Source organism: Passer montanus, unplaced genomic scaffold, assembly GCF_014805655.1.
Source record: "Passer montanus isolate IOZ18808 unplaced genomic scaffold, ASM1480565v1 scaffold5, whole genome shotgun sequence".
Lineage (NCBI taxonomy): Eukaryota > Metazoa > Chordata > Aves > Passeriformes > Passeridae > Passer > Passer montanus.
In genome coordinates, this window is record NW_024369929.1 from 12,664,377 (window position 1) to 12,808,555 (window position 144,179).

The following is a 144,179-nucleotide window of genomic DNA, read 5'->3' on the forward strand; positions in this document are numbered from 1 at the left end:
GCTCCAAGGGGATGCTCCAGAAAGATGCTCCAGCTGGGTGCCCCAGGGGGATGCCCAATGAGGATGCTCCAGGAGGATGCTCCAGGGGGATGCCCAATGAGGATACTCCAGGAGGATGCCCCAGGGGGATGCCCCGGGAAGATGCTCCAGGGGATGCCGGGGAAGCGGCGCGCAGCGGCAGCCGCGGAGGCTCGGGGGCGGGCGGGCAGCGGAGCGCGCAGGGAGGCGCCGGCGGCGGCACCGCCCCGGCAGGCGGGAGGGGACGGGCCGGGGCCGCACGGGGCTGCGGTGACAGCGGCGACAGGCACACGTGCCCGGCCGGGAGCGGCGGCGGAGCGAGTGCCATGGGCGGCTGCGGGCGCGGCCGGCAGGTAAAGGAGGGGAGCGCGCCGGGACCGGGCAGCCCGGCGGGTTCGGCGAGCGTGGTTCTGTAGTTCGGGTTTGTTTTTTTTTTTTTCTTGTTTGTTTGCTTTTTGAGGTCTGGCGGGTTTCGCCCGTTTTCTGGCAGCTCGGTCGCTGTTCCGCTGCTGGTGCTTCCCCGGGCGCCCCGCAGGACGAACTTGGCCGTGGCACGCTCGGGGTTGCTTCGCTTTTTTTGCCGTGTGGCGCTTTAGTGATGCTGCTGCTGGGACTCGCACCTTGTGTGAATAATGCTTTTTGTCGCCGTTGATGTGAGAAAATGATGCTGGGGAAATTCTCTGCTTCCTCAGGCAGCTCTCACTGAACCGACGCATCCCCATGTGCACTTGCTGGCTGAAATGGACTTGGTTGGCTGTTGACTTTGACTAAATAAATAAGCCATTTAACAGTAATAATAAAAACAATCCCTAAACTAAAAACAAACAACAAAGTGGAACATTCACACAAGTGCATTGACATAGCGGAGTTGTTTTAAGGGTAACTTTGAGGGAGATGTAGCATGTAAGACATAGTTTATTTGGGGTTTTTTGTGTGCTTGTTTTTTTTTATTTTGGTTTTTTTTTGTTTGTTTGTTTGGGTTTTTTTTTTAAGAGTTGTTCATACCGTTGTAATGAGAAGTAGTGTGAATTTTCATTGATTTTCGCCTAGCACAACTATGGGAACTGGCAGGGATCCAGTTGGTGCCCTTAGTTTTATGACAGTCGGTTGCTCAAAGCACACTGAAAGCTGAATTGCTGCTACGTGGCATTAAGAAAATACAAGTTCTCACCTGGATATCTTACTATTAGGTTGCTGTGATTAAAGTGTAGAATTTGTCATGTATTTTGCAGTAATTCTCTGAAATGATACTGCTGAGTGAGTCGATTTAGCTGTCAAGATGAATGAGTGTATTTGAGTAATAATCTTACTTGTTTGATTTCTTGCTGCTGTTCAATGCCATCATAAAATAGCTTATCATAAAACAAATAAACTTGCATGTGCTGTAGCCTGAAGATGGATTCAGTATGTGTAGTTTCACTTTGCCTGTGGAAAGAAAAAACCAAAAATAGTGCGGAGAGGAAATTTTCATTTTATTTCTTAACCATTTTGCGCTTTAAAAAAATAAGAATGGTAAATTTTGTGCAGTTTAGACAAGTTTAACTTTGATTATATTAAAGGAGCTCTGGGATAGTTTGTAGATGTGTGGGTTTAAGGTGTCTATTAAAACCAGGGTATGAGGACAGGCACCACTGTCATTGACAGGAAGGTGGGTGTCTAAACAGCCCAGGGATTCCTGTAATTATCTCCTCCTGGGACAGTGCATGGGGCTGTACCAGTGCTGGAAGTGTTGCTTATCATGTCATTCAAGGTAATTAGAACCGTAACTGCCTCAATTTCACTAATTTCACTGCAGTTTTTTTTTTTTTTCCCCCCAGTGTCTTTTGCATTTGGTAATGTAAGCCGCTGCTTTTGGACTAACTGCACCTCTTACTTGAACAGATGATTGTTAAAAAAAATCTACCTGCTCGGGCAAGGAACAGTCCTGAGGAGAACAGTGGTTGCACCTTGGATGTTGAAGTTCAGTGGGATTTGGTGGAGCTGGAGTCAGGATGTGTGTGTGGCTGGAGTGGGCTTGGGACAGGGGATAAACCTCACCCCAGAAGTTTCTTGGTTGGTCCCACTGACATTTCCAGGCAATACTGAGTGTCTGCTTCTCCTTCTTTAGTCTGCACTGTGCAGATTTGCCCATCTTATCTTTAATTTCTCATAGACAGCAGAAGGTTGGCATGAGGCCCCCACCAGTGGCTGTCAATTTCAGGCAGGATGTGTGTAACAACTTGTGCTGTCACTTCATTGTGAGAATTTTGGGTTTTAACTGTTTTGTTCACCCATCACCTGGGTGAACTAATTCTAGTATGGGGTTTTGAATTCCAGTCTCCCAGAGTGCAGAGAGTTGGGGGTCTCATCACCTGGGGTCCCTCTGCCTGGGCACGGGCGAGAGGGAAGCTTTACCTCAGCAGAGGAGAGCAAAGCATGCCAAGTATGCTCTGCATTTCCTCTGTGTTGTTTCCACCCTTGAGTGGACAATTGCTCCTGATTTCCTCAGAATTGGAGGATTTACATTGGCACTCTTCCCACATTCCCAATTTACTTCCAGTTGTACTTATTAGATAACACGCTTGCATAGGAGCTTGTTTATGAGAAAAAGAACATTTCTTTTTTATCTATTCCTATTTAACATAAGCAGTTAAATGTTCCCTGGGTTCAAGGGGGCTGTTTCTTAAGGCTTAATTAGTCTTTCAGGATTGTGAGGATGGCACTTGTTGGAACCACAAGTGCCTGGAACTCTGATTTTATATCCCGTATCAGCATAACAGCTGATCCTGAGTGCACCTCTGTTTCCTGAGATGTTGATTCTGTAAAATCAGATCATAGAACCAGATGGAATAGTCATATTTGGACAACTTATGTGTCTTAATATCAAGGCTTTGTGTATCCCACTGTAATCCACATAAGATTTTCTGTGATCCACAAAAGAATTAAATCCCCATTATCTTCTGTGTGAGGGTTCTAATGAAGACCCAGAGAAACTGGGCCAAGTCTCCCATGTAAGATCAAATGATTGATACCTGGCAATTTCTGCCTTGGAGGAATTAGCTTGGGTGTAACTACAGGTTCACCAGCATAGCCACGTTGTGGGTTGATTGCTGCGTGGGCAGATGGTTTTGGTCCTATTTAGGGATCAGTAGTAAGCTTTGTTGATGGAGACTTTTTTTCTGTTAGATGTTCTCTATCTTCCCTGGATATTGGGTATCTTGTGAGCTGCAAGGCACTGTGGATGTGCAATCTGTCTGTCCTGCCCTGAGGATGTCACCTCCTAAGGCACATTTGACTTTTGGCAGCCCTGTGGCCTCATGCCTCACTGTGCCAGGGTAAACACTTGCAGGAATATAACTATTTACAGTAACTCATCAAAAACCTACTCTGGAGTGGTATAAAGGAGGATCTTGCTCTATTTTTTTTAAAATATTAAGGGATTACTAATTTTTCTTAATCAAAAACTTCAGTCCTTTAAAAAGCCACACAGCCAGAGGTAATTTTCAAACCCTTTAAACTATTCTTTCAACTTAGAAATTACTTGGTAAAATATTTGTAAAGACTGTAGAAAATTAGATGTTAATTACCTTTTCTTGAAACATTCCTAGATGGTTTTGAACTTAGGTTGTTTTGCACTACATTATATATTCAGGCAAATCAATTATCTTGGGGGGAGGAAAAAAAGCCTGTGGTGTGTGCCAGGTCAGATGTGTGGATGGTGTAACAGTAACAAGGTTCCTTGAATGAACCTCTCTTTCAATTAAGAGAGTTCATTAGAGAGGAGATGCAGAAGTGGGAACAATCTGAGTGATGTGGAATAAACAGAGAACAATTATTTATAATTTCACATAACTCAAGATGTAAAGAGGTAAGAATAAATGAGCAGGATTCAAAGATATTTTTTTTCCTAAGATCCTCTTCAATTAAAAAAAAAATCTTCCATAGCTAAATTATGCGTCTGCTTCACACAAGCATAATTTATCTGCGGAGTTCATTACTCCAATATCTTCCTGTTAAAGATACAAATGAATTTTAAAAGTTGTTTGGCAAATTAAGAGAGAAAATGCCAGGGGCTGTTAATCACAAAGATGCAGGTACAATTTCTAGCTGAAGCGGCTCCTAAATCACAGATTCCTGGAAACAAGGAGATTATTTTGCAGGCAGAATCCCAGTATGATTTTGTGACCTTATAGTCTTTCCCTGAGCATCTGTTTTTGGTCAGAGTTAGAGGCAGCTTATTGGGCTATGTGGATATTTGGAGTGATGTGGTCCCCTTGTGTCCTGTGCGTGATGGAAATTTGGATGGGTTTTCCTGGGATCACTGCTGTTTTGCCTGGAATTGTTTCAAACAGGTGAACATTAGATGCAACTTCAATTTGGGGAAAAAACCTCAAGTAAATAGTATGCTGTGTTTCCTTAAGTTTTGATTTACTGCCTATTCATAATCGTAATTGGTAAAGCACATGGAGTTGACCTTTTGCAAGGCTACAGTGCTGCTGCAAATCTCCATTGTGAAGTAATTGGATTATTGTGGGAAAATCTGGAACATGTAATAGTTTTAGTTTTAATTTCTATTTTTTTACATGCACACTGCTTTTCTAAGAAGACTTTTTTTGTTATTTCCTTCACATGAGCAGCCTGCTGACCTTTAGGCATTTTTTTAACCCTTGCTTTGGTTCTTTCATTGCCTCTTGTCAAACCCTAGGTGGGGACTGATGGGGACAAATTGTGTCTGTGTTTCCTATTGACTTCTGAGGAAAACAGACCCCAGAGCTCAGTCTTCTAGTCAGCCTGTGGAATTGAAGCTGGATCTTCCAGTCTGATCATGTAGGTGTCCAACCCCTCCTACCAGCACAGAGGACCCTCGTGTTGGGTAGGTTGGATGTACTCTGTGACCACCTTTGGCCTTAAAGGAGAGCCTCTTGGTAACAATTTCTGCTGGTCATTAGTTCAAACTAATTAATTAGTTTGCTGCTCCTGGTGTTTTGGTCCGTGGTGGCGAGAGCTGGAGCGCAGTGACGCAGGGGGTGACTTTTCCTCCTGCTGTGGTGGGTGCCTGGTTCCTGTGTATTTACACAGATGCTCCTTCACTGCCTTGTTTTCACTTTCCCACAAAATCAACTTGCTAAAATGCAAGCTTAATACTAACGTAGCTTTTGAGGTCTTTGTTTGGTTTTGTTGGCCTTTTGGGATGGGGAGAAATAAAAGGAGATCTTATTCATATCCTTCCTTTCTGGGAAGCACTTGTACCCTTGACAATTCTTTCTGTTGCCCACTCCTAGAACTATAGATGTAGTTTGTGGAGTAAATTTTGCTTTACTGGAAACTTTAGGTTTGGGAGAATTTCACTGTTCTGGGGATTCTTGGAATTATGTACCTTTACTGCCTTGAGATCAGAGCCAATTTAGAAATAAAACAGTTCTGCTTCTGAGTAACACCATAAATTAAGACACGGAAGCAGCTCTGTCCTTTTAGGATTTATGAGTGTGCACTTTTATTCTCTCCTCCCAAATAGATAAGCCCTGCTCTAGAAGTTAAGTTTCTAACCAGGGCAGGGTGTATAATCCATATTGTTTGATAATCTCTTAATGGGGGTGAATGGAAGTGAGGGGGCCATGCTAATTTATTTGAGCAGGCATTTGTCTGTGTTGCCATTGATGTGGAGGTGGTGATGATCAGGAGCTGTCAGCAAGGATGGGGCAGTCTCTCTCTCAGCTCACTTTATCACGGTTATGAAAGTTCTTTTTTTTTTAAAGTCTGACTCATTTAGGTTTAAGTGAGGAGAGATTAAGAGCTCAGTGCTTTGAAATTTTATTGGATGCAGGTTCCCCTTGAAGTAAAATCTTATTGAACCTAATGGTTTTGACAATTTCAAATAAAAATATCCAAATGAATGAACATAACTCATCCCCTTGTCGCGGCTTCCCTGGGTTTGAAGAGGAATGTTTTCTGCTGTCTTCCCTCATGGGAAACATCTGCGGATCCAAATGGCAGATCATTAATGCTCATTCAATAGCAGGCTTTGTTCCCAGTTTCTTCAACTTGGAAACAATTAACTGGAGAGTTTTATTTTGTCTTGTTTTCCTTTTTGAATGCAAACATCTAATTCCAGTTATATATTCTAGTGGATTTTGTAGAAGTCCTGCTATTTGGGATTTCTTGTAATTATTTTAGAATAAATGATCCCTTCTCAAATTCAAACAGTGGGAATGATGCCTTTGTGGTTGTGGTGCAGTTTTAATTTATTTTATTGTATAAGTGGCTGAATTTTCTTCAATTCTGTAAGATACAAATCTCACTACAAGGATTTGTGTTCAGTTCAGCAAGGCCTCTTGTTCCTCCCATTCACCAAATGTTTCATAGTAGCATTTAACAAATAATCTGTCTGGTCTTTGATAGTAAGCAAATGAAAGCTGATCAAACATTCACCTACTTGGGTGCAAAAGTTGTTTGACCAGAAAACCTGCAGATCTGTTCAGCTGGCTGTGAGCAGTTTGTATTTCAGGACACTTGCCAGATTGGTGACTCCTGTCCATATCTGCTAGACAGAGGAACTGAAATGTGAATAGCTCTTAAATCCATTAAAACAACACTACTACATCTTTAAAGGGTTTATTGACACCTGGTGAAAAGTTCTGGATTTGAGCTTTATGTGATTTTAACCCACGAGCCAAACCAGGAAACTGTATAAATTATGACAGCTGAATTAAAATACCTTTTAGTCAGTATTCACCAGAACTAAACATCCATGATTATAAACTCATGTTTTATTGGTTAATTAGAGGCTAAGTAGTCATAATTTGTGCACTTAACATTTACTTGGAGAATATGTGAATGGGACAAGTGGTCAGCTTGATCTGTTCTAAACTATCCTGCCTGGAGCTATGTGTGCATGAAGGAGGATTAAAAACATACAAAAAACCCCACGGTGGTAGCAGTGTACAAAGGAGAAGCCAGTGTGGTTGGGCAGCAAGAGCTGTAAATATGTTTAAGGGATGGTATTTAAAGTTTAGCAATCTACCCCACCCTGCCTATGGCAAATATGCCACAGATTAATCAGGCCCAGATCGTTTTTCAAGGACTGCAGAATGTGTCTGCAGGTTTTCACAGAGCAGGTTTATCATATTGAATCATAGAAAAACTGAAAGTGAATTTTTTAATTGCTTCATCAGGTGTCATCCCGGCTCAGCAATGACAATATTCCTGTTTCGTGGAGCTTTTCTGATTGGATCACTTCCAGGAACCAGAATTAAAAAAAAACAGGCTTTGCTATAGTTGAGGTTCTCTGAACTTCTGCAAGTAAAATCCTGAACAGGTCACTTATTCACCCCAGCAGAGTATTCCTATGATTTAATTTTTGTCCCTTTTTTCAAGCTTAAAAGAGTTACTGGAATCACAGTTTGTGGTTTTCTTGTGATGCTGCTGCTGCCTGTATGTAGGGACTTCATCCTTAGCAAACCAAAACCCTAGTGTTAAGACTTTGGAAGTGCCAAAGTATAATTGCTAAATGGACTTGCGTAAAATTTGCAAACTTTACCTGATCTCCTCAGTGAGGAAAGTAATGCTGTAACAGAAACTGGAGACGAGGTGTAGGTTTGGAGTGCCCAGAGGCTGAAAACTCAGATGGTGGATGGAAAGAGAGACTTCAGTACTGGCTCTTTCCTGTGAAAAATGACTGGCATTTAGAGATGTGCGCTGGCATATGTTCAGTCCTTACAGTTGGGAAAAAAAGGAAGTTTAAAGGAGTCTTTGGGTTTGTGCTGCCGTTTGTGTGCCAAACACTTTGCTGTCATGACATCAGGGGTGCAGCGTGACTGGTTTTAGTGGTATGCATTGGCCTCTTCATATTTAAAGTACTAAATTTTTGTCCAGGGTGAGACTCTCAAACACTTGACTTCACCAAGAGATTCTTAAGGGCTTTCTCTGTTTGTGTCCCTTCCCTTACAGCCTTCTCAGTGTGATGCCCAACTCCAGATATTTAAGTGCTGTTTTTTTTCTGTAGGAAGACCTGTGGCTCTTGCAGAAAATTAGGGCTACCACTGGTGCAATTCCCTCATTCAGCGCTGTGCTGCAACACGCCAAACTCTCTTTTCTTTAGGGTTCTTCAGCTTCCTGCCTTTGGGAATTAAAAGACTGCAAAAACACTTGATTCACTTCACCTGTAGATACACTGAGGATCTGTGCCTGACTTGTGCCATGTTACTGTGGGAAAGAGGAACATGCTGTAGTAAGGAAAAAAAAAAGGCAAACCTGTAGGTTTTTGTCCTGCTCAAGTTGTTATCAGGGCATTTTTATGAATCAAAAGTGTTCTGGTTGAGTTATTTTGGTAAATTGTTAAATAAAGAATCACACAGAGCTTTTAATAGACCTCTCCTCTATAGTCACTGAAATTTGATAAGAAGTGTGACAGTAATAGTAGTTATTTAGGGAGAAATGCTGGCACATGGACGAGTAATTTGCGTATAGTCACAAGCTGCTTTTATTGAAATATATGATTTAAGTGCTAGTAAAAGGCATGAGCTGATTTGGCCTCCAGTGGAAGTGAGTCTCTGATTTCCTTCCTAGGTTTGTTTTCCCTGAGAGTTATGGAAAGGGAGGATCTATTTCTGTGCACCTCTTGTTATAAAAATAAACCTTTTGTTATGAGGGAGGTGAGCAGGGGCTGGAAGGAGAGAGTGAGGAGGAAGGAGGCTGCAGGGCTGGATTCCCAGCAGAGTTCCTCCAGCAGGGACCAGTTCCCTCAGCATGTCTGTACCTGCCTCTATCCTGGTTTTGTGTTGTCCCTCATGTAAGCCCAGTTACTTTAGAGCTCTTTTTATCTCATACTCTGCTTGTACCTACACCTCTCCTTACCCTGGCTGCTCACCAGCTTTTCCTCTCCCCCTGCTCCTCCAGGTGCCAGCATTCCCAGGGATCTTCTGATGGGATTGGGGACAATGAGACAAATGATAAACCAGATTCAGTCAGTGGGGAAGAAGTGTTCCAGTTGCTGGTGTGATCTCAGCAGATGGCACAGTGCCTTCCAGAAGGATCTGCCCCTGCAGGATCTTCCTTGGAGTCTGTTTGAGGTGCACATCATCCCTGCAGGAAGCAGATCTTTGTGCACAGGTGTCCCTGGAGAGCTCTGCTGCCCAGCAGGTGTTGTTTGCACTGTAAATATCATATCTGATTGCCCCGTTCTGGTACAATCCCACAAATTCGACTGGAAAGGTTGAAAGGGCCTTTTTGCACAGGTACAATTTCAAGCCACAATATTTTGAAGAAAGCTCAAAGAGTGGAAGGAACTTGTGAAATATGTTTGTAAAAATACACCCAAACACTTCCTCCTTCATTTCCTCTCTACATACTCATCATTTTTCTTCTGTTTTAGAAAAGACAGAAGCAAAATGAAAGCAATACTTTCATAAGCTGGAGGCAGGTGCACGGTATTTTCTCAGTAACTTTCACTATCAGATGCTATTTTAAGATGCTTGTAGCAGCTGGTCGTTCTCATATTTCTCCTAGTTACTGTCTGCTCATAAATGTTGAGAAAAAAGCCCTCCAGATTATGCGAAAGAGCCTCTAAGGAGTTAAAGTGGCCCTGTTCCTCTCTTGCTGTTAAGTGGAGGAGGATGTGTGCTTGTTTCATGTGTTTGTGAAAGATGAAACTCATCACATTTCAGCCAATTAAAAATCAAAAAGCCAAGCATGGGATCTAAAAGCCCAGAGCCGAAAACCCCATGAATATGTGAAAAAACCCCAAACCCAACTGAAAACAACAAACTCCAAACCTAAAATAGAAAATATTACTCTAGATGCCTTTATTATCTGCATGTAATAAAGCCCAGATCCTAAAACCCCATGAATCTGTGAAAAAAAACCCCAAACCAAACTGAAAACAACAATCCCCGAACCTAAAATAGAAAATATTACTCTAGATGCCTTTATTATCTGCATGTAACAACCAGGATTTTCTTTAAGCTTTGTATTTACCCTGGATGTTACTTGTGATCTTCTGCAGAGTCTGTCGATTTCTTTCATCCCACATCAAGAAAATAAAGCTGGTTTGTTTTGGTTTTCTTGTTTCCATTGAAGCGTGTGAAATTGTTTCTTATGAAGCACTTGTTCTAGTTTGGCTGACAGCAACAGGTCAAGTCTCTATTTTATTTTATATATTTGAGTTTAGCATCCCTCTACGCTCTGCAAATGAATCTGTTACAGCAGAGCAACAGAAGAGCAGGATCTGTATCCACAGACTGGCATCATTTGAAGCCCCACAGGGAAGCTTAAGCTCAGTGGGAAGATTTGGGAGCTGCCCAAGCCATGACCCTGCTTTAGCAGCAAATCACCTGTGCAGTGAAGATTTTACCTGCACTGCATCAGTGCACTCTCTGTGATGCTTGTTAGTGCTAAAAATAATTCTAACACTGATTTCCCCTGGGTAATTACCCTGTGCAGACTCAGATTGAGATTAGATTCTTTTTTCTGGTGCCTTATCAAATTTAAGTCCAGGTATTTGCCATATGCTGCAGGGAGAAAAGGCTGTCTCAGCTTGTCCGTATTGTGCTGTAGGGAATTCAGTGTCCCTTGCTGCCTTCTGGGATCACACCCAGCTCAGCCTTCCACTTGGGACTTTTCTTTTAATTTTTTTTTTGGTTTTTTTTTTTGTTTTTTTTGCAAAGGAGGCACAGTGCTTGCTTGAAGGGGTTGGTGATCCAAGGAACATCCTGCCCTTGGTAAAATATTCCCTTTTAATAACTGGTACTGGGTTTGGAATGCTCCAGGGCAAACTGGTAATGCTGAACATAGGTTTACTTTATTTGGATGATATTTTCTTATCTCTGTGGCTGTTGGTGCTTAGCATAAAGCATTGCCAGATAAGGGACTGAAAGAAGCCATTGCAGGGAAGGAAGTGTTGGTTTCTTTAGAAAAACTAATTCCATTCCTAGTAATGGTTTGTCTTTGGCTGTGTTTGAGCTACAATGATGTTAAAAACCTGGGGTACTTGGTGTGTTCTGTTATAGAAATAACCACCTACCACATGCAGTGGTTGTTCAGCCAGCAGAGAGCTATTTCCCTGATATTTTCCTTTCTCTCCCAGGGAAGAATCGTTTCATTTATGGCTCCTAGAGCCAGAAGACTCAATTTATAGCAAAAAGATAAAAGAAAAATATGAAAAAAAGTCCTCAGTCCCTTTCCCCCTGCTCCCTTTATCACCTTCTTGTCAGCCTTGTTTCTCAGTGCACTGAATTGAGACATTATAAACCTAATGAAGGTTATAAACTCATATTAGAACTTTCCATGGCCAAATATTATGTTGCATAAGAGAAATGTAATTATCTTTTCTTGTAATTTGTGCAATGTCTCATGCGTTTGGTTTTAAGTCAGTGAATGTGCCAGACAGGCAGAGATTGGGGTTACTATCCTATTGCAGAGCAGCCAGAATCAATAGAGGTTTTACACTGAGTTCCATTAGTTCCTTCCAATTTGAATCTATGCTAATATGCATGCAAGTGAGGAGCACCTTCCTAGCAGCTTCTGATGCATGTGTTGGTAATTTCAGCTGCCATGGACTTAAGTGTTTATTAGCATTTAGTTGTAGGTGAAAACACACTGATTGAATTTGAACTTAGAGGTGGCTGGCATGCACACTGACCCAAAGTTTTCACCTTCATTGGATAAGCAAATGAGTACAAGGATTAATAGATTTAATTAATCTAGAGCTGTAATAGTGCTGGCATGGTGCTCAGGTGTGTTTTTGTCATCTTGGCTGACTTTGAAGATGGTATTTAAATATATTAACCAGGAGCATCTTCAGTGGACACGGTGCACTTCTGCGTGTGCAGGGAATGGTTCCATAGTGAAGAAAGACAGTTTCTTCTATAATTTCCAGTGTGTAAATCAGTTTGGGTTTGTTCAGTTTATTTGCTTGGTTATATTGGGCGCTTTTATAATATTTTCAGAGTGTCTTGCAGTATTTCTCACTTGTGGCTTTGCTGGCTTCCTGTCAAGTCAGTAAGTGAAGTAGAATTGCAGGATGATTTCTCTAAGCTTTCAGTGGCATTTGAAATATCTCTTCTAGCCACCTGGTAGAACATCTAAAAAATCATTTAGCTCTAAATATTATATGAATTTAAGGGAGTGCATATGGAGTGTTTTACTGAAAGAAACCATAGCACATAATTTTTTTTTTGAAATCTCAAGGACCATTAGAAGATACTTAAGGGAGGATAAAATGCTAGAAATATTTGTTCTGTCACAGTGAGCTGTGACCAACTTTTTTGTCAGTAATCCTTTCTCTCTTGTCCCTATTGCCCCCAAAAGAGGAAGAGATGGCAAAATAAAAGGATATAATAAAAATGACAGGTGCAATCAAAAGCAGTCTCTCTGAAGGAAGAGATTAAAGTATATGGATTCTTCCGAGCATTTGAGATTTGGCAGCATATTAAAGAGAAAGCTGAAGGAGATAGACTAAAAACATGATCTTTTTCTTGATACCTAAGAAAAAGGAGCCATTCAATTAAATCAAAAACAACAGAGTTAAATTGATAACAGGAAGTGTGTCTCTTTGAATGTTTTCTGTTTGCAGATTTTTGCTACGATGTGCCATTGAAAGGGGAAGAATAAAGAGGCCAATCTTAGACCAAGAATTTGCCAAAATATGTTTTTTCCCTGTGGTTGCTTAGTGAATCTTTGGCAATAAAGTTGGCCATGAACTTCTGAGGCTGAGGAAGGAAGAGAGAAAACTTCTGGCCTGTGGAGGATAAGGACTACATGAACAACATGTTGGTACCAAGGGCCCACTTTCTACATGCATTGGAGAATTTCTCTCTCTTCAAAATAAAGTATTTCTATTGATGCTGTTCTGTATGGAAGAGAAAAGCAGAGGAAATTGATGTGGGAAGAAAGAAGAGTTGTATGTGTGAGTATGGGCTGGCCCCAGCAATTTTGGCTCCAGCACCACTGGGGAGAAGGGTGATCCCCATTCCCAATCTTCCAGTGATCTCCCTAGGGAACATTTCTTGTCATGGTGCTGATCTGTGTGTCTTCTGCTTGAGGTGAGGAAGTGAAAAAGCAGATGGCTGATGTCAGAGTGCATTTGCCCTTCAGACTGTATTTACCCTTTTCTCAGATGAGAGCACTTTGTGCATTTATTGTTAATTGTGTATCATAGCCATCATTTGGGTTGATTTATTTGTAAATACAATACTTCTATGAGAGAAGTTGTAGCTGCAGCAGGAATGTGTGTGCAGAGGTTCAGGGGCAGAGTACAGTTAAAGTTCCAGGCAATCCAGTGACCAGGGATGGGCTTCTTTCTTCTGTGGCCTCAGTCAGACAAGGTGCTGCTTCCTGTGCAGCAAATATCACTGATGTGTTGCTCCAGTGTGGCAGCTGTGAGGTGGCAGCTCAGTGGAGCCATCCCTGCTTTCTTAACTAAACCACTTTTACAATTTTTTTTAACATTTTGGTTCCACTGTGTTGTTGCTGGGCTTGAAAAGGACTCTGCCCGCTGTGGGTTAAATGCAGGTAGATATCAGAGACACAGTGTGGTCCCTGTTAGAATGGGCATTTCTAATCAGCAACTGAGGCAATCCAGCTGGGAAAAAGAACATTTGCCTTGGGGAAAGCAACTGGAAAAACCTACAGGAATAGGTCTGTTCCTTGGTAACAAAATCTCAAGGCAAACAAAATAAAAACAACGGCAGTGGGTCCTCAAAGCGAGAGGGGTGGAGAATAACAGGAAGGGAATGGGAAGCACTAAGTGCCTTGGGAAGTGGATGTTGAGCTGGGCTCTGCCTTTATTTGCAGCATCTTGGCTCCAGCAGGTTTCAGTACAAGTAGGCGAGCCATGCAGAGAGCAGTAGCAGAAGATGAGTTGTTTAAATGACTCCCAGCAGTGTGTTTCATAATGTTTTGTGCAAACGTGTTTAGCCCAATAACTTCTGTTGCTGGCACGTGAACACTGCCAGGGAGGCTGTGGCTGCCTTGTCAAGATTTTATGGAGACGGGGAAGGGCCTCAGTGAAAGCTCTCAGCTGGTGTGGGCAAATCCAGCCATGTCTCGTGGGGTTGTGCAGGGCATCCAGCACAGGCATCCCTCCCTCCATCCCCAGTCAAGTTGGGCTGGCATTTATGTCTTTTCTCCTCCCTCTGTAAATCTGTTGTGCTTCATCCTGAGTTCAGTGAGAAATACAAAGGGAAAAACCCAATTTCAGTTTGTCCATGTGCGCTTCGATATTGTGGCTATGTTAAGCTGATGCATCTATACTAACACACTTGCCTGTTTGGGCAAAACCTGTTATTGACTTGTGAATGCATGCAATGCCATTGAGCTTATTCATTTATTGTGTTGAAGATAATAATGCTGATATTCTTTATTTGCCAGTATAAATAGGGGAGGGGAGGATTGTGCAGCTTTGGTTAGACAGCAATGCAGTTAGAGAATTTTTTGTAGATTCCTGAACACTCTGCAAGTGTGGTGAGGTTAGTCATAAAGTTATTTAAATAAGTTATTAAGTAACTGGTTATACAGCCTCATTCAAATTAATGAATGCAAGAGTAGATTTCTTTGAAAGCAAGCAGTAATTTCTCTGCGTGCATTAATCTAACAATTATGTTTCTGTTGCCTGTCCTGGTGTTTTTCCTCATAATCAGGAAAACAGTGGGAAGCAATTTTTTTGTTGATTATGCAATAGTTAGAAGGTAAACATGCAGTGAGTTTAGGAACAGCCCTCATGTAGTTAATGGGTGTATATTACCGAGGACGTGGGTATGTACTGTAACCTCTGTGTGTGTGACTGTAAAGGAGTAAATCTGCAGGTTTCACCAGCTTTTTCCTTACTGGGTTTTGATGATGATTTGACCACCTCTTTTCACAGAGTAAGGATGATTGCTCAGCTGTTAACCACGGAAGAGTCTGTCTGTGAGGATATTCCTGTGCACAGAGGTGTCCCTGCTCCCTTACGATGCACATACAGTAAGTGATTTTATTTTAGCTCTTTTATTCCTGACCCTCTCAGCTGTGTAAGTGCTCATTATGAATCAACTCAAAGATGAGTCCACTAGCAGGTTTTCAAAAGTGATCCATCCATCCATTTTTCTATTATTTTTCTCTCAGTTGCCTGCTTTACAAGGAAAACTAATTCTGCAGATTTCACTGACAGTGGGTTAATGTAAGGGAGTGTTTTGGGGTCCCAGTTGGGATTCCTCAAGTTCCAAGTCCTCTCTTCTGCCTCAGCTACTTACTTTGTGGAGCTGTTTTACATGTCTGTAAACAACACATCCTGTAAGAATCCGTGTAGCCTTGGAAATAGCCAACAAAGCCCTACATGGCCTGGGAAAGTGGCAGCAGAAATGTCAGTGCCAGCTTTGCCAGGAAGTTTTGTGTGCTTGCATTATCACGATTTAACTCCCGTCAGTAAGCTTTGTACAGAAACTGTTTCAAATTGGATAAATATCAAGTTTTCACAAATCAGGGCTTGACAGAAGAAGAAATATAATGTCCCCTCTTGGAAATAATGAAGTAGTGGGCAGACATTGCATTTTTGTGTAGGAATAAATACTTGCTCTGGCTGTTTTCCTCCTAAATAATCAAACCTACCCACCAGATTGTATTTGGAAGCACTTACTAATGTGACATGCTCCGTTTTAACTGTTCAGAGAAATGACTGAAAGTTTTAAGATGAGACAACATGAATCATAGTCTTGAGCGGCTGTTCACTTTTGTGATTGACTTGCCTCCTTCCTACATTCCTTTTAGTCACCCTGGGGATCGCTGAAGCTGTTCTGTGCAGGCGGCATTGCTGAGATTCCCCCTGCAGCCATGGACTTGGACAAGCAATCCGTGTGGGGATCCCTGAAACAGAAGACCCGGCCGTTCCTGCGGAACCTGAGCGTGAGGAAGACGAAGAAGAGGTCTGGCAAGATGCTGGAGAGGAAGGGCCACTCCTTGGACCGCTGTCTCAGCGTGTCAGTGCCTGACATGCTGGAGGTGGAGACTCTCATGGAAGAAGAAGAAGAAGAAGAAACGACTTACTCAAGTGCTCAGGTGTTGTCGAGCTGCTCCCCCAAGAGCTTTTCCAGGTCTGTGGTGTCCCTGAAGAGCAGAAACACTTCAGTGAAGGCAGTGGGAGAGGACTGGCTGTGGGCGTCGCAGCAGAGGACGCGGACGGAGGTGACAGTCACCCCCCCAGACACTCAAGCTGTGGGCATTCACCTGCTGTCCTCACGAGGAGCTGAGGCTGGGGGCAGCCCCGTGTCTGAGGGGAAGAAGAGGAGATCCAGCGAGGACCTCTTTGACCTGCTGCAGAGCTCCCGGCTGAGCGCCGCGCTGAGCGAGGAGGGGACAGAGGTGGGTGCTGGAGCAGCAGTGGGGCTCAGTCACCACCTCCTGTGGGCTCCTTGTGCTGCTCCTTATTTTCTGGCTTATAAAGGGATGGAGGATCCAACCAAGGCCAGGCTGGACCGGGCTCTGAGCAGCCTGGTGTAATAGGAGGTGTCCCTGCCCATGGCAGGGGCTGGAATGAGGTGAAATTTAAGATCCTTTCCCATCTGAACCATTCTGTGAGGAGGGGGCTCTGTTCAAGGGATGAATGAGCAATGCAAATAAGCCTAAACTTTATACTCATTATTCAAGACTAATTCAGCTATCCTTCCTGTCAGTCTGGGGCTGCAAATAACACTGCTCCAATTTTTTAGTTCTTTTATAATTCTTCCATTATTTGTAATGACAGTTCAGATTTTTCAGACCTGTTGGAATTGCTTGCTCAAAGCAAAAAGTTGTTGCAGTTCTCTGAGCTCTGAATTGAGGTGCTGATACATTTGCTTTCTAGTTAATATAGTTACCAAGATTTCTGTGTAGCACAATCAATTTGCCATCCTCCCACTCGAGACCGATAAAGGCAATAGGTGAAAGATGGCTGTGAGCTCTGCCTGTTCCTGGAATTAACCAAAACAAGCACATGATGGGGAACAGAACATGTAGCTTCATTCTCAAGACTGTTTTTTGATTTTTGTAGTGATGACTGAAGGAGGTGAAAAACTAAAATGTTTTCTCTGCACTGTCTTGTTCCCCTTTTCTTCCCCCTGCTCTGTGGCCAGTATTTGTGCCTGGACATAGTGTCCCAGGAGGATCAGAGACCAAGACTGTCATGAAATTAATTCCTGCCTGGCCTGAGCAAATTGGGAATCCTGAGGAGCTCTATGATAGCTTCATCATATCGACAGCAGGTGAAGATTGTGGCTGCAGGAAACACTTCAGGCAAAATTTGTTTTAGTTAGATTTTGTGGAAGTATGTCTACTCCTGTTGAGTCCTCTCTGGGAAGGTTTCTGAGGCCTTTTTCTCATTACCTGATTGTTGCAGTTGTGGGAGCTGCCTCTGTAGTCATCCAAGATGCCAAAATGGGACCTGGGCGTTTTTTATTCCAAGTCTTCCCTTGGGAATAGGGATTTCACAGGTTAATTGGTTTTTAACTGCACCTTCAAAAGGATGATTAGCACTGATGTGGGGAAAGTGATCCTTTCTGATATAAACTGCTTGTTTTGCATCTCAGAGGCCTGTGTATTCCTACCAAATAGGTGTTGGCTCCCAGTCTGTTGTGATGCAAAGTGTCAGACTGGTGGTTACTGACCATCACTTGCAGCGTAGGGTTGCTAAATTGTTCACAAATTGGTTTCATCTTGCTGGAGTGTTCTTTATTTTGAGTGCTACTTAAGAAAAGCGACTGAAATAGTGTAGTGCTTTGTTTCTCTGCTCAAAACGTTACTCAGAAGTTGTTGCACATCACTCGGTATATGGTAAATATGTGGCCTCTCATTATTTTGGAAGTTTTTCCAGGTTGTTTTAATGATAGCAGCAGCTTTTTCCTGCTGTTGTATGCCAGAAACCCTAATCTAAAATCTACCTCAGCGCAACGAAGTTAATACTAAGTCCTGCTTTGATTTTGGGCAAACTGAGTGTTCTAGGAGAATGAAGTACCTGTATAGTGATGAAATAGCTTAACCTCAAGTCAAGTTTCATCCAGATGCACAGTCTGAGTCTGGCTTATTTCCTGCAGCACTTACATCTTTACCTAAATGTGTATTTCTGTATTTGCTGGTGTGTGTAAATCATTTGGTATTTACTTGTATGGCAGATCATCTCTCTATGTGAATATGCTCCCTTACTGTAACCAGCCTCCAGTGCAACTTATATTTTTCCTTGAGAATAAAAGGAGAGAGTGAAGCAAAAGAAAGTAGAAATGAATAAGGAGTATTGAGCAAATTTAATTATATTGAATCCGGTGAAAAACAAATTAAATATTGGAAGGTGTCCATGGCAGGGAGGGTGGAACTAAATGATGTGTAAGGTCCATTGCAGCCCAAGTCTCAGTATTCTATGATTCTATGACAACTTCAATATTCAGCTTTGCATGTACTTAATTGAACAGTAACCGGATTTGTGCTGTGTGCCTCGGATGGGAATAGTTTGTTACAGAGGACTTTGGTCCCTGAGTGCTGGGTGGGGTTGCTCTGAGGAGCACAAGAGTTCCCATTGTTCTCGTGTGAGCATCACTCCCTGCCCAGGGAGGTAAATCAGAAGGAAGGCAGATCCCTGGAACAAAACAAACTACAAAAAGCAGAAATGTAGGTTGAGCTTCTTTCCCCCCTGAATTGCTTGTCACATGCCACCTACGCATTTCCTGGTTGTCTTTGGCCACCTGATACTGTGAGATCCTCACGGGTGAGATCAGCATGTGCTTGTGGTTTTGTCACTTGTCTGAACTCCCCTGCAGAGCTGGGGGTGCTCAGCACAGCCCGTCCTCACCAAGGCTCTGCCCACAGGTACCATTTTTCCATTTGTCGAGAGGTTTGCTCTCTGTTCCCCATTGCTGAAGAAGCAGCATGTTGAATCCCTGCGTGATTGAGGTTGTAAAAGGTTCCTGTAATGCCATTTTTTTTTGCCATTGGGTTTTGTCCATGGCCACGTGTCATCGCTGAAGTGCTCTGATATTTCTTTATCTCCTTGCCAATACTTTGCAATGAGTCACTGGCCCAAAGCCTCGTCCTGTTGCAGATGCACTCAGTGGTTTTGTATTTTGAATAATTCTGCAGAAATCAGGGGAGGCAGAGGTGGGAACACTTGTCAAGAAGAACTTTCAGTTTATGTACATTCATGCATCTACTCTTGCTTGATTTATTTTCATGCAAATATATTTAGGGCTGTGACCCCCTTGGGTGTGGCCACTTTTATTTAAAGTTGAGAAGTCACTGTAGTTCGATAAAATCAAGGTTTCAGGACCATGTTTTCACCAAGACTTTTATCTATATTCAGTGATCTCACTGCAGTTAGCTACCTAGAATAACAGTCATTTATATAATGTGAAGCTGAAATTAAAAAAAAACAAACAACTTTTTCTGTTTAAAATTATAATTGTTCAGTATCTGTGGATGTAATGCAAGTAAACAAAAAACAGAATAAAGACAAAATCATAATTTTGAGGGTAATTCTTTTTTTATAAATGATGTCAAGCTAGCCAAGACAGCACTTTAAAAATTACTATAATTTCAATACAGTTCTTTGATCCCATGTTAGTGCTATGTAAAACAAGCTGTAAAGAGAGACCATTACCAGTGCCAATGATGGTGCCTGAAGGAGATTCCTGTGAAGCCAGAGACTCCAAGAAACACTAAGTTTAATGCACATGAGTGAGATTTTATGCATACTAGTCAGAAAATTCAAAGTTAGGGTTCCCCTAGCAGCTGTAACTCTGCTCGGTTGTGTGAGAAAATTCTTCTGCAGCTCTTTATGATGATAATTTTTCCACTTTTAATGTGTTTTTGCAAGGTGGCCAAGTTATGATTGCTGTGGGAACCATAAAGTTAGATTTTGTCTGTCATGCAAGGGAAATCTTACTTGCAATGCTGGATTACTGTACTTCCTGATATGTAATATATGTATCTGCGGGAAGAGGAGGAAAAGAATTGCACAAAGGGTATTTATGTTTATTTCAGCATGTCAATACAGCTAAGATTTATGTACTTTGGTGCAGGAGCAGGTTGCCTTTTAAATGTTTCTGTAGTGCTGCACACAATGCTGCTCTCATTGGAGAGGTTTGGATGTTCCCACACGTTCACATGAGGATCGAATTCCACCTTGTGTGCATTTCTGCAGACCCAGATTGCCCTTAGCATAAATCTTTGTGCTCGAATGGGCTGCGGTTGCCCTGCATCAGACCAGAGGAGTTTCCCAGGCATGTTGGTCCTCTTCAGCTGAGATGATGGTCATGGGCTCTTGGAGCAGCCAGAGGAGCATCAGAGGTGTCCTGGCTGATGAATCACTTCACACAGACTCCATGCTGGGCCACTGTACCCTCAAGGTTTTGGATGAGTCAGTATTTAGGAATAAATGTTTGACTTCCTCTCCTAAAAAGTCCTTTGGATCTTCCAGTTATTGCAGCAAGTTGGGGGAAGTACATGTTTGTTGTATTTTTATTTTCTCTGGTGGGTTTAACCCACCAGGCAGCTAAATATCACACAGTTTCTCTCTTATTCTTTGCTCAGTGGGAACCATCATATGCAGGAGAGAATTGAGGGTAAAATGTAAAATTTGTGGGTTGAGATAAAGACAGGAAAGGACAGAAAAGGAAGAAGTAATTACTTTAAGAATATTTTATGCATTATAATATAAAGGTGGTATAACACAAAAGTCTAAAAATTATATTAATTGTATATTTTATATACTATTTAAAATTAATTAATATTTTTATAGAAATGATACAACAGTTAAAATATTCAAAACAAATGAGCACAGTGCAATTGTTTATCACCTGCTGACTGATATCCAGCCAGCTCCTCAGCAGAGGGACAGTACTTGTCCAGCAACAACTAAAATCATCAGTGTGTTATCAACATTCTTCTCAGCCTAAATCCAAAACAGAACACTGTACCAACTACTACAAGGAAAATTAACTCATCCAAAGCAAGGACACCTCTCCCCTTGACAATTTCTGTTTAACTTTCCCCCTGAGCAATTTTTTTAAAAACTCAAACCAAACAAAAACAACCTCACACAAACAACAACAAAAAAAAAAACCCCTCAAACACCAAACCAAGTTAAAAACTATTTAAAAATCTTTAAGTGGAACTTGCTTTTTGGGTGGTGAAGGAGAAGTTGTGGTAAAGTGAGAGCAGATGAGCAATTTTTTTTTTGAACTCAAACCAAACAAAAACAACTTCACACAAACAACAAAAAAAACCCTCAAACACCAAACCAAGTTAAAAAACTATTTAAAAACCTTTAAGTGGAACTTGCTTTTTGGGTGGTGAAGGAGAAGTTGTGGTAAAGTGAGAGCAGCCGTCTGCCAGACACAACAACCTTCAGACATCAGGAGAGCTTTGTGATAAGAACCTTCAGCACCCAGTGCTGGGGAGGAGAAGAAGAAGAAATTTATTCCTACCTGGAAGCGGGCTCTTATTTTTCCTGGATTAAACTCAAGAGACTAAGAGCAGTTACCATAAAACAGGAAAAAGAAATATATATTTAAATTATCTGTAAGCATAAGTAAGAGCATTTCATTTCTTACATGTATGTATGAGTAATTTCTTGACTGATGCTAAGAGCATTTTCTTTCCTCTATTATTGTCTAATTCATTGTATCATTTGTTTTATAGTACCCATGTGGAGAAATGGATTTTGACTCTTCCCTATCATCTCAAAACTTTGATGACCAAATGGTAAGTCCTGTCATTTTGAAGCTTGATCAGAAACACAATTTATTTTAGATTTAGCTTCTTTGCTTCTTACAAATTCAAAAACTCATCAGGTGAAGAACCCATCCAAGAGATTGGCCCAGTGTGTTAGTTTTTTTTTTGAGGCGGGTGTTTCAGTTTGTGGGGGATTTGTTTATTTAGTGATGGGTTTGTGTTTTTGTTGTTTAGGTTTTTGGTAGTTCAAAGTGGTTGCTAATTTTGAATAGACCCAAACGTTCTGGATTTTTTGAAGTACTCTATAATATCTACATTGTACTGGTAACTGATGAGAGCAGCAGCATGAATATTCAAATGACAGTGTAGGAACAAACTGGATTAAAGTAAATACATGAAATAACACAGCTGTAAGGTTTGGCAGATAGCAAAATCAGTTTTAGGGCAGTGTGAAGAGGCCCTGGCAGTTCTGACATGTTATTCTCATGTGAAATGTGTTTGCTTTGTGGATGAACTTCTCTGCCTTTGCCCTCTGATAACCTCTCAAGTGCTGTCCAGAGCTGTTTTCACCAAGTGTATCAGCTGGAGGATGATGCTGAGCTGTGTAACCTTGTGACAGCACCTCCCTTGAGCAAAAATCCTCTTGAGTTTGCTTCTGCTAAAGCTCACAGCCAGCACTGCCTGCCACTGGCCTTCTCTCTTCTGGAGCTGCACAAAGAAGTGCTGTGCTCTCCTCTCAGCAGCTGTGTGAAATGTTTTCTTCCTCCTGAGGTTATCAGGTAGTTACAAAGGACTTGATGATGTTTAGAGGTCCCTTGCAACTTGAGAGATGCTATGAATGGTCAAGAAATAGCTCAGAAAAAAATGAGCTGATAGGATTTGGAAAACCTGTGCAGGCATTTATGATTGTTATATCACCACTCATTTTCAGGTGCTTTGTTGAACATGCTTGATGCTGATACTTAGCCACTTGCCTAGTGAAGTAAAGCCTGGGAAAGAAATATTTTTTTCTTTTCCCTTTTTTTTTTCTTTTTTTTTTCCTTTCTGTCAAGGATTGCCCTAAGGAAAGAGCAGAACTTTGCAGCGGCACTGGGAGCACACCTGCCTCATTTATGATCTGCTTCAAGAGGTGTGTGACTGATTCCTTTGTTCTCCCTAGGCTCTGGAGGAAGCAAACGACTGCCTGAGTGAGCTGCCCAGCCCCTTTGCCTACCTGCTGACCATCCACCTGAAGGAAGGCAGGAACCTGGTTATCAGGGATCGCTGTGGTGAGCCCCACCTTCCCTCTGGCTTCCTGCAGAATTCACACACTTTATCACTTTGTTCACTCCTTTATAACTGATCTCAGTTTGGCAGCAAGCTGGCTGCTTATCTGCAGTGCAGCAAGTCATGGGCTTGTGTCTCTCCTGCAGGTCAGAGCACTCAGAGGTTGGGTTTATCCACCCTGGTTACACAGGGGAGGGAGCTGCCCTCTGCCTGTGCACCTGCAAAGCTCCTTCTTGGCTGCCCTTAGCACCTGTACCCATTCAGGAACTGCAAGGAATTCTATTTGAATTTAACCTCCAATTATTCTCTGGAGGTTTTTTTTTAAATGATGGAGCTGCTTTTAGGACTACTTTTGGGGTTATCTGTAAAAGATGTTGATAAAAGGGGAAACCACAGGGGCAGGGCTGTAAGCCAACAATCCTGTCTAACCTGGCATGTGACTGAGCAATGACAATCCTAAAAACCCAAAACCCCACCCTCAAATGACATATCAAATAAATTGTAAAATATTTTGGGAATTCCTGGAAAAAATATGTGAAAATGCCTTCCCTTAACCTGGCTTTTATTCAGGATGTTGAAAGAGGGAGTAGAAATGCTTATGAGCAGCCAGTCACTTGCTGTGGAGGGAAGACCTGTCCTGCCAGAGGCTCTGTGCAGCCTGTAGCACCCTGAGGCAGCAACTGTGTCAGGACCTTCAGTCTGAACCTGTAAAGAGAGCTCTTCCATATGTCTAGGCTTGATTTCATTTTTTTTTTCCTGCATGTGGAAACAGTTCTGGTAGTTTTGTCTTGAAAAATGTCTGAGCAGCTTCTTTTGAGATGAGGCCATGGGGTTTATTCATTTGGTTTTCAACAAAATCATCTTGCAGAGCCTAAAGGCCTGTGAGGGTTTGCACCTGGAAGGACCTGTCTGATTTCACATGAGGTGCTCGCTGGGATTTCTGTTGCCTGGTATCTCAGTTAACTTTTTCCATGCTGTTTTTTCATGGCTTCACAAAACAGTAAGTTTTGGATGAGTGTATGCTTGTTTTTCCTACCAGTTTTTGGAAGGAATGAACCAGTACCTAGATTAAGATCTTTAGTGGTTATACAAAAGCCTGTATTTCCTAACAGTGTAACAGTTGATCAGATTTTACTAGCAGGCTGCACAAGCCAGGACACATCCAACTTTTCCTAGGAAAAAGATACTAGAAATGAGCAACTCCAGCAAAGTAGTATTTCTGGAGAAGACAGAGCATACTTTGCTCTAGGCTGTGTTTTGTTGTGTAAGAAAGCAAATGCTTGTCTTAGTGAAGCATTGGACAGCACAGGGAAACAACATAAGGGGGGGAAAAAAATCCCTTTGGATGAGTCTCTGTTGCTTTGTGGTAAATGACCTCTCATTTAGTAAACTGAGTATGTGAGGGGATGCTTCCTTCAGTAAAACTGCTGCTTTTTATTGCACAGGCAGCAGGAGGGGAGAAAACAGTGCCTTAATGATTATTCATCAGTCACCGCCATGCAGTGGTGGCTCCTTAAAAAAATAAAAAGCCCACAGTGGATGCCCATCATTACAGGGCTCTGCTGTCACTCAGGTTATGTGACATCCTTGTGTGATGCTGGGGCTTGACCTACAGCCACTGGGCTTTCTCCACGTGCCTTTGAATGCGGGATGTTGTCAGCTCTGCTCATCTCTTCAGTGTGAGAAAGCCCCAGAGATATCTTGTGGGCTGGGAGTGTCTGGCTTCCCTCCTCTCCCCCCACCCTGGTGCTGGTTAGAGCTGCTGTGCTGGGGTGTATCAGTGTGCTCTGAATAATTTGAATTAAGCAAAATATTCACACAGACTGAGTGGAGATTTTATGCCCCAGCATCTTTAGCCTAAATAAGGTTTAACATAAGTCTTGTAATTTTCCTAAATTTTAATTTTCATTTATTATGCAATCAGCGATTTATCTGGAAAAAAAAATCTCAAAGCAGTTATCTAACCCATCAGTTTACACTTTTTGAAGGAGTTTCTTTATCTACATAAAGAAAATGGTATTTAAGTATGGTGTCCTGCCTTCTTCTCATGTTTGCATTTTCCTCCTAAATTTTGTTTTACAACAGTTTAAGTAGCTCACGCTTAGGGGCTGCAGTGTGGGTGGGTGATGCCCTCTCCTGGCAGCTGAGTAAAGTCTCTTGTGCTCATGTTCAGTCTGTTTCTGCCTCTGTTTTGTCCCAGTGTAAGAAGTATTTATCTGTGTGTACATGTAAAAATAAATCTAAGCTGTGTGACCGAGAGAAATTTATGACATTGGAAAGAGCTATTGCTAAAAACCATCCTGGCATTACTCATCAAAATCACAGGTTTCTCCCTGAATTTATTAATTGTATGCTTAAGTTATTAATTAGGGAATAATTATGCTTGGCCAAGTAAAGGTGAGCAGGAGTTCCATTTAGAACTGCAGACTTCACTTTTTTCCAACTTTCCCAGTATTTTTTTCTGACTCTTTGCCTCACTATGTACTGCTGTTTCCAGGATATGTTCCCTTTGGTGTGATATAAATTCCTCCTTCACTTTACCAGATTTTTATTACATTTTTTTTCCTCTTCATAATATTAATCCTGTTAACATCTGCTCTCTCCAATTTTTTCCTTCACTTTTTACTTCTTGCATTGCTTTTTATCTGTCTCTTGTGTCTCTCTTGTGACTTTCTGCAGCTCCTCTCCTTGTACTGCTCTCTTTAGAGAGGCTGCATCAGCCCAGGACACTGGTTCAGAGATGCATGTGCTTCCTCTAAATTGCACAACAATGCAGAAAAGAAAAATAAATCAAAGTTACAGTGTTTTCTTCTCCTCTTTTATCTATTTTTTTGAAGAGTAAGTGAAAGAAAAAGCCTCTGTACAGCAACACCCAACATATGTGCCCCAGCCAAGGAATCCAAGTGCTGCTGGAGAAGGATCTTAGTTCTGGTGGAAAGTAGAGAAGCTCCAAAAACTCTTTTTTGGGTCAAAATCAGTGTCCTGTCTAGGGATGCAGGAGAAGAGAGGTGTTACCTGTTGGTCATCAGCTTGCTTGGAGTCTGATTTACTTGCTTACAGTCTCACCCAGTCACACAGCAGAAACTGCCTAAGCAGATGGTAAATTTGGCATGTTACCTGTGTGCACCTTTGGGGCCAAAGTTAGGCAGTGCATGGGTCTTACATTTATACTTCTTGTAGGGGATGAGCCAGACATTGAAGATTATGTATGTGTGTACATACACAGCACCAGAAGTTTGATTTTATTAAATGTATTTTTTATGGTATTATTGTTACTAGATGTGTTTCAGGGATGACAAGGAGTTTGCATCTGTGTAGTTCTAATGCTGCAGGTAGTAAGAAAGCAGAAATGTATTTTTAAATTAATATCTGTGGAGCAGCTTGGCAGAACAGAGAGATGATTATTCTGTACCTCATTCGGCATTAAAAAAAATCACTGGTGCTCTGAGTTTTGGCATCTTGTGGCACCATTTGTGATTTTAGGGCCTTGTTGACCCTTGTTTTGTGAAGTCCAACTTTATGCTTTGAGCTGGGAGAGGCTGGAGCCCATTTTCACCTGCTGGTTCATCTTCACAGGGCAGGGTTGTGGTTGTTTGGGTCAACCTGAAGAAATCTCCAAGGTCCCGCTCCCCTTTGGCACTGGGATGCTCTGGCTGTGCATGTTGCTCCTGGTTGAGTCATGCTGCCAGAACAGTGAACAAAGTGATGCCACAGCTGTAGGGAAGGGCTGCCTTCCTTCCGGTGGCAAACCCAGCTCTGCTGCTGTAAGAATAATCAGAAACTGGGCTTTGCGTGCCTGTGAGGGTGAGAAGCCCCTCCCATTTCCAAATCCTGTGCTTTTAAACTTAATTTTTCATCTGTTAAACAGTGTAGTTACAAGAAACACAGTTCTCTGATGTGGCTGTGGTTGGAGTCTTTTTTCTTTTTCTTTCCCTTTTAACCACACGTTCCAGCCTGAACTTTGTGTTTATTCTTTTCTACCTGGTTTTGTGTTTCATTGATCTTTTTACGGGACCTTTGTGCCCCATCTCTGTTTCTTCCTTTCAGGTTTCATTTGTTTCCTGTTGCTGCGCTTTGGTTTTTCTCTCCTTCCTTTCCTCTCATGATGGAGGCAGTGTGAAGGGAGCAAGGGGAGAAGATGCAACTTCTCCACGGGTGCATCCTGCTTTCCTTGTCCTCAGCACATCATCCTCTGCTCTCACATCTCACAGCCCCCACTGCCACAGGGCCCTGGGGGGCTTCCTGTGACCTGTGCCACAGATCAGCCTCCCAAGGACAAAATAAAAGGAAAGAAACTTGTGGAATAACATACACTTTTTTACTTCCAGCAGCAGTGAACCTGCAGGAACCCACACTCATAGCTCTGGGCTGTCCAGGAGTTAGACCTTGGTGATCCCAGTGGGTTTTGCCAGCTCAGGGTGTTTTATCATTCTGTGATTCACTGCCTGGGTCTGTGCTGATACCAGAGTGCCAGAGGAAGGGATGTGTGTGAGCTCTGCTGGGTATTTGTCAGCTTAGAGCAAGTAATTGTTTGGAAAGCAAATGCTCACAGCAATTAGGCTGAATTGCTCTCTGTAAACACGCTGATTAATTTAGACTTTCTCTGTTTTCAGGGTATCTGCAATTAGATCATTAGGCCTTCAGATTTATTAATTATTGCCATGTATTAGGCAACTTCTCACACTTCTTTTTGAAAGGCGTAATCATGGCTAATTTACAAATGCTGAGAGTTTGGATGGTGCTGAGCACTCATTTGGATGTTTTCTTTGGATGTTTTTTGGATATTTGGATGGGGCTTTTTTGGATGTGAACAAGGGCTTGTGCTGAGAGTGTCTGTCTGTGCCAAGCCCAGTTTCTGAAAGTGCAAAGTGTGTGCCTGAAACTTTGCCTTTGGGCACAGTGATACCTGTGAGCATCCTGCTTGCACTGGTGTGGGAAAGGAATGTACTGAGATAGGAACCTCAGAAAAAACAGGAGAAGTTCAAACAAAAGAAATTTATATGTCTGGAGGAGTTCAAACAAAAGCAATTTCTATGTCTTCTCATTCTTTTAATGTTAAATTAGGAAATATTGAAATTACAGGATAGGAAGAGAATATGTGGGTCCAGAGATCACCCTGAGACTCTTCTTGTGTCAGAATTGTAGTTTAAAAAAAGATTCCTTAAACTGTTCTAGCTCCATCAGTTGTCAGAGCTGAGTCTTGGGGGGCACCTGCCTGCATTAGCAGCTCACACTGCATCTTTCTGGGACCATGTAAGAAGATTTTATTTGGGTGAAGACTCAGAATACAAGAAACAATGCTGAGCTGGGGTTGTTCAGCATGCAGAAGAGAAAGCTCCAGGGAGACCTTGGAGCCTCTGCCAGTGCCTAAAGCAGTGTTCAGTTGAACTAATTCTTACCAAAGACAATTCTGTGCTTTATGTCACATGTCCCTAATGTCACACAGCATTTTGATAGGTTTTCTCAGTTCCTTTACCTTTTCTTCTTTGGTGTTTCTGAAGTGTCTTGACTAGAAAGTGCTATATCTGCATCTTTCATTCTGTTAAGTTCAGGCATTTTTCAGCTTCACCCACCCTCCTTCACCTTCCCTTAAACTGTTTGCACACTTTCTTCACACTTCTCTGGTCTTTTCAGTTTATTGGATTTTTTGTGGTGGTTTTTCTTTTTCAGGTTTGTGTGTATTTTTCTTTTTCTGGTTGGTTTTATTTTCCCTTGGAACCTATTTGGACTGCTTGTTTCCAAGCAATGTTTAATTTCCATCTGGCTATGTAAAACTAGCTGGGGACAAAACTTTCCAAAATCACCTGAATTTCCTGCCAGCAGAATACTTTTTTTTTCTGATTTCCCCTTTAAGCCTTGATCTCGGCTGTTTCGCTGCAAGGATGTAGTGGTTTTCCACTTAAAATGAAAAATGTGTGTTCTATTTTAGAATGTCTTTTACTCCTTGTCGTAAATAACTCCAGTAATTCTATTTCTAGGAAGATTTTCAGATATTTATTCTTTACATGCCTATAAAATAAATCCTTAATTTCCTTCTTCAGATTAAAATTTAGTTTTTTAACCAAAACTTAAGATGGTCTAGGCTATATTTCACACTGCTCTTTGATTTTTTCAAGATTTTAAGGCAATTTGGTGGTCATTTTTATTTATTTATTTATGGAACGAGACTTGTTTCATATGCTACATTTCCAGTAAGTTTGCTCCCATAAAACAGTGTGTGGCTTGAAATTAAATTGAGTCTTCTGGGTTTGTTGGGTTATTTTTTCCCTCGTTCTGAAGCAGTGGATGTGATCCACCTCTCGGTAGCTGCTAGAGGGCAGCAGTATCCATTTAAAAACACCTTTAACAGTTTAGTTTCTTGGGCTACTAAACCTTTCTCTGCTGCTCTGTCCCAACAACTTTTTGCTCACTGAAAATTTCTCAGGTTTTAGGTGATGTCTGGTCTGCCTGCACTCATTGCTTTTTAGTGTTAGTGGAAGAAAATATAAATGAAATTGGTATTGTGCAAAGGAATTCCAGGGAGTATCACTGTCAAGATGAATGTTCTTTCTCTCATGGGGGAAGAGGCCTAGTTGATGGAATATTTTGGGTTTTTTTAAGAGATCAACCTTCCTTTTTACTCTTATTTGGTTTGCTTTAGGCTGAGATGTAGATTATCTTGGGTTTTTATATATATTTTGTCCATATATTTTATTGTGTGAGAACTTGCTTGTTGCACTGCACAATATACAAATTAACCTCAGAGCACCTTGCTTTTCCCATCAGAGAGATATTTTTTGGGGGCAAAATCAATAATCTGTTCCCCTGTTGATACTGCTACAGCTGATATCAGTGAGACCTAGCTTTCAGAAGAGCCTGCATGCATGTACTTAAAAGTTGTTGATTCAGTTGCCTTCACCAGGAAATGGATGCTGAAAAGCTTTTTTTTTTTTTTTTTTAATTGGTCTGGCTATTTCAGAAAATTATCCATTTCTGTCACAGTTAAAAGAAGATTATAAACAAAAACCTCTTTTTTTAGACTGGTTCATCTCTAACATCACCAGGCTCTTTTCAAAAAAAGTTATGTTTTTCTGCCTAGATTGTAGATTGTCTCTTATAAATAGCTTTTAATAGACCCAGACGTCTTTCTGAGCTTGGATCCAGAAGGCTTCAAGCCCTGAATTCAAATGCAGTCAGTAATTTGCAGTCTGTGCTGTTCATCCCATCAGGAGAGGCTTGCCCACCTGGCTTATTTCTCATTCCCTGTCAACTATTTTGGTCACCTGGATGCAATCTGGGGTGTCTTAAAGGAAACCAGAACCAGACACAGTGAGCAGAGATCTGTGTTGGCATCTTGGGACCGACCTGGGGCAGGCTGTGAGGGCCGTGCCGCCTACGTCCATCCTGACATTTCTCCATCAGCTTCACCCCAGCGACCACCACCAACCCCCAGGTACTCTGTGTGCCCCCACCCAGGTGACAATTCAGCTGCTGGGTGGCATGGAGCTGCCATCCTGCCATTTGTAGGATGCAGCAGCCATGCTCTTGTGTTGCTTAGGACCGACCTGTGGCAGGCCATGAGGGCCATGCTGCCACGTCCATCCCTGCTGACATTTCTCCATCAGCTTCACCCTGGTGACCACCACCACCTCCCAGGTGCTCTGTGTCCCCCACCCAGTTGACAATCCAGCTACTGGGTGGCATGGAGCTGCCAACCCATCGTTTCTAGGATGTGGCATCCGTGCTCTGGTGCCGCTTGGGACCGACCTGAGGCAGGCCTTGAGGGCCGTGCTGCTACATCCATGCTGACATTTCTCCACCAGCCACCCAGCTTCACCCCAGTGACCGCCACCACCTCCCAGGTGCTCTGTGTCCCCCACCCAGGTGACAATCCAGCTGCTGGTGGCTGTTTGTAGGACGTGGCAGCCGTGCCACCCCATCCCTCGCCCGCCTAGTTGAGATGTCACCCCCGTGACAGCCCGACAGGCGAGCGCTGCAGGACCCCCCGCCCCGCCACAATTATTTTCCCTCACAATTAACACCGGTGCTAACTTGACACCTTTCCCTTGTTTGGCTTTTGTAAGCCGCCATCCCCCTCTCTCTCGCCGTTAATTCGCCGCATTAATATTTTCCGCGGCGCGGGTGCCGCCGCTCACCCGTGAAGCCGCTGGAACATTATGGAGCTGTCAAGATAGCGAGGGATTACCCAGGCTGCCTTGCTGGAGTAAGTGACACCACTGAGGCCCCGCTTTGAGATGTTTATTTTGAGAGTAAGCTGACAAGCATGAAGGCCTGATCCCAGAGTGGCAGTCTTATTTAATTAAAGGCCTCTTTTTATTATAGCTTCCCCCCCCATTTCACTTTTTTTTTTAAATTTACAATATATATTTTTATGTAAACAAAATATATTTTCCTTTTACATATGTTCATGTTATATATATTTCTTTTATATATATATATTCTTTTAAAATATATTACTTTTGTATGCATATGTTTCTATATATAAATACATGTAAATATAAAGGAAGAATTATTAAAAATAAATACACGAGAATGATCGCTAAAGCCTGGCTCGCATGAGCAATGCTGGGCAGCCCTTCCCTCTCCCCCACCTTTTATTTTCCTTTACTGTATAACAACCTGGAAAGCTTTTCAGTGCAATAATGCAATTGGGAGGCTTACTTAGCTATAGTCTTCTTGCTTCCCATCCTCAGAGAAAGGCCTTGGAGTTTTCTGCTTGTTGGTATTGAACTTGCTGGCTGTTTGCTTTTATTCTGTGTCTCCTATTTTTCTCTCTCTCTTTTCAGGTTTTGTCCTTTTTCATGGGTTTTCTGTGCCAAAAGCAGATGAGTTATGGCCATAAACCACCTGCCTCCATCGTCTCTTCGTGCTTTCATTTCATCACTTGCTTTCCTTGTCTTGGCCAGTTGCTATTTCATGCGCAGAATAGGTTGTGGACATTATTATTATTCTTACTTTTAATTATGCAGCTTTGTCCAGCTTACCCTGTGAATAAAAGTCAGAGGATTTTTTGCCTTTTTTGGTCTTTTTAAACCTTTTTGAAGTGACACCAAAGAACTCAGTGCTGTTATTTTTTAATTCTTCACCTTCTGAGGACTGCTGCCCCCCCACACTGTGGGGCTGTGATCTGTCTGTGTGTTCCCACTCCTGGACATTGTGCTGGTTTTAAGCTGGATGCTTTGTATAAGAGTATAATCATAGTTCTGAGAAATTTTTAGGGAAAGGTCTAGTCCTAACCCACTGGGAACAATGAAAAGCTGCCCTCTGACTTTCCTGGCTTTCGATCAGGCCCTTATTATTAGTCTCTCTTAGAGGAGAAGAAAAAGAAAATTCTATTTAAGAAGTCTGCAGCTTTTTTTTTTTAACCAAAAAAAGTGATTTTTTTTTTCAACAATTATTATTCAGAAAAAAGATCAACTGCAGACAGTATTTGAAAGCCAACTGATATTTTCCTTCTGAGAGTGAAACACACTTTATGCACAGAATGGACCAGGTTCTACAACTCTTCCCTTTTGAAATTAAAGCAGAATAAAAACATTCTATAATTCTTAGAAATATGTTTGTCTCCCAGGAGCACAGTTCTTTACAGTGCTGCGTAATTCCAAATAGATGCTTACACATGATTGTTTTTTCTTGAGTTTAAGTCTGTCTTCACATAACGCTAATGAGAGCTTTGGATGTTTAAATATGGATTTTTCACATCCTCACAGGTGCACCAAATCATTGGCAAGACTGGGTATTGCTCTTAGGCTGGGTTATCCTGGACTGCCGTGTATTTGTCGGGCCAGTGGGAACCGGGGAGGACAGGTTCAGATTATTTCTGACTCTGAAGTCTGCTGTAGAAATTGTTTTTTTCCTCCAGCAGCCCTCACTGCAGGCTGGGGCCAGCCAGGACCACCACCTTAGCTGTTACCCTTCTAGTGAAATTGAACTGTTAGGAGGGAAGTTTAATTCCAACTATCACATACAATGCGAAAAATACTGCATATGACAAGTGAATGGCACCTAGGCTCAGTTAATTGTAGATGGTGCTACATCTCAGTTTGATTTTTCTCCTTTATTTTCAGCCTGTGAAGATTTTTTTTTTTTTTGCAAAACCTGTATAAATAACTAAATCAACCATCCTCTACTTAAATCCTCCCTGTGCTTTGTTCCCCCTCTTACCTGGTGTCCTGCACGGTGGTTGGTGTTAGTGCAGATGCCACCAATTTAATAACAATAATAAAAAGTTGATTCCCTCTTCTGTTTTCCTTTGACAGATGCAAGTGTTTCTATTGCTGCCGAGTGGCACGAGCCTCACGCTCTGTCCATGGACATCTGCTCCATAAAAACAGGGGACATTATTGCTGTGGCAAATTGTGCCACTTGGATTGAAAAACGTGATACCTGGACAGTGCTTGTTTTTACAGAGTCTGTTCTCTGTGTGTTTTTATCCTGAGCTGATGAATAACATTGCTGTTTTTTCACTGAAACCTCAAATTGGGTTTTAAGTAAATTGGCAAAGTGACACCAGTGATGAAATCCTGACGGGTATTTTAGCTATTGTTACTGGTTTCCTTGGAGCTCCTATCCCAGTTACGATGCTTTGGAGTTTGGGTCCTTTGAATATATTCCTAGTCACAGGATCGCATTTTCTCTCTTCCACTGTGTCATTTGTTGGCCTGTAGATAGTGCTTCAATGCTGCTTCTGTTTGCTCTTTTACCAAATTAAAATTTTAACAGAGTTGTTAAACAACAATTAATGTTCTTAAGAATAAAACAGCAGAGAACAAGCAAACAATGAAGATTTTTTTGTTGCCTGCTTTCGGGCAACTTTCTGGTTCTGTCTGTAGATTTCCTGTATGAATGAGCAGTTTTTATATAGGTAATTAAGTATATACACGTATCTGTAATTACAATGAACTGTTCTTAATTATTTTATGAAAATATAGCTTAAGGTTGTGGAGTTGCATATAGTGCTGATTCTAATCTATTTTTTAATTAATTATCACAGGTACAAGTGACCCGTATGTGAAGTTTAAACTGAATGGCAAAACTCTTTACAAAAGTAAGGTAGTGTACAAGAACCTCAACCCAGTTTGGGATGAAACTGTTGTGCTGCCCATACAGACCCTCGATCAAAACCTCTGGATCAAGGTAAGTTTCGGTCTCAGATTTTTGAAAGACTGCCCAATATTTTTTTAAGCAATTATTTTCAACTTTAGAAACATATTGATTTTTATTCACTGTAGCAGTATGGCATAAAACACAATCCGGTTTAAGAGTTTCAGCAATTTCAAATTAAAATGCACATATGTCTTTCCCAGATTTTACTTGCATGTTTTGCTTTCCGTCTGCAAAAGCCCAAGTTTGAAATAAAACTCCTTGACTGGATCTGTTTAAAGCCGTGGAGCTGAATTCTGCTCTCTCTCTCCCTCTCTCCCCCCGTGCTTGTGCAAACTCAGGGAAACCAAGGGCATTTTCAGAAGCACGTTTTAGAAGTGCAATTTGGCTGGGCTGCACAGAATTATTACCTGGGATGCAGCCGTGACAAGTAGCAAAGCCTTTTCTGGTTATGAGTAACGTTACAGTTACCAGAACCACAAGCTACCAGTTGTGAGCACTAATTGCTAAAACATCTGTAAGCACAAGTACCTGATTTTTGTGCAGCGTTTCATTATGCTGTCGTGTGGAGTATAAAGAAGCAGGCACAATCCATAGCAGCACACATGTCTCTGTTTACATAATATTAAGAAGATACTTTCAAAATGCTGGTTAAATATTTAGCTAAAAATACAAATTAAAGCAGGGAGATGGAAAGTGATCCCTGAATTATATCTAAGCTTTGATCTTTCAAATACAAAATTGAACTGAAAGGGCTTAAAATATCTGTTCTTTCATCGCATGGGATAAAACTGGCTTATGATTTGAAAATTGGAAATATTTGTCTTATTTTGCCACCAGGTGTACGATCGTGATTTAACCTCTTCAGACTTCATGGGTTCGGCATCTGTGGCGCTCACTGAACTTGAACTCAATAGGTAACAGTTCATTTAATTAAAGTTATTAATGCAGCCTAGTTGAGAAACAGAGGGAAGTGGTGAAATGCTTTTTTTCTGGCTTGGAATTTTTCAATTCGTGAAAACTTATTTTTGATAGAAGAGTGGGGTTTTCAAGAGAAATAATTTGAGATAAATCTTCTGCACATGTTTTTATCCAGCTTTATGCACTGGATGCAAATTCAGGCAGGACAGAGCCCAGTTCAGGGACTAAGAATTTCTGTGTGCAGCATTGCCTGGGGAGAGCCATCCCAGGACAATTTGTGGAGGTGGAAGAAGGAAGAGGGGGAGAAGGTTTGGGACCCCACGGGGTGCCTTTCTCTGGGGCTGAGGAGGTTTTGCCCGGCTGCCAGCTCCCCTTTTCCAGCCTCCTCCTCATCCATCCCTGCCTGCAGCAGCTGCATCTGGCCCTGATTTAGTGCTGAGGCAAGCCCTGTGCCTTTTGTCTGCTGCTGCTGCTTGGGATCAGTGTGGAGCTGGAAGCCAGGAATTCAAGTTTTAGTTGTTTCTTTTATACTCCCTTGCTGCGTGATGACTTTTTTTGGGGGGGGAAAATGAGTTCTCCCTGTGCGGGGGGTGTTGTAGCTCCCATGGCTGTTGTATCTGGATTTCTAGAAATGTTAATTTGTCCATGAGATAGTGCCACCAGGTAAATACCAGCATTCCTGTTTTCAGCAAGGGATTAAAAGCAGACAGAATAAATATCTCTGGAGTCAAATGCAAACCATTAATATTAGAAGATTCACTTGGATGAGTTTCCTTGTCACTCTTCTTTTCTGTGTAGTGGAGGTAATAGTAACTTAATTCAGTGTGTACCTGCTTATGGAGAGTTATGAGTAGTGAGTAGTGCTATAGAAGCACTGAACTGCATTATTAAAAGGGGGGTGTATTTTGTCAGAACCAAGAAAGAACTCTCCAGATTTCCCATTTTAACATTTAAACTCAATATTGGGAATTTCAGACAAGAAGCTGAAATTTGCACAGCTCAGCCTGACCTTTAATAATCAACTCGAGTTAACAGGAGTCAATAAATGCACAACTTCTTTGTTTTTCTTGTTGCCTTGTAGAACTACTGAACAGGTTTTAAAACTGGAAGATCCCAACAGTTTAGAAGATGACATGGGAGTGATTGTATTAAACTTGAGTCTAGCAGTCAAGCAAGGAGACTTCAAGAGAAATGTAAGTGGCTTAGGAAATCAAATTTATAGCTGGAATTTGTAGGGGGTAGAAAAGAAGAGCTGGCATAATCTGATTTACTGGGAAATGCCACCTTTATTTTCGTCCTCTGAGACTCAATATTGAAATCGAGATAGAGCATAACTTTAAAAAAAAACAAACCTTGTATTTAGCTGGGTTAAAGTTGTGTAGACATTTGTAGCTGGATGCTTCTGTCTTGTCACTGTGGTGTACACTGTGTCAGTGCTCTGGGTATGTGTCCAGCACTGCAGTGGGCAGGTTGAAGAAAAGTTGTAGTTCCTTTTTTTTTTTTTTTTAAGCAACAATTAAAAACTTCTCCATCTGAAATCTAAAAACTGAGCATGAATTTTAAGACTTAAACTGCCCCAATTGTGTGGAAGAGCACCAGGCTGGGAGGAGGTGGCTGCTTGTAAAACCCTGATCTTCCCACTGACAGTTAATTGAACTTGGCTTCTGGTGCAGAAATGTGGTGATTAGTGATGTTAGAAATGCAGAGAAGCTGGGCAGAGACTGGAAAACCATAACTGAAGCTGATAGTTTTTTTTTAATTTCAGGTCCCACATGTGACTTTTTTGCTTCTATTTTTAAAGTTTTCTCCTGGTGCTTTATACAGTGTGTACAGCACACAAATATTGGTGAACTAATCCTGCTCCTGGCCAGCAAGGCGTGGACAATACCCAAGATCAGGCAGTCTTAAAAAACAGACCTAGTTTTAAATGCGTGTAATACACATTAAGAGAAAATATTTCTACAAGTTTTCTGCAAAGTCGAGTATGAAACTTGCTGTTTACAGCACTTTAGTGAATTATAGGTATGGAATTCCAGCCTGAATGGGATTATTTATAGAAACATAAATGGTTCAAGGGGCTGGAAAGCAAAATGAGAAGAAGCTAATATGGAATATCTGCTGTTCATTATTTATTTTTCACATAGATGCCTTTTTGAGAATTGTAAAGCCTTAATTAATAATGAGGTAATGATAGAGTTAATTTTACTTCACTGTGTAATTATTTGAAAGCTTAATGACAATATTTTAAATAATGGTGTATTTGTATATGTCTATAATATGAGATGGGTTTTATTTGGAATGTGAACTCCCCTCTAACTTGTACAATCAGTATTGTTGGCATGTGTTACTGAATTGCAGGAAGGTATGAAGCAAAAATGTAAAGTTACTTTAGCAAAAAAGTCAGTTTAGTCAGATGAACCTCAGGAATTCTATGACTTTTTATTACGGCCTGGGCTAAAGTGGACCTAGCCAGTGAAACAAAGCTTATTGGTTTAAGTAGCAGCTTTTGGTACTCTTGGGTGCTTAGTTAACATTCAGAATGTAGATGATAGAAGAACTGGTGCACACTGTAATTTTTTTTAAGAGACAATGTTTTAAGCCCTCATATTTCAAATGCAGATTGCTCAGCCATTTCCAAAGGAGTCAGAACAGTGAAATAGCTCTGTCCACATTAGCACTTAACAGCAAGATGATTTTTTTCCCCCTTTTTAAATTAGCTTACTGTAGAACCAGATGGCACCAAAAGTATAAGCCATGTTTCTTACTAATGGCTCTGGGTCCCTCCACTTTTTATTCTCAATTACTTTTTTTTTTATTGTCTCTTTTTTTGGTGCAATGCAGGTATTTTGAGTTTGTTGATTGTTATGTTCCATGAAGCAGGGAAGGTAGATGGAGATGTAGTTGTAGATTCAGGCCTCTATTTTGTAATAGGCTTTTGTAAATCATTTGACAAGCTTTTGTTTGAATTATTTTACTAACTGCTTTCCCCATTTTATTCCTTACCTGTTTTCTTTTCCTGGATTTTCTTTGGTACAATAATGGGAACTCATGAACAGAGATGGTCAAGTCGAAAGAAAAGAACTTCATCCAAGGTAATACTTTTTTTTTTTTTAAAAGAAAATTAAGGTCCCCTCCCAAAATCTGTGCCCTCCTCTGAAGCAGTCTAAACAAAGGAAAACTCAGAAGTGTAGAGGCAACCTGTCACAGTGTGATGACTGTGGTAACCTTTGCTTTTTTGATTTTTCTATTCATTGTGACGGGAAATTGCTGTTGTTTTTTAATTGTAGATGCCATGGTAGGGTCTAGTGGCAAGTGAATATAAGACCCCATTCACAAAGAGCTGTAGAAAGAGAGAAAAACTTTCTGTCCAAAAGAAAGGGGTGTAAATTTTACCAAAATGAGAGGAGCTGTGGAGGATTTGAGTTGTTTCAGAACACCTGGACGGTGGTTGGTGCAGGAGTTGAACGAGGCTCTCCTGGATCCCCGTCTGTCTTTGGGGCTGCCTCTCACCATGGGTGGAATTTTGTGAGGCAGTATTTCTTCTAGTTACCCCTGTGGGTTTTGAAATTCCTTTTGTTCTTGGGATGGAGACTGAGCAGGGAGTTTTCATTACCTCCATTGTAACAGGATTTCCAAGATTTGTGTGTTGCCACATGTCCGTGTAACTCGCTTCCCTTGGTCTCCTGTAGGATCCCTGCAGGCTTCCATTACTTTTATATTCCTGTATCATTTTTGCATTAGATTTTAACTTGTTCAGGAAACAGACTGTGGCTTTTTATGTGTTCTGTAAAGCTTTAATTTGCTATTGAGTAAATAACAATGATACAGACACTGCAAGCCCCAATACCCAGCTTGAGAGCTGTACAGTCTCAGTCTCTCTGAAAAGCAGAATTTGGCTCTTAAGATGAGTGTGTTCTCATGATATTTTCCCTCTGTAACTATCGGTTTGTGCCTAAATAAATTGAATCATTAACCTCCTCTTGTTTTATTCATTACAACTGTGGTGTGCTGTGTAGAGGAGCCAACCATCTCAGGTACTGTGCCAGCAAGAATGTTTTGTCAATAGAAGAAGTGCAAAGTACAGCCTTTGGAGCCCTGATTGCAGGGATATTGCAATGCTTGGAGCAGAGAGCTGCCAGGAATGCCTGAATGCCACATGATAGATAGTGATGGAATAACTGAAGAGCTTATCACTTCAGTTTTTAACTAAAACTCTGGAAATTACTGTGCTCTGGCTCGGTCAGCATTGCTTGCTCCCCAATTTTCTCCCACAGCTGTCTCTGGATGATGGTTGGCTTTGAGACCTGGGAAAGGGAGTTGGGTTTTTAAACTCAGGTTCTTTTTCTGCAGAACAGCCAAAATTCTGGTTTGGTTGCTGTTACTGGAAGTTTTGGGGTGGTTGTTTTTCCATTTGTTTAGGTTTTTTTGGTTTGGTTTTTCTTTTTGCTTTTATGCAATATCTCATTGCATTTTATATACTTTTTTACATACATGTTTTTGGACCTTTGGCTGTCAGCCTTTCAGCTCTCAAGGCTCTGTCTTGTGCCTTACCACCTTTCAAAATAAAATTAAGAGATGCTGAAGCGTGGTGCTGATTTAGGAGACATGAAAGTATTGTTTAAAAGGAAAAAATCTTCAACCCTGTGCTCTGTTCTGTTCCAGTCACTAGAGGGTAGGAGAGCTTCAGCTCTTCCTAGGGAAGACACAGTTCATGCTCCAGTGTGATCTCTAAAGAAAACCTCTGTGACCATCCAAAGGCAGTAAAAAATATTTCCCAGCATGCGCTGGAAAAAATCTGACAAAGCAGTATTTCCTGGTTTATTGATTCTGCTACTGCACTAAAACACTAGTACTGTACATCAATAACCATCTTTAGTTAGGAAACTCTGCTCTGTGGAAGCAGTACTAGCAGTTTGTGGCAGAACATAAAGGCTGGGAAGAAAAATTGTGTGCATGGGGAATATAGGTGTCTAGGGAAGGCACAAGAGGTTATGGAAGAATAGCCAGAGAGTATGATGGGGTAGAAAACAATGTTGCTGGACGAGATAAAGATACAGGAATAAGGAGTGCAGGGGAAATGGAGAGAGCTCTGTAATGGGTACACAGGCTTGTCTGTTTTTTGGCTCCTGAGCTGACTCTGGTTGGGTGTTGCAGGAGGAAAACACAGTATACTTTCCATTTGAGCAACATCTAAATTTTCTCTCTCCAGGTTTAGGCAAATAAAAGTTTTCTATTTGAAATAGTTTTCCTGGGTTTTTTTTTTTAATGTGCTGAACTGCAGCTGACCCCTATTGTAATATTTAGCTTTTCCTCTTCTATAAATACAGGGAAAATGACTTATTTTAAGGATGGACAAAATGAATATAACTTTCACAGCTGTTTTTTTAATCTGTATTGCCTACATGAAAGAAATCTGATTATCCTCTAATTTGACCATTTTGTGTTGTCTTAATGCAGATTTGGCACATCAGTGTCCTAAATGAGTCTTTTCACATTAATCACAGGATTCTTGCTGACTTCCCAAATTTACCCCAAATGTTGATGGCATTGATACCTGTTGCAGCTCCATGTCAGACTGGCAGCAGGGCTCATGTGGGCTGTTGTGGATACTGTGCTCTCTTCATGTGTGTTCTCTGAGCTCCCTTGCTTTTTGGAGAAAGAGCTGCATTTTCAGACAGCAGCAAAAACAGTGTCAGCACAAGATCTCCAGTCCAGCTCCAGTAGCCTCATGGTTATTTCAGGGAGTATGTAGGAAGGATTCCAGCAACTCAGTATGGTCTTCTAAATCATTTTGGAGCAAGAGCTGTTGAACTGCATGATTTAGGTGTCTCTTGATTATTACACAGTATATATTTTTCACTGCTGCTGGAAGGGAATTATTGCATATTTGGGCAGATTCCCCAGACATGGGCAGCACATTCAGATCCCTCATTTTTCATGGGAGCTGAGAACAGCATTGTCCTCCGTGGGAGCTGTTTTCAAGAGCATGGCTTTCTTCTTTTCCTCGTGGAGGGTGGCATTGCAAAGGGAAGAGGATGCTGTTAGGCAGCATTAATAAATTGACTCATATCTGTGTATTGACATGCTTTCCCCTCTGTTCTGCTTTCCTTTCTGGGGCACAGAGGGAGTTGGTAGCTCTCTGCTGCAGCCCAGCATGCTGATGCTCAGTACCCTTGTTTGTCCCGGGTGGCTTGAGTCTCACCGTGAGTGCCCTGCACGCTCTTTCCAGCATTTGTACAGCTGAATAACCTTTAAGTGTTGAACATCCAGGAGGCAGATAAGCAGGTCTGCTTGGGGTGGGTTGACCTGCAGCAGTTCAGTCCTGAAACAAAAGCGACGGAATTGCCACCTTGATAGCTTAAGCTGATTGAATAAATTGGCTGAAAGGCTGACCGGACCCAAGGGCTCCTCAAGCATCTCATCGCAGGGGAAAATCCCTCACTCTCTTATTTTTTTTTTCTGTTCCTGTGTGGGCTGTTAGGTTTCATTTTTGTCTGCCTCATTGTGTTTGGCTCTCTCCCCCAATCCCCTGTGGGCAGCGCGGAGCGCGGGGACTTGCTCGCCACAGGGTCACACGTCGTGGTGCCAATCTCGTGTTGGTTCACTTGCCTTTCCCACTGCCCTCTCCTCTTTCCCAGGGGGAAACTGCCTCTGCAGAAATGGTTTCCCTGCCTAATGAGGAGAGGTCCGAAGAGTCCTCCTATTTGTGTGTTGTTGTTTTCTCAAATGGCAAATTACGTGGCCCAGTTTTGACGTTGACCTCTTCACAGGGATTGCAGCAGGCTTTCTGTTGTCCTGTCTCATCCTTTTAAATGAAAGATGGGAGAGATGGGCTCACTTCACACTTGGCCACCTCGCCGTGTCATTTAAATGTACAATTTTTCTGCATCTCTTTATTGCTTCAAAAACAAGTTTGAACTTGGGGCATGTATGTGTGTGTCAGGAAAAGAGACAGATTTGAAAGCAGCCCTGATGCACCAGAGGGGATTTGCTGGGTGCCTATAGAGGGAGATTATGGACAAATGGAGTTATCAGGGAGACTGGAGCTCCTAAAGGATTTTGTGAAGCTGGGTCAATGAGCTGGTTCTTTCCCCTCCAAAGCTCTGTCATTCTTGTTCAGCTCCTGTATTTGGCTCTGTGAAGGCCGAATATAGCCCACCTGCTCATTCTTCTTTTTTAAACCAGAACCAGAAAGTAATAAAAAATTGAAAGTTGATGTGAGAAACTTTTATATTCATTTTGAAACCAGGAACAAGATTTTGAGAGTGGTGATGTGAACACTGATTTTTAATTTTTCTGTTCAGAGCTATGGGATGCTTTTTGGGCAAATTTTTCTCCCTCTCTAAGCAGCTGGGAGAAGAACCATGTTCTGATCCTTTTGTGGCAGGATCCTGCTCTATGACCAGACCATACTTTTGCTTCAGAGATTACTCTTTATCTATCTGATGAGTTACAGTCTTAAAATCCACAGTGGACATGGGTTTTAAAACTTAAAAATCATGTAGTTCATTCTAAGGAATAAGGATCTCTGGATATTTTAGTGCTTATTGTCTGTTTTTTGTTGCTTTTTTTTTTTTTTTTCCCTGTCTGGCTTGTTTGAGGGATGTCTTTAGTTCCAGTTTGTATCTATTTTACAGCAGTGAGCTGCTCATAAAGGCAACCTTTATGGTGTTACTGCTTGTATGCACACAGAGCCCAGCCAAAATCAGAGCTCTAGGATGTCTAGAGATAACCCTCAAATTTTGGTCTCAAGGCTCCTTGATTTCAGAAACGATGAGGGGAAGGAATAAGCAAGTTTGTCCAATGCCTTGTGCTTGGGACACGTGCCAGCTTCCATCAAAAATCATGTGTTTCTTAATTTCCAGGCACCTTTACTTGGGTCTGGGATGTAGCCAGAGTGTAAGCAGGGAGCTTACAGGAAAATATAGCAGGAGAGGCCTGAAGGACCTGGCATCCAGTGTGGAAGCCCAGCTGGAAAGGGCTCAGGTTCAGCAGGGGAGGAGTTGTAGTACCCAGGTCTGGAGGCATCAGTAGCCTGGGAGGTAACAGCAAAAGGAAGAGCTGAATAGATAAAACACTTCATAATTGTCACTGATTAAGCAGTTGTGTCCTCATTTCCTGGCCAGTTTGGACCAGGGCTTTGGCTTTTCTGGTCTCATTGTGAAGGCAGGTTAAGAGGCTGGCTGGAGGCAAGGAAGAGTGTTTGGGGTGTTTTTTTCAGTCGTTGTTTTGCCCGAGTAACTTTGTTGGACTAAAAGCTGTGCTCCTCTGTGCTCTGCTCTGCAATAGTTTTGCCAACTCAGAGGGAGGCTGTGAAGTTGAATCAATTAGCTCTGTGTAAATCAGTTTGAAATGAGTAGGTGTGGGGTATCAGAGAGGAGGTAAGTCTAAAATAAATAAGGCAATATCATTTTCTTGTCACCTGGGAGGCATTTTCCATAGTGCAGACTTCCCTAGGCAGCACTAAAGTTGACTCATTGAAGGCGTGGGTCTGTGGGTCTACCACACATCTGATTTTCCCCAGACGTGCTTCCTTCCAGAAACTGTGAGTGGAATCTGAGACACTGCCTGTTTCACTGGGGTTTCCATCAGGGTGGTCAGAGGAACAGCCTGCCAAATACCTGGGGAGGCTGGAGAGGTGGCCACAGAGCAAGCACAGAGGGGCTCTTTGGTGCTACGAGGCACAGGAAACGTGCCAGACCTGCTGAGCAGACTCTGTGAGGGCGACCTGGGCATGTCCAGGAAATCCAGAGCATTCCTCATATGCTGTGTCTTGCAGGGGTGTAAGACAAGCAGCCTCCCCATGCTCAGTTTGGAGAGAGCCCTGTGCCAGTGGCAGGGCTGGACTGGGGGAGCTGGGAAGCTGTGGAGCCTGTGTGGAGCTGCTGCAGGTCAGCACCATGCCCTGAACCAGTTGTAAACATCTTGGCTCCACTCTGCAGTGGGATGCTCTCAAGTGATGCTGGATCTCATGCAGGTCCTGTTAGCTGGAGACCAGCACACCCCTGTTCTGAGAGGAGCACAGAGAAGGGGGTGCACCAGGCTCTCTGCTTGGGGCCACCTGTTTTGGGAGGTCAAGGTTGGTGCATTGCAATGTGTTCCAGTAATCCTGAGTGCAGGTGCTGATTTTTCCAGGGGCTGTGTGGGATCCAGGCTGGTTTGGGTACCTCCCAACAGTCCTTTGAACTGTCAAGTCAGCAGCTACAAGGGTGGGGTTATGTGTGCTGTAGAGCTGAGGTAGGAAGGTCCCCAACGCTGAGTGACTCCCTGAAATACTGGCCTGGATGAAAAAAAGAAAAGAATCCAAGTTTGATTTGAAAACTGAGTGATAACAACTGTCTTTTGTGTTCAGCCTGGAAGCTTTGAAGAGAGCTGGATGCTTTGTTTTTAAAAGAAATTGTAACGTGGATAATAAACTTCATCTGTTTTTTATTTTTTACTTTTTTTCTTAACTAACATCAAATACCTCTTCCTCCTCCAAGGAAGGAGCAGGAGGGGGAGGGAAAATCCTTGCTCCTAAAGCAGCGAGTACATCACATCAAACATGACTATGTTAAATACTAAAATGTTCAAAGTACAAGCGAGATAGATAAAGGCTTTGATGGGAAGTGGATATTTCCCAGGGACATTACAAGCAATAATCCAGATGTTATGGTGTAATGCAATGAGTGTCCATGGATAGATGGGGAGCTCAAGCCAAGCAGCGCCTGCTGTAGGCCTTAGCCCTCCACTCCCATGCTGTTACGCCATATGGAAGCAATCTCCAGGCCCCCTTAATAGCCAGCTTTGGATTCCATTTTCACAGGGCTCATAGAGCTAAGTGGAGCTGTTTTATGGACAAGTTAGATAGAAGCCTTTCCAAGATAAACATCCAATTCGAAATTAGGACATACCAAGCTGCAAAATTATTTTAGGGCATATTTCATGGAAGCACTGCCATTTTTCTAAGGCGATTGCCAGACTGTAGAATGCCCTTTGATCCCTTGTGGACATTACTCCCTTTTTTATAAAAAGGATTTTGAAATAGTTGCAGTGTTTAGGGAGGAGTATATCTGCTGGGACTTTGAAGTATGTCCATGGGAACAGTCATGCTTTAGCTTTTTGGCCCAAAAGACGAACTTTAAAAAAAAAAAAAAAAAGAGAGAGAAAAGAAATTATTGCAGCTGGATTTATGAATCAAAATCTCGTTTTCTTTTTAAAGGTAGGAATTTATACTCATTGCGCCAGGACAGCCAAACGGGGTGTTTAAATAAAAGTATATTAATATGCTTCTGGGATTCAGAATTCGGTATTTTAACCAGTAAAAAGCAAGTAAAAAATTTGTGAGTTCACCACCTATGATTTAAGAATTTTGTTGCTGGGTAATTGATCCATAAAAAGTAATCTTCAGACATCAGGTGCTTTTGCAATCGTTTTATTTAGCAACAACATTTCTTACTTGCTTTTAAAGCTAACACGTCCTGTTTTAAAGTGACTTGTGAAATCTTCTCCTCCGTCTTGCTCCCACCTGTACATGACATGATTGAAGCTCCAAAGTGTGGCGAGTTAAAAGTTGCTTCAGGAGAATAAAATATGGCAGGATTTTTACTGCGGGAAGAAGAGTATAGCCTTGAGTTTTAATGTTTCCAGCTCACTCCCCCCAAATAAAGGCCTATTTAATCATCCTCTGTCCAATAAAATATTGCCAGTTAGCAAACTGTTAGCGCAGCCGTGCTGCACAAGATGAAGCTGCGAAGGTAACAAATGTGGCTACCAGGTAACCATAACTCCAGATAAAGAGCCTGGTGGTGTCAGTGTTTTTTCAGCAGGCATCAGTATTTTTGATTCGTGGGCTCAGTTTCTGGAAGCAGGAACAGCAAAGTTAGCAAAGAGCTAAGGCGGGCGGCTGAGTGATGGAGGAGGTGGAAGATGCTGCTCAGCCTTTCACCTGGCTGTGGGCTTTATGATCCTGGGCTGCCTCCCCAGAAAGGACAGACCTGCATTTTATGGACGTAGCTGGAGGGGTTTTAAGAGTTTTCTTTAGTTTCTCCCCTGTTCCGTTCCCATGGCTCTCCCGTGCCTTTCCATGAGCCTAGCTGCTCTCAGTGCTCAAGGTCTGCTCTCACCAGAGCTCAGCCAGTGGAGCTGAAGATGACTTCTCTGGTGGTTTAAGCAAACCCTGCTGATTTTGCTGTGACATTGAGCACCATCCTTTCATAGGGACCGTAGGACAGTTGGGCAGAAAATCCATAGCATCCTACTGCCTTCCATTGCCTGCTTACCCTTAGGGAAGCATGGTGTCTCTCTCACTCCTGGTGTGCTTTCATAGCTCAGTTAACGTGAGCATGAAAATGTGTTTGGGTGTTGAAACATTCCATGCTGTGCCTTGCTTTTCAGTCGAGTTTCACACGGAACCTGCGGCTCTCGGAGTCCCTGCGCAAGAACCAGCTGTGGAACGGGCTGGTCACCATCACCCTCCTGGAGGGCAAGAACATGCCCAGAGGGGGCTTGGCAGAGATTTTTATTCTCCTCAAACTGGGGGATCAAAGATACAAGAGCAAGGTAAGTATTAAGGATTTCCTTAAGTTGTCTGAAGTCAATAAGGGGCTTGGTGTTTCTTTTACTCATGTTGCTACCTCAGACGGAACTATTCTTGATACTCTTTTTGATAAGTGAGTTCAAAATCAGGAGACCAGACCAGAAGCATTAACATTTTGCTCAGTTTTGATGCCAGTAGAGAAAGAGCAAGTTAGGGATATTGTGTATCAGTGTTTTGTGCATTTAACATATTTATCATGTTGATGGATGTTTGACATTAATATGAAATGAAATAAAGCTATACATGCATCACACATGTGTTTTGTTCTCTGCCAATACAGAAGTTGGGCTTTCAGTGCTGAAAAGTAGACCTAAAATGGTTTCCAGTGCAGGGGAATTATTATTCTTTTAAAGTACTTTTCTTGAAAAATACGTTACATATTGCAGAACTTGCCTCCCAAACAGATAAAATGTTCCATGGTTTTGATATTAATTTTTATTCTTCTAGGCTGTGTTTATCTGCATACAGTTTAGTTATATAAGAGTCTAAGAAATGAATGAGTTCCCAAAGATACACATTTCATCTGGAAAATCTAATAAGAAGAAAGGCTATAATTAAAATAATACTCTTTTGAGAGAGAGCAAGAGCTCTGCATGTCATGAACTGGAAGTGCAGAGGAGGAGAAAACAAACCTCCTCCTGTACAAAATGTACAGAGCAAGTTCACAGAACATAACATTTGGATGTAGGCGCATCTGAAACCTGCACTCTGTCCCTCACATCAGACCTCAAACCAAGGTCATGATATGTTTTCTATTTAGAAAAGTAGTTTTGAAAAATAACAAATGGTTTAGTTACTTTAGACTAAATAGATGTTATTCCTGTTACAATCCCTTTTTATGTGTCTCTTTAATGGTCCATAGATGTGTTGTGAATCTGCAAGGCTGAGCTGTTTGCTTAACACAGAAGGGTGAAAAAAATACTGCTTTGGGTTCCTTAATTCATTCAAATTTGTTTCCAGGTGATTGTCCTCAAAAGGGTTATTCCTGATTTCTTCCAGTGTGTGATGGTGAATGATGACCATGGAGCTGGTGGGGTCTATCTTGTATTTCAGAATTTTTCCAGCCATTCATTCAGATAACAACTGTGTATTTATTGTTATTGAGAGGGAGGAAAGAATATTTAGGAAGATGAGACTGTATGTGATGGGCTGGGAGCTTTGGTTGGAATGGCATTAGTACTTGATGCTCTAACATCCAGCCTTGTTCTGTAGAATTTATTTCTTTTTTCTTCTTTTTGATTTACTGTGAAAATAAGTACTGTTTAAGAAAAGTAAATATTATAACTGCATGTTTTCTAGACACTGTGTAAGAGTGCAAATCCTCAGTGGAGGGAACAGTTTGATTTTCACTACTTCTCTGACAGGAAGGATATGTTGGACATTGAGGTGTGGAGAAAGGATAACAAAAAGCATGAGGAGCTTTTGGGAACGTAAGTTGGGTTTGAGTTAGATTTTATTTTTTGGGGGGGAGGGAGAATGGGGTAAGTACAAAAAATAAAGTTATTTTGATTATTTTTTAAAACTAATCAATTTGTTTTCATGACCAACAGCATAATGTATTTTTCTGTCCTTATGCCAGTCATTTCTAGGTTATGTTTACATTATGTGTATTAAAACTTATTAGTGGGTAATCAACTAGCTAAAATCTGAATGCAGAGACACCCAAGCTGTCTCTAAAACCCGAAATACTGTGGGAGCTCAGCGGCATCAAGAGGCAGGATTTTTCTGTATTTTTGTGATGATACTGCTCCACATCTTTATATGCTCTGCTGGTGCCAGCCCAGGGATTTTGTGCTCCTTTTGAGGGCTGTGTCCCTTTTTTTCTGTTTGCACTTTGATGTGTTCTTCTAAGATTCATTAATTCCACTTCCTCTGAATTTGTACAGTGTTGTTTTCTTAGTAGTACCTCTCCCTTGCTTTGGCTTTCAGCATTGTCCTGCGGACCCATCTGCCCAAATAACATCTGTGCTGTTGGGGACCTGCAGCAGCACCAAGAACGATTCACTCCACTGGACACCCTCTTTGGTCTGTCCATGCTCATCTGCTGACAGGATCACTGCCACAACTCTCATTTTCCTGAGGGTGGGGACCCTGCCTGCAGTTGTTTGCTGCTCTCACCTGGCCAGGGTTTCACAATGTGCTGACTAAATAACAGTAACTCATAAGAACATTCTCTTTAGGCATTCAAATAGTTTGAGACTATTCACTGAGAAGAACAATGCCCTTTGGCTCTGCAAATGTTTGTGGTTTTGCAGAGCAGGAAATTCTTTCTGGCTGAGTGCTGTTGCTCATCACATGGAGAAGTGGCTGAAGATGAATCTGTTCCTTCCATTCTCACAGTTACTTCCATTACTTCTGATACTCTGTTTAGAGTTAAGAAATAAAGCAGTGTTTCAGCTTGCCTCAGGTCAGTCTCTGATCCTGGAGCAATTCTTCCTGAGGTTTTTCCCCTTTATTTTAATTTTTCCCTAGGCTTCCCCTGCCTTTTTTCCTACTGGTTTCTGGCAGGTGGTGTTTAGTGTGGCAAAAATGATCAGTGAAGTGCTTATTCTATTCAGCACTGGTGAGGTCTGTGTGGTAGATTTATCTTAAAGAAAAGGTAAATCCCTGCAAGTGTTCAAGGCCGGGTTGGATGGGAGCCTGTGCAGCCTGGTAGAGTGGAAGGTGTCCCTGCCCAGGGAGGGGGGGTTGGAACAAGATGATCTTTAAGATCCCTTCCAACCCAAACAATTCCCTGATTCCATGTTTAAATTTATTTTTGATGTCTACGTGGAGAAAAAAATTTTTGCTTTTGTTCTCTTAAGCACAGCAAATTGGCTGTAGCATCAAAACAGGAAAAACTATATTAGTTTTTGAAGAGCAGTTGCAAGAATAGGTAAACACCAAGTGCATAATAACAAGTATTGTTTTTCGAGTGTAGAAACTTTTTGACACCCTATAAATAATATTTTATGAAGGGTTCAAATGCAGTCTAATCTGGAGAAGGATTCTATTGGAAAAACAGCATTATGAGGTGCCATGTTTATTGTCTCCATGATTTCCAAGTTGAGTTTTGAGATTTCTGGATTTCACAACATCATTGTAAGAAATATTCTTTAGTAAAATGTTTGTGGGTTATATTCGGTCATTACACACAGCAGTGCAGCCAACTGCCCTCAAATAATTTGCATGGCTTTAAGGAAAAAGCAAAATTTTCTGGATCTGGCTTAATAATTTTGTGGTCAATTTATGAATAGAATTAGAATTCATTATGGTCCCTTCCAGCCTGCTCAACCTCCAGCTGCGTTGATTAAACCTTTAAATATATGCATGTTCTTAATATTTCAATGAAGTTGGAGGTGCTCACAGTGGAGTCGAATCTGGTAAACTTTTGTGGCACAAAGACTCCTGTTAATTCCTTTAGACCCAGAATTTCAGATAGTATGGATGCCTTAAGACTCTGGAATATGGTTCTTCTCCCAGGCATAATTTGTTTTCAGGGTAAAATATGGTTCTTGAAATAGGACCTGAAGTGTCTGTGGAGAGCATGGAACGTGTAGAATAAGGAATGCCCTGGACCTCTGGTGCTGAGCACAAACACCTGGGGTGTTTGTCTGCTTCTGAATTAGTGAGGAAACATTTCATGTCACCCTTCTATCACAAAACAAACCCTCACTGTCAGTGCACATCACAAGCTAAATTATTACATTCAGCCTACCTGCAGTCTCCTCAGAGTTTCAGCTGGGTCCAATTTCTCTTCCTCACTTAAAAATCCCACAGCCCTGAGTGGTTCAGCTGCAGGCTCTGACACTGAGGGCTGGCTGCATTGTGGTGCTGGCTGAAATAATCCCTCTATTTAGTCTGCACAGGACTGTTAGTAACGTTTATTGAGTGCTTTTTGTGTCCTCTGGGAGAAGAGGCACGCTATAAACAGGAGAGGATGTTAATGTATATGAATAAACAAAGGTGTTAACGTGTGCAGAATTTGTCCAGGCAGAGTTAAATTGTTTATGCCAGGTTGTTAGAGAGTGTTTCTGTGTTAGGGGATATGTTCTGGAAAAAGAGATGCTGCAGAATGTTGAAGGTGTTTGCCTTCACATATTTACCTCAAGAAGGAGATTTTTCAAAAATGGTGAAACTTAAGACTATGAGCTCTGAGACTGGAGTGCATCCAATATCTTTATGATGAATGCCTCCAGGAAACTGTCTTTGCAATAAGAAGCAACCCATGTTTTAAAGGCTGTGCTGTTGGGATGGAGCAGTAAAATCCCCATTATGGCTGCAACCAAAACCTTCACTTAAATCTCACCAGGCCATAGGATGAATCAGAAAAAACAAAATTTGTCCATTGAAAAGGTCATAATAAGACTTTATTAATTGTTTCCCTGACACCTCTAGCATATGAAATTTCAAGTATTAATCATAGATACATCTTTCTGTACTCTCTGATGATTCTGATGTCTTTTGTGAAGGGCTTTCAAGGAGTCTGCAGGGGGTAAAGTGGCACTGTTGTATACAGATTTTTCTGTATGTATTTATACATATTTAAAGATTCCTGTTATAATTTGGTTAACTGTGATTGGGAAAATAAAATACAACTCCATGTCTAGTAAGAAGCTAACCTCAGCACCTTTTAGTGAAATTTTAACATGTGATTCTCTGATAAACAAACATTTTCATCCCAAATTTGTGTATACTGTTCTCAAGTACAATTTCTCTGCAAAATTAGTAAAAAATAGGGGAAAAGGAAGCTGCAGGCGAGGGCTTTAAATCAGAAGAACAGTCTTAAATCAAAACTAAAGCTGTACAATACTAGAGGCTAATATAGAGGTGTAGACCTTAATACTGATCAGGAGGAGGAAGGTAAGCATTTAATTAATTGTGGTTAAAAGAAAGGAAAGTGAAATTATACAGTTGTGTGCACAATGCATTCTTAACTTACAGAACTGCAGCCCCTATAGATTGTGCATGTAGCTACTTGTGTGAAAGATTATGTCTGAATTTAATATATAACATAGCAAAAGATGACAACAAGCAGTGCTGTTCTGTTCTAAGACAGGATTACTGTTGAGAATTTAACTCAGGAGATCATTTGTATCACCTAAAATACAAATGATCTGAGAATTTTGCCCTTTGCATTCAGAGCAGGCAACTTTTAAACAAAAGTGGATTACCTCCATTTGTTTGATTCTGTGCCCATCACAAGTCTCTTACCACTTTCCTGTGAAATAATTATGTGTAGTAAGATCTTGCAGATAGAAGGCTGAGAAACAAGGAAAGGAAATGTTTCTGTTTCAAGAGAATGAGGGAAGTAGTTTGGAAATCATTAGACTCGTTTTAATAGTGTAGAAGTGTTAGTGTGGAAATTGCTGAATTTATATAGTAAATTGAATGTCTAATTGTTTTACCAAGCTGCATTCTCTGCAGTCTGATTGTATAACCTAAATGAAACAGAGTGTCTTTTTTTTTGTTTTTTCTTAAGTCTTTTGCCAGTGCAAATGTGGATTTTCTTTTCTCACAAGGTTTTTTTTTCTCACAAGAAAATATAGGCATACCTTGAGTGAACACAGATGTTTTAAGGAAAGTTAGTTTGCACAGAAATCAGACATGATTTGAGGAAGAAATATTTACACTCCACCTCCTGCTGTTTCCCCTCCACATGTGCATCCCTCTGACCTCCACACCCTTGTACTCCATCTTTTCTTTAACCTTATGCAAATTAAATTCTTTTAAGAAGAGAAGCAATTCCAGCTTGCCAAAACAAGATAGAATTATATTTAACTTTGCCTTTGACATCTGGTGGAGTTCGAGGTTAGGTGGGAGATGCACTGTTGTCCGAACAAGTTGTGTTTTCTGTCTTAGTCCATGGAAAGTTTTAAACATAAAAACAAGTTTTAATCATAAAAATCAACTGCAGCTTTTCCCAGTTGTGGACTGTGTTGAGTGGGTGGTGTATGAAATGCTGATGTGGGAGACATGGCCTCTGTTGCCAGCTGAACCACAGAGCAGCTGGGTGACCTTGAGATTTCCCCTCTCCTTCCTTTAGTTTCTGCATCAAGAAAAAAACCCAAACTAAACTCCAAGATAAGGATACGTCCCCCCTTTTGTGCTGATACCCAAAGTATCACTGGAATTGCTGCAGCCTGAGACACAGTGGTGTTAATGCAGCCAAGGTGATGTTGACCTCCAGTGTGGAAGTGATAAGGGCTTTTTCTCAGAAAGAAATAAGGTCTTTTTCTCTCTTTGTTGTTGTTTTGTTTTCCTTCCTGCTGTAACTTTTCCTGTCATATTTTTCTGAAGAGTCTAGGTGTAGCAATGAGCTTTAAATGCAACCTCTCACACTTGGAAATAGTGTTGAGAGGCAGCCTACGTGCTGAGCCGTCTTGGTACTCTGCCTGGTTTATTTTCCTTCTCTTTCAAAGCACTTGAAAGCAGTTAATAAGAGTAAACTTGAAACCTGTTGTACCTCCAGAGCAGTGGAGAGAAAAGAGCACACTTAAGGCAAAGTCATTCCCATTGATTGTGGTCAGAGGAAGCTTAAGGAGTTGTGTTTTAATACACAGAGCTACTGGACAGCTTAGAAACTCATCAGAGCAGTGGCTTTTACTTCATAACATGGTTTCTTGGGTTCTCAGGCTGAAATGTTTTGAGATTTTTTTCTCTTTTTTTTCACCCCCTTTAGCATTCACAGAAAATAGGCTGTTAAGAAGCGGAAAGCATGCAATTTATAGCAGATGGGCATAAACTGCTCCAGCTCTACTACTGGAATGGGATCAATCAGGAACACTACATGCACCATTTACCCAGAAGAAACACACCTGGGGGAACCCTGTGGAATTTTAGCCTATTAAGACAACACCTTAACAAGTTTAGTTTAAATAAAAACTTGTCGGCAGGCATTAAGTGAAGCAAAACCCCTTGCTCTACATCAGCCACTGCCCTTCCCTTTGAGGAATGTTCCTACTCTTGCAGCGTGGCAGCAAACCTTCTCCTTCCTTTTTTCAAAACATTTTTTTGTTTGTTTCATTTTTGTTTGTTTTGTTTTTTACCCGTTTTCCATCTGTAACTTTTGCTCAGCCTGTTCTTACGAGCCAAGCCCCACAGAGGTTCAAGAAAGTTCCACCCCATTTACTGGACTTCTAAATAGAAGGCATTTAGCTGAGCCAAGTGATTAGACTTTTTGTTGCATTTAACCACTCCCTTTGTGTCTAACTGGCTGCCTGGTGATCTCTCTGCTTTAGACCATGCTCATATTTTATTGTTGTCTCTTTATGAATGTTTCTCTTCCATCCTCTTTATTTTTATTTTTGGAGGAAGCATCAGGTTAATGATACATATTACACGCAAGGAGTGGGTGGGGGACTTTTAAGACAATCCTTCCCTTTGGGAAATATAACAGTACACTGAAAATGTAGCTCTAGTAAAGCTTGTAAAAGAGATTGGGGCATACAGTATAATGTAGCATAAAATCGAGTATGTGACTTTAAAGAAACTAATCTATTTTAGGCTAATGTTTTAAATTTTGCATTTGCCCCTTTCCTTTTCCCCCAGGTGAAATTGAATTGTGTTTCAAATCCATCACAAAACACTGGGGGATTTTAGAGGGGAAGTGAGGCAGGCCAGAGTTAAGTTTTCCACCTGTACTTGAAGCCCAAACCTTTTACTTCCCCTTACCAGTAGACAGACCAGAAAGCAAAATCTGACAGTAAATGCAATAGAATCTGCCTAATTAGTTTCCTGTGCTTGATTTTGGGATGTTTTTATTTTTTGCACTGAAGAAGCAGAAAGTTTTGGTGCCTGCTTGCTGCTAAAATCAATATATTGTTCCTTTATTAATTTTTTTACCACCTCTTTTTCCTTATTAATCCTTGGCAATGTCGTTCCAGGTGCCACGTTGACATTACTGCCCTGCCAACAAAGCAGACCAACTGCTTGGAGCTGCCTCTGGAGAAACACCCAGGGTCCCTGCTGATGCTGATTGCTGTTGCCCCATGTACAGGAGTGTCTATCTCTGATCTGTGTGTCTGTCCTTTGGGAGACCCCAATGAACGGCAGCAGATTTCTCGGCGTTATGTGAGTTTGTCTTTTCTTTTTTTTTTTAAATTTTTTTTTCTTTTGAAATAGTCAACATTTCAGGAAAAAAAAAATTCTCCAGTCATAATGCTATGTCCCCTACCAAAGTAAACTATTAAGTGGACTAGTTGCATGTTGAATGACAAGGAGATTGGCAGGGCAGATAGACCTCAGCAATTTGGCTGTTTGTATTTGTTGAGTTTTAAACTAATGCTGTTCTTTGCAAACTTGAATTGTGTTAGGAGATTATCATGGGGAATGAGACACTGAATATCATGAGGAGATAATAATATACTTAACTTTATTCCCTCCTTTGGGAAGGTTATTTTCTGGTCTTTAAATGTTGGGAGATAAAACTTTGTGATGGCTTCCACATCCTCAAAAGCTGGTCAGGATGGAATAAGTGTATTTCAATTTGTGCCTGGGGAGGTTTAGATAGGATATTAGGGAACATTTCTTCACAAAAGGGCTTTCAGCACTGGAACAGGCTGCCCAGACAAGTGGTTGAGTCATCAGTGCTGGAGGTATTTAAAAGATGGGTAGATGTAGCTTTTAGGTACATGGTTTAGTGCTGGACATGGAAGTGCAGGGTTATTTGCTGAACCTGATGATATTAGAGGTTGCTTCCAACCTAACTGATTCTGTGATAAGTTATTTAGTGGTCCATAGTCTCTGTTTCTTACTGAATTACAAGCAAAATATATCTTTATGCTTTCTCCTTGCAGTGTATAAAGAATTCCTTTCGGGACATGAAGGACATTGGCTTCTTACAGGTCAAAGTTTTAAAGGCAGTGGACCTGATGGCAGCAGATTTTTCAGGTATTTTATTTCTGTTTTGCAATATATGATGCTGTAACATATTGCTTTGCAAGGATCAGTTGATCAAGGAAATGATCCCATCATCTCTCCAGTGCTGAAACCTGCCTCAGGAAACTGAGATACCAAATGGCTTTGACTGCCAGAAGTATCTGGGAAGGTCCAGTAGATGGAGATCTTAATTTCCCATTAGACCTGAGCAATCTGACAGATAACTTTACAACAGCACATCATGCTAAGTGTTTTTGCCATCAGGAATATGTAAAGTAAGAGTTGATACACAGCGATGGTGCTTGCAGAGCACCTGCAAAGCAGAGCCTCTCCATCTTCTGTCAGGTGTCTTGTGAGCTGGGAGCAAGACTGAAAGATGTTGGGGTGTCTGATGTGGTGCTGGGTGTGTGGGTTTGGGTGGTGCTGCAGGCTGTCACCTGAAAGAGAAAACTTGTCACTAACGGGGCTGCGAGTGCAATGGCTTTTTCTTAGAGCTTATTTGAGGCTTCACTTTGGGGTGACCTTTTTGGTGCTCTTACTCCATGAAAAGTATGGATTTTCCACTGAGCTGTTCCTCAGGTTGTGCTCGATCCTGACAGCAGTGGACACTAACACCTTTTAAAACCACAACTTTATATTGTACCTCTGGGGAAAGTCTAGGAGGTTGATATTTCTCTGTAGCGACTGCCTGGATATTATTATTTTTATTATCATCTTCTCCAGGATTCTGGAGACCTTTTAATTCCCCTCTCTATCTCACAGCAGCTCATAATTCACAGGCATAGCATTGTGTGTTGTGTATTTGCTGACACAGTCATTTTTTAAAGATAACTTGTTGATAAAGGCAGGAAAGATGGTAGAGGGAAAACATTTTTGCTCCATTCCCTTGTTTTTGTAAAGGCATTGTTACATAAGAGAATGCTGCTCCTAAAAAAGGAGCAAAGGAGAAAGCCCACGACTAATCATGGTATTGTGTTAGGGCTATATTCAATTCACTAACCGTGATTTGGAAAAAAATGTTTACTGCAGAGAGTAATACTTTAAGGAACTGAAGAACTTAATTTTAAAAAAAGAAAAAAAAAAAAACCAGCAAAAAAACAAACCAAAACCTGTCAATAACGAAAGGTAACTCATAAAGAAATCCATATCTAAACTGACATAATATATAGGTCCATATGGAATTGGGAGTGTAACTGCACCTTGCTGACTAATTTAATTTGGTAAGTGTAGCACAGCAGAGCAGCCCCAGCTTTGCCATGTGCCAAAAGTTACATCTAGAAATATGTGGAGTTTTAATATAGACAGGATTTGTGGAAAAAGCTGAGCCCAGAAGGTTATTTACCCTCTGGAAAACTTTGCTGATGCTGAAGCAGTTGCATCAGTGATGGATTTGGCCCCCTCTCCCTCAGTACTCAAACAGGAGCATGTGGGTGGATAATGAACATTGGAAGAGACACGCAGGTTCTTGATTCTGATATTCAAAGACTTTTCATAGAGTATGTGATACACATTCCTTGTGCATAGCACAGAATGAAATTCTGCTTAAGTAAAAGGTTACTCAGTCTGTCATTATATTCAAAATAACCCAGGCTTTGAGCCTGATTCATGAAGCAAATGACAAATTGTTTTTCAATGGCAGTGCTGAAAATATCCTAGTATTATGCTGTAATAGACCCACCAAATTGCAAAAGGATGCAGCCATTTTAGGTAAAAATAGCATAATTTCTGATCATGAAATGAGAGACATAAAGATTAATTATCTGTTCTGAGCCATTCATAAATGATTAGTGCAGCAATTATGGGCCTCCATAATAGAGCCCTCCTAGAGCAGTGCCATATTTCCTGCATTGCCAAGGAGACTGCTCAGATTTATTGTTATTGATAAAAGTAAATTCTAAGTCCCTGCTAAAAATCTAATAAAGGGAAAATCACAGAGGGAATCAGAGGTACAAAGATTTCCAAGGGTTAATAGAGGAGCAGTGTGAGCAGGTAGTGTCCCCTCCCTGTCCCTTCCCATAGCAGCCATGAGTCTTAAATACCCCAAGTCCCACAGCCTGGTGGGTATGATGGGTGTAATGCCACCTTATACCTTATTCCCACAGTAAAGATTGGATTTTGGTGTGATTGGGATCTCTGTATGTTGCCATCATAGATTTTAATTGCAAGTTTTTATTCTGCTGTAATAATAGTGATCAGAAAACACACACTATCTGCTTTGGTTTCGAACAGTGTTCTGAAAATCCATATTTTACTCTTGGACATAAATTTTTGGGCTGATTTCCAGACAGCTGTATCATATATGTAGAAGCTCTTCACCCACAGCTAGCCCAGTTTGAACCTTCCATACTTTTATATTCCTAGATAATAGTTCTGTTGATGTGGAAATGACTTTTTCTGCTTTGTTGGATGTTTTCTGTGTACGCATGAGAGTTCTTCTCAAACACTGCATTTGCTCACTGACCAAAAAATAGCATTCAGAATACCAAATTATACAGTGGGATTGTTTTTGGCATATACCAGTTTGCATTTCAAGCAGTTTCTCTGAAAAGCTACATGCATTTTCCACACTTATCAGGGAATGGGCATGTAAGCTGAAAAGGAGAAGACAAATAGATTCCAGTAATACACATGGTCTTTAAACTTTACCAATATTGACTAGTTAATACCCACTGTTTACATACTGAAAAGATTCCTGTTTAGTTTATAAATTTCTGAGAGTTAGACCTTTAGAAGCTCTGCATTAATAATACAGAAAATAAAGATTAAGAAAAGGATAGCTTTTGCTTAAATAGCTTGTTTGTCTGATATCTAAATCCCTGCATTGCTGACATATTTAGTTGCCTACATAGAAGTTAGGCTGGAGTGTCTGTGGCTGAGTTGTACATGAGCATTGGAGATGAGATTAAATCAGATACTGAGCCAGACATGCTGGTAAGGGGCCACTCTGCTCACAAAAGAAACTGCTGACTTGCAATGAGTTGGTAAAACTACAAATTCATTTAATGTGAGTGATCAAAAAATACATTAGCAAACATGTGTTCACCTAATAGATTCCATGTTGACATCCTTCTTTAGAGAGGAGGAGTTTTTCTGCCTTTTTTTTTTGTTTTGTTTTGTTGTGGGGGGTTTACTCTGTTTGCTGTAAGTACAATACTTGGATCATGCATGGATTCTCCAGTTGATGTTGGGTTTTGTTTAAACTGTGGCACAGTGTAGAGCCTTCATAGCTTCAAGGACTTGCTCACATGGAACTAATTGAAGAAATACTTCTGATTTCAGTCAGTGTTGTGCTTCTTTTCTCATGATGTGGATACTTAATCCTGTAATCAACTGAAGAAGACCACAGGCTCTAAGCAGAGGATAAAACAGGGAGTGTAACTGCAGCCCTGCTCCTTCCCTGGCTCAGAGCAATGGTGCTGCTTTCCTAAGGGCAGCTGAGTCATTTTCACCATGAACAGATTTTTCTTGCTCTAAGGACTGAGGGATGATTCACTGAAAGTCTCAGATTTCAGGTATTCAGCCCCTGAGTGAGCTGTAAGGTAAGTGTTGGAGTTTCCAGAACTGGGAATGATCAGAGATTCTGGGTTTTTTATTTTTTTTTTTTTTTTTGCAAGTTATTCCAACAGAATGGGACTCTTCACAGTTGCTTTAATTTATCAAATTCTATTAAACCAATCATTTCCTCAGCCTTACTGCAAAGAAGGAGTCTGCATACTAAATACCATAACTGGTCCACTTAATTTTTATTTCCTTTCCCTAGGCAAAAGTGATCCTTTCTGTGTCTTGGAGCTGGGAAACGACATGCTTCAAACACACACCGTTTACAAGAACCTCAACCCAGAGTGGAACAAGGTTTTCACATTGTAAGTGGATTGCTTTAGAAACCATGCAGCAACTCCACTTAGCAGCTTAACTAGGAAAGCTATTGACTTTGGGAAAATGCAAAGGTCAAGTTTAAGATATGTCATTTTTTTCATAGTCAGAGAGGATGTTGGAGAAATCTCAAATATAACTTAATTAAAGCCTTTTGCCTTTTACTAGTTCTTGCATGGAGTTTATTAATAGAAGTCATTAAAAGAAAAATTACTGTGATATTTATAGGAAGAATCATGACTAGACATAATGGAGTCATAGTTTGATCCAAGAGATAATGTAACAGAAAGTTGAGACCAGATACTCACGCCTACATTTTCCATAACTTGAAATAAAATATATTTCACTGAAGCTTGGTGGAATCCTTGTTTAGTTTGGAATAAGCAGAGAATTAGAGCTCATGTTGGTGTTGGTCTATCTTCTGAATTCAAACTAGTCAAATGCTCCAAATTAGATGCTTAAATTTTTATGGAAATCATGGTATTCTTTTATTTGTCACTTTATTAATAATAAAAGTAATAATTTTGGTATTGCTTTTAGGCAGCCCAATTTTTTAATCTTGCTTTATGCTGACAATGATTTTTGTGAATAAGTGAGTGAGATAAATGTCTCCCAAGACCGCAGCAGTCTGTGCAAAGGCTGGCAGTGAAGCTTTTTTGACATTTGCATCTGTCCACTGGAAGAACAGTTTGAAAATGATGAACTTGCTAAAGCAACATTCATAAATACTAGGCTGGATGAGAACACAAGAAAAACTATCTGATTTCTTTAATAGAAATACTTTGCTGTATTTCTGTTTAATTCAGGGATGCAGCTGAATACTTGTCTCTTGGAGTCCTTTCTCATACTTTGTTCTCAAGAAGCTTCCACTCATCACTGTTTTTTCTGAGACTGTGCCAGCAGATGAGTCTTGTCGGATGTTCAGCCAGCAAAATAAATCCAATAACAATCCAAATTTATTTTATTTAAAAAGAAAGTTTGTGTCTGTACTTCCTGTGGGTCTCAGAAATGTCAGCTATGGACTTTCTCTAACTTTCTTACTAATGTTGCCTGGCTGATCCAAACACCAAATCTGCAGAGCCAGTCAGGCACTCACCTCTCTCCTTAGATTTTTGTCCATTAAAAAAGAAATTAATTAAACCCCTTAAAAGCTATTGATGATTTAGATTTGTTTTGGAGCAGTGTGGGTTGTTTTGGGTGGATGAGTCCATTTTAGCTGGATCTTTCAGTACTACTACAAAGCTGTCCCCATTATATCCAGGTTTTCTGCAACACACTTTCCTGTGTGTGTCACTGTGCAGTTTTAATGCAATGAAACTTGGGTTTGAATTCAGCCCTTGACATCTCCCAGTTGCCAGACATCTCTGTTGGAGAGCTGAGTTTTACATTGATAGCAACACCAATACAAAAAATACCAAAAAGTCACTGTCTGGACCTAGTCATGCAACTGAAACATGAGGGAAAAGCTTGGGGAATGCCCATCACTTGATTCATTTTGGGGAGGAATTTAATTAAATGCTAGTTATATACCCCAAGGTAATACAAACTTAATTAGTACAACACTAGTCTCAGATCTTTGTGGAGGAGGCTGTGTGCATGTGTATTGAATATTACTTTTTATGTGTCTGCACTTTTTTGTTCCAGCCCTATTAAAGATATTCACGATGTTCTGGAAGTGACAGTGTTTGATGAAGATGGAGACAAACCCCCTGATTTCCTTGGAAAAGTTGCCATCCCTTTGCTGTCTGTAAGTTACCTTTACCACATGTATTATGGTTGCCTTTTTCCCCCCTTAGCACAAAACAGCACAGATTTAAACAGGTTTTGTGATCTATACCTGCCTTAGGTGGCAGTGTTTATAGTTCTCCTTAGTGTAACAAGCATTGTCCACCCATCTTAGTACAAATTTGGTTGATTGGAAAGCAAACTGCAGAAATGTCTGTACTTCATCAGTGCCACGTAGGTCTGAGAACATAATTGAGTTGTTCTGTGTGTTTCCACATCATCTTCTGAAGGTAACATTTTAAGCATGTCCTTGTTCTGTCTTGCTTCTTTTTACTCCAAGAAAGTAATTGCACATCACAGTCGGATTGAGTAGAGATAGCTGTTGTTACTGGCACAGCTGAATGAAATTACCTAAAAGGGGTGTTTTCCACTCCATAGTGCTTTTAAAGACTGGTGGCTTTTGTTCTGTAAACAAATACGTGAGGAGGGAGCGCTACCATGGGAGTGTAAAATCAAAACTGGAAACAAAGCGAGCTCAGGGGAAAGTGGTTGCTCTGGAGATTAAGGAGAGTTGAAGCTTTTTCAGAAACAGCCAAAAAAAGGCCAAGCTAAAGAGAGTGGAACATGAAAGGATCATTAAAAGACTTTAATAGAGGAATGGGGAAAAGCAGCTTTGTGTTTGGTAAGACAGATTTAATTTTGAAACAAGACTGGTAGTATTAGTGAGCAAACTAGATCAAGAGGACGTAAACAGCTCCATGTGTATGTGCAGTGTCACAGAAGGTTCTGGTAGTTTTTACAGTAACGTGTAGGAAGAACTTTCTAGGCTGTGACTTATTAAATCAATTAGTAGATGAGGCTTGAAACATCATGGGACTCTTGTGTCATATTAGCCAAGTTGTGTAAACACGTTTAGCTGTAAGCATGGGGTTTGCTGTGAATTGGGAGGCAGTGATGCTCTGCAGGAGTTCCCTGTGCCGAGGGGATGCTGTGACAGATATTTGTGCAGTGGAGCCCTGTGCAGGAGTGTGAGGTGATGATTTGTTGTACAAACATGCTGGTGTGATTCTCTGGGTTGTTCTGTGCAGGAGTTGGACTCCAGGATCCTTGTGGGTCCGTCTCAAGTCAGGGTATTCTATGGTGGCATTTATGCTTTCCATATATAACCACAGCAGCACAGGCTGTGGTGAGATGCTTTTGGTAATGCTCGGTGTGATGCTGTGGGTAATAGCACTCTCAAATAGGCAGATGGTGGATCCTGATTGAAACTGCACAGTACAAAATTGCAGTCTTGTTTTGAAACATCCCTGTGAAAGCAGATTCACCTCTGCAGAAAGGCTGGCACACATCTTCCAGGGTTGAGGCAAGAGTTTATCTTTGAGTTTTAGAGGTTGGCTGCTGCAGGAAAGGCAGTGATGGGTTTGTGGGGTTCTGTCCCAGCAGAGACTGGAGAAGTGGGAGAGAGAAAGCAAAGATCCCATCTTATCAAGGCAGGCCATATAAGCCTCGCAGCATCAGCACAGTTTAGGTAAGAGACTAGTCAAGATCAGAGAGGGGGGACTGAAACATTTGCTATTTCCAAGTAAATAATGAACTGCCCAGAAGACTCTTGAACTGACTTAGAGGATATGATCCCAAACTAAAGAATGCTTTACAGTAGTAGGAAAATAGGTGCTCAAGTGCTCCAGTTTTGTTGTGATTTTGTCTAAATAGGTGTATTTCTTGTATCTGTGAATTAAAACCAGTGTGGCTTCTGAATCTTTTCACAGAAGTGTATATGCTTTCATCCACCCTGTTCAGTTCACACTGGGGTCTGAAACAGGAGAACCCCAGCAATCTGGGGATATGAAGGATATGAGGATCTGAAGGATCTGAGGAGTAAACACTGAGCTCTCAGTAGCCCACGCTGTTGTGAGCTTTACAGTGATACTACGTGATCTTTTTGGGGGGGATATTTTAGATTGTTCATCCATTTTTGTAGCTTGAGTTGTCAATATCTTCTATTTTAGAATAATAGTAGAGTCAGTTGGGCATGAAGGATTATTTGATGTTTACAGGGAGGAAAAAACCTCTTAACATCTTTTATTCCATTTTTGATCACTTTGTTAATTTCTCCCCGAGTCCTCGTATCTCTGATGTTACTGGAAGAGAGTGGCTGGAGCAGCTGCTCTCCTGCAGACCCAGTGCTTGCCAAATGGCCTGCATGATCGGCAGCAGGCTGTGTGGGCTCACAGTGAGAAGATGTTAGATTTGGATTTTCTGTTGATTTTATAGGCATTTGTCAAGTATCCCTTAGGAAGCATGTAACAAGGCAGAGGAGGGGAGTGCATGTGTGTGGTAATGTCCAAACTATTCAGTGTAGGTTTTTCTGTGTCCAAGGTTTGGGACAAAAAAAATAAAATAAAAATTGTTTATGCTTTCCCTTGCCAACTGATCTTCTTCCTTCCCATCCAAACTTCTCTGCCTCCTATTTCAGTCAAATCTAGTGTAAATATACTCATCTCTGCTTCTGATTAAAACCATTTTGCACCTATTAACTTGGTCTGCTCAGACAGAAAACTGTAATTTTCTAAGCTCTTTTTCTTCAAATAGGAATTTCAATGTATGTTGTCATTTTGACTGTAACTTTGAATGTATCCTTTGAACCATTTAGATAAATATACTAAGAAAGAACAAAAGTTAAAGACTCAAGGAAGCCTCACAACCATATAGATTTAATTTCTGTATGTAATCAGGCCTGATATTTGCCTGGCATTGAATTGTATTTGAAAATAGATGTGCTTTTGCCATTCTTTTTTCCTGTTAAAAATGCACAAGTTTGACTTGTGAGCTGTCAGCACGTGAAGTAAGTTTACTTCAGGAATTGTTCATGGATGACTAGATCCTTTTCTTAATGAAAAATTGCCTTGAGTAAAGTATGTGTTGGAGGGATATGAAATGTTTAATTAATATGACACCGAATTTTGGGTTAAATATGTTCAGTAGTCCCACACTGGCATTTTGCAAACATGACTACACCCTCATCATCACATTAACACAGGAATAACCTTACAGCACAAAAATTCAGGGATGGTGAAATTATGTATTCTTTCTGTTCATCCTTGACTGTGATCTAGGGTTATTACAGGCACCAAATAAGAAAAATAAAAAGCTGGGCAGCATGAGAAGAGTTTTAAGATGCCGAATGATGAATAAAGCTGCAAACTTCACCTTCTGGTAGAGGTGATAAAGCAGAATTGGATAAATGCACATTTTGTGAGCAATAAACTTAATTTGGAGACAAAGGGAGAGAAGTTTGTAGTTTAGCTTTAACTTTTCCATGTTGATCAACCTGTTGTACTTTTTTTCTCATTTTCTTTTTATCAAATTAGTCCTCTAAAGCAAGTGTGAGACCTCATCTTAAGCACTGCTCTGGTCAGCCACATTCACAATTTACACTAGGAAGGAAATAGCTCAGTGCTACCATGGCATCCAGCAAAATAGATCCTTCTCTTGCCAGAGGTGACCCATAGAGCATGGCCTGGCCAAGCCTTGGGCTGGGAGGGAGATTTTGGGGTGTGGGGAGTGAAAGGGAAGCCCATGAGCATTGAGCAGACCAAGCTTTTGTGCCAGAACCTGGAGAAGAACCTGGGCAACGGAGAAGTAGGGCAAAAACTTTATTACCTCAAGAAAGAAGTTTGATAGGTTTTAGAAGTTTTGTAGGTTCTGGGGGACTTGAACTAATTATCAAAGAAGTCCTTTCTGTCTCTGTGTTCCTTTGTGTCCTAGATCTTAGTAAAGGCACCCGTGTGTCTTTGTGAGGGTCTGTCTTTTTTCTTCTGCTTCAAGAGACTCCTATCTCCTAGAAGGCTGCAAGTTATTAGAGACGTGGGAGCATGTAGTGTGCTTCAATGAATTTGAAAGCAGAGTATATCAAATATCCTCATGTAGAAAGGCCTTTGAGTGAGAAGTTGTAGCGCAGAATGGAATGTTTTTTATCTGCTGGATTATCAGGTCAGAGTAGTCCTGAGCTGCACCCTTTTTTACCAGCCAACAGGAAGAGGTCTATGAAATATTCTCAAGTGCCAGGCAAGGTCAGTAGCCAACGATACACTGAAAACAAGGAGTGTGCCTTTGGCAAGCTTGATTGTCTAAAGGATGGCCTGGATTCAGAGAGCAGACACCTGATGGTTGCACTTACTTAGCACTTGACCATAAGTGCACAGTCCTTTCCAGGAGAAAGTTTCAGAGTTTGAGAAAAGTGAAATTGCAGTGTTTATGCAATGGAGGCAGCTGTGAAGTGTGCTGTCTGTTCTGACTTTTATCCTGATCATGAACCAGGATTTTTGGAATGGGGAAAATCCCCCACCTCTCTTCCAGGGAAAACAATGTCTTGTTGCTGACATTAGATTCTCTCCCAGCTACTTGCTGCTCACTGAAAAAGTACCAACAGGGATGTTGTCTCAAGTATCACCTAGGATCCTTGTGCTCCCAGGGTTTTCAGCTCCTCCTCAGGCTGGCTCGAAGCCCTCCTATGAAAGCCCTGCCTGCTTTCTTTCAGTCCATCAGCTCCATATCTCTTTGGTCTTTGGATAGCAGTCCTCTGCCAAAAACCCAAATCTCCATTCCTCTTCGGATCCCACAGAAGGTTACTCAAAGTGAAGTGTTTGGGGTAAGGAGTTTTGGGGTGAAGGAACAAACATTTTGTACAAAATTGGTTTGGTGCACATGGCAAGACTGGGGAGGAACAAAACCCTCTCTATTCACGTGCAGGTGAATCAAATATGTGGCTTGCTTTCATCTTTTCCTGGGGAAATACATCCTTTGATAAGGGGAGGTGTGTGTCTATTACAAGACAGCTTTATGTTATGCAGGGCAAATGGGATGACATTGTGCATCAGCAATGAGCTCAAGCAGGAATATCAGAGGTCCCAAATGCTGTAGATGAATTACCCTTGGAGAGTAGCCATTACCCTCTCCACACGTCACAGGTGTTGATGTACAGAGGTTTAACCCAGCGTTCTTCTGTCAGGTCATCAATATATGACATTGAATCTGCATCAAAGCTGGATACAGAGTGAAGTTTTCTTAAAATCAATGTAAAAAAAAAAGCCTCTAAACCATATTTCTTTAAGACAAGAGCAATGAAAAAACACGCTTTGCTGCGTAAGGGTCCTGTCTTCTCCGTGTTTTGTGTCATATCAATCTTGGCTTTTGCTATTTCATTAAAATTCCCAAGCGGTCAGAAGGTTGTTGCTTAATAGATTTAGCATTGGCTGGCTACATCAATACTGTGTTTAGTCACATTTGTTTTACTGGGGACATCTGTGCGAAGAGTTTAGCAAATATATTCATTCATTTGAGAGGAACCTGGTGCACTTTGGACCTTGACTGGATGGTGGTCTCATGTACCTCAACATTTCCTTCAGTTAGAGGCAACTTCAGGGAGTGTTTTGCCTCAAGTGCCTCTGTAGGTTGAAATATTTATTGCAAAAAAGGATTTCAGCTTTTCTTCCAACTGATAGTTTCCTTTTTGTGGCCCTGTGTGGAGAAGGAATGTGATATAGAATATACAGGTCTTTCTGTGAAAATCTGGCTGTGGTTTTGTCCTTCTCTGTTGATTCAGAAGAGGGAAGTGCCCCAAATATCAGAAATTCCCATGGAATGAAAATCCAGACTGTTTCTGATGGTGACCTTGCAAAATACAGCATGTGGGTGTGGTAGGCACTGCTGTTCTGGTGTTAATCCCAGGGTTATGGGCAGTCCTGCTTGGTGCTTGAGCCCCAATAAGCTATTAAGAAGCTTTCAGAGAATGCAGGCATTCGTATTCAGTGAGGATATAAAGCATCATCAATAAAGGAATAATATTATGTTTCTTTTAAGGTGCTTACCTGCAGATATTTTCACATTTAATTTAAATATTCCTTTCCCTTCCTTTTCCCATAAGTAGATGTTAAGCTGTTTTAGACACAGTTATCAGAACTACTCATTGAGACAAATCCATGTGACATCATCAGGTTTGTAGCAAAAGGTGTCTGGGTGACAGAAGAAACCTGATCTTTCTGGCATTGTGGTCCATCCCATGACTCCAGCTCTGCCTGCTCTTCTCCACAGCTGGAGAGAGCATTTCAGCAGTCTTTGGGGACAGCAGAGACTGGGGGAAAGTACCCAGAGAGCAGAAAGAAATAGATGCAAAATGAAATTTTTGTAACTGTCTGTCTCTCAAGTTGGGGGAGAAGCTGAATAGAATCTGAGCTCTGCCCCAAGAACAGGATGCAATGAAAATTAGGAGTATTTAAGGCTCTTTTGCATGTTTTTTTGTGGGCACAGTTGGGACATGCCACCAGTGTGATCTCCATGCAGTCGTGGGTCTTAGAATTACCCTGTACCTTTTGTTGAACCATGCTGCCCCAGTGCAGTGCCAAAACTGCAAGGGAGTCTTTTGTTTGGCTTATTTTTCAGGTGTTTTTTCCTTTTTATCCAAATGAAAATGCAGTGGAGACAGGCCATTTCATAGCCTGCCATTCTCTTGTGCTTTTTTCCCTCTAAAGAAAGTCTGAAGCTAAAATATCTGTATGAATGTTTAGTCCTAAGTTGCGTTCTACTTGCACATATTTTTTTCAGACAGTTTGAACACTTAGAATGAAACATGCCAAATAAATCTGATTCTAAAACTTTATTTGCACTGCATTATTTTCTGCCCTGTTCAACTTAAGAATAGCAGCAACAATAACAATGACACCATTCAAGAAGTTTCCCAAGCAACACCTATTTACAAATAGAGAGGTGGAAATTACTTGTTGCTGATTTAAAACTTACTGTTTGAAAACACCTGCAGACACACCCAAAATGTTTGATTCAGCTCCAGCTCTTAAAATGAAGAGTCTTTTCCCCAAAACATTTTTTTGAGGACAGAACACCACAGTATCAGGCTCGAGTAGTCAGAAACATTTTCTTTTCCTTTTTCTATCAATTTAGCTCTATGTCACATTTCTTATCCTTGTGGGTTGTGCTCTTGAAAGATGTAAAAAGAAATATATCCCAAAGAATATAAAGAGGCTTTCCCACTATCTGTTGCTTCTGGTGTAACTGGCTGAAATGTGATGAGAAATATATGTACCTGAAATACAAGGAAATTCAGCTCCACAATGAATAACCATGGGGAATCCAGAATTAGGATATTGTGATATATACTGGACATCTGCATTTCTGCAGACACACTGGGAATAAAGTACATTCTGTCCTTTCACAGCAGAACCCATGAATCAAAGCTCAGGCTAAACCTGTTGCTGCTTGCACTACGGACCTCAGACCAAATCCTTCTGTCTCAGTATTCCTGCCATCAGTAAAACCATTTATCCTTTAATTTGTAAAATTTAACAAAACCACTATTTTCCAAACAAAATTTTATTTTCATTCAGTAAATTCAATTTTTTTGGCCTTTATTTTTTGAAGGAGGGAAAAGCAAACTGGTGAGAGAGCAGAAACCTTTATAATGGGTTGACAATGCTACATGTGGCAGTTGGCCCAAGGACCTTCTGATGCCAGTCCATTTGGCCCTAGAAAAGGGTTTAATCACTTTGGCAGCTCTTCTGCTTTGAGGCTGCAGGACTGCAAAATTTTTTTTTTTACCTGCCCCTTTTCTGCAGCATCCTTTGCTGCCAGCTCCAGCACTGTGTGTGCTCTCTTGTGGTGAAAGCAGAGGTGCCTTGTGATCAGTTTAGTGTTATTGCTTTTACTTATTAGTATTAAATGAATTCCACACCGGTCTCTGTAACTGTAGAGCTTTGGGTGAGAAAATAGCAAATAGCTGGAATTCCTGGCTCTACTCCACTAAGGATGCAAAGTTGGTCCTTGTCAGATCCCTCTTCCCTTTCAACCCTTAGGCAGAAATCCCATCTACCATTTGACAAGCTGTTTTGGTATAGAAAGGGTGGAGCAGCATTGGGAAAGAAAGTGACCTTTCCCTTGTCTTGTGAAATCACTTCGTTCCTATTACACCTTTTTTTTTTTTTCCTTACTCATTTCTACCATGGTTTATATGAGTGCCTCTTCTAAATGCCAGAGCAGCAATAGCCATTTTAAATATGGTTGCAATTTCATGCCCCCAAATTTCCTCTGTTATGTTTAATCTTTGATCATTACAGTCCCTCAATATAGCTTTTTGGTAAGCTGCAGTTTTTTATGTTACTGCTGTTTAGAATTAACTGGTCTGCTTCCTAAAAAGCCAAATGTTTAATCAATACATATCCCACTGTGTGTAATAAATACATTTCTGCCATCATTTTTGAGAGAGAATGCTTTTGCTTTGAGCCAAATAGTTTACAAAATGGCAAGGAAAGTATTTTGTTTTTGGGTTGGTTGTTTTTTTTTTTAATAGATGCTTAATGAGATAGGGCCAACGCGTTGATCAGAGCAGAGAAGTGGTATTGAAATTCAGGGGTGAGGTGGGGGGAGAAGTCTTTTACATGAATTAGTTAATTTTGAACATTTGTTACATTAGCATTCGCTCCACTTCAGCTGATGAATTTCTTTGGATTGCATTTGTTTGCTGGGTGATAATTTGATAACGTTGCAATAAACTAAGCATTAAGAAGTGGTTTCGTGTACTGGAGTGTGCAATAGGTAGGTAAAGTTGTTGTTTGTGGCTCTTTTCCTAAACTTTGGAAGAAAAATCCCATTTTAAACTTGTAATAACAGAGGCTGATTACTTCCCATCAACTCACTGGCTTCCAGGGCAGAATTTTCAGATTGGTTATTACGTGCAATGCTCTACTATAAAGTACAAGGTCTGAAAATTAAAGTTGGACCATAAGAGATTTAATCTGCAATTTTATAGGTCTCTAATCCAACAGTTGTTTTGTATTTCAGGATCTGAGTATATTATCAGGGTTTGAGAGAAGTTTTTATTTTATATTCTTTTGTGCTTGAGTTATAATTATTTATTTATTTGTTTCTAGTGTCTTTAAATTATATTGAGGGTTACAGCCAGGAAAATATTGATGCTTTTTCTCCCCACCCCAAACTATAGATTAGAAATGGTAAACAAAGCTGTTACACGCTGAAGAATAAAGACTTGGAACGTGCTTCAAAAGGAGTAATTTACTTGGAGCTGGATGTCCTATTTAATCCTGTAAGTCAAAGTATTTTCTTTTTGCTTATCACTGGTGTAAGAAAAGTGCAGATCTGCAAGGACGAGGGTGGGGGTGATGCTTTTAAAACCAGGAGCCAAGCCAGAAAAGTCCTGACCCCATTGCATCTGGTGGTGGAGGGATGTTTGGTGCTGTGAGTGAAGAAGATTTGGGCTATCCCTGTGGCCCCTCCGGGTGGATGGGACAGAGAAGGGGCATTTCTGGAGGGACAAATAACCACAAGCACCTTAGGAAGGAGGTGCTGATTGCTGCAGCCAGGGCTTCTATTGCAACAGCCAAAAAAGGGCTTCAGGTTCATTTTATTATACATTACTTTTAATACCTAGTTCTCCCCTAAAAAGCTGACCCAGGATGTTCTCTTCCCAGGGTGTTGACAGAAAAATTAATGAGGCATGGACACAGTGCTTAGTTTTTAGGTGGCTGAGTCAGTCTCAATCCTTTCTGCCCTCCAGTCTTTTTCTGAGTTTAACTCCTATTTATTAAGGGCATCGTGGGCTGTGCCACAGCTCTGCTCCTGCTCAAGTGAGTCCAGCCTTGCCCAATTTAACTTGTCTGCATTTTCCTTAGCATGGAATCATGGAATGGTTTGGTTTCCAAGGGATCCTAAAGCCCATCCCATTCAACCTGCCCTGCAATGGGCAGGGGCACCTTTCCCTACATCAGGTTGGTCTGAATCCTGCCCACCTGAATGTTTCCAGGGATGAGGCATCCACCATTTCTGGCCAACCTATGTCAGTGCCTCACCATCCTCACTGTAGCAAAAATGTATTAAAAGCAACTCCTATGTCACACAAAGTCTGGAAGGATTGAGAGATGCTGAAATTCCTGATCTTCCCGAACAGCACTGGTGCTATGAAAATGAAACAACTCCTTTAAAATGACATGGTCTTATTTTTATTAATTTTTTCTTTCTAGATAAAAGCAAGTATTAGAACATTCAAGCCCCGAGAAAAGCGCTTTACTGAGGAGAACCGCAAATTCTCTAAAAAGGTGAAAATTGGGTCTGGGCTAAGCTTTTGCATCTGTTTCGGAAAGATTTGAATTGCTGTAGCACAGTTGCAAGAACAAAACCTATTTATGCATAAAATGCTGAACACATGTAAATTCAATGTATTTCTGTATATATTAAAAGGTTTGTTTGTGTTAACATGAAATTGCTTTCTGATCTGGCTTGCATCAGTAGTTCTGCTTTGTGCTTCAGAGTAGGGAAAATGATAGCTGTGGATTTTGCACACTTCGCAGCACTTAAAGCTCAGTGAGAGCCTTATTCCATTCTTTGTGAAGAAAGGCTAAATTCCTTATGTAAAAAGTCCACAGGATTTATGAACAATGGCCATTATTCTTTTTAAAATCAAGAGGCCTTATAATAAGTCTAAAAATCCCTATTTACTTCTATGGATTAGTCCACAACATGTAGAATAGAGGAGCAGACTACATTCTCTCTGTCCCTTTCCCTGAGACATTGATGTATTTTAAGAATTGAATGACGATAAAGGTAGGTTTGTATAACTGTTTTATTTAGTTTTGGCATCAGTTTGTGCCTTTTTTTTTTTTTTTGTAAGAGATGAGGAAAATCTGGAAGGTTTGGGTGTAATCAGAAAGCAGACAGGAGCTGGCAAATGTGTCTGAAATAGAGGCTTTATTTGTAATATGTGCCCTGGCATGCGTTTGTAGCCTAAATTATCCCTTTTTCTGAAGCAATAGTAGAATATTAGTGTGTTTGATTAAACTCCTCTTCTCCTTCTCTCCTCCCACTCAATATTTATCAGATCTTATCAAGAAATGTTGATCGCGTGAAAAAAATCACCATGGCAATATGGAATACAATACAATTCCTTTGGAGCTGCTTTCTCTGGGAGTCCACGGTGAAGAGCCTGATAGCATTTGTGGTGAGTGGATTTCTTCTTTTATTGCATGGGGCTGAGTGATGTAGGATCTGGAGTGTTCCTGTGCCTTCCTCCCCATCAGTGTTCCCGTGCCTTCCTCCCCACCAGCGCGAAGCCCTTTTTCGTTGGCTGTTGTTGCTGTTTTGTGGCTGCAGGGCAGCTTGGGCCACGCTGGGCCTGGTGGGGATGGGAATGAGACCTTCAGGAGCAGCCTTTCCTGGCTGGGAGCAGAGGTATTCACCTCCTGCAGCAAGCTCTGGGGATGCTCCTGTCTGTGGTGGGTGACGCCGCCACGCACAGGCTGTAACTGTGTGGCGACTCTGGAATTTTGAATTATTTTAATTTGAAACATGGCAGCTGTCGGGTAGGAAAGGCAGGAGGTGGTGGCCAAGAGGGTGATGTAGGGAGATGCTTTTGATGTCAGTGGTGCAGTGAGCTGATGAGTTTTGTGCCTTCCATCTTCCATTGCAGTGAAGCATCACTTCACTGCAAGTTATCAATTCCTGCTCTGCCTGTGTTGGCATTGCTTGTTGTAAATTTATTCTCCTGACTGTAATAATACATTGTTTGAAATAAAAAAAATAGGAGAAGGCTGGTCAGCAAGTTCTACTGCACTCTGAAAACTGAAAGCCAAGTTCTCCACCTGTCTATCCTGCTTTTCATCTCTCTCCTTTTTCCTCTTGGTAGTAAACACCCCATTTGCAGTTTTCTCATAATCCATTCAGGCACAAAAAGATTTTGCCTGCTCTTTATTCTGCGGTGTGACATTTTCTTCATGCTTGAAATGTTTGGCATGCCATTAAAGGTTGCAAAAATCATTTTGTGGTGGTCCAGCATCCAGAAAGAAAGTTTTTGAGTTGGGTGTTTACTAAGAAATATAACATCCACATTGCTAAGATTTTCTCCTGCATTTTCTGTCTGTGAATTGTAACATACTTAAAGGAATTTTTAAGGAAAACCCTTCAGTGTATTTGCCACTGGGTAGATGGGTAAATTAGACCAATCCTGATTGAAAGGAGATTCAGAACAAGGGCAGAGGAGCTGTCTTCACCCTGTAGGTCAGAGGGATGGCTCACACAGATGAGTGGGTAGGATGAAGAGAGTCTTTTCTCTCTAATTTTTTGTCTTCCTGTTTCTTGAAGTTCATTTAGTAGATATTATATATATTTTATATAGTTAATGGCTGGAGAGCAGAGTGGTTGGTACCTCACCGAAGTAAGAGTGGCTGTGCAAAAGAGTTCTGTGATTGTCTCCAAGGGAATCAGGTAGCTGTTCATACTGGGGCTGGAAAGAGAGGGTAAAATCCCAGTGTCCATGTCCTACCATTACTGTACAGCAGGAATCTAAGCACATATTTATAAGGATTGCTCATTTTCACCAAGGTGTTTGTGAAGTACAGCTGTCAAGTTCAGTTTTCCAAACCTAGGAAAAGTTTTGAAGGGGTGGAGAGGCAGAAAAGAAGGTGGGAAAATGAGTCTACAGAAACAGGAATTTATTCCCAGTGAAAAAGAGTATGAGCAGGTTACAAGTTACAGGCTGATAGCATCTTTACTGGATACCATAATACTCCTGGTTTCCTGAAAGGAAGTGGGTAATGGGAAAGGAATAAAAATACTCAACTCTAAGAATAATTACCACAGGCTTCTTCTACAACCCAAAATTTAAGTCTATCTGATTTTTCTCACATGGAGATAATTCAGTTCTGGCACTAAAAATGAAATGCTAATTATATATATCTCTCTCTCTCTCTCACTATTTCCAGCATGAGTGTTCATAGTATTGAAAATACGCACAGCACAGTAGGTGCAGCATCCCTCCCTGCCCAGTCTGTGTGGAAAATCCACTCCTCATGTGCTGGTTAAAAGATGAGGTGAGGAGGGTGCACAAAGCTTCTCTACCCATTTTTCAGCTGTGCTCATGAAACCCTTTATTGGGTTTGATGCCAGTTAGGGCCTTAAAACACAAAATGTGTTTTTTAAAAATTATTTTGCCTTACAGATGATGTCCCTCAGGCCCCTGGCAATTACCATTTTGATCTGGTATTTCCCTTGGTTTCCCTCTACAGGTAACCCATGCCCCTTCTTCCAAGGGGGAATGAAGAGGGAGGAGGGGGAAGACAAGCAGGCAGTGTAATCATGAGAGCCTTGTTTTCTTCAGCAATCAGACAAAACCCACTGCCAGACAGATAAAATATTTGTGAGGCTGTCAGAGGACAGCAATAGCCAAGGACATGGAATCTTTCACCTTCCTGTTTCAGTCTTCCCTCCCCATTAGTGCTCAGCTTGTGTGTGTGACAAGGACATCAGCTGCTTTTGGGGGTGTAAGAGAAAAAGAGGGACAGGTGAAGAGGGAGGAAACAGAGGACAGCACAGGCAGGACACGAGTGAATGAGAAAAATGCTCTCACTCTGTTTCCTCATTTATAAGATTCATCATCCCAAGCTAAATTTCTTTATTAGGATGTAATGGTGAGAGGAGACAGTCCAAGAGCATGTGAGTAGATGAATTTTTTTGTGCTATAAAAATGTAATCACATTTTTCATCAGCGTTCTGTGCTTTTAATCTGATGATTTTTCATCTGAGTTAATTGTATAGGCACAGAGGACACTGGGCTCTGCTGAAGCACACGTAAAATCAGAATTTTTTCAAACTTAGAGGTTTAGTGAAGAGGGTTGAAAGGGAGGTGAGATGAAGAGCAAATTTTCACTTTTGGTGATGTTTGCCCTGTGCATAAAGGGTTTGGTGGAAATGGTGTTGCACAACTAGAGAAAACATCCTGGGTCAGAGCAAAGGGTCACACACAGGATTTCTGGGTTCTTCATAGTTTGCGTCTCTTCACTGGTCTGGTGTTAAAATGATGACACATGGTTGTGTCTGCCTGGGAATATCAGGAATATTCCCCCATGTGAAAAACGTTGCCTGTAGAGTTGACAGTGTTCATATACTAGGAGTTATCTTTAAGCACTTTGTGTATTCTTCTCCATCAGTTCAGGGCTTGGGGGGATTTGTAGACATTGAAGACCAAAAAGACCTTCAAACATCCCTTTCTGTTTAATCCTGGTGTAGTTATCTCTGTATTCAACCCAGTATGTTGTGTTTTGATTGAAACATACGTCACAAAAAGGTCTTTATTTTGAAGATACTGGACACATGGTGCAGTACATCCCTGTATGGTCCTTCGGGTGTGCCTGACACACTCCATATCCTACCTTGGACAATTTTCTACCAGTTTGCAGTCTCAATGTTGTAGTTAGAGCCTGGTCCTCTTCACTCCTTCCTCACCACACTTTTCTCCATTGAGACATCACTTCCACACAGCATTACTGGTGTCCAAAAGCTGGAGTTGTGTCCTGTAATGTGCCTGGGGGAATGTCTGCTCACAACTCAGCTTTTATGTCTGATTATAACCTGTTTGTTTTTCCCACTCATGAATACAAAAACTTGTCTTCTTACCTTCCTGTTGCACATTTAAACCAAATTTTTGAACCTTCCTTCTGTATGCAAACATTCCCTGCCTGCTCTGCTCCCCCTTTGCTGGCTGTGAAAATGAAGTCTGTAATAACCAAATCATTCTTACTGTATTATATGTATTTTTAAAATATTTAAAAGTTAATTTTAGTCACAATGATTTTCATGAGGAATTATGCATCATTGCACATTGTGCTTGTGATTTTATACAACATAATTACACCTTCTATTGACAGTTTTCTCTGCATTAATGGTAATTATGCCATTTAATGAAATTACAGTAATTGCATTTTAAAAAATATAAGCTGGTGCGAATTAAAAGGATATATTGACTGGAATTTTTACTATCATATATATATATATTTTAAAAGTTTGTATGATAGTTGCAAGAGACGTTGAGAGGATCAGGCAAACGATGGGAAACCAGCCACCAGAGCACCTCTGGTGTGGCTGGCAGTGCTGCTGCTGGATTCCTTCAGGGTCCCTGCACACTCACCCCTGCCAGGATACTTCATTTGCACTGGCAGCATTTCCCACTCTATCAAGTTCAGGCTTCTTGCTGATCCAGGCTGCTGCCGGGGTGGGGACAGGTGGGAATGTTTTTTCCAGCTCAGCTCTTGCTGGCAGCAGGGGACAGCCAGACAAGGGATGCAGCAGGCACAGGCAGTATTTATTTATTTATTTATTTATTTTGCAGTGACATTGTGCTGTGTCTACTAATTATTTGATGATGTTTTAGTACTGGGAAGAAGGGGAGGAGCGTGTGGTGATGCAGCATTGTGTTGGAAATGTGTGGCTTCTGGTCAAACTCTCTGCAGCTATTTATTTAATGGTGGGCAGCTGGGAAAATGACAGGCATGGGAACATTTTGGAGCACTTTGGGCTTCCCAGGAAGCGGGCTGATGCAAGAGTGAGGGAGCTCTTGGGGTTGTGGATGCAGCAGCACAACTCAAATGTAAACTTTGTGCTCCTTGCTGCAGAGGTGGGATTTTGTCACTCTTCTCCATTGAGATCTCCAAAGCTCTTTAAACCCAGAGGGAGCTTGAGGTTTTGGGCACTGGCTCCTTGGGCTGTGGGAGCCTGGAAGGCTGAGGAGCCCCAGGGCTGGCTGGGTGAGGCTGCAGGGGTGTGCACTGCTCTGCCAGTTTGATTTGGGTCTGCCCTGGGGCAGTGACAGAGGGAGAGGGGACAGAGCCTGCAGCCTGTGAATGTCTGGGCGTCTCTGCTGAGTGTGTGATGGAGCACTCTGCCACTTCAGCTCCTGATACAGCAGCTGGATCTGAGCCCAGCTAAACTCATCTCAGAGAGAAGATACCAATCATCTTATTAGACATGAACAATTTTTGATCCCTGTTGAGCTGGGCTATATTTATAGTGATGAACTGCGGGCAAAAGGCCATTGGCTTGTTGACAGTGTCCTCTAAAATTGCTAATTGCCTATCAGTAAGTCTTTATCCCCTCAGGAAAGATATTTGTTAACTCAAAATCTGAGCCTTCGGGAGTTTACTTGGGGTAAATCTCTCATTCTGTATGTGGACAAGTGTCTCCTGTGTGTTATGGTTTGGCTTTCCCGAGCAAAGCACAAAATGTTCCAGCCCTGGTTGTACTGAGCATAATTCAACCCTGGACATGACAACAATATACGGGTAAAACATCCAATTTAACTCCTGCATTGTTTTGCAACACAGTGATTTATTTTATTGTATTTTTTTTTCCTTGATGAGAGGGGAGTTATAGATCAATAAGAGGAAATTCTTGGGATGAAAGTTTCACAGGGAACATGAGAAATCTATGGAGAAGGGAAACCAGTAGCAGCTATGGAATAAGATAGAGACTTGAGTCACCAAACCACTCTTGCACCTCTGGCCAACCAAGCAGAGGAGAGAGGTTTAATTTAAATGAGTATTTACCAATAAGTGGTAATAACTCACTCTTATATAGGGTGGGGAAGTAAGATATGCTCTCACATGAGCTTCCCTAAAATATTTCTTATTTTCCCTGTGGATTGTCTGCTAATTTTGAACAAACAGTTCCCTGATACAAAACACAAACCACCCTGCCTTGACTACATGTGTAACTGATGAGAAGGGTATAGTCTTTTTTCTCACCCCCCTCCTTTTTTTTTCATCCTCACAGCTGAAGATGAAATATAAATCATTGTTCCCAAACTATTCGGGAACAGCATTAAAGTAATGGTAGATTAAAATGTCTCCACATTAAAAAGCTAAATAAAATGAATAGATGTAATCCTAAAGAGAGAAGAATGAGTATTCTTCAAACACTGAATAGGGAACTTGGAAGAAGAAAAAACTTAAAAAAGAAGGAAAAAAGTATTAATGCAAAAGAGATGGTCTTTACATCCGCTTTACTGTAGAGCTTTTGCTAAGGGCTGTTCTCAGCCCATTTGCAGCTTGTGTTTTGCTGCATTTTAAAGAAGCAGTCGGCAAAGGAAGGAAGGCAGTTTCTATTTAAATAGGGGAGCTGTAAAATATCCCTGCTACAGAAATTCGTTCGTGTTCAGGCTAGAGCTGGTGCTGGAGGAGCAGCAAGAAGCAGGTTTCAGGAATTGCACCTAGTAAGTAATTCTTCAGAGCCCCCAACATTTCTTCCCCTTTTCCCCTCCGCAAATCCCGGGCAAAGGCACATCTTTAAAATCCTTGTCCTGAGCTCTGGTGAAAAGGCTGGAGTGGAGAGGTGTGTTTTTATTTCAGGCTGTTCTATCCCAATAGAAGTATTTTCCTAATGAAGGAGGAAACGTTGACATCCTGCTTCCCCCTGGCTGCTCGTGGCAGTGCCTGTGCAAAGGCGCCAGTGCTGGAGCAGAGCTGTCAGGAGCACGTTACCTGACACAGGTGGCTGCTCGGATGAGAAACAGGCTTCTCCGGGCAATTAAAGGGGATGGTTTCACCCTTTCCCCCTGCAATTTTTACATCTCCACTATTATTCTTCTGTGATTGAGGGGGAATGCGATTTAAGCTCGAGATCCCAGACTTTGCTTTGCTGCAGCAGTTAAAATTCCTGGAATAGCAACAGTGATATTGACGATGCTGAGAGACACACAGCAAAGTAAACACATGTTATTTCCAGCTCTTTCAAAAATGCAAGAACAAACAAGGACAAAGTTAATAGGGAAATAACCACTTTGAGCCTTGACAACACAATAAACAAGATTTAAAAAGCAGAGTTTGAAGCTTTGGAGTCGGGGTGAGATGGAGCTGAGCAGAGACCAGTGCAAATATCCCTTTTAACTTTGAAAAATATGGATGGCCTTATGTTTCCAGCTCAGGAGTTTTGGGGATTTGCTTCTTACCAGTGAAATGTTCCAAAATAAAAATAAAAGCAAAACTATGTTTTGCATCTGAGGAGTCATTTCCTCTGTGTGTGCTTAGCAAGGCATTTACCCTGTATAGGAATTCCCTTGATTTTGGAGTTGGGTATCTTCCTCTTAAATTATGCTGTGCTGATATTTTTGAGGCTTTCTGTGTCATGTACTCAAAACTTGAATGCATCACATCAAAATGATTCCCTCAGCCCTGGTAATGAGAGAGACCCCAAATCACTGCTTCCACTCTTTAATTGCATTTTGTTGGGTTTAACTGATGATAAAGCCTTTTAATACCTTGGCTGTGTGTGTTCAACTCTGTGGTCCAAGTATTTGGGTAAAACTACAGTCCTGATGTAGGATAAGCCTTTGTGCAGCTGGTCAGCAGGAATGTGTATGCAGGCATCCAGTTGAGAATTGAGACGAGGAGAAAGAAATTCAGCTTTGTTATGTTGTGTGGATTTATCCCTGCAAGGTGTTGGTGCTAAGATAGCTGAATAGATACGTGTGTCTGTCAGTCTCCCAAACCAGACTGGAAATGTAGTTTTCATCTCTTTTGCTATTTAATGACAGCCCACAAAACCAAGATCAAATGTGGGAATGTTTTATCTAATTAAAAAAAATAAAAGGGCAAATGAAAAAGGGTTATTTCTAGCTAAAACCATGCCATAAAAGGCATCTATAAATCCTTCTTCCTCCCTTTGTGCTCAAGTTACAACCTGTTGGAGAACTCTGCTCAGTGCTTGCATTTCCAGCTAATTTGATATCACCTTTTTTTTTGTTGTTTTTCTTTTTTTTTTTTGTGGTTGAAGCTTTGTCATTTGTTTCGAAGCTGTCATTTTTATTAGTCTCCCTGGCTGATCTTTTTGGGCTCTCGTCAGGTGGTGTGTGTTCTCCATTGTCTGCCTGGTCTTGGCAAGCTGTAGGTCCTTTTATTGCCATATGACGTGGGCGTGCTTGCAGCAGTAGCCTGTAATTATACCCACCACAGGTGACAGTTACAAGAGAGCTTTGGTAATAATTTTAGCTGCCTGATCTGATGTTTATGAAGAGCAAACCCTCTTTGTGGTCTGGCTGGAGTTTGCTATATTGTGTTGTACTTTTCGTTTGATTTATGAAGCCTTTTCATTTTTTTTTAATTTTATTTTTTATTTTTCCTCCCTCTATAACACCTTGTGCCTTTCGAAGTCTTAAAGTTTTGCAAAATATTGTTGTTGATCTTATGCCATTTTGTACTTTTTCTATTTATTTTTGCATGCCTTGTATTTATTTTGCTTTGCTCAGCACAGTAAAATAATACTCTTGCCTGTTGCTGGGTTTATTTGTATATTTAACACCACTGAACTCCTGTATCTAACACCTCACTAGCAGATATTCTATGTTCTCCCAGCTGTGAGAGTAATCACACATTGGCATTTAATTTTTTTTTTAACCTTTGGCTTTATTTACCTATTTGAGAAAAGGTGAAATAAATTCTCTCTCCAGCAAGGCAGCACTAGTTCCTTTACTCCCAACAAAATTAAAAAACCTGGATTATGTCAAAGGTGAATTTTTTATGGTTATCTTACAAACCTCTGTTCTGGCTTTAGGAATTTGCCACGAAAAATTTGGACAAGGCTGATGTGCCCACTAGCTCAAAGCTGCTTTTCTCTTGTGCTGTATTTATTTTTGCAGTCTTAAATTCTTTAGAGAAACTTCAGATTAAAACTCATGGGCATCTGCTGAATTTTTGATTCTTATCACAAGATTCTGACTTGTAATGCTTCTGAATGGAGTGGCAGGTTGAAAACCAAAAGAAATTTATTGCAATAATTTGCTACCTTATTTGATCCTGAAGAGATGATTTTTCCATGTCAGGATTCAGTCATTTTCATTTTCCCAATTTGCCTGGTGCTTTTTCTGAAAGTTCACTTTATTCATAGACTAGAAATTGCATAAACAAAGATGAAATTAGTATTCTGAGTTGAATGAATGTTGCATCTGCGTGAGACTCATTAAACAGGAGTGTGAGACAGAAGCTACTTACCCACCACTATTGGAAGTACCAGAATTTGAGAAGCTTATTTGTAAAATTCCCGAAGTTGGCATGGATTTAGACTCTGCAAGCTGTATGGGAAAAACATACGGCTCAGCCCAAACAAACAAACAAAAAAGGCAGGAAACCCATGGCATCTAGGATGAAAAAGGTATATATAAGGAAGCGAAAATTCTATTAAAATTAAAAATTCTTATACTTAGTATGCTCTTTTCCCCCCCCCAGAGCCACAGGTGTATTGATTTTCTTTCAGTCAGCATCTGCTTGGGTTTGTTTCATTATTCACATTACTTTGACCTGACACCTCTTAGGAAGTACTTTAAAGCACTCAGTTTTACAGGAAAATTGTAGACATTGACTATTATTGCCCATGTCATTGGTGGAACACCCCATGAGTGGTTTTTTTTTTCCTTTTAATTTTAAAAAGGAAGGGGTTTTTTTGACACGAATGTAAGCTTAGAGCAACACTGCATTCCTCTGAAGCACAGAGGAAGTTTTTATTCTTTCAAAATGTGGGAATAAGTAGAGACACATCTGTAGGTGGATTAAAGCACTATAACTCCATTAGCTTCAGTAAACCTGTGTTATTTAACATCAGTTAAAATTCTACATCCTCGTTTTGGGCAAAAATCCTGTGTGAATAGAATGATCAGGTTTTCTGAGAGGAGGAAAAGCCTGTAGATGGCGATGGACCCTCAGGAATGAGCCAGCTCTGGCATTCAAGCTTTTGTCAGATTTTTCTGGCAGGTTTTCTTTCTCTTGCTTGAACTATTTTATTTTTAATTTAATTCACCCTTTCTCTCAGTGCTAATGTAACACTGGTTGCAGAAATCGTGACAACTGGAAGAAATTTCCTATTTGAAGGTAATGCAACATTTGGTTTTATGATGGAGACAGATACACCTTGAGGGATTTCTCTTAAGGCGTTTGCTTGTCGGGCTTTTTTTATTTTAAATAAGAAAGAGCTGGATCCTTTACAACTTCTGAAATAAAAAGAGATTAGTAGAGAAGCTGCACAGCAAATACACTTTTTAAAAAAGCCTGTTCTCATTTAGCTTTACTTTTCTTTATTAGCAACTTAGACGTGCTTTAACTTCGAGGTAATTCTTAAGTAACCAGAAAGTTCTTGGGTTGTTTGAGGATAGCAGTAATAGTAAAAATACCTTAAATCAGAGTATGTCCCTTACATTATTATTTTTTTTAGTTCAGTTGGAAATAAATGGGGAGAAGTAGGATGCCTGCAAAATCCCAGAAATCTGATTTAAAAAAAAAAATCTTTACTATTAATTATGTATAAGTTTCACTGCTTCCACAGTAAAGGTTTGCACTAGTACCAATAACATCAATAGAGTTTTGATCTCTTCCCCCACAACTTCATGAAAATTAAATCTGTTATTCTTTATTGTGGCGTCCACGCTGTAGTCAAGTTTAGCTGGTTTCTTTTGGTGTTTTTCAGTGTGCTTTCTTTTTTCTTTTTTAAAGGTAGTGCTGGGATTTTGAGAAGTGTTAATAAATATGTAAAACATGTAGTGTTTTGTACCAGTCTAATATGGTGATTTATTTTACCTTTAGCATTATCCGTGTAAAGTCAGAATGTTTACTGAGAGATGAGTGCCAAAGGTGAGCAAAAGTCTTCACTAAAACAGCCTTTAACTACTTTGCTAGCTCAGGTTCAGAACTTTCTACTTTTGTTTTGGGAGAAGTCGCTGTCTTCTGTACTTCCCTTCAGCTTTCATCTTTTAATGGAAGAGAAGAGCAGCACATCTCTGTATCAAAGCCAATTGTCAGCTTTCATTAGATGCATTCTATTGTTTGTTCAGATTAGAAATAACTGCATTACACTTTGACTTTGAAGGCTTGCTTGTTTTTAAATATACTGGGTATATGTGACCTTTTTGTCATTTGTGATGCACTTGGCTTGGCAAATTTGAGATACCCATTTCAACAGCAGCCAAACCTTTTTGTAATGCAGGTACTCCGCAAAAAGGCACTTTTTGTAGGTCTACAAAAGTAAAACAAAATCCTGCTGCTAATGAAAAGCATTAATAGCCTCATCTAAATATTTTTAGCCATAAGAGTACCTCAAATGCATTGCATGAAGGGGGAGAACCTCCAGTGCTTAGGGAGAGTGCAGCACCCATTTTTTAGCAGTGGGTAGGAATCCAGTGAGCTGTTTTTATCCTCCCATTATGTACTGGCCATAGGAGATGTGGCTTCTGTCAGAACATGATGGCAAGACAGTCTAATTCCATTTAAAATTTTGCACTAAGCAAATTTTCTTTAAATGTTTAGAATATTAAATGGGAAATGCATAATTGATACAGTGATATTAGCTTTTTTTTTTAACTGAACATGCCCATCAGGAATGAGATGATGACTTGTTCCAGCAGTTAAGAAAACTTCCCCAGATACTTCCATGTACACATTTGGGAAAATTATTTGCAATGATATATTTCAATTTCCTTAATAAACTAGACCTGTCTTCCTAATTCCCTTTCCCTTAAGTCCCTCTGCAGGGGTTAAGAAATGAAGTATTTTGAAATTATTATCAGATAACTGTTTCTATGAATAAAAAACTAATCTGAGCTTTTTTTTTTTCCCCAAAAAATAGATTTATATTCCAAAGCTGGGAAATAAACAGTGGCAGTAGAAAGGAAATATGAGATTAATAAAAATGAAGACATTTTGCAGAGCTACTCTGGATGGTTTTAATCTTGTTTTGTTTCTTTTTTTTTTTCTTTTTTTTCTCCTTCTTCTGGGAAGTAGTACTTCTGCAGCAGCATGCCTTGCAATGAAAGCAATTCCTGCTTTCTTTTTTGAAAGTTGTATGAATACTGGCAGAGCCAGTGGTCCTTTAGTGCCCAATGAATCCTGTCTCTCACACGGATACCTTTAGTAAGACACACAGAGTGGGATGAGATCAAATGCTCTGGTTAAAAAGCCTTAGGGAAGCATTATGTGTCTGAGGTCTGATCTATTGTCTGGGAGGTCGGAGAGTGTTAATGCACTCTGCAAAGATTAAACTCCCTCTCTAATTGCTGCAACACTTCCTTAAAGGATTTAAACAGTCAGGGAAGGTGATGCTCCTTGTCAATTTTTGTCTTCTGACAGCTGGTGAAGTTTATCTGTCTTTCCATGGAGACCACTAGATCATGCAAACCCAGCAGTAGCAAAAGCACAGACCCCAAATTAGGACTGAGAGCAATGAATGCTGCTATTTACAACTATTTCAGCTTTTAAATACTCTTAAGTCCTGAGAACCAGGGTTGCTCCTGCATTGCTATGCCACTTACTCTTGGTTATAGGAGTTCCTGAAGACCCCAAAAAATGTTTAACTGCCGAATTTGATGAAAAGTCACCCTTTTAACTGGAAAGTTCTCATGTTATGGTCTCCATCCCTTATTGTTGGGCTGGTGCTTCCCCAGCACATCTCTGTGGGACTGAGTCTGGCACTCACAGCCACAGTTGGTTATCCCAGGGCAGTGCCACACCTCAGCTACTGTGGGGCACTCTGCTGTTTACTCCCAAAATCTTCCTCTCCCTCACTAAGTCTGATTAGCATTTGAGTTCTCTTGGTCCATAAAGCCTGAAACAAAATGCACTCAGAAAGCTGGTACAGCTCAAGGCAGTACCTGACCCCGTCACTGGTTTTTTGAAGCAAAAGAGAAATTTGCCCAGTGCATCAGAACCACTTAAAAGAACCAGTTTATTATTTGGCAGTCCAGATATTTAAAATAGCCTACATTTGCAAAGGATGCTGTCTTTGCTTGGAAACTACTTTAAGGGCAAGGGATCTAAAAAAAAGGTAAAGGTTACTGAGAAAGGAGAAGCACGGCTCCACCCCAGGAGAACTTGGGAGATTTAATATTTCTGCAACAAGGCCGTGGTATCCTCACATTCACAGTAGGGCAACATTACTGTAACAGGAGTGGAATTTGACCCATATTTTCCAAAATGCCCATTCCTGTTTCACAGACAGATGTGTGTGTCCTGTTTCACTGCAGCTCACATGACATGACAGGTCCTGCCGACCAGAGACCCATCCTATAGTTATTTTTTCTGGTGGATCAGAAGCTTTTCAATTTGATGGTGTCTGTGTTTTTGCTAGTCTTGCAGCATCTAAATGTGTTGGTGTATCAAATCCATTTCACACATAAATGTATAAATATGACCTATATAAATATACATATATTCAATGCCTCTTTTCTAGACTCTGAGCAGATGAGTAATACAGCTGTTCAAAGGAGAAAAAGATTTTTTCTTTCTTTCTTTTTTTTTTTTAAAGCCCTCTTGGCTCTGAATCGGAAATTGAGGAGCAGAATTCATCAAGTGTATTCTGATCGTTCTCAGATGGGTAGTTCCTCCTTCCCTTCCTGCATAGTATGTTCCTTTGCACTGTTGCTATATTACATGAAATGTTTCATCTGTATATAAAAATTAAAAATTCAAACAAAAATCTGGCCCACATGAAGAACAGGCCCTTTGGGCATATGGTTCATTATGCATATTCGTTTAATTACTAAAACACTTGGGATGTCTCTACTGCCCTTGCTTTCAACTTGTAAAGTTGGATCTGTTCTGCAGCACAGAATATGTTGAACAGGCATGTGTCATAAAGGACTTCAGTTTTCTCCTACTTCAAACTCTATATAATGTTCTTGGCTGAATCGTTAGAATTTACTGATTATTAGTTCAAACCACTGCATCAAAACAGCAGTTTGGGATCTCTTTTCTCTTAACACCTTCTCTAACCCCAAAAAACCAAGTTTTACAGTGGTTCAGAGTTGTGTTTAGTGTTGAAGTAATGTGAGACTCAGGATTTAGATTTCAGGCACATTCCCTCAAAGCACCTAAAGCTGCATGTTGAAGCTGTATAACTTTTATTAGCTAGGAAGGGATTGCTGTGATAGTGTGACTTTAATTGATTTTCAGGGCAAACAGGTGGTGATGGTTTAGGCATCCCCCAGTCTCCTGCCATTCCTAATTTGGAGTTGCACATATAATAGCTTTATTAAAATAAACAATCTTCTGGCTTTAGTTTTACCTGAACAGCTGCCTGAAATTGCAGGAGTCTTGCAATTTTTAATTTTTTTTTGTTAAAGATTATTCTGTGTTTTGGAAAGCAAGATGCTACAGGTCTGCTCATGGAAAATCTCTATTACATAGTCATGCTGTCAGTATACAGGGGGTGTTTTTGTGTGTCACTGCTGTTAGCTTACAATGGTAACATATCCAGGGTATAATTACAGTGAGCCTCTGTCAGCTCCATGCATTTGTTCTGTAATGCAGCAATTTTGTCACACTGCAGATTATGAACCTGCTGGAATTGTTTAAGTGTTGTGTAATCACACTGTTCCTCGTGTCCTGGCTGTGTGTCAGGTGTGGGGAGGGCTGGGGTTCAGTTATGAACTGCGTTTCTCCTCTTCACTGTGGGAAATCTATCCCAGGCAGATAAAGAGACTTTCTGGGCTCTGGCATGGGGCTGTGTTGGGGAATCCCAGGTACAGTTTAATGACAGAGGATAAATAATCTGGAATTCTTTGCCTGTAAGAATATAATCTCACTGCTTTATGTGTGCTTTAGAGGTGCTTTTAGATTTCTGATTTTGTGGTCTTTGTTTGCTGGTTTGGGATTTTTTTTTTAATTATTTTTTTGTTCCTTTGCTCTGTTTCAATCTGGAAATGTTTTGTTTTTTTTAGGACTGGAGGTTTTGGAAAAGAGGGTACCAGGCAGTTTTGCACCAATGGTGTTACAATCATCTATTCCTCATTTATCTGGGTTTACTGCCAGGTTCTACAAAGCTGGTTTTTGATTTTTTTCTTTTTCTCCCTGTGCCATAGCTGGAGATGCCAGGGAAGTAACCTTATGTGTGATTCTCACTGAACACAGTCTAATTTAACATGTTTGCTTTATTAGAGAGCCCTTTTTCCTTTACCCATTCAGCTCTAATTTACATTATGAATGTGAAGGAGGAGTCATTAAAGTAGTTTAAACATATCATTTAAGACTCCCATTTGTTACTAGTTGGAACCCAGTTGAGAGCCCAAATTTAAGAGCACTTCCACCACTGCTCCTTCCACTGCTGAGCAATTACGTCACCATCTGTCCCTTGTTGCTAATGTTTCTCAAAATGTTAACAAATATATCTCCAAATAAGTGGACATTTATCAGTTCAGCTAATGATAATTTTTTTTTCATGAGCCTTTTAAGGTGTTCACTTTATCCAGAATAAATAAAATTTCCCTACATTTTTGCTTTCTTTTAAATAGCATGACTTTTTTTTCTGGTGCTTTTTGGAAGAATTATTTACTATAAGATCAGGCTTTTAACTTGCATAATGCCTATCTTCCCTGCAAATAGATTATAACTTCGTGTATGAGAATAATTCCAGAGCTATGATCTTGCTTATAAACAAACCAAAACATGAGAATTAAAAATGACCATTTAATTTATCTACAATATAAAACAACAGATTATTTTTTTTCCTTGCATGTCACTCCTCTTTGTTTTGGGATCTTCTCCAGTCACCTTGGTCTGGTCTTCTCCAGTCACCTTTAGAAATATCATGCAGATTTATTCCCCTGGCCCATCCCCAGAGGATTACCCCAAAACATAGAAAACAGTTGTAATATTTTTTTCTTTCTTTTTTTTCCTGATTTTAAGCTTTATTGCTTGAGGGTCTTAACTGTGTTTTACTTGGCACAGGAAATGTAAAATACGTTAGATAAAAGCATGAGGGAAAAATTAGACCAGTCAGCATGTTGGCAAACAGCTATTTCTTCAGTGTCTGCCGCCTAAAAGGATTTGAAATCTTTTACTCTAAAACTGTTGTACATACATAAATATAGAACCCAAAACTCATGTTGGAGCTGATTTTGGTTTAACCTCTTATAGGGATTAGGGATAAAGTAGGAGCCACAAGAAAATTGGACAAGGGCACCCACTAGGCTTGTGGGCATTGTCTTTGGGGGCTAAATATGCATATTTTAGAGGACAGAGGTGACACCCCCAGGCATGCACCCCTTTGTGCTGGAAATTATCATCCACACTGACCAATGTGCCAGGTAAATGCTGGAATGCAATATAGAAATCTTAACTTACAGACTTTACAAGTGATAAGTTCAGTGAAATCAATTTAGACTGAGTGCCTCTTCCCTGACCTCCTCATCACAGAAATATATCCATGGATCTTGGTTCTACTTTTCTAGGCTGGGTAACCTCATTAACGTAATGAAAATAATCTAGAATAAAAGAAAACCATTGCTTTTTAATTAGCTTAGGTTTTGTTTTGTTGTTATCTCTTTCTGATTCCAGGCATTGTTATGAGTAGGGGATAAATCCATTGAACGTGTTAATGACAACAGTAATTCAGGCTCAGAGTGGGGACATTTTGTAAGTGTTTGCAGTCTTGCGTGTAGCATCCCAACCTTCCCTGATGGAGTTTCCGACGGCAGTGTCCCAAGAGGATGGTGGAGAACAGATTGCAATATTGTCAGCTCTTCTGATTTCTCTGCGACTTTTGCAGAACATGCTTCTTCTTAAAGCACTATTTCTTAAGAGTCCTGTGATTGCACATGAATCACAGCTTTCATTTAAAACACAAATGAGTCCCTACTTCCTACCAGCAGCAGAGAAAATGAGATCCCCCTGAAGAGTCTAAATCAGGCAATGACAAAAAAGGCCCTAACACATATTGACTTAAACAGTATGAGTTTTTTCGCATGTTTTTGGGACTATTTTTGTTGGTTTTACATCTCTTTTTTTTTTTTAGTTGGGAGTGGGGAACATTATTTTCTTTTCTTTTGCTTTTGAATATTTTGTAAAATTGTGATCATGCTGACCAGAGTTCCCATCCTCCTCCACAGGCTTTATTCTTTTACTCCTTTTTCTTGTTGAATCCTCATGTGATGTAAATTTTCAGCCACTAATTGGGTACTTCCTGACAAGCTGGGCCCCCCTTTTTCTCCTTGAGTTCATCCTGGGCCATTCACTGAGCAAGATGCAGTTGGGAAAAGAAGAGTTGGGATGTGGATATGGCAGCAGGACATGCTTTTGTGTCATTTAGCCTATGCAGACAACTGGGTTGGGCAACCATGGCTTGTTGTTTGTTATCCGAGGCGTTACCTGAGAAAAAAACCCATTAGCTTCATGCATGTGGTAAAACAAATTGTGCAAACATATCCTTTATTTCTACTTACCAGTTCTGTGCAGTTACATGTTAGGCAGATTGAGGTTTTTTGGGGCACAGTTTGAGTCTTTGGTTTGGCTTTTGGGATGTTGAAGTGGATTTTTTGTGTCTTTGTTTTTCGATTCCGCTTGTGCTCACACTTGCTTCAAAGAGCGTTTTGCCTTGTGGTACACCCTTAAAAAATTAGTAAGTTGTACACTGGTGTGTGGAGCAATGCAGAGATGATTTGTAATGTGGCATAAATATTTAAAGCCCTCCATTCCTTCAGGTCATTTTTGATTTTGGTCGTTGCCGTTCAATACAGCGCACGTTCTGCGCCGCCGTTGAGATGCTCCCCGTTCTTCTGCCGGGGACACAAAAAACAAATTGAATCTAAAGTAAATAGGTTTCTTCTGCCAGTGCTGGTTTATTTAAGTGTAATTTCTCTTCCTGCCACGTTCTCCAGTGCTGCATTGCAATGAGGGAGTGACTCTGCTCAGAACTGACCCTCCTTGAGCTCCAGTTTCGTGGCTGTGAAGTGCAGTAAGAGCACACTCTGAGGTGAGGGAGCATCAGGTGAATGTGGGAAGGAGAGTATCAGTCACAATGACTCTTGAATGCATCTTTGGAAGAGGATCTTTAGTGAAAAATACATGCTGTGTGGTTTCCTCAACCTTTTTTTGCTGTGCCTTGAGATGCAGCTGTATTAAGATAATTTCCATTATTTTTCATGACTTCTTTTTTTAAATACTCTCACTATTCTGTGCAAAGCCAGCCCAGGGATACAAGCCTCATTGCTGCACTCCAATCAGGCTGGGCCCTCACCAGGCACCCTGATTTTTGTCAGTGGAGGCTCAGCCCTGCTGTGTTCCTGCATCCGTATTGCCCATATCTGGAAGAGATGTCTCCATATGCACATATGCACAAATGTATTGCTCTCTGAGAGTGTGTTCATTCTCTCCTCTACTCTTGTACTGTCCCTCTCTAAGGGCAGGAATAAGTATCTGTCAGAAATAATTTGTTGTCAACAGGCTTATTGCCTCCAAGGGATTTGAGTGCCCTTTTGGGGAGCCAGTATCTTATGTTATTGGCTAATATTCTGTATTTTGTTTGGAGCAGAGGGACTGAAAGCCTAGAAACCCCCCAAAAATAGAGAATTTGTCCCTGAATATTTATTCTTAAAAATGTCTCATTTTTTATGGCCTTCATTTGTGCGTACATGACGACTTGAAAGTGTGTAACCCAGAAATAAGTTAAAAATACAGAATTCCTCTCCCCTGTAAATAAGGGGGAGCACGTCTTTCTGTTTCAAATCAAATTCACTGATCTGGTTTAGTGTATTTTAGTTCAAAACCAAACTTGGACGTTCACAGCAGTATCAGCCCAAGTTTTTCTCATGCCTTCACAAGTTACACAGAACGTGTTTATAAATCGCGAGGAAACTTTTGATGAAGCTGTTAGAAGTTTAGAGTTCAGTTAAATTGTGGGTTTTGAAACTTGGAGTTTCAAACAATATTCTTCACAGCTCTGCTGATGAGGCATTTCATTAGCATTGGAGCCTGCACTGACCAAGAAAATAACTTTATACCATAGGTTCCTCGCATGCATTTAATCTCCTTTCACTTTTATTTCTTCCATCTGATGGAATGTATCACTCTTCTCCCATCACTGGTGTTGTCCAAGAGTTATTCTGTCACACAACACAGCATCCCTGACTGCACCACAAATGCTTGCCAGGTCAAAAAGAGCCTGTTAATCTTACAGTTAGAAAAATTGTAATAATTGTGTAGAAAAAATCACGCAAAAAATCCTATCTTGTGCTAGGTTTCTAAGCCTCTTAAAACTGTTCTATCCCATGACTGTGGGTTTGCTGGTGACAAATGTTTTATGGGCATATTTTAGTAGACACCCGTCTAAAATCTGGTCTTAATAGTCAGATGCTAAATTGGAACCAGAGCGGCAGAAAAACCAGATTTGAAACGTGTTTCTAAGGGTTTGTTTTTACTTTCAGTTGAGACTGCCTTCTCTCATCTTTTGTGCTGCTGTCAAAAGGGCCACTCTCATGGTTGTTCAAACTCCATGCTTCTTGACAGGAACAGTTGGACCCCTCTTCAATGATTTTCAGATGAAACGGCTCCCAAACCTCCAGAGCTTTAACTTGTAGTTATTAGGCCCTTTGAAATAGCAACACATTAATCAGCTGAAATCAAGTGGTCCTTTCTCCAAGGCTGTGATATTGCTGTTGTCTTTTAGGTAGAGCTCTAGTCTAAATATTAGTTTCAAGAGCTCTTTTATTTTTTTTTCTTTCCCTCAAGATAGGTCTATCCCATTTCTGTTTCTATTTTGATCATTGTTTTAGAATGCTGTGAATTAAAGTGCTCACTTCTATAATAGGCTTTTATACTCTCAAATTGCATTAAAAGGAGTAGTGTAGAAAGCTCGCTTCTGCTACTTTAACTCTTAGTTTAGAAATTGGCTGCTGTGCTTTCAACTTCTCCCACGAACACTGTGAAGCCCAGCAGAAAAAGTATCAATTAATGTAAAGGATTGTGCCTCACAGAACTTGGTCTAACAAGAAACATTGAAGAAAGGAATGGTTTGTTGAAACTGGATCATTTGAAGCAGGGCCTTGGTTTGTGTCCCTGACTTCTGTGGTACTGGGAAAGTGATCTGAACCTGTTAATGGATTCTCTTTCTAGTTTATGCGTTAGGCAAAAACAGACTAGAGATAACAAGAAATCAAGATGATACCCTTCCTTGTAATAGCTGTTATTTACATCAGCAGCTGAAGCATTCTTGAGTTTTGGCATAAAAATATTGATAAGAAAAATAATTAATGGAGCATAATTCAAGAACTTCTCCCAGGCGTAAAGTATCACTGAGGAGAGAGTAAAAACATGAATGATTGAGGACCTTGTCATTTGGGGAGTGGGTATCTGTGTCACAGGGCTGCTGGTGCTGTGGTCAGTGTCAGGGAGCTCCCTGAAAGTTGATAAAATAGGACATGGGCCTGCTTGGGATCTGCTTTGAAAACTGATGCTGCAGAACTACTCAAAAGGCTGTTAGAACAGCAGAAATATTTCTATTCGCTCTATAAACACACTCTGAACTTTTATTATGTACTGTATGTTCACAGCAATCATTTCCCATACCTCCGAGGCTAAATAATTTCTGAATAGCTAAATCAATTTGTCTTGTGTCTGTGTCGTGTCACAGTAATGAAAGTTCCCTGTACTGTGGCAATAGCAGCAAAGCAGCTCTTGTTAAGGAGATGTGGGAGCTCTATCAAAGCTTCACTGTCTGAGTTATAACTCAGCAGCTGATTAAACCAGTCAGCATTAGAAAGGAGGAGACAGCATGCCTCAGCTACCCATTGAGCCTACAGTGAGATTTTGTAATGAAGTTTTATTTGAGGTCTGAAACTTAATAATACACAAAATGTACTGTAAGATCTAAAATCACCAAGGTCTTGACTTCGTAGCTGTGACTGACCTGTGATTGCAAGGTTGTGTTGCACTTGCAGCCGAGCAGGGTGATGTTCACATGGGATGGTGACAGATGCACTAAAATTGGGTCAAGTCCTGCAAGTGAGTGAATGAAGAGAGGTTCTTCAAGAGCTTCATTGACTCCTTGTAGGACTTTGCCTGGCTGGCTGCTGGTGGGGTCTTTTTGCTGCATCCAGGGAAGGCTGAGTTTGCTCATACCCCAGGGAGGTGGTGCAGATGCAACCCCTGCCCTGGGCTGAAGCAAATGTTTTGAATTAATATCTGGAAATAGGAATTTCTATGAAAGGAATTTATGGAAGGATCCAATGTATGTTTGAATGTATGTATTTTTTTAAAAATCTGTGTGTGCCTAAGATACCTATGGAAATATGTACAATAACAGGTCCTTGTTCTTTGAAGTAACATTTAGGGTAGGACAGAAGCTGTTATCACCTTCACTTTGTCTTAAAAGACAAGCGTGTATTCATCCAAGGGACCTGGAATAGCTTCAGAGGAACTTGTTCAGGTTAGAACTTCTAATTTATGGGGGATGTTTGAGCTGGGAATATCAAAACTACTGAAGGTTTTATTAGCTAAAGTTATGCAAAACTCCTATAAGACAAATCAAGTACTAATTCTTGGCCTGGATTCATGTGTTTCTGTTGCCTTGCTTACATATGAAATGTGGCTGTGTGAATCATTATCACTTCTAATTTTTTAGTATGTTGAACAACAGGATCAAAAAGGGAAAAAAAACCCAAAACCAAATCGTCTTCCACATTCCTGTGCTGCAAATCAATAGCACAGGGATATATTTCCTGGATGTCAGCCCATTTTATAAATGAATATATCTTGAAGATTGCTTTACAGGCCAACAAATGCCAAGAACAGGATGACAGTCAAATTCCTTGCATAGCAACAGCTCACATGAAATCAGGTGCACTCCAGAAAGTGCAAGAGCTGTTTGGGCAAGGTTATGGATACAGGCATTGTTTCTCGGTTTATGTTTGGCCCATGGTAGGTATTAACGGGCCATTTGTCTGATGTCAGACAAGTCTTTTTGTTAAAAAATTAAAGTAGCTGCTGTCTTGTGGGGGTGTAAATTCTCACATGCTGAATGTAATGGGAGGTGTTTCTTTGGTACAGTGTGGTTAAACTTTCAGGTCCATAACACAAAATACATTGCCATAAATATCCCATTCTACAACTGCCAGCATTGTCTTTATCTGCAGTATTTGGCAAGCCAAGGATGAGGGGGTGTGTAGAGATTTAGTTTCCTCATCACCCATAAAGTTTTCCCTTTGTTGTTGTTTGAGATACTTTTACTGGATCTGACTCATTTCCATTTACCTGTATTATTCTAAAAATGGGATTGTTGTTTCTGATCAAACAAGTTTCTTTTGGGGTAAGAAAAATCAGAAAAATGTGTTTGTGCCTTGTCTTTGAAGGAGATTGCTTAAAATAGCTTCAAGTTGCTATCAGCATTAGGCAGTTCTTCTGGAAACACTATGTATGAGTAGAAAAGGAAATGGGATCACAACATACATTTTATGGCAGTTCTGGATTTAGTTTATTAACTTTGCATTGCCAACCCCTCCAAGTTTGCAGTCTGTTCAGGTGTTGTTGGTACTTGTAAGATAGGATTGCAGTTTGGCTTGATGCAGGTTTCTTTTGAAAAATCCTATGTGCTTTTTAGATCCCCATCATATTATTTGTGTGTTTTGTGGTTCCAGTTTGGCTTCTGGTTTTGCTTCTGGTGGGTTTTGTCAGATACCAGTCCAAACACACAGACTCGTACTGGTTTTTAGGGAAAGAGACTCCAAAGAACCAGTGAAATCTCAATATGCTGTGCTGAAAAATGGCAGGAGTACGAGAATGGAGACTAGGCTGACTGGATCCCTTTCCAGAACAATGAATCATGTGCAGCCTGAGGCCTTGCCTCCTGCAAGGTGACAGTCCTTTCTCTGTGCTGCTGTGCCAAGAGTATAGGTGGATTAATGGTGAAGATGTGTTTGCTGATCATCCCCTGTGGAGTGAAAAGGGAGCTCGGTGGCTCCTGTTGCACAAGAGGAAAATGCTCTTCCCTCGCCTGGGAAAGACCCCCTGGCAGTTAGAGTTTGAAGAGTGGGGCAGGTTTACCTCTCTAAGGGCATCTGTTGTATACCAGCACTAAGGACAAAAGGCTTCCAGGCTGGAGGGATCCCAGGAAGGAGTGGAGAAACCTTGGGCTGGCCTCATGTTCATGGCTTCTCCTTCCCCATTTCCAGGGGAGGAGAAGCCAATGAGCAGCAGCCTGATGAACTCACACAGACCAGAGGGAGCAGATTTCTTTGCCAAAATAATAATAATCTGGGTGGGGTTAGCAGATTCAAGGATGAATGTGCACAGTGATAATGACTGACAGCCTTTCTTACGTGACTTTCTCTTTCCACACTTGACTGTGTTCTCCCAGGTGTTTGTGGTCACCGTCTGGACTGTGGAGCTGTACATGGTGCCCCTGGCTTTGCTGGTGCTCTTTGCATACAATTTCTCCCTCGTCACAACAGGGAAGGTCAATAATGCCCAGGATGCCCAGGCAAGTAGAGTAACATTTCTGGCGGCCCCAGTTTGCCCCGAGCAAAGCGTCACTTGTTCTAATGGCATTAAGTTGGTTGTGTAGTTAAACAACACTTTTGTTGCAAAGTTACTGAAAAGAAATCTCAACCCTCTCAATTTTCATTATTCAATTAAAGCAATAAACCATTCAGAGTAATAGGAGAAGATGAGAGTGTGTAGGAGGTGGCTTTCACTTACTAAATAACTACAAACGTTTTTAAGTAGAATTAAAAAAGATTTGCAAAGCAGCAAGTTCCTAAAAGCCATTCTCTTCCTGCCATTGCTCTCTGCAACACACTAATGATTCATGTTTCACAGAAGAGGAAAGTCAATAGAATCCAAAAGAGAATGTGGTTCTTTTAAGCCTTGTCCTGTGATCTGAGGTCTTAAGAAGCTTTTATTCCTCTTTCCCATCCTCAGCTCTTAAAAGACAAACTGGTTTTTTTCCCCCAGAAATTCAGGCTTTGGGTTGTAACTTGGGAGAAAGAAAGGTTTAAACACAGAAATAATCACCAAGTGTGACAAAGTGCTGCTGTTGGGTTATGAAATGATTGTTTGATATTGACCATTCTCTTTAACAATGGCAATTAGAGCTAGAAAGGAGAGTAAATTCATGAATATCCATAATATTCTGTTTTTAAAAGTGAAATAAACACAGTAATGAAATGGAAGTCAAAGGATAGCTTCCTTCTAACTTTTGATTAAAAGATGATTGACATTGGTAACCATGAAAAATACCTTTACCTAAATGAGTCAAGTGGATTTTACACAAAGGCATAATATCCCAGAATTAAAAAAGTCAATGTCAGGTTTATTAGTTTTAGTGTTAAAATTTGCTCCTGGTTTAGTTTTCATCCACTTCCAAGTGGAAAAATTCTTAGAAAAGATGAGAAGTTGCATTAACCAGACCAGGGGAGGCTTAATTTGAAAACATGGTAAAAGAAATGCCTTTCTTCAATTTCAGCCAAGTCCAGAATAATGCAGAAAGATACTGTGTGTCTTCAGTGACTACTTGATTTCATCAAGAAAAGCAAAACTTCCCATGTGGGAGAATCCCAGGCAAACAGATGTTTTTGTTTTTAACACAAAAGGCAATAAAAATAACAATAATAACCTACCCAGAAAAAAAAAATACACAGAGAGTGCCTTCCAGCCTCTTCCCTCTTCCTGTGGTGAGTTTGTTTCTTGTTCAGGTGAGGAGAGTCTCAAATGAGACAGAAAAATTGAGCAGAGCATCATTTTGATGGACACTGCAAAAAGGCTATTTCTAAAAATATAGGTAATTGTGGTAATACTAAAGAAAGGTCCATCAAGAATTTGGCTCTTTTTCTGTCACACATTCTGTAAGCAGTGCCATGCCATGAAATTCAGGGGTGCATTTTGCATAAGCAAAATCACACATCTGCCAAAGTGCTTTGCAGGATTGGGATCATATGGAACAAGTAGTCAAAGTGCCTTTAATATTACCTGATTCCTTTTTTATGTGTGTCTATGATTCTGACCATCTGTAGGTCAAAAATAGACAATCAGGTGCTGGCCCCAGTCACATCTGTCCTGCAGATGAGAAAAGGTTTTCTTCAAAATACCAATGCTTTTACACAGTCATTTATTTGTTTTTTTGCTTCTTCAGGCCTTGGCTGGATATTCACTGCCTTTGGTTTTTGTGTGCCAGCACACACATTTTGTGTATACAGAGGAATGCAAGCAAGAGTCTTTGCAAAAGTGAACCTCAAATTCTCTCTGATTTCTGTGCTATAAAATGTGAATAACAGTATTAACCTTGTACTCCTGATCCACTTGCCAGGAGGCTAAATTCGTGAATATTGGTAAAATGTTTTATGATTTACAGATGGGGAGCTTCTATAGAAATTTAAACCATGATCAGTGTTAATTCAGCTGCTCAGGGTATTCCAAAGAGCCAAAGAATAAATCTGGCTATCTGAACTCTCAGTACCTTTTACATCCTAGATGAAACTGCTATGCAGGAAAAAAAAAAAAACAACCAAAAAAAAAAACCCAAAAGAGAAACACCCAACCCCCTAAGAAACCCTAAATTCAAAACATCTTTTTATTGTGATTCTTCACATTCTTTGCATGTTTGCTGTATTTAAACTTGTAGTACACAGATTTAAATGTAGCTATTAAATAACCAAGAAAAAAACCTGGAGGACCCTGTTAAAGGCTCAGCTTATTAAATACCTGAATTGAAAGCCAAGTGCTCCTAATTCCAAGCCTTTGCCAAGTCTTTTGTTTTCTGTCCTACCTGTCAGCACAGAAGTTAAAGGGAGGAAATAATGCTGCATAGAAATCTGACTGGGATTCTATGTGAGATTGATTATGTTCATACTAATGTGTTTTCTAAAGTCTAATGTTTCAGTAATGGCCCTAAAGGGAGGGAGCAGTCATTGTGGCAGTGGGGATGGAACAAGTTGAGTATAGAGTCCTCAGCCTTGACATACCAGTTGGTTCATTTGCAAGACTGAGAACAAAGCTGTTTACAGATAGTAAAAGTTGGCAATGTGTTTGAAAGCCTGTTGCCTTCAGATTACTGGACACAGCCACTAATGCTTTATTTAGACTTAAAATTTGTATAGGGTATTGCATGCTTTGTTCAGAATGCCACAAAAAAGAAAGGTCCTTGAATATAAAACACTGTTTTGGAAAGGAGAAAGTGGTGGGTTTTTTTAATGACTTTCAATAGAAGTGGGAGAAAATTGTATAGTGAAACTTTGTGGGAGTATCATTGCCTGTCACTAAAAAAATAAGTGTTGTGTTTTGTAATGTGGACATCTGCTTCTGCAGGAGCTTATGGGCTTGGATGAAGACGAGGATGAAGATGATAAGGTAAGCATATCTCACGATTATGTTGGCTAGAATCAGAGGGTAGGTGGGAGAACACAAACAAGTAATCTCTCCATAAATCTTCAGTTATTGTCTGTATTTACTGGGAAAACAGTTGTCAGCAGTTTGCTGCTTGGCAGATTTGAAAGTAGGAAGGAGTTGGTTTGTGTAACATCCCAGAGGGATGGTACCTGTGCGAAACCTGAACGAGAACTGCCTCTGAGCAGCCCCAGGCTGTGCCTGGCCCTGCAGTGGGCACACGCTCATGAATGTGCTCCTGCAGGGGTGTGTGTGGTGGAGGAGGTGCAAAGATGTACACAGGGATGTGCAATCCCCGCTCACTGCCCTTCTGAGTGCTGGTTGACATTCCCTACTAATGGCTTTCCCCAAACGATTTGGCATTTCCACTTCAGTAGGCCAGAATTGGTGTGATTTGTGGAGGGCTGGTTAGAATTTTCTCAACATTTCTTTCAGAGCCTGGGAAAAAAACTAGTTTTAGTTCAGCAGCTGAAATGTGGAAAGAATTGGAATTGGCAAGGCCTGTTTTTTATTTTATTGGAACATACTTACTCATTCTTCTCACTGTGAAAAATTCATTGGATTTTTTTCCAAGTTTATCAAACCACAGTGACAAATGATAAAAGGATTAGAGGGCATGACATACGAAGAAAGATTAAGAGAACTTAATGTATACAGCTTGAAAAAACATAAGTAAGTGAAGGAGGATCTGATAATCTATAAATACTTTAAAGCTAAAAGGTGAGGAATTATTTAACGAGCAACAGCATGCAAAGGAACATTAGCTGTTAGGAAGAAAATGTTCATGAGGGGATGTGAAACTTTCAAATTGCATACTAAGTTAATAAGACTCTTCTTGAATATTCTATGTTTTAAAAATGCTACAGTGAAATTGTTGATCATTAAGAAGCAAATCAATAATGCAGCTAGCAAGTGCACCTTAACTCTTCTCAGTCACAGACCCCAGGATTGAAGCTCAGCAGACTAATTGATGGGAATAGTTATTTAAATTTTACTTGCTCTTCTGCTGTGCTTATATTTTAATGAGCAACCAGAAATCCGTCAAAGTTATAAAGTGAAGTTTAGGCAATCCAGTTGAATTACAGGTTTCTTGCAACACACAGTAGTTGTTTAAATGTTCTCATTTATAATTTACTCTTTGTATTGTAAAATTCGTCAACTGAAAGGACCAATATCTGAAACTCGTCAGAAGTAGCTACATGAGAGTTGCATATTTTTCAGAAGAAAACTGTGTATCTGTAGAAGTCAATAATTTCTATTTAGTGGGTACCTGGTTCTAGACATTTGTAAATATTATTTGTGTGATGCCTAAAGGTGTAACTTATTCCCTGAACAATCCCATTTACTTTTTTGTATTTTAATATTCCTGTTTTGCCCTTGCAAGTGCTGAGGTGGGAAAAGAGAAGTAAGGATGTACTAAATAGGTATCAAATCCTGTTTCCTGTGTGTGCAATAGTTTCATTGCTGCTAAGATATTCTAGGTTACATTTACCCTACATTTAACTCTAGTGACTTTGGTTCTCTCTGTACAAATACAACTGGGTCACTTCAATATGGATTTAATGACTTTGGGTTTTTGTCTCCCCCCAGACAGCTTCACTGGTTTATTTTAACAAAGTGTGCGGGTTTGGTGAAACTCCTGGGAGTCAGCGTTGAGCTGTTGATGGTTTGGCCCTACCATGTTGTAGTGGGAGCTGCCTCCATCTCCATTCTACACACACTCCAGGACTCTCTGACACAGAGAGCTGGTAGCACTGGCTAAAGCTCTCACAGCAAATACCCCCAGCAGGCTTTCTCATGAAGATGACACTTTACATCCCAACATTACAGTTATGGATGGAATTCCAGCACAGAGTTGCCAGAAGAGACAACTGCCAGCCCCTACATTTGTCCCATGGCCTGTGCTGTGCAGAATTGCCTTAATGTCTTTACTGTACCTTGTGTGTACCCCCGTGCAGCAGTGATGGGCCATGCTTGCACTCCCATGACCTGCATCTTTAAGTACATTAGGTACACCGTTAATTACATTAAGTACATTCTAAGACACTTTTCCCAGTGTGAGGGTGGCCAGTGCTCTCTGGGGAGTGCAAGAAAAATGTAATTTTATGACACTATCTCATGGCAATGTCAACATTTAAACAGACAAGTCTACTTTAAAAAGAAGTCTGTGTATTTTTTTTCCCTCCCTAATACAAGAGCTCCCAAAGTTGAAATCTGCTAGTTGGCTTGTGGTGTACGAGGTCACTGTTTCTGTTTCCTGTCATCCTGCTGTATCAAAATACTTGCACACAGAGCCCTTCTGGGTTCTGCTGCCTGTTAGACATAACAGACCATGCTTCTGGGAATTGTAACACACCCTCGAAGAGATGAACTGTTTACAAATTATAAATACACAGACACTTAGTTCAAAAACCCAAGAGCAGATTAACTCCCTCCACCTAGACTATCTGTCTTAAATGACAGGGCTTAATTGCTGACTCCCCCATCCCTTCCCCCTCTGCCCTCCCCACATACCAGCATGGAGGGCTGCAAAAGATAGCAGTGCTCTGTCCCTTTGGCACCAGCTCTTCCGTGGATAAATGCCTTCTCGGATTTGTGCCATCTTGGACACCGAGTTCAGGCTGTGTCCTGTCAGCTCTGGGCTCTGTCAGCCTGAGTAAGGATTGTTTTGAAATTACATCACTGCAGCATCTTTGGTCTGCCAGGAAGAAGGTATAGACAAGCTCCATGAAACTCAGTTTAAGCTGTCTGATTGTTGACCAGTTCTATTTATTTTATTTGTGTTTTCTGTTTCTGATAATTACTGTAGAGTTTCAAGAACAGTTACCCTGTGAATGATTGTGTCATAGCACCTGACTGAAAAGAGCCTTGGAGTCTTCCCCATTGTCTGAATCAAAGTTTGCAGCTCCACAACAGACAAAGCTTAATTTATTACTATTTTCAGGTCTGGTAACTGATTCAAAAGAAAATCAAAGACAAAACTAAATCAACAACAATTCCTGTGTAAGCTTTCTGTTGATTTTTTTGGGATTTTTTTTAAAAGAGTTTTTGTCCTGTCGTGAGCCAGTGTAGTCATGCTTGGCTAGTGCAATGTAACAGGGAAGAATCAAACGATACTGTGGCTTTAAGCCAAGTTATTTGGCAACTTCCAAGAAATGTTTAGTATCTCATGTATTGGAGAAAAAAACAGAAGTGGAAGAAAATCACCAAAGAGTAAAAATTCAATGCCTTTAATGTAGGAAATTCTCTGTCAAAAATAGGTACTGAAGATATACAAAGTTTTATGAACACAATTCAAAAAGACTCCAGCCGAACAAATTAAAGTCAAATTCATCCAGTAGCAAAGAGCTGACATTTTCCATTTGAGTCAGATTCAGCATGTGGAAACCTTCCGTATGGATCTTATTTGTACGGGTGGATTACGATGAAAATTGCATTAATTTTCTCCGCAGTAAAGGTCAGTAATTGAAACATGAACCAAGAGTCTATTGTGTAAGATGCTATATCCCCATACTTAGGAAAGGTCATTCAAGACAATATCATCTCATTGTTTTCTTCCCTGGAAGTATAAATAATTTCATTAGTTTTTTATTTTTCTCTTCAATACAACAATTGCAATATAATATTTCAACATCCCCCATTAAGATTGCTGAAGAGAAGTGATGGTAAGGACTTGGAAATGCTCTGTGATACACAGGGTATGTTCAGACTGACAAGGAGCATCCATGTCCTCCACAAAAGTATGGGCAAGAAGACCCAGTGCAGGGATTGCTGTGGTTTTGCTTTGCTCTTTTCCTGGGAACCTTCTTTGTACAAGAAACTGGAAGCTAAATGGTCTCTTGTTAAATCTTATTTGCACGGCAGCATTGTCCAGGGCTGGTCTTATCCATATGCATCCCATAAATTGTCACAGTTCTTATATCAGTGCCATAAGCCACCTATTCATAGGTTGAGAGGTGGTGGGAGAGAGGAGTTGAAAGGAGGTTCTTGCTGAGGACTTCCAGATATCCTGACAAAGAAACCTCAGCAGCCCTATGGCACTCCAGAATTCTCCCTCTTGTAGAGAATTACTTACCTAGATGTAGGTAAAAGTCAACATTGCAACTTCTCTAAATCTGTGGAAAAGTGTTAAGTAGTACTAGGCAGGTCACTGGACCTAGCAGATGAGCCTCACGGAGTTCTCCTCCCTTAAAAATTCCAACTATTTAAAATGTTGGAAATTTTCTTTTGAATTGGCCAGATATATGAATAGATACTTCTTTCTCCTGTACCCCAAATTGCTGAAGATCATTACTTGGATTATAGATGATGATCCAGTAGTTTTAAGTCTAATAACCATGTGATTGTTCTTAAGTCTCATGTGTTTCCAGGAGAAAGCACTTATTTCGACAAAATTTATTTTCTTTCCCTTTCTGGTTTTTAAATGAAAGATGACTGGTGACTTCTTGTCTCCATTCAGGATTGATTCTTGTTGCTTCTTAAGCATGTGTTCCTCACCTGAATTGTGTTTTATTTTGTTGTGACTGCTGATACTGCTTGAAAACCAGTAGACTTTGGGTTACTTTACACGTCTATGAAAACGTGAGCATGTACAGAAAATGCTTCTTAAGCCCCCTGCATTTCATGCCTGTGCATAGAGAAAGAAACTGAATTATGACCAAGGGTTTTTCACATAAGATCTTTCTTGGGCTTGGCTTAGGAGACTTTTGCTGGTCCCCTGTGCACAGATGAAATTTGTCTAATGCAGGCAGAGAAAGTGCAGGCATGGCTGGACAAGGCATGGAGTGGTCATCTTCTGCCCTTCAGGGAGTGTTCCCCAGCCTGAGCTGTAGGATGATGTGCTATTGCTTTCCAAATGTGTCCTTTTAAGACCGATGCTGCTCTCCTTCCTACCAGTCTGAAGTGATTCTATTGGCTCTGGTGGAATTATTCCAGATTTCACACCTTTTTAACTGAGAGCATAAATTGACCTGTATGTGTTGCATTTCCTCTATTTGGTAATTATTTCAAGTACACTCAGATTCACTAAATTTCCACAGGCAGGCACATTTGCAGCATGGTGTTAATAAACAAAAAGATCCTGTGATGCACAGTTTCAGGACTGCACGAGGCAGTTGCTCAGAGTTTGGCAGCCGTCCCCTCCGCGTGCCCGTCCTCCTGGAAGTGCCAAGGAGCAGCAGACTTTGCAGCTCAGGGCAGGGCAGTGACTCAGCAAGGCAGATTGCTGGGCTCCTCTCAGCAGCCTTTGGCTCCCACCGAAGGCAGGAGCCAGTTCAAGGTTGCTGTGGTGACTGTTTGCAAAGCTCTGCCTGGAATTCATTTTAGCTACCAAGAGACTGTCTGTCACTCCATGGCTGCCACCTCCCACAGGAGCTTCGTTCTGCTGCTAGACTGGAGCGTTAGTGAAGTGTTCCCTGCTGACAACAGAGGCCAGTGGTCTGCTGTTTATGCCAAATAAAATCCTTTTGGTTTCAGAAGTTCTTCATGGATGAGTATTTTGGCCCTGAGATGTTTTTTGGCACAGCTTTTGCTGGACAACGGTAAGGCCTGAGTTTTGTAGTCCAGCAGAGAGCAAGTTGCAAATTAAATCCAACTTTGCCCAGCTCTGCTTTTCCCTAAATAACTACAGCATGTTTTGTTGGGTTTTTTTTAAAAGCAGAATAATAGTGGAGCAAAAAGGAATGCATGCCTGAGCTATTTTTCTTTCTTTTCCCTTTCCATCAATCTTGTTTGTTGCTAATACACTGAAGAATTAATAACTGGTACATTAGATAAATCCTGGTAAAACATCACCCTAATGTTCTTGTAGCAGCAGTAGCATAATGAGACAGCTACTGTAAGAAAGCTAATCCTGAAAGTTAGGCCAGCCCAGGGCTAGGCAGACTAGTTCTTCCAATCCCTGAAGAGATTCAGGATTTTCATTCCTGACTGAGCTGCCTGTATCCTGTTTTCTTCCTCCTTTTCATTAATCCATATTTATGTTTTCTCCTCCCCTTTTCCTCATCTTTGCCCCCAAGTGTTCCTCAGCTTTATATATTGAGTTCCCCTTGGCATGCCAGAAATCTGCTGATGAATACCACTTGTTTGAAAGTTGCATGCAAGATTTTTCGCAAGTGTTTTCTATGAAATCCAAGTGAGCAAGTATTATGTACAACTTACCCATGGCTTCAAGCCTAACTTTTCCTTGTGTGCATATGATACTTGCAGTATGCATCAGAAATACACTTAGAGAATAACAGCAAAAATTGTGCATTTGGAGCGTTGCTTGCTGGTTTGGATGTATCCAGAGGAAAAATATTTGAAGGATAGATTTAAAAAATAGGAAACAGCTTTCTGTAAAGATGAAAGCTATTAATCATTGAAACAAATGATCAAAAGGAGTTAGGGGATCTCCACCATCCAGGCTTTGAATTCAGTAATGGATGCTTGGCTAGAGAAGAAGCACTAATGGGTGGCATTTGGCCTTTGTTCCAGAGCAGATGATTGAAGAATTTTGCCTTCAGTGTCTTCCCCCATAACTCTTAGGATTTTCCCTCGCAAGACCAGCTCTGACTGCTGTAGCTCCCCCGTTGTGAATTGCTGTGTGAGTGCTGGGGACATCCTGTCCTGGTCTGCCCCATATTCCCACTCCTTTAAAGCCTTCAGCATTGGAAGCCCCTCCATGCTGTGGTTGTGTGAGAGTTTCTTTCGCAACTTCAACCTTGTGTGAAGGTTTCTTTTGCAACTGACCCTAAATGTCTCAGAGCAGCATAAGTTCCTTCTGGGGAAGGGAGATCCCAGAGCTGTGGCAGCTCTTTAAGTGTGTTTGTGTCCAGTTTAACTGTTACATATTTGGGAAATAGAAAAATCTAGGAGCATCTTCCAGTGCAGCAGAGATTTGGTCTCTTCATTTCTGAGTTCAAGTTGATGTATGTTAGCTGGAGACAAAAGACTTCATTTCTGAAATTGCTGGGTCTTGGTTGGTGTTTGGTTTATTTTTTTCCCCTCCCCTGACATGCTTAATCTTTTGTAAACCCCCTTTTGTGGCTTTGTTCAGGCAATTAATGTAGAAATGAAGGATTCTTAAATCAGGATATGCAAGGAAGAGTTGAAGTAACACACTGATTATATAATTAATTCTCAGTTGTAAATTCATTTTGATGGAGTTAATTCTTTCCCAGAGGCTGAAGACTAGTTTTGGTCCACCCACAGTGCTGTAATCAGCTAAGAAATAAAGGAGAAAAAGGCCTTGAATTAATGGAAGTTATCACAACGGGTTTTAGAGAAATAATACCAGAAACAGACAGGATATTTAGTTTTCAATTAATGCAAAAGCTTCTGAGCTGTGATCTTAAACTATTGGTATCCAAATCCAGTTTTCAAGCAGTATAATATGTGGAGTCCAAAAGGAATCAGAAGGGAATGGCACCTAGAGAGGATGGAGAAGAATTGTCTGGGTGGTGGGACCTTGCACGGATGAGGAAGTGTGTTTAGTGGAAGATGTATTTTGGATTCTTTCTTTACGTTTTCTGTGAACATGGTAGTGTTCAAATATAGCTCTCTCTATGACAGTTACCCATTTACTAATAAATAGGGTCCAGTGACTGTCATCCTGATGGACTCTTACTGTTTCTGACAGTGTTTTCTGAGGTGCTGGCTTCACAAAGCATAAACAACACTCCAAAACCTAAATAATTTGGAAAATCCCGTTTGTTGTACTTCAATTGTCTGCTTCTCAGTTGCTTAACCGTGACCTAATAATCCTGTCCATGTTTAGACTGCAGGTTTCCCAAACAACAATTACAAAGAAACTACATTGACAAATTCCCAGGATTTTCAAACAATTATGCCTATCATGCATACACACAGTTGCAGCCTATTTTTCTCTCAAATAACTGATTTTATTAACAAGGTTTTCTAATTCCAATTTGTCTCTGCCTTTACATTGGTTGGCATATTTTGCATCAGAAATTGAAAGCACTGTTGTCCAGGGGTGATGTTAGCATGCAGCCAGGTAAGCATAGCCAGGCAGTCGTCATAGCTTAGGGACTGGCAGTTTCTGGTTTATTTTCTGGCTCTGCTTCGTGGCTGCAGCAGGAGTTGTGTTGTGTTGTGTTGGTTAAACTGTGATCCCACCACATCTCTGAGCTCCATCGAGGATGTGTAAATGAAGTCAGCATGATGCAGGCAGAGCTGGCAGATGATCTGCCTTGCAGCTCTGGGCAGCAAGAGTAGGCTTGCCCTGCAATATCACTTCATTTAAGTGGTTTCTTTACCCCTCTGCCTGAATTTGGACAGAATGAAATTCCCACTGCTTTTCCACGGGCTGCTCCCCAACTTCTGCTTGCAAGTTTGGTGGGAAAAAAGCCAGCTATGGCCAAAGAACTGTTGTACCATCCCAGTGAGGAAATAGTTAAATATAATTTCCATGTGTCATTTACATTTGAGCCTAACGAGATTATAACTGGAGCTGTGTGAAAATGACTTTTTGGTGCTATTTTCACATAAACTGACTATTTATTTATTTATTTTGTTCTGGGGTTATTTCACACCCCAAGGGTTTCATTTTTGTTGGTTGTTTTATTAATGTAAAAATACTCATTTTCACACCCAAATGTGTGATTATTTAAAATGCTGCTTCTATTCATTGTGCACTGACTTGCAACCTAAAGGCAAATATTCAAATGTCTGGAGCTTGATAACTCCGTGGTGGTTTTGGCTGGCTTTTTAAACTCAAAAATTGCTGGGAAGAGAAATGGGCAGTAAGTAATTCAAAGTGGTGTAAGGGCTGCATTCCCATGCCTGCCTCTCAGTATCCAAGGATGGGTCACAGGTTATTCCAGCACCCTCTGCAGAGTGGTGCCCTGTCTCAGCCCCATACAGACCCTCTCCCAGCATGGTAGTGCCAAAATGCTGGAGCAAGAGCCCTCACCTCTGTGGATCTGTGTGACTTTAAATAGCCTCTGACCCTGTCCTGCATGGAGGAGGAATGTGGATGGCAACACAGAGGCAGAATTGCAGAAATATTGATGCAAAAATCTCTGGCCCTTGCTCATTCCCATCCACCCTTTCCTCTACCTCGGCTGGTGTGGGCGTGCTGAACAGGAATACAAAATGCTCTTTGCCATCATCTCCCCTATCTGGGAACAGATTGGTTAAAACACAGCTTAAAATGTTTTGTTGGTTCTTTTTTTTGTTGTTTCTTCTTTTTTTTTATTTCTAAATTGGACTGATTTTTAAGTGTCTAAATGTGATGTAAAATCAGTGTCCAGGGCTCTGCATTTTGTAATAAGTGAATGTTTTGCTGATTTCTTGCTAGAATATCTGCAACCATGCCAATTTGCATGCCTGTATGTGTGTTAGATTGCTGGCAAAGAAATGCTGAATGCTGATAATTGTATACTGGTTTTCAAGCCTGATTTAAGTAATTTTGATTTTTAATTCATTCTGTGCTTCCTTTTTATTTCTGCACATGTGTAGTAATGTCCTGTAATGTTGTTGCCTAAAATAAGCAGTAAGAAATGAAGTTGAGATGGCCGCTGCAAAGGAAAAATGACATTTTTTCCTTTGATCCTTTTTTTTTCCCAACAAAAGAATAAGTCTCTGTATGCAGAATGCACAAAAAATATTGCATTCACTATCTTGCTGCTAATTTATATACACAAACCAGCATGGCTGTGGGGGGCCTACAAAGCTCAGAAATGTGATATTTAGAAGCTCTGCACAAGAATATTTTTGTTCTTGAGGAGCACTGAGCAGCCAGCACTCCACACCAGGGGTGCTCAACACCTCTTGTGCTTTGGCATCCAATTGTGTGAAATCCTGGTTGAGATCCTGCAGTCAGATTGTGTTAGAAGATGAAGAAACCTCTGCCCATGTGTTGAGGAAAAGGAAGAAAATACAGGGATCTATACAAATAATGTTCTTTCTTTGTGATAAACCCAGGGTGTTTGTTCTGCCTTTCCTTCAATGAAGTACTTGAGGTGATGGATGGATCAGCAGTGCTGGAAGTCTTAGTTTCACCATGTGTCTGTGAACACCCTAGCAAATTACTAAAAGTCTTGGTTTTCTGGTTTCTTTTGATTAGGAATCTGAGAAAAAGGGGCTGATTGAGAGAATCCACATGGTCCAGGAGATCATCATAGCTGTTCAAAGCATCCTGGAAGAAATAGCATCGTTTGGAGAGAGGATTAAAAAGTAAGTAATAATCTTTTCTTGCTTGACCATGATTCGAAATGAAGCAGAACCAGGAGGATCAAGGTGGAGTAATTGTCTTGCTCCAAAAGTGTCTGCAAGGTGCAGCAGGATAAGATGGTTTAGTCCCACCACTGCTTCTTCTTTTACAGTCTTTTATCCCAAAACACCTTTGCAGAGCACGGAGAAGAGGAGAAGCAGTGTTCCTTACTGATGTAGCTTTCATGTTTGCCTGAATTTCTGGCCTTGCTTGTTTGTGATGGGGTGGGGAGCCGTGGATGCCACAGATACTGCTTGAAGATGTGGTCACAGAAGCATCAGGCATTTCTTTTCAGTCCCATCACAGAAAGTGGGTACTGGTGGTCAGTGTTGCCTTTCCCACGCCCTCCCCATCCTGACCTGGCTCTTGGGGTCACTTGTGTCCCTGGCCAACACATTGATCTTCTTCTGTCTTTGCCATTCTGAGCTGTCTGCTTCCTGCTGGTGCCAGGGGGAAGCCCAAAGGGGGTTTTCAGGGTCTCATGGCAGGGGGGGGAGACACAGAGGGTATTCCTGACCTTACAAAGGAGGGAGGTGAAGAGCCTAAAAAAAAATCCCACAGACAAACACACACAAACCTTTTATAACTCAGTCTTTATTGGCGCTTAATTGATCCATATTGTTGTCTGTTTTGAACACAAAGTGATGGTTTGTGACCGAGCCTCACTTTAATGAGGAGCTGAGTTCAAGCTAAAAATACAGCAACCACATGTGCTGTGGTGCCACGCCGGACACCCCAGCTGGGGTGGAAGTGGCCCAAAGATGTATTCCAGTCTATGAACAGGGCACTGTTCTGCCCAGCTGCATGGCAGGAAGACTCAAAGCACTTAAGCACTATTAATTCTTGTATTCATTTTGCTAACAATGGTCTTAAAGAACACGTTGGGTATTAATGTGGACGCCCGATGTAATTTCAGAAGGATTCTGTTGTAGCTCGGCAGTGATGTGCCATTAAAAAATTGCTATCAAAGTTTTTTTTGTAAGTGACAGACTGAATTGTGCTACAGTTTCCGTCTGTCACTCCAGTTACACAATCATAGGGAGTTTTCATAGTTTAACTCAATTGAGCTGTTTTGCTATTTTTTTTTTTTTGCTTTAACTTAAGCTACATTGATTGATAATGATGGGTCCTCTCCCACCTATTTTTTCTTAATATTTAATACGTCTATTGAAGCTTAAATGTAATTCTTGAAGCGTCCTATTAATTTTATCTGTCAAGGGAAGTTTGTCTTGTTTTATAGCCTGATAAGTGGTCCAGATTCATTCTCTCTTCTTCCTTCTCCCCATCATTGTCATATAATGAAGTTAGCAGGCAGATTGTGTGAAACAGAGATGCCCAGATCCATAAATCCACCTGTGGACTAGCAGGCATCCTTGTAGTCCAGGTATCTCAACATTTGGTGCAGGGCAGAGGGTTATGTCTTACAACAGCACAGGGTGACAAAGTAATTTCAAAGGTGTGTTAGCAGTGGCTTCTCACCTTCAGTCCATCATTGACTTGCAGATGAGAGGTCTGAGTGAAATAAAATCCTGTTTTTCACTACAATGTGGCCAAAGTCTGAAATGCTGTAGTAACTGAGCCTTTCAGAAGTGCTTCTCTTGGGAAAAATCTGATGTGGATTGTTAGAATGCAGAAGCTTGGGCTGCTGCTGGCTTATTACAGCTTATGCAAGCCAGCCTCCTATATTCAGTGAAGTAAAGAATTGCTGAAAATGTAAAGATATAGGACAAAATGTATATATATGTAGACAGATTTTTATAGAACATTATGGCCCTAATGTTACACAGAGAAATTACTCGAACTGCTCTTTCACAGTTTGGCATCATAATCAATCCAGTGCAAGTTATTTGCTGGGTTTGACTCTGGCTACCTGCCACGCCTGGGTCGTGCACTGGACACACACCTCGTGTCACCTCCACTGTGACCCCGTGGAGCTGGCTCAGCCCTGTTTCCAGATCAGATAATCTGCTCATGAATAATGGAGAGCTGAGTGGCCAGCAGAGATGTGTAACAAGTGCCACATGTAGAAGAAGAAACAAAAACAACTCGCTTACATGCTTAACAACTCCACTGAGCTCCCCAGGGCTCCTCTTCTCTTTCCTTATCATGATATCTGCCACTCAGATATCTTCCTTAATCCATTCTAACAGTAGGAATCTACTTATCCACCTTCCAAAGGGTCTGCAATTTACAGCATATCTGACTGCACCAAGCACTGCAAAGGGATCATTAAATTATTACTGGGTAGCAGAGCACAGAGAGTGTCCAAGAACAGAAATGTTGAGAGAGATTGTGTTTTTTATCCTTACAGCACATTCAACTGGACGGTGCCTTTCCTCTCTGTCCTGGCCTGCTTGGTCCTGGCAGCAGCAACAGTTATTTTGTATTTTATACCACTGAGGTACATTGTTTTAATCTGGGGTAAGTACTCCACTGTGTCTCATTTGTATGAGATAAATACAATATATGTCTACAGAGTGAAATCAAACAAGCTTTAAACGACCTGTTACACAGACAAACAACTGCCGTTGCTTAGAGGTGAATAAAGATGTTATGAACTTCTTAAAATTACCATTTCTCCCCCCTGGGTTATCCGATAATTTGCTTTTCTTAGGGTTCTTTATAAGTTTCCAACAGCACCACAAGAAGAGCATTAGCCTAGATAAGCTACTTTCAGTGTTATTATTCTTCTGCAGGAAACTAATTAGCTTCCTGGTGCTGGAGCCCTCCAGCTGGGAAATGGTAGGAAAGGGACAAGATGTGTTTGCAGAGCTGGACCATGTAGATTTGGACCCTGGGAGCCTTTTGGGTCTGAGTATCCTGGCAGTCAGGACAGGCTGTTCCCAGTGGGACACACTGAGCCTCTCCTTTTGTCATGGGTCAGAAGGTATTTGTATGAAGATACATAATGAACTAAAAGAGGTGCTTTTAAAAAGTAAAACTTTCCTGGTGACGTTGGGAAGAAATGTCATCTTTCACAGAAGGAGATGGCATTCAAGGGCATAGGACTAAGGGAATGGTTTCAAACAGCAAGAGGGCAGATTTAGATCAGATATGAGGAAGAAATTATTTCTTGTGAGGGTGGTGAGGCTTTGGCACAGGGTGCACAGAGAAGCTGTGGCAGCCCCATCCCTGGAAGTGTCCAAGGCTTGGTTGGAGATGGCTTGGAAGAGCCTAGTCTAGTGGAAGGTGTCCTGCCTGTGGCAGGGGGCTGGATTGAGATGATTTTTAAGACTCCCTCCAAACCATTCTATCATTCCAGGTGCTGAAGACTTTCTACATTCCAAATGACCTCCTTTCTTATTTAGGTGCTAACTTTTATCTCAGCCTTGAGGTAGAAAGGTGTGAAGAACATAGTGCAGGTAGATCCTCAGTGACCTGCAGAGGCTCAGCCCTGATGTGGCTCTGAGTATTAGGGAGCCCCTGTCATCCCTGGGGCTGAGCCATCAGCTGCTGTGTTGGATGTAGAAAAGGGAGGGAATGAGAAGGTGGCATTAAAAAAAAAGCCATTCTTGGGCAAGAGCAACAAAGAAATAAAGGATTAAATCAAACAAAAGAAAGGGCAAAAAGAAAGGGGAGAAATTGCTGGGAGTAAAAAGTTCAGTAACAAAATATTGTTGTTCTTGTGTGGAAGACATGGTGAGTACATGAAAACTATACATCCGTTCAACATCATCTGGAGTGACAGGGCCTTCAAATATGATACATGTTAAACAACTACCCTGTGGCAAGGCCTCAAAAGACCTTATGGTATTTTCTGTTTTTTAAAAATCAGGTACACAGAAAATTGTGTTGTCATTTTGCTACAAGTATATGGCTTAAAAGCTGAATCTCAGATGTGAAGCAGGTACATTTCAGGGAGAGGAGAAGGCTGGAGCAGCCATCATGTTTGAAATCACTTTCAGGAAAAACCACTATGAGATTTTGGACAGGGGCATGATGGAATTGAATGCTGCATTATGATCCTCAGAGGCAACCAACATTTGAATTTTTTTGCTATTCTTTAAAATGGGTTAGCTGATTTTCTTCACCTAGAAGACCTTAAGAGAGGCAAGAGAAGACCTTATGAACTTCACAATAATATGAACATTACACTCCCATGGATCTTCTGTCCAGACTAGGGGCCACCTCTGCCAACTGCAGCTTTACTAAGTCCATGGAGAGGGACTGCTATTGCTGCAGTTCATAAGCCTAATTATTCACACAAAGATTGAACTAAAGTAAACCTTGATAAGGTTTTTATATTGTTCCACAGCATCGTAATATGGGCAATTTGGCCAATGTGGCCCTGCAAAAAGGGGATAAGCCATGAGGGAGGGGGAAGGGAAGCTTTCATTTTCTGAAGAGATAGAAGGAAAATTTTTCCCAGTTATTTTCAGAGCCTTCCAGTTGGTCATGTAGGGTAGCATATTTAACAGCAGACTTAGTTTTCAATGTGTGTATTCTCCCTATAGTATCCCCCAGAATGAATTCTTGCTGCAATCACTTTTCACCACGTTGTTGGCAGCACATGATCCCAAAAGTAGAGAAATACCTTTATCGGTGATGTCCTCCACTTCCTCCAGGAAGCATTTGTGAGTGATTCCACGTGACAGGGAGCATGTGTGTGGCTTTAAGTCTGAGGCACTGTTTTCACACTAATTTTTACTTGTGAATTCCCTTTCCCTTTTTCACCTTGCCTGAACAAATTTAGAGGGAAGGAGTAAAAAAGGCTCGTATTATTTTGTTTGCCTTTATTTTATTTTTTTTTTTATCCTAGGCATAAATAAATTTACTAAGAAGCTTAGAAATCCCTATGCCATCGACAATAATGAGCTACTAGATTTCCTCTCCAGGGTACCATCTGATGTTCAAAAGGTAAGTAATGAATGGCCACAGCCAACAGAGGCAAGGAGTGACACTGAGAGCGGCTGGGTGCTCCGTTTGGGAATACAATGCCAAAGACTTTTGAATAAGGGAGATAAGGAATCTGGGGAAAATCCACAAAGGGAGGGGGAGAGAGTGTTAGAAGAGAAGGGAGCCAAAATCCTTTGTCAGAAGGATAAAATGATTGCGGAAAAATTATCCTGAAAAGACCTACTTAAAAATGATCTGGAAAATCACTCAGTGTGGTTACTGAGCTATGGTTTTCGTCACCTTTCTGCTCCGGTATTTGTACAGAGGGAGGAGAAAAATAGTCTCTTTGATAGAGATAACCATCCAAAAGGATTTGCTGAATTCTCCCCTTTCTCAAGATAGGGGGAGGAATGGGGGGAATTATTTCTGTGACATTGTGCTTGAGCTCCAGGCCTCCTTTGGACAATACCCTGCTCATCTTTTTCTTTAAAAGAAACCCTGACATGTGTTTAAAATACTCTACAGTTGATCAGATCAATCTTCTACCATTATGGAATTATAAGTTTTAATCTAACCAGAATCTATCCTCCCTCAGTTTCAGTCAAGTCTTGTCTCTTCTCCCATTTCTTTGAAACAACAACATTGTCTTCAGCAATCTCGCCTATCTTCCTGGAAATTATTTGAACAATAAATCCTTTCGAATGTCAAGATCTGTTTATTTCTGTTGGAGGAGGGAAAATAGTCTTGCTGGGTAATGAAGCCACACAACATAAAGGATTCTTTCTTTTGTTTTCACTAACTGGAATCTCTGTCCCCAGGCCCTGATCCTGATGCCCAGGATCCCTCTGACATTGTTGTACCTTTCTCTGTGGCACTTTGCCTGTGAGGTGCTGCTCACTGGGAATAAGGGGATCACAATCTCACCCGTAGTGACTTTATGCTGTTGGAGACAGAAACTGAATTTCTCACGTGCAGTGTTGAGGAATCTGGTGGAAATAGGGTTGGAAGAAGCTTCTTTATCTCAAGAGGCCACCAGACTGGTTGGTGGCAGCACTAATAACTGGAAAGAAATCTCACCATGGACTGGTGGGAGGAAAAACACTAAGCAGGAACAATCATAGATCCATTAAGCTTTAGTGTATTTTTATTTGTTGTCATTGCTCTTGTAGAGGCCACTGGATTGCAGTGATGGTTTGCATATGCCCTTTAAGTGTTTATGTTTAAAGATAAGCTGCTTTTCTATTTATGCTTTATTTAGCATTTACACTTACAACATTTCCTTGAGTGGTTTCTATCATATTGGGATCCTTTGAGCTATCCAAGGAAAATGATCACCATTTTCTATAGGAGGAATGATAAAAGTTCCTTGGATGGGATGAACCTTCGAGTTTTCTACTAGTGCTGAAAACAGTGACAGCCACAGACTTCAGGGACAAGTCATCCATGGAAGCTCCAAAATTCTTCTGCCTGCTTTGTTTTGTGTGCTATCAATGCATCAGCATTTCACTGGGGTGCTGCAGTGAGTTAGGAATTACTCCTGTCTGTACAGTACCCATTCACAACCACATGTCTTGGACAAAAGACAGAGGAGGAGTGAAAAAGATGACATTTTCAGCCAAATTTTCCCCATGATTTCAGTGGGAATACTTTTGTCTCACACAACAGACAATTTGGAGATTACACCATCCTTGACAGTTTACTACACATGTTTTAATCATTATATTGTATATGAATTCATTTTGAAAGGTGGAGGTAGCTTTGTCCAGGTTCTATTTGGGAAAATACTTTCCTTTTTTGAAACTAAGTATTTCAGCATCCCAGGGTCTGTGTATGGTTTTGACAACTGTCATCTTACTGTCTGTTGGGATCCACTTGAATTGAGACTCCTGAGAGAAGTTTATTAAACTAATAGGTTAATGCCAGAAAGATAAGAAAAACAACTCCCAAACCAAAACAAACCCAAAAAGATTGCTGAAATCAGGTAGAACCCCATGTATCTCATTAGAAAAATCTGCTTTTAATATTTTTGTTTCAAGAAATGATGCATGACTTCTCAAATCCTTCCTGCAATTAATCCCCCATGTTCCTGTGTTTAGAAAATGATTCATTACTTTTGAACCTTCCTTAGTTTCCCTGGGTTTGTCCTGGGGGAGCCATTAACACACGCTGCAGTGAGCTAGAGTTACCTAAGTGCAAACGTCATGCCTGTTTGTTTTTACAGGTGCAGCAGGCTGAATTGAAACCATCCAGCAGCTCCAGCCCCATCAGGAAGAAGCGGAGCGCGCTCTAGGATGCAGCAGGGTTTGGGAATGCAGCACCTCCCTCCCTGCACACACGTGCACACACTGCACCCCTCCCCTCCTTCTTGCTTCAGAACAACACTAGAGTCACTGCCACGGACTTTCTCTTTCTTGGAAGATGTGGTTTTTGATAAACACCTATCTTGGGTTTCTTTTCTGGGTTGTCTTTTTGGCACGGAATCCCAAAAAAGAGCAAGGTGAAATGTGAATTATTTTGTGGGATGGGGAGGAGAATGGGAGAGGATGGTGCAACTGCACCTTTTATTTTTCTTTTTTTATTCCCCCCTTTGATTGCAGAGACAAGGCTGGATGTGGCAGCACTCCCTGTGTTATGTAGGAAGAGATAATTCTGCTTAGTGTAGCAGATCAGCTGAGCTGATGTGAGGAGATGCTCTGAACCAGTTTTTAACATATCCAACAGATTTACATTAAGATATGAAAGCTATTCTTTTCTGAGTTAAATCACTGTGCCTAGAAAGGTTTAAGCTCTGAATTAACGAGTCTTTGATACCCATCTTCTGTTCAAGCAGTGTACATTTTAAAAAGTTTTTTATCATAATTAGCAGAAAGAGCTAGGAGCTCCTACAGTATCTCAATATTTCATCCAGCACTTGTGGGTTTTCCTTTTTCCTTTTTTTTTTTCCTTTTTTTTTTTTTTTTTTTAAAGCCCAGCTTGTGGTTAACTCTTTGCATACTGGAATCATCGGAGATCCATTGCTGGCAATGGATGCATGAAAACTTTATGCCATGAAAGGATTAAGAGAAAAGGCTAACTCAGTGACCTGAAAAGACTCTGTTGGCTTGCCTTTTATAATTCCATCTCATCAGATATTTTCAGCATTGCTGTTGTTTTCCTGTCTAAATCCAGAGGGGTCAACACTACAGATCCAAGAGGAAAAGAAAAACGAACACTTTGTAGCCTTAAAGAAACAAGTGCTTGTGCAGAAAGAGAGCATGTGCCCAAAGAAGTGGTTGTGCAATAGCATGCAGGCTTTGGTCCACCACTGATGTCTTCTTGCAGTCTTTCCTGGTGGTTCACAAGGAGAGGATCCAAAAGTGGAGTCAAGTGGAAACAGCAATGGAAAGACAGGAGAAAGGACCCCATTTTGTGTTCTGTGGAGAATGTGATTTTTTGCTTGCTTACCAATCTTTTAGCAATTGTGCATTTGCTTTGTGTATTTCAGAAAAACAGCGTTAGTAAGGTTGTTTGACCGGGGAAAGTAAAACACAGACTCATGTGTAAAACCTGCTTAATTTTGCTGATACTGCAGCCCTCGGTCTTTAGGTGCTGTGGGACATTTTGGGAGTGATTTGTCACCACCAGTCATTGGTAGCACAAGAGCTGGATTTGTTGCTTATGGTTCCTAGGCAAGGATTACCACCAACATTCCCTGGGATACTTGACAGTACAAAGAAATGCAGAAACCTGAGAGATAGGATTATTTTTTGGAAAAAAAAAAAAGGCTTTGAAAGTCATCTAATAAAAAGTAAAATGGATAAAACCTTGCTTATGGATTTGTGACCCAGATGGAGTTGTGTGTGGTTCCATAGCACAATCTTGTGGGCTTGTTCCAGGAATTTGAAGAAGGAAAACTGACAGCAGACTATCGTCCACTGGGTTATTAGCCAGATTCAGTAGTTTTTCATAAGTTTATTTTTTGAAGTCCCACTGTGCCTTTGAATAAGGACAGGCACATTTTCATATACTTGATTGGCTAAAGAATGTATTTTGCTTATGCAAAGCTGTGTGTAGCTGCAAATGGAAGGATTGAGGAAAGATTATCCTGGTTTAAAAAGCCACAAAAATGCCTCTTTGTTTGCACGTGTGCTTGTGTACCCATGCATATACAGAGTTGTGTATAAAGAGTACATGTATAATGTATTTATAGGCGAGTGTGTGGGGGAAAATGGGTGAATATACAGATTTAAAAACCTTGAAAATGTTTATGAAAAATGCCAAAGATTCTAAAGCTTATCATCTCGCGTCTGTTCTTCTTCATTTTGTATCTTTCCCGGCATGTCTCTCTGGCTGAGCCAGATCTCTGCATGATTTGATTTACTTCAACTTAATGAAGCTGGTTGGAAAGAGCCTTGTAGAAATTACAAAATCTCCAGTAAATCTCCTTCTTGTACATACAATAGATGTCCACGGAACCCTTTTGTTAAACCAGTTTCTCAATCTTCTCTGTAAACAATGCCTCATTGTCTCGCTTCAAACTATCATCTGGTTTATCATACTGTAATCTTGTCATTTTGCAAGGACCAAAGTCAGGCATATTTAAGCAGGCGTGTGGGATCTGATCGCTGATTTGAGTGAAAACATTCAACTGCAGGAAAAACTGTTTATTTATTCAGAAATTCAGATTGATACTTTAGTAGTTTGGGGGGGTTTTCTTTAGGTTTTTCCATGTGGAACTGATTTCTGTTCAGGAGACAGGGTGATATCTTTTTCTTTTTCTCCTTTTTTTTTTTTTTTTCTTTTGTGTAGATATGTTTGGTTTCAGGATAATTTGTGTTAATTGTTTTGCTGGAGACATACCAAATGAAGGGATTTGGATGATCCAGTACCTATATATGTTGTGATGAGCTCTTTGTTTTGATAAATGCTGTTTGAAATGCAATAAACATTTGAGGTTAAGCTGATGCTTTTAATTTGTCTGGATTAGGAGATATGTTTCACATTCTTTGCAAAATGCTGTGCTATAACATTTAGTATCTGACAAGGTAAGCAAGGACATCCCTTGGCAGTACAGCGTAACAATTCACACTGGAGTTTGCTTGGAGTAAGGAGAGTAAGGGCATCTCCTGCTGCAGCAGGAAATGAGGTGAAGCCTCATCTCACCTGCCTGCGACTCTTTGGTGGGATTTCCTAGTCTCTGCTTCAAGGAAAGAAGGGTTATGTATTCTTGCTGCACAGTCCACTTATCAAACTCTATATTCAGATTTGTCATGAGATTCTTAAAGCAAGACTATCTTTCCATGTTCATTTCCCTGTGCAAATTATCAGTTTTTACATTTTTAAACTATTTAATGTATAGCATAGAAATTAAAAACATATATTTTTACTTCAAGGTGCTTGTTTCAGGGCATTTGCAGTCTAAAGTCTCTAAGACCAAAAGCCATTTAGAAGTTCCAGTCTAACTTTGGGTCTTTTGGGTTGTAGAATTATGGAGATAAGGGAATGTGAAGTGTGTATCTGTCTATACACTGACTGTACAGTGTATAGATAACTGGGTTTGACATGTATGTACAAATGAAATATTTACTCACATTTGCCCAAACATGAGGTGCAGCTGAAGGTTTGGTTTTTGGAATATTCATGAAGAGGACTGAGGACATGGCTTCCCTATGGATCATTGTTAGTAAAAGTCAGTCACTGAAACACACCTTGTGAGAAGCAAGCAAATAACTGAGTACGGCACAGCTGGAAATGCCACACACCTTTCCTTTTTCTCTGCTTGAAAATCTCTGATTTTAACCTTCAGCCACAGCTCTGCTTCCCCCTCAGTCACCTCCTGAGCCACCCACAAAGCAGAGGAGAGCCCAGGCTTTGTCCTGCTGCCCAGGGATCCCACTGGAGAGCCCTGCCCAGCAGACCAGCACCCTGTGCATGGTTCTCCCCAAGAAATTAAACTGGCTGCTGCTAATTCCCTGCCTGGGGTAAGAGTACAACAACTCCCTGAGCTGGCCTGTCCCACTAGAAAACAGAGGCTTGCCATTTAATTTCCTGTGCTCTATGTGGGGCTATGTTTTATTTTATATTTTTAATTTGGAGGGCCTGATTCTGCAGGTGTTACCACAAGTGGAACTGGAGTTATTTTCCCATCAGACCAGTAGGTTCACACCAGGAAGGACTTTGGCTTCTCTGATACCTTGATTGAAAAATTGACAAAATACATTCTAACCAAACCTTAACCTTTAGATTTTCCATCCTTTAACTAAGCTGTTAGACTGTTTTGGAAATGGTAGCTTTGGCTTTAGAGACTATGGCATGTGTTAGTAGTGAATCCTGTTCTGATTTTAATATTGTATGTTGTTTTATCTGTAAAGCTCCATGTGTCAGGGCCCTGGTGCATCTATCCCTGTAAATCTCACAGATGCTTGATAAGAATATCTGCTCCTTTGCATTCTTAGAGCTACCAGCTCAGAAAGAAGATGAGATACTCCAAATTATTGTTGGTTTGTCGTAGATAGTGTTTTAATCATTCTCAAATTTGGGTAAATTAAGCTAGGTGAAATATGATTTTGGGACAAAGTATATCTGTCTGAGAGTTTATCAGAGGGAAGACCCTCAGCAGTAACTGAGTAATTCAAGGTAAATGTGAGCAAAGAATATATTTATGATTAATGTAAATATTCACCAGCATTTAGAAATATTGTTGGAGTGAAAAAAACAAGTCTCTTGACATGAAAGCATTTTCAATTTACTTTTCTCTGTGATACTTTGACTGAGAACAACACAGCATTTCAAGAGAATTTAGAGGGTCATTTTGTTTTGCATTAAAGACATGCTCATCTGACATAAATCATGAAACTGAGCACAGGGAGGCAGGAGATGGCATCCAGGTCTCAGTGTTTGCAACAGCACCAGCACCTGGGCAGGCACGAGTTCAAATTCTCAGTGTGGCTTTAACCTGAGGGCTGGTGATTCTTGTTAAATTTTACGTGAACGAACGTTGCCAGTCGGTTCCTGAGTGTTGGATTGAACACCTGCAAATTCCCTCTTGGCTGAGCATGATGGTGTGCCTCTTGCAGAGAAAGAAAGTAAGAGCTGGAAGACTTGCTGATGTAAAATTTGTGCTGGTGTCCTAGGGCAACGAGCCATCTAAACTCTTGAGGACTTCTTGCAGAAGGGAGGAAGGGCAGTCTCATGGACTGAGCACATACATCTGGTTCTGGGTCAGGTTTAGATGGTCAACAGATCTTGCCTCTCATTCTTAATCATTGTCTGCTAGGATGGCTCAGCCAGGATGTTTAAAGAGTGGCTTTCAACCGAAGAAGGAAGCAGAAGGACCTCGCCTTCAGTGGTTTGGGGCATAGATGGATGGGTATGGGCAGGGAGCCTGTGCTAGGGAATGCTTCCCCAGGGAACCTAGGGACTGCTTAGCTGGGGATCTCTCCTCTCTGCTGGATTTGTTGTGATCAGGCTTTCAGCAGATGAAATAATGAATTTTTTTGCTGTTGATATCTGCATTTTGGTAAGTTGCTGTTATGGTGGGATAAAACATTAAATATTGAGCTGTCATCTACAAACTGAAGGTGATAAAACCCTAAGGACTTGGGCCTGCCACTTCCAAATGCACAATCAGCCTCGATTCCCCTTCAGTCCCAAAGGATCCAAATGCCTTCAGGACAGTGTAAAGTCTGCTCACCAGTAATGTTACAGTGCCTTCAGAGATGCTGGTGAATACCTAAATTTCATACTCAGTACTGGTAAGTGCATATAAGGGGGAGTGTCTTAGTGATACTATTTATTTCTACCCTGGGTATTTTTTTTCCAATGAGATCACGTGAAAATAAACAAACCAAATTATTTCTATTTCTCGAGCAAACACTGCTACTTCTATCCTAGCTGCTGTATGTGGAACATGGGATTTGACTGGTCTTTTATCTCTCACTGTCATGATACCTTGAGTTTTAGATTTCTATTTTTTTTTTATTTTGTGCTGCTTTGGTGCATGGGTCTGGGTTCCATATAAGGGGATAGTAAAGTGTGGGTTTTCATCTGTGGGGATAGGGTAATTGAGATCTCTCACTATCATGATACCTTGGGTTTTAGATTTCTATTTTTTTTTATTTTGTGCTGCTTTGGTGCATGGGTCTGGGTTCCATATAAGGGGATAGTAAAGTGTGGGTTTTCATCTGTGGGGATAGGGTAATTGATTTTATGGGCCTGTATCTGTACACAGCTAAACCACATATTTTTCACTTGCTCAGTACTGCCACCTTCCAAAGTAAAGAATATCTCTCATCCTCATTTTTGAGAGGAGATGCACAGTGGAAAGAGCATATGTTCCTGCAGACAAAAAAAGCCTGTTAGATTCAGTGACTTGTGTGCTAAATTTTGCTTTGATCATGGCTGTCTGCTTTCTCCCTCCATCTTCTCTCTGCCCATGGTCAGCTCGTTCCAGAGCGAGTGTCTGAAACCACACAGCAGCTACAACCTGAGAAGAAGGGCTGGGAGGGGGGTGAAGTCTCCCTCCAGCTCTGGCAATAGACGACTTTACTGAAAGTCAATGCCATTCCCTTGCATTTATCACTGCCACTCTTGCTCTGCATATTTTTGGTATTCGCCATGCATTGTTAGCAGTGATTGTCATGTAATTAAATCACTGCTCATCACAAGAGCCTATTTTTATGCTGAGATAAGCATCAGAAGTCTGCTGCAGCGTCCCCCAGATCAATAAAGATGTTCCCTGTAGGATTACAAATAGTCTGGGGTTGTACAGGGCACTAGAATTAATTAGGAATGATTTCTCTTTTTCTTTTTTCTTTCAATACATTTTTAATTGTTTATCCATTTTCGATGGGCTTGTTTTTAACTCTACTGTGATGGCCCAGATGCTTCTGTTCAGACCTTTTGAGTAGGATATGATACCAATTTGGGCAATACCATTTGATGCAAGCAGTCACAATTATCATCATCCTTCCATAGCCGTGTGTGACTGTTGCTTCAAAATATGTTTTTGAATGAGGTGTTTGCATCTCAGGCTTTGTACTTGAGATTACTGTTAAATGGTTTATTAAATGATTGAACTTTGAGATCCAAACACAATGAGGAACCTTCAGGTGCTACCCTGAAGATTTTGGTATTTTGTTCAGAAGGCCAGAGGGCAAGTGGAAAAACTCCAGCCATGTCCTGAACGAGCATTTGCCCATGGTCACAGAGCAAGTATGTGGCAGAAAAAGCAGCCTGGATTATTTTGATTTAGGCTTTCCTAGTCTCAGCTGTCCACTGCATTGATTTTACATTTTGTCCTGCTTGTGGGGCAAACTGGTTGTACCACCCTACCCTGATACATAGGAGCTGTGGGCTGTGTGGTGAGACAGAAGCTTCTGGAGAATTTCTCTAAGCAGAGTGGGAATGTCCATGAATGGATGAGGCGTAGGGAAGGTAAAAGTGTTCTTTTCCCCTCCTCTTAAGTCAAACAGCTGAGTGGCTTGTCCTTCTGATCCAGCATCATCAGAAATGGAAACAACTTATTCCGCTGTGCTGGTGAGAGTGAGTTTGCCCTCTCTAAAGCACAGGGAAAGAGTAGATTCCTTTCAGGGAACAGAAGCCATGTCAGGATTCCTGTAGGTAAATATAACCGCTTCTCTGCATGAAAAAGCAATGAACAGTTGAGGTTTTACACTTGCATTGCTGTACTAAAGTGATGCTCTTCATGAGCTGCACCTGAAGTGCACTGAAATCAAATGCCTGTGGAGCTCAAAGGTTTTGGATCAGTCTTCAAAACTCTGTGAAAGGGATAACAGTCACCAAATTTGCTGCTGATAAACTAGGTGCCCCTAATGCTGAGAGGATGGTGATGCCCTGAAATAGGATTCCTCACAGTTACACAGTGTTCCATGGAAATTATTCTGCTAGTGTTAGGATTAGGAGACCCCATGCCCAGATCCGCTACAGGAGAGAGGAAATACTTTAATTTAGACCCATTAAGACCCAAACTGTGTGAGTTTACTGCATCACAAACCAGCAGAAAGTGCCAGTGCCCAGAGCATGATGTGATGCAGCTCCTGTCAGGCAGCCAAAACCTGTCTGCCCAGGGTTAGCATGGGGCAGCACAGAAGCTCTGGCAGCTTCTGAGCATCTCTAGGTTAAAATCTTGCTGAGAACACTCTGAATGACCCTCTTTTCATAGAATCAGTCAGGAGAGAGCTCCTGCACAGGTCACATTCTGCAGCAGTGGCTTGTTCTGTCCTTCCCTGCAGCATTGAGTGCTAATAGTGGAAAGGGCACCATCGTTCTGCTTGTGCCACCAGAGCCTGGATGATTCCAGCACTTGTTCCTGGCTACCCCATGCAACAGAAAGTTGTCTTACCCCTTTTCCACTTGCCAGCTCCCTCCTTCCCCAGAGGGAAGGGATTCTGGGGGATTTTGTTTGTCCCCTGAAGGTCTGAAGGGCTCAGGGGTGCAAGGTGTGAACGTGCTCAGAAAGTGAGGGGTCTGTGGAGTGGGCTTTTGGCAGTTTTTCTATTGCATATGCAGAGTGTTAGGCTTCTTTGCAGGGAATCTCTTTCCAAAATTATTTTCTGTTTTCTCACATGTTCAGTCATTTCCATCATCACAGTGTGACTTGGATTAAGATAATTCAAAACAGGACATTCCTGTAAAAGCCTCAGAAATTTTTATGAGAAATAGTTCTTCCTATTGCCAGAATGTGAGGTGAGTTTTTCAGTGTTTTACTCTTATTATTAGAGTTCAGGTGTCGAGATAAATTTAACGTTGTCATACCTTTTGGTTGACTGCAGATTTTTGGGGAACAGTTGGCATCCATGCTACACTGAAATGCTCAATGTCATGGAAAACTGGATGACTTAACCAGAGGGGGAAGTACACCGAGATTTTCAGTGGGAATTTGCCTTAAATTCAGTGAGCACCACCCCAGTCCTGCCAAAGTCAATGCTGTTTTTCTGAAATTAGCCCTGGACACCCTTGCTGAGTGGTGACCTCTGTGGCAGTTGCGTGGTCGCCTCACAGATAATTTGCAAATTGCCCATGAACTGTGTCTGGTATGGTGCTAATTTACTGGCAAGGCCTGGGTACACGGATCCAACACTCTGCTCCAGGGGTGCTTCAGCCGTGCCCAGCAGCCAGTGTGGAGGTTTGATTGCTATGCAGCGTGTCAGGGAGATCTGATGGATGGGCTCAGCCTCCCTTTCACATGTGTTTAGAGATCTCCAGCCAGGCCAGAATTTGCCAGATGACCACAGTGGGGAAGGCATCAGAAATATTTCCGTAAATATAACCCCTCCACACCCCAAAAAATTTATCTAGTTTGTGCATGGATGTTACAAAACCCTTGTTCAGGGCTACAGGAAGTGGCTGGACATTATCTGTCCTGTGTTCCGGCTGGGTTTATTTTGGGGTGGTCAGAAAGGAAATCCTAGCGGAGAGGCGGGTGGAACATTTTTGTTGAGCTGATGTGAAAAAGAAAAATACCTGGCCATTTGAAAGGGTTTGAACTCTTAGCATAAGGCTCTGGGAGATGGATGAATGGTCAGAGGGAGGTGACGGGCGGGTCAGAGGTCCTGTGGCATAACTCATCACTGTGAGAAATCCCTGTCTCCCAGTGAAAGTCTGAGCACTGGCTGGCAGCAGCGTGATCTGTGGCAGCCAATTCATCAGAAGGATTTCCCGTCTGAATATGCAGATGTGTGCACAATTATTTTACCTATCTTCACAAACAGAGCCCGTGTCCCTGCACGCTTAAATAAATCTTGGCACTGTCCTTTCCAGGAGGCATTTTGGGTTCAGCCTGGTTGCCTGCATCCTGCAGAGTTTTGTTCAGCAGAGTCCTTGCACACAGCCCGTCTCCTCTTCCCTTTCCGCTTCCCCTTCCTCCTCCTCCCATCCCACTGCAATCACTGCTGCCCAGACCCATCCTTCACTTGCACAAAACTGATTTCTGTTTATGGAGCAGCTGGCAGCAGCAAGGCTTGAGCACTGAGCGATGACTAAGAAACAAGCCCACTTTTCCCTTAGCTGTCAGGAGCTTTTAGAAATAACACCCTCCTCTGAGGAAGTCAGAATAGCAACAGGAAAATAAGTAAAACCTATTATAAAACAGTTGTCCAAGAACTTAGGCACGGCGCGGGGTAGAGATCAATATGCTGTGAAGGTTAAATCTATTTTCACACTGTGTTCTATTTCACAGTTTAATGGTGTTTTAATGTGTCTGTCACTGAGCCCCCTTCATGTTATGCAGGTAGAGCCTTTACAAAGGAGAAATAACGTTGGCTTTACAAGCTTCACAGTAACATCTTATTTACCAGCTGAGATTTGATGCTTTCCTCTCTGGAGGTACACCAGGACTATTTTATTTTATTTTTATTTTATTTTATTTTATTTTATTTTATTTTATTTTATTTTATTTTATTTTATTTTTATCTTTTATTTTATTAGTTATGTTTTATTTTGTTTACTCCTTTTTTTTAAAATTTTTTAGAAGCCATAATGTGGTGTTGCACTTGCAATAATTTTAGATGGCTTTTGGGGAATGCCTGTAGGGTTGGGAGCAGCAGGAGCATGTGTGTGCTTGTGTAGAAGGGACAGAAATATCTACTGCTGTTTATACAAGCTAAATACATGGAGGATATGCAGAATTCCCAGGCTTGTGTTTGCATCCAATTCACAGTAGTACATTTGAGTGCTTTAGCTTGAACTCAGCTGATGCTGGGATGTTGGATCAGGTTTGGTAACAGCATGGAGGACAAAGTAAAGGTTCTGAAAAAGGATGGGGGTAGAAGGAAAGCTGATTTCAGTGGAAAGGATGGAAGGGGAGAGTGAAGGAGCAAAGGCAAAGAAGGAAGTGAGGTATAAAATCCAGGGTATGAAGTGCTCAAGCACGCAGTCCTGTCCTCTAAGCTGAAGAAATTTATATTTCTAAGGCTCAACTCACATTCTTTGTTTACAAGAGGAAGAAGGGGAAAAACCCCACTGTTCTGCTTTAATTATCTCTCTTGAACTTCAGCTAGGGAAGGGAGAGGTTGGGATACTCCGGTCCAAGGGCACTGCTGGTTCTGTGCTCCCACGGGGGAATGGAGCAGGCAGAGGGTCAGGGGTGCTGCTCGGTGGGGCTGCTTTGACAATCCTGCCCCTGCCTGTGGCAGCTGGACACAGCCCCTGGCCATTTTCACCCCTGCAATCTGTCAGGGCTGCACAGGCCTGGGTTTGCCCCCACTGACAGAGCCAGGTGAGCCACAGCCGAGCAGCTCCTCTGGCTTTGCCACGAGTGAATCTGAGTGTCTGTGTTTTCCACAGCTCCAGACATCCTTGCATTGTGACTGAGGTGTGGAGCTGGGGGAGGACAAGCTGCTTATGCCAGTGGCTTCTCCTGTGTGATCTCTCTGCAGTCTTTGCCCTCAGCAGCTCCCTTGCATCCCTGGGAGAGCATTCTCCTTTGCCTCCGTTGCCTTCCCACCTCTCTCATCTTCTGCTCCCTCAGTTGCTCTTTACCCTCCTCTTCCTTTGTCTCGCAGCCAAATGACTTAACTCTGCACAGCCTCCTGGGAGGGGCAGGCTGTGAGAGGGGAATGCAGCAGAAGAGGAGATAGGATATTAAATCTTCTTAGGAGAAACTTATTAAAAACCTCACACTTCCCCTCCAGTTTTTACACTGGTCACTTTGCCAGTGTAAAAACCTTTGCTCTGCCCAGGTCTACTGAGGGCAGAAGCTTGTTGGAGGGTGAATTTCTAGACTTGTAGAGCATTGTCTTGGCTTAACCTGTGTACCCCACCACAGCAGAAATATCTGCAATGTGTGTTTTGGCTTTGGTGTGAGCTGCCTGCTCTGAGTTCATCTCTTTCCCCCCTTCCGCTTTCCATTGTTGGAACAACAATCTTCTGCTGGTTGCAGAGCTCAGCCACCCCTGTATTGTGGGGCCAAAACAAACTCTCTGCTAGCATGTTTTCCACCCTCCACAAGTTAAAATACCAGTGCTGAGAGCAGCTGCCCTCCCAGGTGGGGAGCCTGTTGTCCAAAATCTAATGACTGACTTCATGGGGCAAAGCTTTCTCTCAAGCAATGCTGCTGAGAAATGAATTTATGTCCTTTGGAGGGCTCCAGTGGTTCCCACCGCAGCCACCAACGTGCAGCCTGGTGAACTGAAACTTCAGATGGGGGGGAAAAGAGAATTACTGAGCACCAGACAGGGCAGAACTTGTGTTCTGCCAAAGAGAGAACTGTGCAGGTTTGCTGGCACAGTCCATAGAAATTCATAGTTTTTAAAGTATAATTTAGCTTTTTCTTTTATATAATCTGTTGATCAAGCTTGGAAAGTATTCTTCAGAACTTTGTCAAATGAACATTTGAAAATGCTAAATGATGTCCCACGGAGACCTTGTCCTGATGGATTTTCATGAGCAACCTGAAATGTCATGGTCCTGGACTCTGAGGTAAAGAAGTTCTTCAGCTGTTCATAGCCAGTTCCACCTGCATTTTATGTAACATCCACTTGTGGAGATTATCTGCTTGTGGAGATTTTTGGATTCTTGAGTAAATATTTGAAGTCATGTTTCTGCCACTGATGTTAACTAGTGGCTGCTTATATTTTCCCAGTGATTTCACATAAAATTCTCTCCCTCTAAAATTGACCCTATAAAACACCCAAGATGCATCAGCACCACTGAAGCAATTTAAGTGAATCGAAATATCTAAAAAACATTGTTTAAAACCCTCACCTAGACCTGATGCTTTGTGAAATTTAGTGGAGTGTATACATTGGAGATACTTATAAAGATAAAATCAGTTCATAACCTGATAATAAGTACTGTGATACAAATTTATACATTTCTCTGAAATGCTGAGGCCTTCTTGCCATTTCTAAATTGGAAACTCACAAACTTAGTTATATGTTTTATTTACATCCCCAGCTACGTTTTATTGCAAGACTTTGGAAAATATTTTGTAACAGTGCAATAGTTCTGACAGTAAGTCAATGTAAGATATCACAGAAAAAAAATTCTCAACAATTATCCTTCCCACCCAAACCTTTTCTTAGAAGCAGTATTAGAAAACTTTAATGGCATTTTACTCCCACCATAGGCAAAAAGAGTTTTGTCATTGACTTGAAGGGAAGAAATGTTTAACCCCTTATTTTTGCGTTAGCAGAGAGGAGTAGTTGAGTCATTGGTGGATTTTGGATTGAAACTGAGTTATAACAAACTAGACCAGTTCCATTTAACCTGAATTGAGCAGCTCCACAGCTGAGGTTCTCTTTCTCTGCTTGCACCCCCCTCTAACAATATCAGCCCAGGTGCCATCGTGATGCAGTGAAAAAGCAGAATGCAGTGATTATAAAGAAGTTTTTGCTGTGCTGCAGGCGATGCAGGGGCTGAAATGTGATATCCTGGCCCTGACACGGCTCCGACGGAGCTGTCAGGAAGGTCAGGATTTCAGTGATGTGTCTGTGCATTTCCAGGGCTCTCTGCACTCCCTTCTCCCTCTCTGTTCTTTCCTTTCCAGGCTCTGGAGCAAGCACATCCTCTCAACAGACCTCCCTGGACTAACAAATTTAGGTAATAAATAAATGGGGAGTTTCAAAGTCAGACATTTCCTTCAAAGCCTTGTGGAAGGGAATGTATTTTGGAGCATGAAGGCCATTCTGGATCCTTGAGCTTTCTCTCACAGTTCTCTTTTCCATGCTGAAAGTCTTGTACCTTTTCTTTTTTTAGAGGATTTGCTAATTCTTTTCTCACCCTCTGTCCACCTGCCAACTCTTCTCACAGTTGTTGAATTAAATGACACATTTACAAGGTGTGATTGACCAGGTCCAGGTCTGAAATTCAGTCCATTACATTTAAAACTCTGATTCATGACTGCAAAATTATATCAACCCAAGTGCAAATTAGATAAACTCAGGATACCAGCTCTCACCTGAATTTCAGCTTTACTTGAGAGCATCAAATCATTGTCTGCACCTCTGCTCTGGGAACTCAGAGTGGGCTGCAATATCAGTCTGAGGAGTTGGAGATGCAGCAGGGTTAACTCCTCCTGAAATGGATCTGACCCGATTGCCCAGGTCACACAAGACAGCTGTGACATGTCTAGGGATCAAGTTGTGGCCTTTTGTAACCATGATAGCATCCTTTTGAGCAGATTGCTGATTTTTTTTTGCCACTCACAAACCCATACAACATTACCAGTGGAGATGAGGATTTCTGTATAATTGTGAGTCTGTGAGAATGGGCTTGATCTTCACACCAGAGTTTTTGGATGTACATCCATGTTTCCTTTCAGGTTCACATGCATAATGGTTTATTTGAAACCCATTGCATACTTTTTATCTTTGTCTTTAGTGAAATATTTAAATTTATTCAGTGAACACTGAACAAAGTCACAAAGATTAATAAACACTAAAAAAGCAAAAATATTCCTCCATATCCACATCCAAAGCCAGTCATTCCAAGCAACCTTTTTTCTTTAAGGACATATATTTCTACGGCCTCTTAGTGCTACTTTTCCAGATTTGTTCTTCAGGTTAAGCTGGACTTCACTGTGTTGTGGACCCATCTTGCAGCTCTGCCACCTGATGCCCAGGAGTAGAACAGCCAAGAGCTTCTGCCTGGAAGCAGGTGATGGACTGGAGCAGCTTTTATCCTGCAGGTGAGTGTCCTGTATAATGAAGTGTGTATGATGACATGAAACATCTTATTCTCATCCCTTACTTTGTCCATTGTTGCTTGCTTCTGAACTTGGTAATGATTGCAAAGCAGCAGCTGGGAAAACAGTCACATCTCAAGTAATACATGGAGGATTTTAGGCATTGCTAAAATCAAAAGAAGCAATGGGGCAATCTCAAAGAAATCACCTGCAAAACATCAAATGGCCAGAAGGATTTTAAGTGGCCATTTATTCCAGGAACTGGTAGCTTTTGTGTAATCATACTTAGATGTATCATCAAGTTCAGAGGGAGAAGTCCCACTCTTAGCAGGAGTGTTAGTAAACAGCTGAGCCAAGGTAATACCTTTTATTTGACACACAAATCTCAGTTGTGGGCAAGGAGACAAGCTCTCAAGTATTGAAGCCTGTTGTCAGGTCTGAGACAACACAATGGTTTTCTGGTTGGAAGTTCAAGATTGATCATGTCTGATTCTACCTCAACACATACAACCACTACAAGGAGCTGCAGATCTCTTTTTGTGGGAGTTTCTACTGGAAACACAGTTCTTCAATTAAATTCTTTAAGAATGAAGAATTATTCACAGCTGCTGGATTATGAACAGGACACAGCCTAAAAACGAAGCTAACTTTGACTTTCAGTCTGTTTCTTAGCAAAGTGGTCATGTGTTTTCCCAGCAGGATTGCTGGAGTGAAAGTGTCCACTGTGTTCCGGCCCAGTGTAATCTGCATTTCTAATTTGCAAGTCCAGTTATCTGACATGTGGAAATAACAAATAATAAAGCAATGAGAAAGTAGCAATCTGCAATGAAACCTTTGTTTTAAACTTCCTTCTTTTATCTTCTCTCATATAAATGTCAAGTGTACAAAGGATGCCTTGGCAATGGCACTCACTGCTGCAGAGGATTGGGGCACTTTTAGTTATTCTGATCTCTTTCCATCCCTAGGGAGTTCCCCATTTTGGCATGAGGAGTTTGATAAAAATGGCTCTGTGTGCTTGTAGATCCTGCTGGTTTGGGGTAGTTCAGCACCTTGCAGGGCTGGGTCTGCAGCTGCAGTTTGGCTTTCAGTCCGCTTAATGATCCTTCCCTCTTGGAGCTCTCCATGGCTGGTTCAGGGGCTGGACAGAAGCATCCCCATGTTCAAAACCAGAGCTTCCTAAATTACTCATTTTTCAGGTTTCCAGGCTTTGCTCTCTAACCTCTCTTGGAAAGAGAAGTGAATTTTGAAACTCCTAAAACAGTTTATACTTCCAGCCTTTTTTTTTCCCCAGACCTTTTTTTTTTTTTTTTTGTTCTCATAATTTGACACATTTTTGCAAACAGTCTCTGCTTTCACCTGAAGTCTCACATAGAAACTGAGCTTGTTTTACCTGTCTTGCCACCCTTCCTGCTTGGTACCTCATCAATGTCTTTGGCTCTGATGTTTCTGCCCCTGTACCACTCTTGAAGCCCCAGGCTGGCTGAGAGACATCCAGCCTGCCCCACTGCTTAGACTGGTCTCCTCTGATTTAGGAACTGTTCTGAGATAGGAGAAAATGAGGTGGAAACCAAATCTCCACAGGTGTGAATTGTCAAGGGAAAGGTGCATTATCTAACATGATGTATACATGTGTTGAGAAGTTGCAACAGGTTTGTCTAAATCATGAATTGCTTTTAAAAAGCAAGAAAATTTCAAGCTCTGGGTTTTTTTAGGCTCCTTCTCACTGCTAAACCTTTAGCAGTCCCTTCTTTCTATTATTCATGATTTCTCCACTGTTCTCATAAGAGGTTCATGATGATTTTTGATTTTAGAAGACAGCGCTATAAAAAGCAATTAAAAAAGTCAAAATATCAATAGACTTGTGATATATAACCACAAGACTTGGCAATACTTCATTTTCCTTCAAATTTAGTGTCTTCTTCTCATGCACAGGTTTTCTCAGATTTCTTTTGTGAGGAAGCAAGTCTGGAGCTCTGATTTTGCTGGGCATAGAATAGAGAGAAGAGAGGAATAGTGGACCTCTGCTATGATGGGGAAACTTAATTTTTGTCCCAGTCCTTTTACTGAGCAAATGTTGGCTGGATGGAGGAGCTTGCTCTTGTGGTCAGACGGAGGAAAGCTGGAATTGGGATGTTTGACCTGAGAGCTCTTTCTGTGGAGACAAGAAACAAAACTGGAGGGAAACATTCAGAAAAGAGGTAAATACCTGTGAAGTGTTTAGTCTTTGTCCTGTTTGGGCTTTTCTGTCTGTTCATCGTTGTATTACTCTGTCCATCCTTTGTTTTTGTTGCTCCCAAAGTGTACCCAACACAGCACCATTTGTCCCTTTCATGATTCCCTCTACCCTTAGGCACTACAATTTGCAGAACATCTTGGTGAACAGGATGAGAGATAGATCCATTTTAGTAATTGCTCACCTTATGTCTCTTTCCATGGTCTAAAATTCAGCAGGATCTCATCTCTGGTGTGATTCATAGCCAGGATGACAAGAACACAGCTGGAGGCTGCAGTATGCAACAGGTATGAAAAGGAAGGGAAATATTTTATGCTGCTGTTATCACCAAAAATAGATCTGTAAGACCAATGAGGGAAACCATAAAGATTAAATATAAGTAAGAGAGAGCACAGGTGAATCTTACTCTCTTATTAGCTGCAGAGAAGTAAATGTTAGGGACAGATAATCCCAACCTGTGACATGCAGCTTTTATTTTTTTTCAATATAATATTAAAGCGACACCATGTAAAAGGAGAATGTCCTTCTTTTTCCAGTCACTGCAGAAGCCCAGACCAAGACAAACCACGTGTGAGCCTTGGTAGGTCAGACCTGAGCAAGTCTCAGCCACTCTGTGAGGACAGGGAGAGCCCAGCTCCCCTGCCCATCACAGACAGCAGCACTGGTGCAGGGGGGTGAAGAGTTCTGAGATCCTCTGACTGGGAAAGGTCAGGAGAGCATCGCCGTCTCTTCCAGGAGCTCCAACACCAAGGGGAAAAATAAATCACACAAAGCTTAAATAGGAAACCGCAGCTGCTGTCAGATTAAATCTGTTACAAGTGCATTCCACTGCCTTGCTGAACAGTGTTTTATTTCACACCTCAAAATGTGAGGCCCTGTGCCATGGACTTGCTCCTTTTTCCCTATTCCCCCTAGATGACTTAACAAGCTGAGAGTGCAGCTGGAAATTAATGCTTCCTGTCTTTTTAAATAATGTGACATTGAAATCCTGGTATTTAATGCGTTGGCATTTAGCATGCCACAATATTTCAGTTACTTTGCAGTGGTTGGGGTGCAGAAGTGTTATTACAGCTGTTCTGAAATTCTGACAAAGAGGTGCATTTCTCTCTCTTTTTTTTGTTTCTTTTTTTTTCTCTACTCTGTCCCACCATAATTGCTTTTTGCTGCATCTCTGAACCGTAACCATGGCGATCTGCCACATTCATCAGAGGACCCTCTTGTTGTTTTGCTTGTGTGAATGTAAGAAGGGGAAAAAATATAAAAAAATCAAAAGAAAAAACAAAAAGGAGGCATACGATATTTGTAGAACTTTCCCCAAAAAAGCACAGATTTTTCTTTTTTTTAATCCCCTTCCTCTCCTTTTTTTTTTTCCTTTTCCTAAAGACAGAGGCTGCATTGGAGAAGTGGCCTGGCCAAAACACCAAGGGCTTGTTCATAGCCTAAAAAAGGGAGAGGAGGAGTCTGGGTCTGGAGGTGTCACTCTGTGGAGAACAGGCTTCAATAACTGGATCTTTCAAGCCATTCCCCCCTGAAAGGAGAAATTGTAATGTGCAGAAAGGGCAGGAAAGGTTGACCCTTTTCCATTTCTGTCTGATGACAAGCTGGTCCTTGTTTGGTGAACAAGTTCACGCAGAACACCATTACCATAAACTCATGCCATTTCTGACTGGGGTAGGAGAAACTGCTTGGATTTGGACAGGAGCTGCCCTTGCCTGGGTTTGCTGGGTACATGGTCTGTTCCTCATGCCATGGGTGGTGAGGAAGGAGAGATGTTGAAATCACTGGCTGTGATGAGGCAGGCAAGGGGTGAAGGGGAAGGGAAATGTTCTTGCTCTCACATGTTTTTCTACATCTGACACCTTAATGTACTTCTTTTTGACTGCTTCAAGGATCTTTGGAAATCAGCCTGGAGACTCTAATGTAGAGGGACTTGGGCAGTTCATCTTTGCTCATGTTCTGGAGCTACTTCAAAGGGATAGGAAAGTGTCTGACATCCAAAGTGTCGTTTGACAAGCTTTGCCCACCCAATCCATCACTTTTGGTGGACTCTTCAAGACACAAGGAAAGAAAAGCTAGCAGTGCTTGTCAGAGGGTCTTCGTGGGATCCTGTAGTGTGGAGCATGGGATACGGCATAACTTCCAATGTCCAGTCTGTCACTGAGAGATGAGATGGCTGGGGATGAGGGTTTTGTGTCCTGCAAAACCTGGTTGGTTCAGCTATAGAAGAGTTTGTCCCCCTGTAGAGGTAACAGCTCATTTCCATGGAGCAGAAACAACTACCTGACATTATTTTGCTATCCTTCGACATGACAGCCTGGAGCAGAATGATGAAGCAGCTGTGCTCTGGGTCCTATGGCAGCACTCACAGGGTGATTTTGAGAGATTTCCTAAATGTCCTTGCTGTAGCAGTCATCTGCAGCAATACCCAATTGTCTTGTAAACCGGTAGCTCTTGACACAAAGCTTCATCTGAATGAATAATTGCATGTCCCAAGGCTGTAAGTTGTTGTAATCAGGGACTGGGCTTTGTTTTGGCTTTACATCATTTGGCACAGGGTCTCTGGTGTCTGGGACTTCAGAGCAGCAACAGGCGGGTGCAATTCACCCCCAAGCCCAGTCTGAAACTCCTTCAGTCTTGTGCTTGTGCCCTGCCATGGCTGGTAGTGCTCACCAGCAGTGACCGTGGAGCCGTGGCAATTAGGGGAGCTTTTCTGCTCCTCCTTGGCTCTCTCTCAGCCAGCTGGAAGTTCCCCCACCACCTCAGCAGTGGTTCTGGTGGGTCAAAACCTCCATGTGTGCTGCCAGTGCCCCAGTTCCCAGACTGGGATCTCAGCACACACCCAGCCCGTGTCTGAGGTTTCTGCCAGCTCGCTGGCCCGTGCTGGCGCTGGCCAAAGCAGGGCACACGTCCCTGCTGCCATCAGCACAGAAAGCCTGGAGGAGGCAGGAGGGTTCCTCAGGCAAAGCTGCTCATTGATGTGCCTCAGCGTGGGCATTTGCTGGCGAGGCAGAGCCACCAGAGCATTGCTCAGTGACCTGAGAGGTATTTGGTTAGAAAATGTCTGGTTCTGTTCTCGTCTGGGAGCCATTTGATCCGTCCCCAAAGATGCAGCATAGGAAAGGCCCTGGGGCCCTCCCATGGGTGACAATGGATATGTTGGGGTCTGCAGAGCAAACCGGGCTGTCTACAAGTCAAAAAGTCTTAGAGACCCGTTTGTAGGTGGGATTGTCAATATAGAATAACAAAGCAAAAAGCACTCCGGGCTAAATGTTATCAGAGATTATTTTTAACTTTATTTTTACTGTTTCTGATGTGTTCTTCAATCTGTCTTGTTGATGTTTATTTTTCCGTTTTCAGTAAGGGTCATATGTCATGCCTCCCTTGCATCAGGTGCCATACAACCATGTACTGTCCTTCCCACAAACAGTTCACAAAATCTTTCTGTGGGCATGAGCCCTCACTGGCTCTGCAGTCACTGACTTGTACATGCCCTGTAACAGGAGTTTCTTTAGAGGCTGTAGGACTCCTTATTTATCTCATGAACCTCTTAATTTGATGTAAAACAGGATATAAAAGGTGAAATAATATTTAAAAATATTTTCCATAATCAAACTTCACAATCAAAATTAATAATAATTATAAATACCTCGAAATCCTCAAAGTACATTTATATTTGGATATTTAATATAAGGAAGCTTATTTGTCCTGGAGTTGTTTTCTTGTTTTCTGCCCCTTTCATCTACATGCTTCCTCTACATTCTTTAAAAATCTGGGACCTAAACAGTAAACTCAAAATAGGTTTTCAGTTATTTATCAACCATAATGTAGAACTTTCAAAATGTTGAAAATTCCCTGCTGAATTCTGAAGAATTGTTTATCTATGGAAGAATGCTCTGTATGTTGTTTGTAGGGGGCAATTAGAGGACAAAGGTAGAACCTTTTTTATGAGTAGGACCTACACTAAACCCTGTTCCACAATGTTCAGTTAAAGATTCATTGAGTGCATGTCTGTAGATGTAGAAACTTAGTAGTGAAAACATATATAAAGTTAAAGCTACTCACTAAATGACTTGAAAAGAAGTAAATTAAGTGATGAACAATAAAAAGTGAAACAGCAACTTTTTACTCAACAACTGTTTTAACTTTTTTTTGCAAGGAAATTAGGACAATGAAGGAGCTATGTAAGGTCCCACTGGACCATGTGAGGTCCATCCTGGGAAAATGCAGGAGCTCTGAGAATGCAGCATCTCATCTCGAGGAAAAATGGCCACAGGATCAGGTGGGCTTTGGAGATAGATGTGAATGTGATACGAGCCTGAGGTGCCAATTTAAATTTAACTTTTTTCCCCTAGAAGTGAGCAATGCCTAGAGGTTTCAGCCTCCTGCAGATGAAAAACAATAAAGAGATTCTACAGGGATGTGTCTTGGTGGGACTAGAAAGGTGCTGTTTCCATATTGCTGATCTCTGAGGGAATTGTTCCAGTGTCAGGTAGGTTCTGAGCCACAAATGACTTTCTTTTTGTTCAGCTCTATTTTGGTTGTTATGGCTGAACACAAAATAGGGCTCAGCAGGGCCATTTGGTGGAGCTGCCATAGGCTTGAGCTTTCCACACAGCAACCCTGCAGCAGTCTGTGTGATGAGCACCACAAGCTGTAATGCCAGGTACAGCCAATGGAACTCAGAGCGGAAAATTAAACATTTTTAATTAAAATCCACATCTGCAAGCCTTGCTGAGAGGCAGGGTTTGGCTGCTGAGCTCTGCTGCCACGCTGGGCTCACCAGTACCAGAGATGGTAATTCCAGAGGGGCAGCCAGCAGATCTCACTGGTTAATATCTAAAAAGGTGCTGGTGCCCTATGGAAAATGTTTTGTGAAATTCCCTGTCAGGAGAGATTGTATCTGCTTGTGAGTAGTGTCACAGGTGGGGAGCATAGCTCTCCCTTCTGTCAGGGGCAAGCCTGGCCTTGATGAAGGTTCCAAGGTGCCTTGGAGCTCCTTTGATGCCATGGCCACTGAATTTGTTGTTATGTCAACAGTGTGCCATGAGCTCAAACTAAGCTATCCTCAAAGTTCCTCTGACTGCTCTTTCTGTGGCCTTGGATAACATCCCCTGACCATCTCTCAACCATCTCTCTCTTTTTATGTAGGCTAGATGTGTTCTCTGGCTTTGGATAGATGGATAATGTGCTGGTAGGGTTACAAGCCAGGGTTTTGTCCTGCACATCCCACATGCCCCACGCTGCTGCTGCCTCTCCACTTCTCCCCCTGGTGCCTCACATCACCCCCTGAGCAGGGCTTGTGTCTCTGTGGGGTCTTCTGGAGCTGGAAAAACCTGCCAGGAAAGGTTTCATTTCACCATCTCTTTTTTGTTTTCAGTGGAATAACTGAATCAGTCTCACACCATCCTTCCTTATTCAGCTACAGAGGCAAAGAAGAGCCAATGAGGAGTTAATTACATTCCTCTGCACCTCTCTGTCTATGTTATAGGCCGTGAGAGAGCAGGTTTGAAGCCTGTTAGCAATGATTTCAAAGCCAGAGAATAGAGCAGCATATTCATACCTGGTTAATGTGCCTCAGCACTCATCAGCATTTAGCAGCCCCCCACTCTGCCTTTACTGCTGTGTCGGTTTTCTATGCAAATAGATCTAAAAGTATGTTTTTCATGAAAAACAAACAACAACAAAACCTGTATCCTAATATCTTTTAGCTGGAAAGGAATAACGTCAAGTGGCAGATTAAGAAAAACATGCCAGAAATATTTAGAAAGGCTTTGGGGAAGAGAAAAGCTAGGACTTTCTGTTCAGTTCCTAAATTTCAGGTTTGTTGTTTAGGTTTTTTTCTGCTTAAATGGAGAAACAGGAGTGGCAAGAGAGAGATGAGAATTTACAGACTTTGAGCGTGAAGATCTCAGCAAGACAAAAGCTTGTCACCCTCATATGTCTTCCCAATCAGTTTGGAAGCAAGACTTAATCAGCTGAGACAGTCTGAGCAAACAGGGTTATCGTTCAGCCTTCTCTAAAAGTGGCCAGATTAATACTTAATTCTGTGAAACAAGAAGTGAAGTTTGGAGAGGCCAGCCCACCTTGGAGAAGCGTGGCTGTCAGTGCTACAGAGCAGGCAGTGAAACACGAATGGTCAGGTTCAGTTTTGTTTAAAATCAATTTCATTTGCTCTAATGCAACCCAGGTTGTGTTTGCATTTTCAGTAATGGCTGGGAATAATTCATTCTCTCTTAATTTAACAAATCTCTCACTCTCTCGTCACTCTAACGAAACCCCCAAGTTTTATTAAAAAAATTACTTTGACACCAAATTAACTCAAGATTTTAAACCAGTCGTCAGTGTGCCTTTAAGTCAAATCCTCTTTCCACTTTTAGCACAGACGCATGAAAGAGGAGGCTGCTGTTCCTCCACGAGCATGGGGGAAGATTGAGTTGTGTGTGGGAGGACAGAACAGGAGAATACTCCAGTTACTTGGGCCACTCCTCCAGCAAAATTAATAAGTATTGTTAGAAAGTACTTTGCAGGGTAAAAAAAAATAATAAATTAAGCTCCTAAGTGTAGTCGAATGATGGGGCTGAGCTGGCAATAATAATAATTAAGGGGAAAAAAGAATTGAAAAAAGGTGGCTAATTTTCTCCACCATTCAGACTTATTCTGGGGAAACAGGAGATAGCGCTTTTGTCGCTGTTTCCAAACTGGATAAATCACCCAATCTACAAGCCATAACAAATCTTTCTTCTGTTCCAGCTCTTTCTGAAATTATTTTTCCTCCAGAGAGGGAGGACTGCAGCCCCAAACTTGATTCTGAGGGGTCCAGGATATTCAAGCCTTCAAAGGTCATTCAGACACAAACTAAGACAGACCATCTAGCAAGCATGTGGGGATTGAGTTCAAAATCAAATCTAGGTACTACAAATACCCTGAAGAATTTTCTTTCCATTTTCTATTTTGCCCCATCACTCATATATTGTACTATTGAGTTATCTAAAGAAATAAAGCATGTTTATGTCATCTAGGTATATTCAGCAAACTTTATTCCTCTCTCAAGAGTTCATCCATCAGTTTCAGCCTTCATATAAGCTGGGGACATGTGGATCTGTAAGTATATCACTGCATCTTTCTACATCCTGTTCATTATGATGGCTGATCAGCAATTTGGACTCAAAGAAAGGCACAAACGGGACCCAGACAAACCCCACAGGCCTGTCAGAAGACAAAAAGGGTGAGGAGGGGATAAATCCTTTTTGCTCTCCAGAAGTAACCACAGAAACCTGATGCATAAGATAAACACAATGCAAATAAAGAGGAATCCAGTCTCCTTTCAGCCCTTTGGGGTTATACTGACATGCAGGATTCATGTCTCCTTGGCAATACAGCCTCTTTCAAAGGCTTATCAAATTTCAGTTCAGATTCCCTTGTGTTTAATTTTAGAAAATGATAACAGAGTTTCAATACTCAAATAATAAATACTTGTGTTGTTGTATTTTCATGGTGAGATTATTCTTGGTTGATCTATAATTAACTGATCTAGTTCAAATGGTGCCCTTCAAATTACATAATCTTTCTTTATTGTTCCCCTGGTCTCACCATCCTGAATCCTGAATGCATTTAAGAAGAATCATCATAAGCTCTTTTCAATCTTTAGATGTTTAAATAAGACAAAATCTCTTAACCTCTTCATGAGGGAGCCGGTACATTCCTGTCACATACTTATACCTACTCTGCACTTGTCCCAGTAAGGTGTCTGTTCTTAAATACCAGAACTAGATGGAATATTTCCACAAGTTTTTATCAAAGCTTTGGGCATTGATAGCTTTATATCAAAACCATCTCTCCTAGCACAGTCTAGCCATTTCCTGAAGACCAGTAAGGCAGATCCTTTCTTTCCTTTGTGGCAGCTATTGGATTACTTTTTTCCAAGCTTTTGGCATCTCTCTTTCCAGGACCTGGTGAATTTTTGGAAGAGTACAGATGTGACAAGTTTGAGGAAGCCAGAGCTTTGGTTGTTGACCTTTTCTTGTTGGCGACATCTTAAAACTCCATTTCTTCTTGGCATCTCTTCAGCTATTTTCTGCACAACTTGTGCTCCAAGCAGAGCAGGGCTTTTTTCTGTGCCTCGACAGAACTGGTAAGATGAATACAAGTCCCATGGCTGTGATGATAATAATAATAATGATAATTATAATAATATCTGCATGGCCGTCTAGGTGAGCCCCTCTTATCCCTTTCTTCCTCATGTGTTTCCAAACCAGCAGATGAAAAAGGATTTGCAAATGCAATGAGAGTGTTTAATTGCTTAGCCATGCTCTAAGCAGCTTTTGCTATCGAGTTTTTCAAAATTACAAGTCAAATTTGTGTTGCCTATCAGGTTTCCTAAGAGCCACAACACAAGTTGAAGCAAGTGGTGGGAACTGTGGGAATTGCTCAGGTGGTGCCTCAGCAGCTCCAGGGTGGTTCCCCTGTGTGTGATAAGGTCAGGTCAGTGGAGACTGTCCTAAGTCATAATTCACTTTTAGATCAAAGATCATATTTTGAGATGAAGAATGCAATTATGAATAGTTTATAAACTGTTAGTAAATTATTAATAGAGAAGAATACCCAAGTCATGAATAACATGTTATAGATTATTTAAAGCCTATCAGTTCTAGCAGTGTAGTTGAATATAAACCTGGCTAATAAGCACAGTATTGAACAGCCCATAACAATCGATTTACTCATTATTGATATATCTATTACTGCCTTATTAATGTGTTGTTCACTATTTATGTGATTGCTCTTGCAGTAAATTAGTCTAAACTGATTTCTTTTTAAACAATCATTTATTTGGAAAAGTCATTCTTCTGAACTCTGAATTTGGAATTTGTTAAAGAACACACATAAGCACCTTTTTGTCCCTGTAGTAAATTAAAAATATTTGACTGTTAATAATGGCTACCCAAAAGGTGGTATTTCCTCTGCCACTGCTATCAAAACCCCTTTTCATAAAATAATCAAATTAATGTGCAGCCAAGGGAGAAATCTAAAATAATTATGTTGATCTAGGGCTTTGAAAGGAAAAAAATGGACAAGCAGAAATTTATCAAGCCTGTTGGAATTGTGGTCCATGTGAGAATACCTTCGTGAGATGGGTGGGATCTTCAGCTTTGGTTGTACATAACACTATCTGAGCACAGCTCCAGGGGTACCACTGAGGAAGGAGTTGGTGGGGTGAATATCAGGAAACATTTCCTGGCAGTGAGGTCTGTCGGGTGGTGGAATGGTCTCCCTGGAGAAATGGAGGAAGTCCTGTTGCTGGAGTCAATTAAAGGCTAGTCTAGACAAACCCTCCATTAGGATATTCTCCCAAGGAGCACCCTTGTAGACAGAGAGGGAAATGACATGAGGGATGGGAAAATGACCTCATCCATCTCTGTCACCTTTAAAATGCAAAGGCTATGTTGGTGTTGGCTACCACTCCACAGAGGATGCCAGTAAAGATATTAATCGTTGAGATGGTTTTGTGATAGGGCTAGGAAGGAGACAGTAAATATCAGTGACTCATAAGAACTGGCAAAAAGGACCTTCTGACGTGTCCTTTGGTCACTATTTTTGTGGTGAGGTCTGTATAATAATCAAGCACATGGGAAAAGCTATTTGGTCCATTTATAGTGCCCAATCAGGTAGCATTTGGATTTCATCATCATGAAAGATAACAAAAGAAAAAAGATTAAATTGCAGTACACCTAAAACCATTGGAGTGTCGTCCACTGGAGACAGTCATCTTGTCTCCATCCAAAGCTGCATTCCTCTAGAACTAATGCTGCAGCATGATCAATGAAAAAAGGAGCTCAGCTCCACCTGGGTAATGTGAAAGGGCTTTATTTTATCTCTCTTGAAACCTTGGCCCAGTGGTATCAACAGCTGCTTTGGTGGCCCTTGCTGCCACAAAGCTGCCACCCAGGTGGGAGGGTTGGTACATGGGACACCCACCAGCAGAATGTCCCTGGCAGAGCAGGAGGGCTCTGGGGACATCTCTGCCCTCTCCATCCCAATGCCTGGCAGATGGGGCACAATCAAGGACCCCGTCTGCCTGACTGGCAATGAGGTATTGGAGCAGCTCCCTGTTGCTTTTGCGGGCACCATAAATGTGATCAGATTTAGGGGCTGCTCCAATTTATGCAGCACTGGCACCTCCAAGACAGCTGGAAAGCACGAGTGGCTTTAAAACATCACGGAGATATACCAAATAACTGCTTAGCTCAAAAAACTGGCCCTATGCCTCATGCAGACTGACAAGGGTCTGTCAAAATCTACCTGTGCAGAAGAACAGGGAGGAGATAATGATGGTTTTTACCTTGCTAAGGTAGGAATTATTTTCATCCTGTGCAATAAAAGCTTAATGGTGTACATGCAAGGCACAGCTGTACAATTCATCTCGTAGTCAGAATGTTATCCTGAAAATTAGGTTTTAGTTAACAAAGCACACAGCAATTCTCCCCTCATCCAACAGCTAGAAGTCCTGAAAAACCAGGTAGGGAAGGCAGGCTGGGAGTAATTTTCTTCCTCTCACAAAACATAAATTGCTTTTGACTATTTGTTTGTTTGTTTTTAGGTATTTATTTATTTATTTATTTTTGAGTTTCCAAGGTCATTAAAAATGAATGTAGGCCTTTAAATTTCTAAATACCAGAGGAGCTCCCATTAGCTTTCATCCTCTTGTCAGTGTCTTTTTTCGGGAATATTGAAGCCACAGATGCGGAGGAAATGCGCCCAGTCGGTAGATAACGCCTGACTGGCCTCTGACCCTGGGGTTAAACTGCTGTCTGGGCTCTGCAGACCAGTATCCCCCTTCCCAGGGATGGAAAGCTGCCAGCCAGCTGTCAGCGTGCCAGGGCATTGCATGCAGCACAGGGACACGAGGATACGATATCTTTTTAATGTCCCTTCCTTTCATGCCCCTCTGCGTTCGCAGGGACGGAGGGGATTGTGTGAGCTGGTGCTGAGCCTCCCATCAGTTGTGTTTTCATAGCTGCCAAATAAATCTGATTAGTTTGTCTGCATTCCCGGGAAAGTAAATCTGCTGTTTATCGCCGGGTCCATCAAATCCTGGTTATTTCAACTAATGCTTGTTAGGGAATATTATTATTTATTTTCCTTATTGTGCAATAGCCACAAGGATTTTTACAGTCTGTTGAATTATAGGTAAACGGATGGTTTATCAAGCTAATACAATGAGACTGGTAAGGCAGAGCCAGGCTCTCTGAGCCTCTGGTTCAATAAGGGAAGGGACAGAATGACAGATTCATGTAGCTTTGATTTGGTCCTGATGGCACTAAGGACGGAGGAGTGATTGTTGTTGTTGGAGCTGGCCAAGCCACCAAAGTGTTTTTTGAGGGGTCTTTGACTGCCCTGCTTGCTACAGTCCCCCCATGCCCTGCTGCAGGACAGCTTCTGCCTGAAATCTGTAAGCAGAACATGCCCTTCCCAAACCCTGGGTATGCTACAGCTTCATTAACACCACCTCAGGCTGGCTGAGGTTGGGTATCAGGGAATGAGGGACACTTTCCTTACAGTCCATTATCACAATGGTGTTTGCTGCTGCAATGGCGACTTGGCTCCTTTCTGTTCCTCCCAGGCCCATCAGTGTTTGCACTTGAAATAATTCTGTGAATGTAGAGAGGGGAAATTGAGTTTAACTGATTTGCTCCAAAACATCCACAAAGAGTGTACAGAGCAAAGGACTGAGCTGGCGAAACAGATCCTGAACTAACCCCTGCCCATCCCCACACCATTCTCCTTCCTCCAACTTGAGATGGAAAAGAGAGGTCACATCCAGACATGCTTTAAAGCATGGCAAACAAGCAAGAGCAGACACAGGACTGAGCAGCTTCCAAACAGGATCTTCCTGAAACACATTTGGCAGTTCAGGTGCAGAAAAGACTCATCATTTCCCTCTATATTATATTTATGTTCAGCTGCTGCCTACCCCAGATGTGCTTCCATCTTTGGTGGGTGAAATGACTCCTGGGAGGACACAATTTGGACAGTTTTATTAGAGCCAGTTTTCCTGCACTTGGAGCTTCCCAGGGTTTGACTCAGAACTGGTTCTCTGTTGGATACAACAGGGTCTTTCAGGAATACACATGAACAGAAAGTTACTGCTCATCAGTCACTTGGGCAGGATAATTTTCTCTCAGTGTAGAAGCTCCTAATGCTTGTTTTAATATTTCTAGAAATTATGTAGAAAGTGGTTTATATATATATTTTTATATGTATATATATATATAAAATTATGTAGAAAGTGGTTTATATATATTTTTTTATATGTATATATATAT

General features: G+C 41.2%; 1 protein-coding gene across 4 annotated transcripts; it reads left to right on the forward strand.

Moving 5' to 3' along the window:
• Window positions 1–268: 268 nt before the first annotated feature.
• Window positions 269–117,918, forward strand: MCTP2 (multiple C2 and transmembrane domain containing 2). Of its 4 annotated transcripts, none has more exons than XM_039723485.1 (24): window positions 269–371; window positions 14,855–14,952; window positions 15,736–16,326; window positions 21,628–21,690; window positions 22,820–22,928; window positions 33,920–34,062; window positions 34,870–34,946; window positions 36,032–36,143; window positions 38,007–38,042; window positions 46,327–46,491; window positions 47,828–47,958; window positions 54,394–54,580; window positions 55,306–55,399; window positions 59,148–59,250; window positions 60,905–61,007; window positions 69,996–70,097; window positions 71,032–71,106; window positions 71,886–72,005; window positions 94,931–95,053; window positions 97,876–97,917; window positions 108,020–108,129; window positions 110,478–110,587; window positions 112,926–113,023; window positions 115,224–117,918. In XM_039723485.1, exons 3-24 carry the CDS (start codon window positions 15,799–15,801, stop codon window positions 115,290–115,292), a joined length of 2,700 nt encoding a protein of 899 aa, XP_039579419.1. In that variant the 5' UTR covers window positions 269–371; window positions 14,855–14,952; window positions 15,736–15,798; the 3' UTR covers window positions 115,293–117,918. The 4 variants fall into 4 exon arrangements, with proteins under 4 accessions (XP_039579419.1, XP_039579420.1, XP_039579421.1 ...); XM_039723486.1 differs by lacking the exon at window positions 269–371 and adding an exon at window positions 12,770–12,898; XM_039723487.1 differs by lacking the exons at window positions 269–371; window positions 14,855–14,952; window positions 15,736–16,326; window positions 21,628–21,690; window positions 22,820–22,928 and adding an exon at window positions 33,736–33,790.
• The last annotated feature ends 26,261 nt before the right edge of the window (window positions 117,919–144,179 follow it).

Coding starts and splice junctions, on each gene's coding strand:
- MCTP2 (XM_039723485.1), top strand. CDS start 15,799: ATGGACTTGGACAAGCAATCCGTGTGGGGATCCCTGAAACAGAAGACC. Junction 21,691..22,819: donor AAAACTTTGATGACCAAATG/GTAAGTCCTGTC, acceptor TGTTCTCCCTAG/GCTCTGGAGGAAGCAAACGA. Junction 71,107..71,885: donor ACCGCAAATTCTCTAAAAAG/GTGAAAATTGGG, acceptor AATATTTATCAG/ATCTTATCAAGAAATGTTGA.